The sequence below is a fragment of the Carettochelys insculpta genome, chromosome 3, assembly GCF_033958435.1.
Source record: "Carettochelys insculpta isolate YL-2023 chromosome 3, ASM3395843v1, whole genome shotgun sequence".
Taxonomy (NCBI): Eukaryota; Metazoa; Chordata; order Testudines; family Carettochelyidae; genus Carettochelys; species Carettochelys insculpta.
The window spans coordinates 54,162,036-54,306,214 of NC_134139.1; the positions used below are offsets into that span (position 1 = coordinate 54,162,036).

At 46.0% G+C, this 144,179-nt stretch overlaps 1 protein-coding gene across 3 annotated transcripts; it reads right to left on the reverse strand.

Moving 5' to 3' along the window:
- Positions 1 to 15,605: 15,605 nt before the first annotated feature.
- Positions 15,606 to 108,176, reverse strand: STUM (stum, mechanosensory transduction mediator homolog). 3 transcript variants are annotated; one of them, XM_074988584.1, is made up of 4 exons: positions 107,899 to 108,176; positions 47,875 to 48,055; positions 34,792 to 34,832; positions 31,371 to 31,720 (listed from the first exon to the last, which is right to left on the reverse strand). In XM_074988584.1, exons 1-4 carry the CDS (start codon positions 108,089 to 108,091, stop codon positions 31,680 to 31,682), a joined length of 456 nt encoding a protein of 151 aa, XP_074844685.1. In that variant the 5' UTR covers positions 108,092 to 108,176; the 3' UTR covers positions 31,371 to 31,679. The 3 variants fall into 3 exon arrangements, with proteins under 3 accessions (XP_074844683.1, XP_074844685.1, XP_074844686.1); XM_074988582.1 differs by lacking the exons at positions 31,371 to 31,720; positions 34,792 to 34,832 and adding an exon at positions 15,606 to 17,133 and having other exon boundaries at positions 47,876 to 48,055; XM_074988585.1 differs by lacking the exons at positions 31,371 to 31,720; positions 34,792 to 34,832 and adding an exon at positions 35,113 to 35,222 and having other exon boundaries at positions 47,876 to 48,055.
- Between the last annotated feature and the right edge of the window lie 36,003 nt (positions 108,177 to 144,179).

Sequence of the window (144,179 nt, forward strand, 5' to 3'; positions counted from 1 at the left end):
GTGGTCTTTGAGCCCTGCATTTCATGCTGGAGGGTGACCTTTATGCCTTGCATGACTTTAGCAACCGTGCTACACTCTTCCTCCGGCATGTCTCAACTCTGCCTCAGAATGACTTCACAGAGGTGCTCATGCTCGCTCTGTGTGTCTCCTTGCTCTCACATACACACAGGTTAGCCACCTTAATTTCAGCTGGCGCCACAGTAACAGAGGTACCTCTGTTATGGCTTAATTTCATTTACTAACGGATCACTTACGACAACTGAACAGAGGTGTCTGCTTGACATCCCAAGCCGTGTGTCATTCTAATAGGACCAAGGGATTCAGAATGCAGTTGCTGCTGATATATACTGTTGAGTGGGCCACGGCAGGCGATGGCCTGCATGATGGTTAATAAAAGAGCTGAGCTCTCTGGAAACTGTAACAAGCCTTTCTCCTCATGCACAAACCTTGCGAGCACAACAACTTTAAACATCTTCTCTCAAGGCCCCATCTGAAGTACAACTATAGGCAAGTCAGGGATCCAGTTAAGCTTTCATTGGGGCCTAATTGTGCCCCTGTAAATGGACCAAAGGCATCAAGCATGTTTACATTATTTTGGGCTCACAGTTAGATTCCAGCTGCATCCCAACTGTAATGGGTCAAGAAACAGACAGGGAGGCTGTGGCAGAGGGCCACGGGCCCAGGAAACAAGTTTGCTGTTTATCTTCAGAACAGCTACAGCACATACAGTAAACCCTGGATTTAATGGACCCCGATTTAAAGGATTCCAGAAATAATGGACGTTCCACCAGCCCCCGCCCCCCAAATAAATGTCGGTGATTCACCAGAGTAGCTGGGGCTGCCAGAGTGGCTGGGGCCTTCAGGACCATAGGAGCTACAGCGCTGAGCGTGCCAAAAGCCGCAGGAGGTGGAAGGAGCCAGGCCGGCGTGCAGCTCCTCTCCTGGTAATTGCGAGAAGGCGACGGAGGTGTGAGGGGAAGAATGGAATGGGGTGCAGGGCAGGGGCAGGGGCAAGGAAAATGGGGGGCAGTAGACAGGAGCGAGTGATGGGCTGAGAAGGTCAGTGCGTCATCCTACAGTCTCACCATTCAATTTTAACAGACTTTTGGCATTAATGGACATGCCCTTCCCCGATATTAGTCCGTTAAATCAAGGGTTTACTGTACAGCAATACAGACTTCCCTTGACACCCGTCTCTCCCCATGGAAGTGCCTCCAACAGGACCTTGAGCAATCACTTCTAACAGTGAAAGGGTAGTAATATGCTGAGGACGCAGGGCTTACCCACAAAAAACTCATGATGTAATAACTGCGTTAGTCTTTAGGGTGCTACAGGACTGCTTGCAATTTGTGAAGCTGCAGCCTAACATAGCTACCCACCCTGTGAGAGGATGGGTCATTTACTGCTTTATGTGATGTGGACGGTTTCACTGGAAGCTGGACTGACACCGAACAGCTGTCAGATGGCAACAGCTTTGCTCACTAATGACCTGGGGAGGAAGGCACCTCTAGATACTTAAATAAATGGCGAATCATAAAAAGTGTCATAAAAATAAAAGCGGTCTAAAGTCTTCCCCTGAAGTGCAAAAAAAGAAGTGCCTCTGCCAGGCAGCTGAGGTATGCTCGCTTTGAGTTAGAGCTTCTGCAGCGGCTCTGTTACACCCTTCGTTGATCTGAAGGTTGTGTAATACTTAATGGGACTAGACCAAAACTGCATTGGCCAATGGGCAGAGCAATACAAGATAACTAGCATATATTGATTATTGATAACTCATAATGAGCGTATTGCCTAAATGATTCTTCTATAACATTGATTCCTTACAGAATTAGTTACAGACACTAGATAGACCATGATATTTCCTCACACTTTCCATATGTCTCATTGCTCTGTTCAGCTTGTTTATATGAGACACTTAGAAAAGCTGAGGAAAATCAATTAAAGGTGTGAAGTCAATGTACATAAGTTAAAGTGTATTAACTTCCCGGAAAAACCTCTCTTCTTTGGAGGACTATTAAGTTACATTGAATTATGAGCACTTTACTCCTGAATGAGAGAATCCACAAATGAAGTTACAGTAGACCCCCAAGTCAGGTGAGGGTTGCGTTCCTGCGCACCCTTACATAACTCAAATTTTGCACAAGTCGGGGAGAGCTGGGAACCAGACATCAGCCTGGCTCCTGGCTCCTGACTCCCCTGGGCTTGTGGTACTTGAGAACCTGACCAGTGTGACAGTGCTGGTCAGTTTCCTGGCTCCCAGAGTGGCGAGGAGCTGGGAACCAGGCGGCAGCCTGGCTCGTGGCTCCCCTCCACAGGCAGGACCTAGGAAATTGACCAGCACTGCCACTTGGTTCCTGGCTCCCTGCCGCTCTGGGAGCCAGGCATGGCTTCTACCGAGCTTCCCCCAGCTGTGGGAGCAGGGCAGGTTGATAGCTGTGCAGAACAGCTTCTCCCTGGCTTCTCCTAGCTGAGGAAACCGGAGGCTGGAGTGGGGAGATGGTGGAGGAGCTGCGCTCCTGCCAGCCCCCAGCCCCTGGGAAGCCCAGGATTCCGACTTGCACTTAACTCACGCTAATATAGTTCAGTGCCAGCTGAAATCGCGTATATAGGGGGTTTACTGTAGTGTGTTTCACCTTACACATGTTGACTTTTTCACACTGTGGTTGGCTCACCTTAACTTTCCTGACTGCATCTAGTTGAACAAGCACAAATTTATTTTAACGGGCCAATGACTTCAGCTATGGCCATTCAGAGCACTGCAGGAAAGAATTCCTGTTTGCAACCATTGGTCAAGACCACCAGAATTGAGTAGCAGTGATCATACTGTGCACTGTGCAGCCTGACACCTGGGATTATTTTGAATTGGTTCTTGCTGTGAGAGTCCAATGTGTATGTAGTCAGCAACTGTGTCACCCGAGAGTCGTGGTCTGATCTAGGTCTAAAATGACACTTACTAGCTTTTCTGTGGTGCTGCTTTGGAGGAAGGTTGTGGTCTTCTCCATGCCCTGGATCCAGGTACCAAAGAAGTTGCCCCCTCTGGGCTTAGCTCCCCAATGCTAGCCATTGGTTTACTCCATGGAAGGCATCAGAAATTTACTGCCCTAAATAAGAGTCACGTATTCAATTAAATTTAACTTAGCTGAAGAGCGGCTTTGTTGGCACTTGTCAGAAAAAGATGAGCGTCATTAAAAAAAAGAGCTAAATGCAGCTAGAGGCAGCATTGTTAGACTAACACTAATGCCGATACTATACCCAGGAGTATAAAGAGGTACCGGATAAAGAAATACTAGTTACCATATGAGCTCCTTTCCTTCCTGTTGCTCTTGGCTATATCACACCTGGATCTAAAAGGCCACTTCCAGGTTCATATGCGCACAAGAGAAGTGGGGTAAACTAACCCCTGTGCGGTACTCCTAGGACAATCCCAGGATATGGGGGAAAAATAAGTAAAAAAGCAGCTAGCCTTAACGTTTTATGGCTTGCACTTGTCTATTATTTGCAAGAGGGATTGGGGTATTTGCCTTACTGAGCACTCATATGTGCTTCCACATGTAGGGTTCTGCTTATGACAACCACACCAGGACACCATCTCCCAGCACAGCTGAAATATCCCCATCCAACATCAGCATCTTACTGATTTTGCCACCAATTTTCATCCATTTCCTGCCTGACGATGTGTGCAAACTTCTCACTCATGAACGTCAGTGACATTCCAGAACAAGCCATACTCACAAGCGCAGACTCAGTTAGCCTCTCTCGGCTACTAAGGCATTTCTAGCATATAGATGTCTTCCAGAACTTTCAATTCTTAAAAGGATGGTAAAGCCTAAGCTAATAACATTCCTTTACAAACTCTTTCCCCACCCCACTGACCCCAGCCATGGGAAAATAATTTAATGAGACTTTTATAAGAATTGAATTGGTTTTATTGTGTTCATGTTACCATATTGTTTCTTGGCTGGCCTCATATTTTCTGGGCACTTCTGAATAGGACAGGGAAAAAGAGGATGAATAAAGTAAAACCAAATGATAAAAAAAATCTCCCGGGACTTTGCAGTGACAGCCCCAGAAAAATGGCAGAAATCTTGGTTTTTCTCATGGTCAGAAAATAATGTGCTCTCTCACTTTCCTTAGCAGGCCCTGCCTTCTCTGCTGGGCAGAGTTTAGGAACTGGGAAACTGGGGAAGGGGATGCTCAAACTACATGGGTGAAGGAAAAAGACTAATGGATGAAAAGCAGCAGGACATTCTGAGCTCAGTCCCTATCATGTTACCATGTCCTACAGCTTATGCAACTAGTGGAGAATTCTGGAGTCGGTGGGCCCATAGACGTACCCTGACAAACTCAGGGCCTAATGTGTCTCTGGTGTCATTTGATTGATATCAGTTATTGCATCAGGGATAACTCTGGCTGCCTGGCTCTACAAAATATACTTTGTTTTATCAAGAAAACCGTTGGCTGCAAAGAACACCTGAACACAGAGAGAACTATAACATGAAGCACAGCAGGTAGGCTATAGAGCTATATTATTCAGAAGGTTTGGTATTTCATTTGCTTATTAACATCAGTTTGTGATTCTAGTGTGCTTACCAGTTTAGTAATTTGTGAGCTGTGGACTCTGTGGGACCCTTAGATACATGAAGGAGGGAGATCGATGGCCTTTTGTGACCATGATTGTATTAATGAACACGTCCAATTTTCTGTTCTGCTGTGCAAAACTTGTCATCTCCCCAGCTGTAACATCTCAGTGGAACGTGCTTCCTCTAGCAGTTAATCTCATCTGAAGAATGCACCATAGACAGAGATCTGCGTCTGAGTGGGAAGTGATTTTTATGCAGCTAAATACACTGAATAAAGTAAAACGCTGATGTAGGAGAAACACCCCTCCTTCCCTTCTGCACATGGCTCTGACATTTTCATCAGAGGAGGGGCAGGTTGGGTTTCATCAATACTCAGTGCTGCTACATAATTCCCCAGCCCTGCCTGGAAGTTTCAAGGCCCATGCCAAAATGTGCAACCAACTCTTTTTCCTTTCTATTAGTCCTCTGGTGTTAACTACCTACCAACAGTTGATGCATAAAAGGAGGATTTGTTTCCAACAGTTCTGCTCTCAGCAGTGATGGAATTTCTGGTGTGTAAAACAGCACCAGCCAGCAGAAGAGAGAGGTGTCCAGTGCAGAATCAGAGAATTAAGAGTAGAGCTTGTACAGCTGTAGCACATGATATTAAATAAGATTCTTACCACATGTTTGATGAGTTTGTTACTTAATTTTAACCTGATTCTTGAATTTCTAGATCCTCTGCCTCTTAGGGTGCTATTTTTCTTGTCTGAATGTCAGCAGAAAAAAAGACTGCTGTGCTTGTCATTCTCTGTCTGTGATGTTTCATGACAGCTTGAGTTAGTTTTACTTCATGGCTGCATTGTTGTTGCAGTTCAATTAACTAAATTATTATTAACAATAAAAACCTTATATTGATATAAGACTGGAAGGTAGTCACAGAACTTTTTGAATTGCTTATCCATCACCGAAATGCAGCCACATCAGGGGCGAGGCACAGCAATCCATCATGCACAGCAACAGTAGATGGCATCTTAGGATATGAAGCAGAAAAATAGCTTTTCCAGTTAGTTTTCACAGAGTCACATGTTAGGCAAAATGTTAGTGCCCATGCTGTAGTTTGGTTAGGATCCCTTCACTGACCAGGCATCAAAAACCAGCACTTCAGAGAGCCCTGTGCTGGAGCCTGGGTTAAGCCCTAAATCACAGGAAAGGATAATGCCTGTGGAATCACCACCACTATCTTCTGTGACATCTCAGGGAATGTCTACATAGCAGAAAAAAAAAAAGCCATGGCAGTACTTCTCAGAGCCTGAGTCAGCTGACTTAGGCTTGTAGGGCTCATGCCACAGACCTAAAAATAGCAATGAAGGCATTTGGGTTTGGCATCTCTGGGACCGGGCAGAGGGGAAGAGTCTTGAAGCTGGGGTACCAGCCTGAGCCAGAGTGCCTATACTGCTATTTTTCCCTGCAAGTCTGAGTCATTTGACCTGTGCTCTGAGACTCGCAGCCATGGAGGCTTTTTGGTTGTGTGTGTGGATGTACCCTAAGACGTTTAATGTTAACAGTGACTCAGCCTGACACTGTTAAGCTTCTCAGCTTGCAGCATAAGGTGCTATAGCTTCATATCAATAATAATAATACATACACACATAAATCAGAAGCTTCACTAATCACTGAAAAGCAGCCACCGGGGTGACATGAAGCTGCTGCTTTTTAACAGTGCAAAGTAACGCTGCATTACATCTGAGTTGAGGAAGGTCAGAAAAATCCCATAAATAGGCGAATAGACCGTGATCCAAATTCTGCACTTGGAAACAATGTTGAAGCTCCTCCATATCTAATTCTTCAGGTGAGTTTTAGGTAGGAAGAATATGGTTACCAATTAGGTGTGGTCAGACAACGTTTTATTTCTGGTGAAAATTTTGCCTTTTTTGTGGCCAAACATGTAAATATGAATTCTTTTTTTTTTGCTGAAAAAAAGAAAAAAAAAAAAAGGAACCCTTGCAGTCCAAACCCAGACATTTTTACTGGGAAATGCTGCTACTGTGCCTCAGGGCAGCCTTAGTACAGATGCCTCAAGGCCCAGTTCCCACTTCTGGGCTTGGGCTGCCTGGGTGGGCTGCAGCTGATGTAGAGTCACTGCAGTGTGTCTGGTCATAATGAAGCATGGGAGATGAAAGCTAGTCTGGGACGTTGGCCCATAGGGAAGACTGGGGGCATGAAACTGTTAAACTACAGATCCCCCAAGACACTGTGCAGTAGTTTGGGGGGGTGTTTTATTTTCAATGAAAAATAAACACTTTCTGAAAAAAAACAGACACAAATATTTGTTTACTAAAAACCTATTTTCCTTGTGACAGGCAGGTTTGATGGAAATTTTTCATCTAGCCCTCTTACCTATACCAGCACCTAGAGTCCTGCAAAAAGTGTCTTGTGATCAAAGCCTTGAGGTTACACCGCAGGTTTTTCAGACAACCAGGCAGAAGATACCAGTGGGAATTTCTCTTCCTTCCAGGAGAAAGGCAAGCCAGGCTGCAGCCTAACAAACACACAGCAAACATGCTGTACGGTATTTACAGGACAATGGGAAAGGAACAGTATTTCCCATCAACTAGAGACTGGGGGCATGAGGCGTGTTTCCAGACATCTCCACGCTCTATGAAATGAAAAGTGTATTAAGTCACGGGAAAGAACAGAAGGGCCGCGTCTACACGTGCACGCTACTTCGCAGTAGCAGCGCCAACTTCGAAATAGTGCCCGTCACGGCTACACGTGTAGGGCGCTATTTCGAAGTTGAAATCGACATTAGGTGGCGAGACGTTGAAGCCGCTAACCCCACGAGGGGATGGGAATAGCGCCCTACTTCAAAGTTGAACGTCGAAGTAGGGCACATGTAGACGATCCGCGTCCCGCACCATCAAAATAGCAGGGTCCGCCATGGCGCCCATCAGCTGAGGGGTTGAGAGACGCTCTCTCTCCAGCCCCTGCAGGGCTCTATGGTCATCGTGTGCAACAGCCCTTAGCCCAGGGCTTCTGGCTGCTGCTGCTGCAGCTGGGGATCCATGCTGCATGCACAGGGTCTGCAACCAGTTGTCGGCTCTGTGGATCTTGTGTTGTTTAGTGCAACTGTGTCTGGGAGGGGCCCTTTAAGGGAGCGGCTTGCTGTTGAGTCCGCCCTGTGACCCTGTCTGCAGCTGTTCCTGGCACCCTTATTTCGATGTGTGCTACTTTGGCGTGTAGATGTTCCTTCTCAGCGCCTATTTCGATGTGGTGCTGCCCAACGTCGAAGTTGAACGTCGACATTGCCAGCCCTGGAGGACGTGTAGACGTTATTCATCGAAATAGACTATTTCGATGTCGCTACATCGAAATAAGCTATTTCGATGTAGCGTGCACGTGTAGACGTAGCCAAGGTGCGTGTAACCCATGTTACCAGTTTTTACTTTTCAAGCTTCTTAATCTGAAAGCTCTTTTGCATCAAAGACTGTTTTCTGTATGTTTGTGCAGTGTCTAGTGCAGTGGGTCCCCATCCTAGAAAGGAGCTCTGGGTGCTATAATAATAAATTATAGGCTAGACTCAGCCACTATTCCTCAGATTTAAAACCCAAATCCACTAGCAGTCCCATGAGTTTCAATGAGGCTTCCGGCACACTGAGTTACTATTTATCATGACAAGGTGGAACAGTATGAAAGTAAGGAAGCAAACATATAAAATACGGATAATTGACTACTCTGAATCGAACAGGGAAAATAACTCCTAGAAGGATCCCTAAACCTGAAGGACTTTTCTCCACATTACCCTGCAACAGTGGTCTCAAAGTGCAGTCTGTGGACCACTAGTGGTCTGTAACCATCTTGCAGTGGCCCACAGCCTCAGGTCTTGCCTCTCCTACCTCCACAGCAGGGAGCCTGCCCCAGATCCCCGGGCCTGCACCCTACTCCATGCTACAGCTGCATAGCTCCATGTTTATGCTCCAGTATCCTAAGATGAATAATTTAGTATTGAAGTTATTTAAAGAGAAGTGAAGGCATTTTGGTCATCACGAGTGGTTGGCTGGGGGTCCGTGGAAAGGTTTGCGCCCTAGAACCGCTGTCCTAGAACGCAGTAATTATTGACTCGCACAGCAGATAGACTGCCAAGGAGACCCTGTTTATTAGATAGTCTTATACCTGTCACTGTGTAATCCAAACTGCAGCATTCAAAGCGCGTGCCAGGCAAGCGAGGCCGCCCTGTGCATGCAGAGGCCAGCAGCCACAGGGTAAATCGCCATCATTTCTTTAGCCATGTGGATCACTAGGCTTCTGGGCATGACTCTTTCCACGTGGCTGTCTCAGTTTTAATCATCCTTCTAGCTGCTTAATCCCTTTTCACAACATGTCACACTGAGGGGGGAGCTGCCCTTCAGATGAAGTCCAGATGGGCCTTTTTGAGCTAGAGAACAGAAATTCTTGAGAAGCAAAATGATGCAGCTATTTAAGGTCCCATGATGACAAAGGCTTCTAGGCCCAATACAAACAAGCAAAGTTTGTAAGTTGGGAGTCCCCATGCACATAAGTTTCCCAAAGCTCCAGAGCTGGAATCTGGCCCTGCCACACCCAAGATTGGTGGGATGTTGGGCACTGTGGCTCAGGTTGGACTTGACAATTGCAACCTAAGAGCTTGTCTACACTGCCTCTTTACTGAGCTATAACTTTCTTGTTCTGGGGTGTGATGCCCCCCTCCACCCTCAGAGCCCAGCAACTTACAGCACTATAAAGTGCCAGTGTCAAGAGGCTCCAAGAGCTGTTAGTTACACTCCTCATGGAAGTGGTTTACCCACTGTGCTGGGAGAGGTCTCTGCCAATGCTGGCACCATGACCACAGTGCTGCCATGGGTGGGCTTTAAACTTAGAATTGTAGACAAAGCCTGAGCCCCAGTTAGGTGCAATGAAAAAGGTCTTGCTGAACATTGCACTTATAGAGGGCACGTTTCATCCAAGTGCTTTAAAAACAGTCATTCAAACAAATCCTTTTGCAAAGTAGTTTTGCTCATGTTGTAGAAGGGTAATGAGGGCCCAAGGTGTTCAGTGAGTCAGCGGAGCTCTGCACAAACACAACCTCCACTCTAATATCTGAGCAAAGCAAACTCCCTGTTTTTAGCCTATGACCACCCTGAGTTTTGAATTCACCCTTTGGGAATCAGATGCTCATTGTTATTATTATTTATTATTTATATTGGGGTAGCCTTGTCTTGGCCCTGGGCTCCACTGTGTTAGGTGCTGTACAAACACAAAACAAAGAGAGCTCTTGGTGATTTACTGAGAACTCACCGAAGGGCTGAAAATGTATGGTCTAAGGAGTTCATATACATCATGCAGAATAGCAGCTGCTCGCAGCAGCAGAGCACTCCTAGGACAGGCCATAATGTCATTCCTCTTTAATACAGACAAATGAAAAACAAAGTGACTTTCATAGTTTTGAAAGATGTTTTGTTTATAACCCTGAGACAGACACCACCTACCTCTGCGATAGGCGCATGTAACAGCATTGTAAGCATCTCCTGCTGTAACCTTCTTCTGTAATTGTGGCTTATTGATAACACAGAGGGATGCCCTTGAAAGCTGAAACATAATAGGCTCCATAATAAAAAAACATAGCCTCTTCTGGAATGGAGACAGATGGCCACTCCAGGCCCAGCAAGGGAAGTTTCTGGCCACCAGAGTAAAAGCCTGTTCCTGCAAAAAGGGGTATCAGGGCTTGATCTGAGAAGACAGGTCTTCTGATATCAAGGTATTGCTGGAAAGGCACCTCATTGGTGACCAGCATGAGATGCTAATGATCTGCCGCAAAAGAATATGAGGTCCTGTTGTCTCAGAGCTTATGACTTGTAGCCAGACAGCCAGCCCCCTCTCAGACCAGCATTGCTGGGAAAACAAGGGAGCCAAGACAACAGGACACTTAACGTAAATTCCAGCACAGCCTTTGAAGCTGTGAGAAAGCACAGGTGTGCTGCTACAGTGTGCCTCTGGGAACGTATACAACGGTTAGGCTCACAGCAGGCAGAGGAGCTGTGACAGACATGGCTCTTAGCCCCTACTAATAACTTGATGCACACACACTGACATCCCAGGTGGGAAATATTTACCCTAATAAAAAAGGAATGTCCAGTAGTCAAAACTTATTGTTCCTCTCCCTTGCAAGTGTAAATTAAGTTCACACTACTCTTGTGAGAGCTGGCGTCACCCAGACAGACCAGCCCCAATTTGGCATAAGAAAGGAGAAAGAGAATAAAGGACTACAGAGGTATAAGTATGGGACCTACAGCACCATGATTTTTGAGTGCTTTTCACTATCTATCTGCTAGTCAGATAAGTGACAGCCTCCCAAGGCTTCTGCAGCAAAAGGGGTCCCTAAGCCTTGTCCCTTATTCGTCTTTCCGTGGAATTGAGTGACCGATCCTGGCTTGGCACCGCTGGAATCGAGAGATGCAAGGAGGGTAAGAAGCGCCCACACCTGATCTCCTATCTTTAGTGTACACATATTTTGAAATAGAGCTCTATACTTTGTTTTTCTTTCTTTGGGATCGTGGCTTCAGTTTTGTAACTTGTTTGTGTGTGTAACATCTATACATTTGAATAAGTAGGCACTAGCAATTTTGTAACCACATGATTGGAAACTAGTTTAATAAATTTTGGTAACCGTTTGTGCATAAGCCTGACTTGTTTCCCTGGGTTACTGTAAAGCAGCCAACACAATTAAAGAACCTCAGCCGTTTTTGGCTATAAAGCCTGGCCATTAGGTGAGAGTACTAAGAGCCTAGCGCTGAGTTGTGCCGCCTCCACGGGGCAAACTCTTGGGGCGCCTGTCAGTCAATCCTGACTGCCTGCCGCGAAGGGACAGTGAGTCCTAGCGGTTAAAGTCACGGGTGTGGAAAGGCTCTTAGTGCTGCCATTGGGGCACCTGTCAGTCAGTGTTGACTGCCCGCCGCGAAGGGACAGTGAGTCCTAGCGGTTAAAGCCACGGGTGTTTAGGACCTTGGGGCATCCGTCAGCCCGGCCCGGGCTTCCCGCCGCAAAGGGACAGGGAGTCCTAGCGGTTAAAGTCACGGATGGTATAAAACGGGCATAGCTGGCACCTCACCAAACATCCTTGGCCATCGGCTAACATGACTTCAAGACATCTAGCTTATGCAACCCTGAATTCTTAGCGCTGTAGGCATTCATATGTCACTGTGGTCAATGTGCATGGCCAGTGTATGAGCTTTGGCTACAAGTTTTCAGTCTCCAGTCTGCTGGAAAGTAGATCGACAAACACTGTAGATGGAGCATCTACTTTCTCCAACTCATACCAGTTAGGAGTGTCTTTGCCCTTAGTAGTATTGCAACTCCCATTGCAGTGATTTAAAAGTGAATACAACCAAAGAACACAAATAAAATTTTATTTTGGTTTAGCAGAGCTGAAGCCAAGACAAAATGGCTTTATAAATATGCAACCAGTTTTAAGTGGCTCTTAATCAAATGCCCTATAATATAAAGCTTCTGCGAACTGATTTTTTTAAAAAAAACAAACAAACTAATGGGTTTCAAAAGGGGAGAAGGAAGAAAGGCAGCAAGCTTGGAATTTTCACAGGCCCTGTCGATGGGAGGCTTACACAATATGAGACAGCTGGAAGCCAGGAGAACATACTCTGTTTCTAAAATTAGATGGAGGGGAGGTTCTTCGCAGACAGCCAACATTTTCCATTTCGAGGAAGGAAACAAAAAGGCCTTGATATTGACCAGGGATGCAGAACTTTTAATTCCATTACTTTCCATGCCGTACGAGTTTCCTCGCCCAAGGCCATGCTAGGAATAAGCACAATAAAAGGAACAGCCCCCGCCGACTGCAGAGCCATGATTGTGATTACAAATGGTGTAAGACTCAACGTGTCACACACATTGAGCCTCAGTCCCAGGGGATGGGATAAAGGTTGCACGGTGTCTTCCAGACAGCTTAGGTTCTATTTCTGTCCAAGCAAGGGGCAGGTGAGGAGAGAGTCCACGCTTTCCAAAGCTGCCTTCCCAAAGGTGGGCAGGCAAGCTAAGGGAGGAATTGGCCCTCAGCAGAGAAAGTTTGCCAGTGCTGTGGCAGCAGTGTTTTGACTGCTAGGGAAGCATGAGAAGAAAAATGAGCCTCAGTTCCTCACACAGCACAAGGAAAATGCTAATGTATGTGCCCTGGTGTCTAGACTGCAGGCGGGGGCCTGTATAAAGCCATTTTAGTCTGCACAAAATTGCACTGTGGTGGTTCTGTCCATAGGCTGTCAGCAGAGTCTGGGCTGCAGCGATGAAGGTTTCAGTCATGGGCTGTAACAGTACCTTCTAGTAGCCCAGCTCTCAGGTGGGCAGAAGGGAGATGACATCCACTCTGCCATTGGGGTTACACAGCCCGTGGTGGGGAGCATCATGGTGGTTCCTTAGCAGTGAACTACAACAGTTTAGTTGTAGGAAGAGGAGTGTCCCACCCTATGGAGTGGGCAGCAGCCATTCAGGCAGGAGGATGCAAGAGCGAACGCTCCTACGATTGCAAAAAAAAAAGTCATGAGATCTTTACTGACCCCCAAGTGGGTGGGAGCACCGTTCTGCATCTTGGGTGGACTATTGTTGGTCACCGAGGCAGCAGAGATGCCTGACTCAGAAGAAAGAAAAGTTAAAATTAGGAACTGAATCACAGAAGGATTGAAGAAATAAAACCAAGGAAGGCCTCACAGAAGACTCTGCAGGGCACAGTGACCTGTAGGGAGGTGACGAGGACCACACACATGCGTGCATAGTGAATCAGAGATTAGGGCACTAAACTGGAACTCAGGATAGCTGGGTCCAATTCACAGCTCTGCCATTGCCCAGATTTCTTATGTGAGCTTGGGGGAGTCTCTGTGTTGTAGTTCCTGAAAAATGGGGTATAGAATCACTTCCCTATCTGCTTTTGCTGTTTGGAGTCTTTGGTGAAAAGGTTGTCTCCTGCTCTGTGGCTGTACAGTGAGTAGCATCCAGGAGCTCTGATTGGTAAACAAGCCCCTTAGAGCTCCTTGCTCTGAGATGTGCCTCTGACAGGGAACTGGCGTGTGCATCCTCACCCAAAGGTGGTTCATGGCCCAGCTCTTTGTCTTTGTGAAACAATAAATAAAGGCAGGCTGGCCCTGGTGTTTCTGTGCACGTGACTGCAGCAGAGAGACATTAATCACATAACAAAGCCAGGCAGTGCTCACTAAATGTAATTTGTGCTGACAACCTTTCTATTTCAATAAACAATAACCACGTCACATACTACATAGCTGGAGCTAAACGTCCCGATTACGACCCTGGGCTGTGTGCAGTGACTGTAACGCCAGCACTAGGTCTACAAATTCAGCTAATAACTTTTGCACAGCACCTTATTTAGTATTTAACTACATCTCTGACCTCACTCCCCCAGGTAGTCTGACAACTACCGTGATTTATGCACATCGCAATTCAAGTGTGGGGCATCGTCCCGCAAGCACTCAGTGTGCTCATCTCCTGACCTACAGCCTTCCACAGGCATTTGCTGCAAAGAGATCTTGCAGGAAGGGCTCTCTGTTTTTAAACGTCCCTGTTGATCATGGGTTGATTCACTGGATTTGGGGAAGGAAATTTTAACAGCTGTCGTGACTTATAAGTGTGAGACAAAAAATTGCCAGGGCCCAGCTTAGCATGCGAGATCACAGTGACCAACATCATTTGACCAATGAGTCAGGATTTTTTTGGATACGGGGACAGTGAGGCTGACAGCCACCACAGTCCTGGGGGCCAAGGTGGGAGGTGGGTCCAGTTCCCTGCTCTTGGAAGGGGCAGGGACAAGGGAGGAAGGGGCGGGTTTAGGGGAGTCAGACCTGGGTTCCCTCCACGTTCCCTCAGACCCATGCGTGGAGTGGCAGCACTGCACAGCACTGATGTGGCTTTTCAAAAGAGCCCAGGGTGCCATCCACCAACGCTGCTACGTTGGCAGCAGCTGGAGTTCTGGGCCTCTTTGAAATGCTCGGCCCTGGGGCAACTGCCTCTTTTGCCCGTCCCCCTTTTGCAGGCCTGCACGAGGAAAGTCTATGCTGCTGTAACACACTTAGACAACATGTATGAAGTCCCTCCTCTCGCGGCTGGTTCTCATGGGATATGTCTGCACGTAATTACCTAAATTCCAGCTTCAGGAGATTTACCTGACTGGCTCTCACAAGCTAGCATGTTAAAAAGAGAAGTGGAGCTGAGCCAGCACAAGCAGGATCCTGTTTGAAACCTTAGGCAGCTAGCCCCTCTTGCACCTGCAGCTGTGCTATTTTTAACAAGCTAACTTGAGCAGGGCTACGTCAGGTAAGTCTACCCAAGCAGGAAGTTATAGCTTCCAGCTCCACTGTAGCCATAATCCAGAGGATACCAGTCGACTTCGCCTCTCTGATAATGGCATAACCCCTGTAGCTCACATAGGAGAGATCTTTGCAGTTTGGTTCTCACATTCTACACGCTCCAGTTTGAAGGACCACCCTGCAATGGGTCAATCAGCACCAGGATTTGAACTCAAGACTTCCAGCAAAGGAGGGGCATCTTAGAAAACCAGTAAGATGTGCTTATTTCATGGTTTCTGCATCTTATTTTTCTCATTTTGTGACAAACAATAAGTTTTCTAATTTCCACCTCTGCACACAGTCTTGGATTTGAAAAACAAGCTATTTATTGTATATTATCACCATTAACAGAGCTCCTCTGTCAGAACTAGTTGGCCATTTTGGAAATCAGAATAGAATCCAGCTCACTCTCCTAGAGATATATTGGCTCTGCAGGGCTAACAGGAGTAGACAGTTGTTTTTGTCAGTAAACAGGTAGCTTAACTATGAAAGCACACAGGCGGCAGATGACACGGTACAAAGCAGAACTTGCTACATTCATAACTACACACAATACACAGTCTAATTCTTTTTTGTTAAAAAACTACCTGCAAACAGATTGTGTTTTGTACAAGTTTATTCAGTGATCGGAATTGTTTGGTGACTTATAAGTATGAATAAGTTTTAACCCAGCATTCTTTCAAGCAATGGCCACTCTGTTGAGTGGCTATTCATTATCTAAGCCATATGATTGATTACTTCTGTCACATGGCAATGGTTCTAGTCCAATCGTGGGGAAACCTTTCTTCTGCTCACAAAATATCCCAGAGTAGCCACAGTGCAGAACAAAAGTGTGAGCAGAACTGGTCAGGAATTTTTTTGACAAAACATTTTCTGACAACATTTTTCTTCCTCAGAAAGCCTCAGAAACTTCAATGAAAGCAAAACTTTTGGTGGTAAAATACCTATTTTCATTAAACTCTCATTGGGAAAGGGTTCTGTGGATGGACTTTCTGATCAAAGCCAGAGCACAAGGCAAAGAAGGTAGCCACTAGTTCAATAAGCTGTGAGGTGAGAGACCTAACTTCAATCCTTACTCCACCTGATTCATAGCATAGACTCAAACCTGTGTCTTCTACAGGTGAGTATCTTGGCAACTGAGCTCTTGGCTATTTTGGAAGCAACTTCCTCTTTGTTTTTTTCTCCCACAAAAATCTTGGAAAGGTTGCATTTTTATCCCATTGCAGACTGCTTGAAATCTCAGAAAGTTTTGCTGGCTGGGAAATCCCTTTTCCATCCCCACCTCCCAGCACTCGACATGAGCATATCTAGCCTGTGTATTCTCACAGGCATTATTCATTCTTGCAAGTGTGCCTGATGCGTTTGTTTTCTGTGACTATCCCTGCAAATAAAAATGTGCACCTCTGTGTGCTGGTAAATACATTAAAAAAAAAAGGCCACAAACACCAACAAGATCAAATCAACAAATTTTACTTACAGAAATATTCATGGATATTTTTAATGGCTCATTATGTGAGGTACTTTCCTTCTTTTTTTACAGGTGTCAGTATTTTAAACTAGGCCAGGTCTACACTAGGAAACTAAGTCAATTTCAGATACGTAATTCCAGCTAGGGCAATTTTATAGCTAGAATCAACTTATCCAAGATTGACTTACCTGGCTGTCCTCACTGAGGAAGGTCAATGGACACGGAACAGTGCTATTTTGAAATAAGCCTTAATGGGCTCCAGTGGCACTATTCTGAAACAGCGTTGTGTCCGGAGATGCTATTTTGAAGGAGCTGGGTGCTATTGTGAAATACATTTTGTGTGTAGTTGTGTTCTTTCAAAATATTTCAAAATAGCTAGTTCTCAAAGCTGTAGCCTTAGTGGAGGAGAGTAGCAGACTTGCTGGCTAAGGAGCCTTTTCTTAAGCAGCCCACTCTTTGTGGTCTTCAAGCCTGTGTTGAGCTTCACACTGGACGATTGTCATGGTGGCGGCCAACGTCTGGCATTTTTTGAAGTACCCGCATTCCAGCGCTGCTTGCGAGGGCTGATTAAGTGGGTTCCATACTACCAACAAAACTCTCGAACCTGCCCGACAGTGTCTGCCTTCCAGCCTGCCTTAGGTGGACTCTTATGGCCCCCAGCTGGGCGAGTGGGACAGTCTTCCTCCCACATGTGAGTACCTGATCTTCCAGCTGAGTCCCTCCAAGCAGGTGGCTGGTGGGCAGCAAGCAGATACATGTCACTGTGCTGGCTGTTGCTCAACCTCTGACTCACTGCTGTGACTAGGCCATCTGGGATCTTTCAGCCTCAACTCGCAGGATTCCTGTCTCATCCTTTAGGACCTGAAGGATGACTATAAAGATCCTGACAAAGTTAAAGAGCACTACCTAGGTGAGCATGTGCCTTACATCCCCACCACCCTCAGCTCCTGTTAATGTGTGGCTCAGACTTGCACAGCTCTCTCTGGCTGCAAAATGAGCCCACCCCACTTTTCCCATCCTCGCCTACGCATTTGAAGGGCATGGCCACCAAAAGGTTGAGCCAGCTTCCCTTGTTCCAATTGCCTGCCCGCAACACCCGACCTGCCCTGGGTCGCATGATAGTACATTCTGGAACCCCCAGCTGGTGCCAAAGCCAGATGCCACCTCTTGCCAGCAGCTTACTGGGCTGTGAGGTAAGGTGGCAAATAATACGGTCCATGACAAGTTGAGAGATTTTTAAGTGCCAGCTTGACGAAGCCCTGGCTGGGATTATTTGGTTGGGATGGATCCTGCTTTCAGCAGGGGGCTGGACTTGATGACCTCCTGAGGTCTCTCCCAACCCTGTGATCGTGTAGTTCTGCACAGCCTTTTGAGGGTGAATTCCCCCACTCCCAAATTAAACAATGTGACACAGTGTGAACTAATTTCTTGTAACTTAGCAGTTCTCCAGTTTTTTGCCTTTAGACCTGGATAGCTGGAGTGCAGTGGCTGCTGGGAGCACCCAGCTTTGAAGGCGGCAGCCCCACTAGCAGTAGTGTGGAAATAAAGGCAGCAATGCACTGTATACTATATAATGCCAGCTTTACTTCTTTGCCACTGCTGCTGGCAGCAGTGATGTTGCCTTCAGAGCTGGATGTCCCACCAGTGGCCACCACTGTGTCTGGCTGCCACATCAGTGCTTAACTTCAATACAAATTAAGCACTGTGGAGAAGCAGCAGAGCCCAGGATGATGGAGGCATGGGGAGCCAGGGGTGCCGATGTGGGCCAGAGTGACAGGGAGTATGTCTGCAGGGGCTAGGGATGCCAAAATACATGACTCCCCAGAGCGCTACTTTCCCAGGGGGCCAGTGCCAGCTGTGTTGGAGGAAGTGCAAGAAACCCCGGAGAAGGGTGTTATGGAATTGCATGACTGCAAGGAAAGTGTCTTTCTAACACCCGTAAGTCAGAATCTAATTTCTGCTCTATGACAAAAATACATTTCACTGTGATCCAGTGAAAACTAGATGAAATTGGACATAATCAGGGTTTAAATATGGTGCTTCAAACTTGCACACTGGAAAATGCTAAATAAAAAAATAATTATAAAAATTAAGGCTCTATCAATGTGCCATTGGCAATGCGTGTGCCTTACGGGGGTGGAAATCTCTGTTGGACAGAGGATGTCTCAAGCTTTATTGGGTGTGGGTGAAGGACTAATGAAATGGACCATGGCATTTCAGGTGTGAGGTGTACATTGTTGTGATCTGTAATCAGTTAAGGTGATTGCAGATGATGAAATAAATCATGTAGCAAATTGGCTGGGGTTTCCAAGCTGCCTGCTTTGTTTGCTGCCCCAGTTGTACGAGTGAATGAGGTTGGAGTGCATACCACACTTTCCTCCTTCTCTGCACTGGTGTGCTGTAAATGTGGGATGGACCCACACCTTCAACAATGAGGCCAAAAGGAGCCATCAACTAGCTGCCTTGTTCCTGGACCACCAGCCATCCTACAAACCAGACAAGGCAGGGTTACTTTGCAGAAAATAACAAAGGATAGTGCAATTACATATGTTATCATAATGCATACACACAAGCAGGTTTAGTTAAAATTGCAGGGGCAGCTTTGAGTGCTTTCATTTGCAACCCTAGCATTCTGTTAATGTGGTACCATGTAATGGGATTTGGCTATAAAAGCATGTGTCAGTCACAAGCTCTTTCCCATCACAAGTACGGGAATAATTTCTGTGATTAGAAACCTAAGCAGGTGGAGAAATGCAAAACTGCCAGAAGAGACTCATCAGTTTGCAACAGCAAACTGTAGTGTTGCAGCAACACTGCCGGAAGAGACCTTTCCATAGGAGTTTGGAGTTAGGCTATAAATTGACACACCAAACTGCAGAAATTGAGCTAGGAGATGGGAATGCTTCTTCGAAAGGCCTTTGTCCAAAGGAATGCCTTTATCATTATGCAGGCAGCTCCTTCAACGCTATGGCCACGTGGCTCCTATATACCCAAGGCAAGAGATAGCCCAAGTTATGAGTAGGCTCAAGGCCATCCAAATAGCCACATGAGAACTGGCAGCCAGGAGCCAGCACATGTGAGTATTTAAGATCCAAAACACAGACTAGGTTTTACACCCCTGCCAGAGTATCTTCTAGGTTTTTACTCGCTTTCATCTCAGTATTGAACAAGGACAATTTGTTGTATAAAAGGGAGATCAAACCTGATTTTTTCCCCCTCACAGTGTGAACGCAAGGTAGTGGTGGACTTGCATTTCCCATGCCTATATTTACTTAGAGACCCTGATTCTCTACTGCCTTGCAGCTTGTGTAGTCATTTATACCTGTGCAAAAGGAGCACCGGGTGATATCAAATCAGCATTTTACATCCACTTGCACAGGTGCAAGTGACTGCAAGGTGCAAGCAAGAACAGGGCTAGGTCCAAAGATACCACTTCTTGTTTGTGATCATGAACACCATTTTCACAGAGGAAAAGGTGAGTTGCATCTGAAAGATCTGTGCCAACCTATTTAGCCTCCCAGTGGATTTTCCTTTAATAGAACATCACTTCATTGTGCTTCTCTGGAACTTGACTAATAGACATGGTATGTTAACATGGACATGACTGTAGACAGGAATTTTTACATGGAGTCATTATGGACAGCCCCTAGTAGGTGAAGATTCACTATGTACAGATTCACCAAACGATGATGATTCCCAGTCAGAGAGTTTATGTCTAATGTTTTCTGAACAATGGAACACTTAGGTTGGCTAGTAGGAAAACCTTCCTACAGCATAGATGGCTTACTTAGCCCGTGGGCTGGTCTTCCAAGAGAAGAGATCAGAGCCCCGTGGCTGGAGTGATTTCAGAGCTGGACAAATAACAAGGAAAGGATGACAGAGAACAATTCTGCCTTTAGAAGGGGAATGGACCAGGTAAGCTACTGCTTCTTGCTTAATCTTTGATCACTAGGCTGTGTACTCAGGTTATGTTAGATAAATTCATTAATAGCTGAGAAAGTTGAGCCATGTCCCTGGTCTCCTTTCAGATGTCATGGGTGCATGTCAGTGTTTCCTGTCAGCTAAGTGCTTGGGGCTGCTACCCAGGAGACATGCAGGTGCTGCCCAGATGATTAGCAGAACATGCACAGCACCCCCAACCAGAAGCCTGTGTTTCTACTGGGGGGTGCACATCTGCACATGCCTTGGTGCACATAACAAAATTTATTCTGCCCACCGATGGAAAAAATGAGCGGGAACCCTGTTGCATGTGTACGTTCAGCACTACAATGTATACAGCTGGTGAGTAGGCAGAAAGGAGCACATTTGAACTTCAAACCAATCAGCACACAGTGTCTCCAGGCTGCAGAGAGAGAATCGCCTCTGTTCCATTCAAACTGTACAACAAGAGAATATATTTAACTAAAAAAATCCACAGTATCAAAACACAGCAAGTCACAGTAACATACTTTGTGATATAAATAGCCAGTATACAATTTTTTTCCCAAACAGTTTGGCACTCTATGCAATCACTTTGGACTCTTTTATATATATATATATATATATATATAGAGAGAGAGAGAGAGAGAGAGAGAGAGAGAGAGAGAGTCTTAATTTTAATTCCTATTTTATATATATATATATATATATATATATATATATATAAATTCCTATTTATATATATATATATATATATATATATATATATATATATGTAGGAATTAAAATTAAGACTTACATTTGCATTGCAACCCCCTCTAGTTTCCCTATAGTGACAGGGAGGGGAAATCAGACATACACAGCCATTGCCTTTGGGGATGTAACACATGATTCAATTGCTGAAAAAAAAATTCCCTGATGCTTCTAGAGCAGCATCCAATTTTTGTTTGGTAGCAAGGAGTTTTAGCTTATCCCATAAACAGCAGCAACATGTGTGAAAATACTTGAAGTAGGTCACTTCAGAAGCGTCTTGCTAACCTTCTGAGGAACTGGCTATAGGCCACATTCTGCAGATATTAGTGTCTTCCCAGAACAATTCCAGTGAAGTCAGTGGACCAAATTCTTCTCTGAGTTGCAAGCATATTATTCTCAATTAACTCAGTAAGAATACCATCCTTGTAGCTGAGAGAAGCTGATTCAGTGAATTATTCTGGATTTATAATTGTAAATGAAGCCACAATTTCCACCTGTGTGGAGACCCTTATATGTATCTGAATATGAATCCTAATATGTATCTGTGTGTGTTTTGCTGTAGATTCCCCCCCAGCATTTACTCATTCTTCATGGAAATATGGTTTCCTTTTGGCTTGTTCAATGATACACCAGAAAATCGATCAGTTAATCCCTAGCTGAGCCCCACCAATAAATACCGATGATTAAAAGGAGAAGGCATGGCTCTTAGGTGTACAGTAGAAGTCATCGGAAAAATTTTAAAATTGATTTATGAGTTTAATCTGATTTCACATCAGATCAATTGCACAGGAGGGGAGATCACATATATTCCTGTCCTAATTTGGACAATAACTTGCAGTATTACCTGGTCATGTATAGTATATGTCTGAACATGAAGGACAGCTGGATGCACTAGTTTACTGGAATATACTGGCTGGTGGGTGCATTAGTAAGAGGGAACTGCTTTCTCCACAATGGAATGTTGCACCTATTCAAGTTTTATGGCTGTGGCTGGATCCCATGTGAATCCATTGCTGCTGTACACCAAACTGATGTGTGCTTTTGGCTCAGAGGGGAAAGATGTGTTTGTGGCACAGAACATCCTGGCTGCTATCCTTAATGTCACTTGCTATGATGGTCTGTATAACTACAATGGAGTGGTACAGCGTACGTTGATAGGTAGCTGCAATGGCCAAAATAAATAGGGTGGAAATAGAGTGGGGCTAGAACCTTGGTTTTTTTGGACGGGTTTGCAGTTCGCCAGCTCAAATACGTGTGATCTGGGCAGTGCCTTAGAACAGAATTTTTCTCAAAAGATTTTGCTTACTCCATACAGCAGAGAGATGAGCGCAGAGGCAATTTACACTAGAACTGAGGGGACTTTTAGCCAGTGGTTCATTACCTTTCACAAATTTACAGCATATGCATTTTTAAAAGAAAGTAAAGAATGCAGCACCAGTAGAGGGAGCCTACTCTTAAAACCACCGTGATCATTATCCTGCATGTTGGAACAGCCATTCCCAGCCTTTTCAGGCAAATGGATTAATCTGCCAGATGTCCAGATCAAGAACTCGGTTGTATCGGGCAGTGTCTGTCACCTCCCAGTCAGCTATCAGAGCACTTTTAGAGATCGCCAAATGGAACACCCCTGTCATCCATGTCTGGTCAGGGCACTCACCACTCAGTAGGAGGGGGGTGCAGTTGTGGCACTCTGACCTCTACCGCACAGGGTAGGCAGAAAGAAACTAGAATTACCAAGTACCAAGGAGCAACTGCAAGAAAGCCTCTTTAGAAGCCTTTATTTTTATGTTGAGAAATGTCGACAGGCAACATTTTGGTGCAGCCTGATGCCTTCAAGCAAATGGTGATGCTGAAGAGACGAGAGCTGTCCCCTTGTAAAAGTTTTATCTCAAACACATTCAGATTCATAAAGGGGAAAATGACTTCTATATATGCACTGCTATCATGCACATTGGAAATGAAGATCAGATAACCTGGCAGCTTATACAGAGATCAACCATGCACAAAGTCACAGGCTTTTGGGGTTTTCTTTACTGAGACTATGAAATTATGAAATATTTGACTGGAAGCCTTTTGGTGGAAGCACTAAAAATGTGACTGAGATTCGTGTTGCCTACTTCTTTTCTACTAAGAGTTGGACATTTTGCAGGTACCCTGAGTAACATGGTGTGGCACGAGTTAGTGCCAAGAAGCACTGTATAACTCGCACCGACAGCAGGCGAATGATCAAACCCACATTGCCCGCTGGCATGCTGGAGGAGGCAGCCTTCCTCTGCTGCAGTTCTTCAGGAGGCGGCATAAAAGCTCCTGGTTATAAATCCAGCCCTCACTTAAAGAAAAAGAAAAAAAGAAGAAGAAAAAAGCCCCACCCTCTCACACAGAAGGAAAACCACTGCCCTCCAGCTGACTTCTTCTACAAGAGTGTTCCTGTTTGATTTTTTTTCACTCCAGGGATTAAATCCAGAACCAATATTTAGCTGTGATTTACAGGTCGACACTAGAGTCCCTTCTGCAAGTGCATGAAATTTTCTGTATATGAGCAACTTTGGGACTTCGATGGGCTCGAAACATAAAGGAATTGGTGGGTCCACCAAGGCCTCCTGACCTATAGGAAGGCTTTGGGTGTGATCCAGAAAAGGCAGTGGGTTCTCCGCTCTATCCAATGAACTGCAGGCGGTATAGGTGATTCTGCTATGGTCAGTTCCTTGCTCAGACTCTCATGGAGCAGAGCGTCTCCGTGTTCTAATAGTCCTACACTGGAAGTTTGGTACTGCTGGTCTTGCAGGGGGCACTGAACGTCTTGCAAGTATTAATCGCAAACCAAAGCAGCCAGGTTAAGAAGGGAGTTCATGGGATAGTGCTGTGATTACCAAGACCTTTTTTAATATGGCCGAACAAACAGCCTAGTCCCTCCCTCAGCTTGGATGGGAAATTCACAATGCCGCAATTGGCAGGACTGTACAGGAAGGCCATTAGGGATCATTCAGATCGTGTCTCCTCCTGCTAGATCAGTGGTGTCCAATGGTAATTCAAGGATCGCCACACTTGTGGTTGTCATCCTTCTGTATTCACCACAGCCCCCGCCCCTGCTCTAAATAAATGCCCACCACGCCAGAACCAGGCAACCCCAGCTCCCCACTATAACCCAATCCCCCACCCCTCCCCAAGAGACTGGCACCCCCAGCCCTCTGCTCTAACAATGCCCTCCCCCCATCCCCCGGAGGCAGGCTCCCCCAGCTCCTCCCGCACAAACTGAATGACGGCAACTCACCAGAGCCGCCGTTATCAGAGGAGCCGTACGAGCCCGCGATGGGGCCTGAGCCACAGCTGCAGGAACCATGCTGGGGCTGCAGGAGCTGCCACCGCCGCTGGTGCAACGCACTTGTCCCACCAAGTGGTGGGGAGCGGGTGGAGGGCATGCCACGTGTGCAGCTCTGAGGAGCTGCATTTAAAGGCTCAAGGAGTCACATGCAGGTCCAGAGCCCATCATCACACCGCGGAGTCCTGTTCAGGACATGTGGTGAGTGGTGAACATATGGGTTCTAGCTTTAAGGAAGAATTGTGCAGCTGCTTTGTCAGGGTCATATTCTCATTTTTGTCTTGTTTTTATTTTATTTTATGTATTGCGGGGAGATGGGAAGGAACAGAAACGTCCACTGGGACATATGGGTCCAGACCCAAACTCCACGGCTGGCCCTGCCCTGTACAGTGGCCTAGACCAAAACATCAGATCTCAGCTTGAGCAAAGTTCAGATCTGGGTGGTTAATGGTGTAATGGGAATTAGAGCTGGGTAATGGAGAGCCCTACCTAGTCAATCTTCCCAAGAGCTTGATGAGGTAATTCCCCTATTTTACAGCTGAGGGTGACAGTGAGACACAGAAGTTTTCCCAAAGCTGCATAATTAATCAATGACAGAACTCACAGTGTCCTTAGTTCCATTCCTGGCCACATTCCTTTGGGTTGTATTGCCACCAGAACAAGAAAGACCCATGTTTTAGTTAGAACAATCTGATTGGACTAAGGCGATTATTAATTTGAATGTGGTACATGGAGGAAAATCCAGTTCTGTGCTTGTTCTCCAGTCACCCTTGAGAACCATGAGCCAACAAGAGGCATCAACTATAAACGGCACCAGCTGGAATGATCTATCAACAATTAAAACTGATTAAAAAAATTGCCTTTTGTGTGTCACAAGCAGGGCTTAACATTGCTTCATCTTAAATATTTTGGAACCTTGTGACTGACGGGTTTGCTGCTTTTCTGTCTCAGTCAGTCTGCTAAAATAGCTCAGCAGATACGGAGTTTTTACCAAAACACCAGAACTTGCACGTAGATTATACATGGTATATAGCCTGTTTATGCAATGCATGTTGCTGTCTATGCTGGCATCAGTAACTCAATAAAAGCAGCCAAGGCTCAGGACTAATTAAAACGCTGCAGTCTCCAAAGGTACAAAGCAGCCCCTCAGAGTTTAACATTTCCATAGCAACTATACCCTGATTAATCCCATCTTCCTGCCCTTGCTAAAACACACAGATGGAAAACACCGAATGTTAGACAAAAAAGAGGCTAGCAAAACCACAGCAATGGGGAAAAGCTATGAAATCCTTTATCACTTTTAGTATCAAGTATCTGAGGCATCCTAAGCTCCAGTATGTCAGACCCAACGGTTGTGCCAGAAGCATCTGTTGCCTGGATGTAATGTCTGGTACCTGGTGTCCCAGGAGATGTGTCTGTAGACATTTTAGTGTCCCGCGGCAGCACTGGCCTGTTTTCAGCACTGATTTCCAAAGAAAGCATACAAATGTTCAGACTGCAACGGTAAGAGCAGCAGCTGGAGAGTTTACACTAGTGCCTCATCTATGAGCTGGTGAAACTACTGAGAACTAGAGGGTCCACACGGCCTCCCCTCTCCTCGTTGATTCACAAGCCCTTTGAACTGAGCCAACCAAGAGTTGCAATGAAGCCTGGTACCAAAACAGAGAGCAAAGCCCAGGGGCCAGAGCACATGATGGTGGACTTCTGTTCCTGGTTGTACCCCTGACTCACCCTCTGACCATGGTGAGGTCTGTGATATTTTTTTTCCCCCAGCTGTGAAAGGGGATTGTCCTCAGTAGGACAGAAAGGGAGGACTAAGGCCAGCTTAGCACTACACACCTATATCAGTATAATACATTAGAGGGGTGAAAAATCTACCTTCCTCCTGAGCAACAGAGCTATACTTCCCTAACCCCCTGTACAGGCAGCACGCTGTCTAAGGGAGAGCTGTCTCTGCTGACTAGCTACCACCTCTTGGGGAGAAGGATTAACTATGTGGGGACAGCAAGGTCTTCTCTAAAATATCACAGCCATGCTGCTGCACTGGTGTGGCTGCACTGCTGTTGCACAGTAGGTGAAAACAAGCCCTCCATCTGCAGAGCTGCACTTCTGCACGGTGCTTTGAAGCCTAATTTTCTTTCATACTTGTAGATTCTTTGAGACTGAAGGAGCTAAAAAGTGCAAAGTATGAGTACAGCATAGTATTGACCAGTGAATTGTATTGAGCAGCCGGGCAGTAATGTCGTTTATTTGGTATAAATTACCAGAAAGACACAAATTCTGAGGGGCATTCCTGGGGGCAATTACTACAGTAATAGTAATGCGGATGATCGTATCACCTGGCTTCCATACAGGTGATTCTCACGATACTTTGGTAACATTTCCTATGTCACTCACCACAGGTTAACTGGGCCTTGATTTTTAACATGGGGCTGCTGTGGAACCTCCTAATGGGCAAAGTGAAGTAACCATCTCCTTGCCTCTGCGTGTTGTTTGATGACAATGACAGCAGTTTTCTTTGTTCATCACTCCCAGCACTGTGCTAAGGAGAAGCAAAAACTGGCACCTATCACTCAAACAAACCCACTCCACTGCTGTCTGCATTGTGTTACATTTTTTTAACTAAACCTCTCCAGAGTTGGTGGTTTGTTTTGTAAGTCGGTTTTTTCCCATAATTTGAAAGGGCAAAATTTTCCTCTCTCTGCCTCACCCTGCAGATCTCTTCCATGCTGTGGAGAGGCAAGTTCTAGCCAGGCACCGCAGCCACATTTTAATAAAGGGTGTTTATTTATCTTTTATGAAGTGTACATAATGCGAGGTGTTTAGCTTAGCAGGGGGGTCCAATGCACAGGGCATCAGGCCAAGGTCAAGGGCTTGTTGCATGGACTTGATCAAGTCATTTGACTTCCCCATGTCTCAGTTTCTCATGGGTGAAATAGAGATAATGATGCATAAGGTGCTCTGAGAGCTACAGGCAGAAAGTGTTATTGTTAGCTTTCAGCCAGATGCATGAAAGGTGAGCTCAGGCAGCTCCGCAATGGCAAGAAAAGGTAATCTCATTGATCTGCAAATCTAGGACTGTTATTTCCCCACCTTTGATATTCTTCACACTTCTAAATCACATGCTACGAATGAGAGACATCCATCTTAATTTGCTTCATTAATTAGTTCTTATAATGATGGGTAATTTCCTTTTTTTGCTACAATTTATAATCCATATGCTGTAATTTGCACTCTAACCCATCCGAAGAAATGGGTTTTTTACCCACAAAAGCTCACAACCTAACAAATCTGTTAGTCTCTAAGGTGCCAGGGGATTGCTTGTTGTGTTTGAAATTACAGACTAACATGGCTACCCCTCTCATCTTATCCTGAATAAGCTGTACCCCTCTTCTTTCTAAATGTGTGCCAGTTCTGCTTGAAGAACCAGACAAAACAAGATCATGCATCACCCTTCAAAATTAATCAAACTGAGCTCTCCCGCTCCCATGTGAAACAGACATATTGGAATGCATTTCCAGCTGAACTGCTACATTTTCACAAGTAACCCTGCATTTCTGTGACCACGTTGTCTGATTAGAGAGCTTCCTGGCTTGTTGCTTACTCACAGGGTAGTGTCTTGGTGTGCCTAAAGTATGTCAGCCCATCCAAAATTGGGCCTAATAAATATATAATGAGATAAAAATCAACTGAGGGCTTGGCCCATCACAGATTGTCTCTCTTGCTTTTTCCATGTGTGATATCGAGGCAGCTGAGATCAGCTAAAGTACTTCAGTTTACAGCCCCCAGGATTGAATGGAAGAGACCTAGAAAATGTCAGTGAAGCTTCCTGAGTTCTCCTTCTGTCCACGTCTGACAGATCCTCAACCCATTGCCTATCCGGGAAGGGTTTGATTGCAGTCCTGATCTGTTTTCCTATGCCTGGTCTCTGGGTTCTAAAGCCCTCAGCAGAGATTCTCAGAGCCCAGATCTAGGTGATGTATTGCTGGTGGAGATAGAACAGTACTATTACCATTGCCCAAGGGAAGGGTGAGACCTCAGCTGGAATACTGCATGCAGTTCTGGTCTCCCAAAAAGATGAACTCAAGTTGGAACAGGTGCAGAGAAAGATTCTTGGGATGATCAGAGGAATGGGGAGCCCACCTTATGAGAGGAGATTTACAGGGTTTGGCTAGTTTAGCCAACCAAGACAAAGGCTGAGTGAAGACATGATTGCTTTCTACAAATACACTCATGGATAAATACTGGAGAGAGAGAGAGAACAGTTGTTTAAGTTAAGGGCCAATACTGGGACAAGAACAAATGGCTATAAACTGGCCATCAACAGGTTTAGACTTAAAATTAGACAAAATTTACTAACCATCAAAGGAGTGAAGTTCTGGAACAGCCTTCCAAAGGGAGCAGTGGAGTCATAACACCCCTAACTTGTTTCAAGACTCAGCTTCATGTTTTTGAAAGTGATGCTATGATGAGGTTGCCTACAATGGCATGAAGCCCATCAGCTACTGCTATCAGCAAATACCTCCAGCGGCTGGAGATGGGACACTGGATGGGGAGGGCTCTGAGTTGCTACAGAGAATTCCTTCCCAGGTGCCTGGTTGGTGGGTGCAAATGATCATTGCCTGTGGAGTTGAGAAGGAATCAGGTAGGAGAGGCCACTTTCCTCATCAGCATGGTGCACTTGCTGGTTTGAATGAAGGTAAATGAGACATCCTCTGTTAGCTGAAGTCTTTAAACCAACATTTGTGGACTTCAGTGACTCAGCCAGAGTCAGGAAGGTGTTGGGGGTGGAGAGAGACTGAGATTCTGTAATGTGCAGGTCAGACTAGATGGTCATAACACTTCCTTTGGGTCTCCAAGTCTGTGATGTGGGATTATGCTATGACACTAAGAACAGCAGTGTAGGCATTGCAGCTCGGGTTGGGAAGGGCTTCAGTGCTCCAGCCTGAGCATTTCCACAGCTGTTTTTAGCACTGCCGTGTGAACAGGAGTCATTAGACCCCAAGTTCTGAGAGTGACCGCTGCAGGTTTTAGACTTCAGTGCAGAGGGTGGACTAAAGAAGGGGAGTTGGAGCAGCAATGTGGGATAGGAAGCTGTTCCCGTAGATGGGTAAAGCTGAATTATTTTGATTAGTACTGAAAAAAACCCATAAGCTGCATCCAGCTTCTGTTGAAGTCAATGGGACCAGGACCTTAAATTATGCCTATTCCATGACCATGAGAGACATGCTTTTCTCTCAGTAGAGAATTACGGTGTGTAGACAGGTGTCTCCTCTTCTGACAGCTTTCTGATGCAGGCGCTGGGGAGCTGTCTGAGTTATTTCTGAAAGCCAGACAAAAGATGAATGAAATGCACAGGTGAAACCCTGACAAAAGCAGGAGGATGTGAGGGTGATGTGTAGGGGAACAGATGCAGTTTGGCTTCAGAGAAAAGTGAACCCAGTCTTAAATGAAGCCTAGCTGCCCACTTACAGGTAGGAGAAGAGCATCTGAGATTAGAGATGGTCTGAGCTACCTGCTTTGTAGTGACAATGGTGTCGAAATTAGGTTGCTTTCCCACCCATGGTAACTCTGCTCATTATTTACATCCAGGGCTACAAAATGCAGAACACATCTCCATCTGGAAAGAGAGGCTGAACTGTGGTGTACCTAGCTAACTTATTTCTTGGTTTTCTGAGCACTATCCCCTTAAATCTGAAAGGACTCAGCTCACTGCAGAGTCAGACAGCCATTTCTGTGTTCAACTGAGTGCTGATGATCAGGGACAGGGCCCATCCACTGTTGGTGGTCCATCATAGAGGCCTCACTTGTGTTTTTTGTTCTCTTTAAACTGGATGAAAGGTCATTCTCACGGAACAGATCTAAAAGCTTTGTGTGTCTTAAAACCCACAGCAGGGTCCAAAAGTTAGGGCAAAGTGGATCTAGACAGAAAGCTATATGAAGGTGGGACTTCACACCCTAGCCCCCTTCCCACTAGTTCTGTTACCGACAAAACAAAGAGAGGTGTGTACGAGAGAGATACTGAGTAGTCTGGCACTTGGATGTGTCTCTGTTATGATGCACCTCAATTAAGGCTATGGGAATTTTTAATTAGTTCGCTGAAAAGGTGGGAATGGCAGTATGATTTTGCTCATGGATGGCTTGCCTTGCCATCTTCTTGCAGAGGGCGAATGACTGGCAAATATGGTTCTGCTGAGCACTCACAGCACTGTTGAATGTCAGGCCATCAATCTTCTCCTGAATTGCATTCTGGCATGATGGAGGAGGGGTCTGGAGAAAGAAGTCCTTCCTTTAGCCTTCAGGGAGATAAGCATAGCCAGCGGCAGTGTTTCGTAATACCAGCACAGCTCAGTCCTGACCTGGAGGGACCACCACTTGAGGCTGGAAAGGTTAGTTAATTTTCCATGCCCCAGTAAGTTGTTGGCCTCATGGACAAGACTGAAGACACAGCATCCAGATAATGCTATCTGTCGCAGTGGTCTTTGAAATATGGGCATTTGTCCACAAGGAAGAGGAATGAGACCACTGAATCATGCAAGCCAGGGAACCAAACACACACTACATTAACTTCCACTGTATGGAGCTATTTATCTGCAACTCTCTTTCATGGGCAAGTGGGGGGAAGTCTTTTTAGTCTCTGTAAATACCAGTTTACACCAGAAGCTTGAGACAGCAGATAACCTTCCCAACCCTCCCCCCACCAACACGCACACAAAGCACAGGCATCCCAGTTCTTTGTAAGAACCAGTTTGTTGCTGGTTCATGGCAGGTTCTGTCTTTTCTTTCAGCAGGTAAGAAGCAGGCAAGGCGCATTCACAGCCTGGCTCACCAGTAAAATATGATTTAAAACAGCCACAAGCAAAACCTCAGGGCATCTTCAACGACAGAGCTTGAGTGAGCATCATAAACACAGACAGCAGGAGAGGCTGAGTTAGCCCATTATCATGAAGCAGTCAAGAAATGATTCTCAGGAAACAAGATGCCACTCAGCTTTTGCTTTAAATACTGTACATATATGTATAAATATCTACTTCCTCTTGATGTTCACAGCTGGGCTCCTTTAATGGTGAAATACAAGGAGGCCAAATGTCTCCAGCTGCCTCAAACCCTATGGATGGAGAAGAGAGCTTCCCAGCTCTTCTCACTGCCGTGCCAAGTGCCATCTTCCTCGGCAGTGTCTCATTCAACCAGTTTTCTTCCCTCATTGGGATTGGCCGCCCATCACGACGTGTTGGCTGTGCCAGACTTAACCTCCGCCGTGTTTGCCTCATCTCCAGTCCTAAAAGGGATCAGTGAAGGTCTCCATCTGCTGCTCTGCACCTCCGCTCCGCTGAACAGAAGCAACACATTGGTTTAAGAAAAGAAAAGAAAAATGGAAATGGAAAGGCCCTTCTGCCCACAGTTGCCAAACATAACTTCTCGCTGTGTTTCTAGGTCTCAACAATTATGGCTGCTGGGGGATCTCCTGTTCCTTGTAGCTGGTAGGGGAGTGGGGAAGGAACATGATTAAAATGTTGTTTCATGGCCCATAGCCCCACTGACCCACAAAGAATCACAAATGGGTCGTTTTTAACAGGACCCACCATGTTGGTCTGCTGAGAAGGGGGCAGAGGGAATTTCCTTTCACTTATTTCCCCCTGTGCAAGGGCATGTGTTGTGGGGGGCTTGTTTCTGGGGTCATCATTGCTCACTTTGCCCATCTGGGGGTAGCTTGGTCATTGCCTTTTCTGATGCACACTTCTTACAGGCGATTGGGCCTGCGTTATGGCTTTTGCAGCCCCAGATGTTCTGGGGAGGGCTGGGAGGCATGGTTTGTAGGACACAGAAGTAGTCCATTCAGAGAGACTATTAGGGCATCATGAAAAGTACACTGGGGAGTAGTGTCCACAGATCCCTCCAGAAGGACGTGCCTCAGAGTGCTATGGGGTGGGGGGCAGGGGGTACCAGACAGGATGAAGGGAGCTGACAGTGCCCCCATTCTGCCCAGCGCAGGTTTCCCTTTGGGATGTGTTTCATCTTCCTTCAAATCTCCTCTTAAAACTCACCTCTGATGTGATGCCGACAAACACTAGACACCAAACAGGGAAAGTGGCACGCTGGGACTGCAGCTTATTGTAATTATTTGATTGATGATGATGGTTTGATGTTTTGGGTCTATTTGGGCCACAGCTGCAAGGTCAGTCAGACAGAATTCTATTCTCTGTGACTGCTCCCTAGAAAGCTACAGCCAGGGGAGAAGGGTTTATTGGAAAACCTCTCTCCCCATATTTGCCACAATACCACATGACCATGATGGATGGCATTAGTTCTTCTAACTTTATCCAGGTGGCCACAAAGCTTTTAAGAGACTTACCACCTAGCTTTTCCCAATAGAGCCAATAGTTATTAACATGACATCAGTGTGGCGCTCATTTTTTTAAGAAAACAATTATCCTTATCTGTGTGATCAAATCAATGGAAATGTTCAACATTAGCCAACTAAAATGAAGTCTCCTTCTCACCTTTTTCCCACCTCTTAGCTGAGATAGTGAAATAAGACTGGTCAGTATCACTTCTGGAATCTCAAGCAATTTTTAAGTATACAGCATTTCACGGGGATATTTAAATCTTAAAACAGCTTTCTGCCTTTTTTTTTTTCAAACCACTGTTTGTCAAATGCTTTGATCACAAATGCTAAAAAGTGTTTCACCCAGTATCTTTAAGGGACCTTTTTTGATAAGTAATAGAGACAGAGAGATACTGATTTTAAAAACTAAACCTAAATTAGGAACATCCCACTGCACCGGAAAAAGTCAGATCCATGTGAAAATATTGGAGCCTGAGTCTATCCCAGGCAATAAAGGTGTGCAAAGAAAGGGATTAGCACTCTTACTATTTCTACATCAATTTTCAGTTTTGTTCTACATGTTGTGCAAATGAATATACTCTGGAAATAAATCTGCTTTTCCAAATAGCACTTTTAAAGTAAATAAGGAAAGTTTCCTCAGAACTTCTTAAATAGAACATTGAAATTAGGTTTGAAGGCAAGATGCAGAAAATGCTAAAAACTGAAGGCTTCCTTTTGCACATACATTACACTGATTTAAATTAAATGGGCTTAAAACCCAAGGTAGTTAAGACTAGTTTTAACTTCTCTGTGGATACTCTTGTTTATGTCAGTTTAGTTCACTCTCCTAAGGCTGCGTCTACATTAGCAAGTTCTTTCGAAAGATTTTTCAAAAGACGTGGGCATTTTTGAAAGATCCCTTGGAGTGTCTACACACAAAAAGCGCTCTTTCAAAAGTAAATCGAAACAATGTGGCGCTCCTTCCAAAATCACTCCTCCTTTCCCGTTTCAGAAAGAGCGCCTTCTTTTGAAAGCTCTGTGGAGCCCTTCTTTTGAAAAAGCAGTTTTCATGGGGCCCAATTTTTTGATCCCTGGCCTGTTCTTTCGAAAGAGCGGGGGCTGTGTGGACACCCTCTTTCGAAAAAGCAGATCACTCTTTTGATCTGCTTTTTTTTTTTGTGTGAATGCACTCTTTTGAAATAAGTTCTTTTGGAAGAGATCATCTGGAAGGGCTTCTTTCGAAAGATCTCTGTAGTGTAGACGTAGCCTAAGTGTGCAGGTGGCCAGGTAACCCAATTAAAAGTCGGTCTACCCTGAAAAGTTTCACTAGTACAATTATTTTGGTTAGGGGTGCTATTTTTAAGGAAGTTATTATACCAGTAAAACCCTAGCATGTCTCTATACTCCAGAGACTATACTAGTATAGCTGTACTGCTCTAGCCCTGTAGTGTTCACATAGCCTGCACTGCCAGAAGGGGTTTTTCACCATCTATTTCATCAGCAACCCTCTTCTTTTTTTTTATACCCCAGCTTGATGTAGCTTTGTCAATATATAAGTTTTATACATAGGCCTAGTGTGGATGCAGTTATGTCTACGCTAAGGTGGTTTATGTTGCAGCTGTTCCCAAATTAGCACTACTATGATAAAGCATCTTTATACCAATATAACTGCATCCATACCAGGAGAGTTGTTGTTAAAGTGCCACAACTTTATAATGTTGACTGACCTTAGAATTAAATTGATTCACACACAAATTTGCACCAATTTAACAATCAGTTTAATATCACACTTTTATGTAAACTGAGGCAGTTTGTGCATAGGTGGGTATAAGGAAAAAAAATCAGGGATGAACTCTTTTTAAGCTGTGCCCTCAGAGATTTCCTAGTCAGGTGACTGGAAGCTGTCTACACACATGCAAGGGTGGAACTGTGGCTGAAAAATGAACAACACATGCACAGCTAAATCCCAAGGTCTTTAACTCAGGTGAACATTCACTGACTTCAGTGGACATTTGCCATGGGAGATAGAGCAGGATTCTGCCCACTGAAAATTGATAAGAATAAGAAAAACTTACCTTGTGAAACTTTGAAGATGAACAAACGGAGGCAAAGGAAGCATAAAAGAAAAACAAAAGGGAAAAAATATAACAATACAAGTTACATCTGAAACATATCAAGAATTTAGAAGGAATATGTCAATTGAGGCTACACAGTAAACAGAGAATATGATCTAGATAATGGCACAGAGTCCTGTATACTTATAAAGTTTGTGGGTGTTACCACGTTGGGAGGTGTTTCCAAGAGTTTTGGAGAACAGTGTTATAATTCAAACTTATCTGGACTAACTGGTCTGACGTAAATAGGATGAAACTCAATAAGGACAAATGCGAAGTACTCCATTTAGGAAGGAACGATCAGTTGCACACATACAAGATGAGAAATGAGTGTCTGGGAAGGGGTACTGCAGAAAAGGATCACATGCTACATACGGGTCAACGGCGTAAAGCTGTTAAAAAAAAAAGCAAATGTCATTCTGGGATGTATTGGCAGGAGGGTTGTTAGTAAGAAACTTGAAGTAATTCTTCCGCTCTACTCCATGCTGATAAGGCCTCAGCTGGAGTACTGTGTCCAGTTCTGGGAGCCACATTCCACAAAAGATGTGGTCAAATTGGAAAAAATCCAGAGAGCAACAAAAATGATGAAAGGTCTGGAAAAAACGACATCTGAGGGAAAATTGAAAGAACTGGGTTTGTTTAGTCTGGGACAAAAGGAGACTGAGAAGGGACATGATAATAGCTTTCAAGTACCTCAAAGGTTGTTACAAAAAGAAGGAAGTAGAATTATTCTCCTTAACCTCTGATGACAGGACAAGAAGCAATGGACCTAAATGCAGCAAGGGAGGTTTAGGCTGGATATTTGGAAAAACTTAACTGTCAGGGTGGTTAAGCCCGGAAATAAATTACGTAGGGAGGTTGTGGAATCTCCATCATTGGAGATTTTAAAGGGCAGGTCAGATGACAACTTGCCAGGGATGGTCTAGATCAGGGGCCAACCCCCAGCATGCGTGCCAAGAGTGGTATGCGGGCCAATTTTCATAGGCATGTGAGGCAGGAGCTCAGCCCTGCCCCTCCTGCCCCATACAGCTGGGAGCTTACTCAGAGCCACGCCACCTGTGGGTTAACAAAAGACCAGCTAATGCTTCCAACCACCTCTAAATGGTAAAGCTCTGCATCTTAATTGATTTAATAATGAAGCTGTTGTAAGTACGACTATTAGTGACTTTAAACAGTATCACCAGAACTGGGACTGTACATAGAGGTCAAAAGGTCAAATTTTGGCTCTCCCCCTAAGAAAAGTTGCTGACCCCAGTCTAGATGGTGCTTGGTTCTGTCATGAGTGCAGGGGACTGGACCTGATGACCTCTTGGGGACCCTTCCAGTCCTTCAATTCTGTGTTCTAACTGAACACTCGCACACAGCTAAACAGTGTCAAAACTTTTTTATTTAAAACTAGCAGATTTACCTGGCCTTCCTTGGATCCCTACCCAACTATTTTTTAAATAAGAGGAAATAGCAAAACAATTGTATTTTTCAAAAATGCAGTGTTATTTTTATTAAGTTAATTCTTTTAATTTTTAAATGGGAATTTCATCAAATATATTTTTTCTTCATCCCTATAAAGTCTTATCATATGTTCTGTTTTAACAAACAAGGGCTATAGTCGATTTGGTTTCCAATAACATTATTGCCTAGTGTGATGGGGTTCAGGAGTCCCGAAGCACTGCACCCTGTCTGCAGGCACGAGTGACTCTCACTCAGCAGGTAAAACAGGAAGTTTATTGGCGACAGAGGCCCAGTTTCTCACAGAAGAGTCAGTGCAGCAGTCAGAGACAGTCACTCCAAGCCCTCCTGGGGAGAGGAGCCCAAGAGGTGCCCCTCTGGGGTGTAGCTTCCCCCCTCGCCAGGCTGGCTGCCTTCCAGCTCCCTCTCCCACCAGCATCTAACCACACCTCCGATTCAAAAAACCCCTGCTTTGGCTCCTCCTTCCTCTTTATTCAGGGCACAGGTGTTACCTGCCAACCTAGGTGATAGCCCCAGGGTCATCCTTAGCCGCTGTGAGCTGCTCTGCTTGTCTCACACACATCCAGCCTGAGTCTCACACATGCGCTCCCCCCACTCCATCACACCTAGTTTTCAAACTTTAAGCACTGATTTAGCTATGCCAAAACAGACCACTACTCCAAATTTCCCTGTTTTCTCTCTTTTCTGTAAGGTTTACTGAGAAACAATCTATTCGAGGTTCAGCCTATTTTTCTGTCTCATCTTAGTTCAGTCTCTTTCAACATTTGGTCAGTTATATCAATTTTGAGGATTGTGTTTGATTTGTAATTCTGTCTGTTTTCTGTTTGGTTTATGAGAAGTAATCCCATTCCAGGTACATCCTGTTTTCTTGGCATATTTCTCCATTTCATCTCCTTTCTGAAAGATTTTCTGCGAAAGATTTCTATTGCAGGTTCACCCCACCTTGGTTCATTCTCTTTCAACATTTGCTCAGTAATATCAGTTCTGAGGACTGTGCTTGATTTTATGATTCCTTCTCTTTTGTGTATGGTTTTATGAGAAGCAATCCCACTCTGGGCACATCTCTTTTCCTGGCACAACCAAAGCCCTTATGGTGCTTTAAGTTATAAGAGAAAGCTGTATACAGAATTTTGGTATTTACTGTTCAGGAGGAGTTCTTGATCAAACAGACAGATAAACAGATAAACTCCCTAAAATATGTAGTAGATCCTTCAGTTTCAACCAGCAGATTTCATTCTGGAAGGGAAAATCCTACTTGCTTTTATGTAACTTTACTTAAACCAACAACCAACTTTTACATTTCACGACTGAAATGATTAACTGACAAATCCTGCATTAGCAATTAATCCATTTTTTGTGTTTTCATTAAGCAGAATTGTTAAAATTAGGGTGTACAGGTTGAATCTCTCTAATCTGGAACTCTCTCATCTGCAAACTTCATAGTCCAGCATGATTTTAGTTAGCTAGACAGTCACTTGTCATGGACATGGCCAAGTTTCCATGGTCCCATAAAATCTGTTCATAGACACCAGTTGCGGCTCTCAGCATTCTGTGTTGGTATTTAGCTGTAATTTACCCCGAAATGTGTTCTAAGGCTGCTTCTACACTTGCCCCCTCCTGTTGGAGGTGGCATGCTAATGAGGCAATTAGAAGCAGGCTAATGAGGTGCTAACGTGAATATTCAGTGCCTCATTAGCATAACTGCAGCTGGGGGAATTTTGAAGAGCAGACTTCGAATTGCAAATTGACAGTGTAGATGCAGGCAGCTTCGAAATACGTGCTCCACTTCAGCATTCCCTTACTCTGACATTCCCTTTTTCCCACAAAACTAGATTGAAGTAGGCCGCTTATTTCGAAGCTGCCCCATCTACACTGTCAATCTGCAATTTGAAGTCTGCACTTTGAAATTCGCACAGCTGCCATTATGCTAATGTGGCGCTGAATACGCATGTTAGCGCCTCATTAGCCTTCTTTGAATTGGCTCACTACCACGCCACCACCTCCAATCAGAGGGGCGAGTGTAGAAGCAGCCTAAGAGCCCAGCAAGCAGTGGAAATATTGGTAATGTGCTGGACAATATTAACCTTCCATTGCCCACCAAATTCTCTCAGCCAGCACCAGTCAGGTCCCAAGGGTGTTGGACAAGAGAGCTTCAGTCTGTAGTTTCACCCACACCCTTGTGGTTCTCGATGAATCTTTGCAGTTATCTAAAATGAGCTCATGGTGTGTCTTCTCTAAGCACAAAGCTCTTCTATGAGAATGGCAGTTGCTCTCCTGGCTCCTTCCCAGGGTCAGCTGTTTGCATTAAAAACCTAGATATATCCCTCAAATAAGACTGGGACCAGTGTAGTCAATAATACACAAGACGGACTTTATGGTACTTAAGTTTAGCAGAGCTACACTGAAGTCCAGAGTGGGAATCTCAGAGTTACTGATCAGGATTGAGACACATTGGCTACATGAAACGGTCCTGAAGCACCTTAAAGACTAACACATTCATTGACGAGGTAAGGAGCTTTTGTGGGAAAGACCCACTTCCTCAGATTTGGCTTGGATTTGGAAGTGAGTCTTGGGCCCAAAAGTTCATTACATAATAGATAAATGCGTTAGTTTTTTTAAAGTGCTACAGGATTGCTTGTTACTTATGGAGCTACTGACTAACATGGCTATCCCGCTTAGTCTGTTGGCTATCTGGCAGTTCAGGAGTGGATCTCAGTGGATAAGTGATGATTCAGAATGGTTGTGGGGCAATGTGGTTGGAGTCAAACCAAATATGAACATTCTGAAGAGTTTTGGCGAGTCCCAAAAGTCCATTTTGAGTTAAGAGAAACGTGGTGTTTGATCCAAAATGTTTTGTTTCTGGGCCTTTTTAAAGGGCCGATTCACAAAGTGTCCAAGGGAGGAGGTAGTGCTGCTACTGCCTTCCTCATAATGTAACTGGCGGTACGGTTAGGATACGCAAATGGGATGTGTGGGATCCATGTGGGAATCCTCTCTCTGTTGCAGGAAGCTGAAGCCAACTCTCCCCTGGCAGGCCAGCACCCTAACCACCAGTCTGCAGGCTACTTTGTGATGGGCCTCCCTGAACCTCTCTCATCGGAGTGAGTCTGCTTGCTCTAAAATATACGAGCAGAGTTTGGGCCAGAGAGTGAATGACTTGATAGCCTTAGCACTCACTGACAACAGGGGGTGGAAAGGAGAAGCCAACTGAAGTCTCTGTCCCTGTCCAATGAATATTTTTACATCGTGGAACAGCATCTGGGGGGGAGGCTAGGAAGGCTCCCACCCTCTTATAACAGTCCATAGCTAGGAGTTCCGTTGCTCACCTGGGAGGGGAAAAGCCTTGTATTTAAGTCCCTACTCTAGAGCTGAGAAACCTGAACCTGGGTTTCTCACATTACAGATGAGTGCTTGAGCCAGCTGACTACAAGGTGGGCACTGCCTCCTCCTCCTCCAGCCATTTTGTGAGCATAGCCTGAAAAAAAAACGTATGGACAAAACTGTTTGGCAAGTTCATGGTGGACTTATTAAATGAGGATGGATCAGATCTACTCAGGCCCAGAATGGCAGGGAGAGTCACAGTTCAAGATACAACGGCAACTACAAAGCTATCATTAGGTGGCCAAAGCCTTTATCAGCAACCAGTGCCTTTCACCTGCATCTAGCCAGTAAAATTGGCACCAGCCCATCAATGAATACACAAAATACCCAAAAGCAAAATGGTGTCCAAAAACAAGGACCTTCCCTCTTCCTGATCCCTTTTTCCTGTGCTAGCCCCCATTACCCTTCAATATGATGCCCTTTCTGATGCCATTGCCCCTCCCCAAAAACACTCCATGGTCCATATAATAGTACATCTAGAGAGCCTTAGTGAGGGAGAAGGACATTTTTGTGAGATGATGCCCAGTAAGAAGCTAACACAAGCCCCAGATGCCAGATTGCCAATAGCTGTCAAGCACATTTCCTTGGAGAATAAATTTTGTTTTTGATGTCCCTCACTCTCCTGGGCAGAACAAAAAAAGCGGCACTCACTAAATCCTGCTTTTATGTTCTGGCAGCATGTTGGCCTGAACGTAATTACATGCCTCCTTCTGCTTGGCAGATGTGTGTTGCTCTCTCAGGTGGTATCTGCCAGCTTTCAAATTTCATCAGTGAGATCTATGTTGGCAACGGGAGCCTCTCCTGACAGATATGTCCCAGCTTCACCTTCCTCCCTCACAACCAGACTGAAAAATTACTGAACCCCTCATGAGACCCAGATTTGTGTCTGCTGCCCAGATGACTGGGCTTGCATTGTCCACTCCCCAATGGGACTAAGGGCTCATCTGCATTATAGGGCCAAAGCACTATAGCTGCAATAGTGCAGCTATGGAAGGGATTTTACCATCGCTGTAGGAACCCACCAGTAGTTAGGTTGACAGAGGCATTCTTCCAGTGACCTAGCTGCATCTACCCCAGGGGTTAGGCTGGCATAGATAAAGTAAATGAGAGAGGCACAGTTAGGCCTTTCCTAGACCCTAAATATGGGGAAAGGTCCTATTTTGATGAAGTTACTTCAACTGAGCCAGTTAACTTGATTGAAAGTGGCAGTATAGCCATAGTTAAATGCCTTTATCTTGAGTTTTAGCCTGTCAGCTTATAGCCTAATGTGACTAGGTTGAAAACAATACAAGGTTAGTTAACCAGATGTTTTGATTTGCCTTCTTCGGGCTATGTCTGCACCACGAACTTTGGTCAAGGTAAGCTGCATTGGCAAACAGTTGCCAAAGTTTCTGTATCACTTGAGCACATGAATAATTGCCTTCTTGCATCAGCCTTGGGCCAATTCACTAAGAGTGCTTGTCTAAAGGCAAAATGCAGAACAAACCCAGTAGGTACCCTAGGGTACCATGGACCACCACCTAGTACAATACCTTTTGGGAAATGTTCACAGTGTCTTGGAAGGAGAAAGGATGAATGTTTAGAACTCTAGGAAGCAGGGGTCAAGCTCCTGGAACTCAACGTCCTTCATCCCATAAATGTCCCATCATTTTTATGTCCTTCTAAAAAAATATCCTGCAAACCTACCCAGCAGATTTTGGAGTCCACCATATTGAACAGAAGCATGGTACCTGCAGAGCTGTGAACTATTCTCATGAACACTACAATTACAGGATGCATATCTTCCTGTATTTGCAGCCCTGCAGTAAAAATTGCAGCAGCAGGGGACATAACAATTTATTCAAGGACAGTTTGCTAAGGGGCACAGAGAAAGCCAGCTCCAGGTTATTCTTGGCATCCGTGGAGCAGCTGCAGGTGGTGGAGCACTGCATCAGGCCTGAAAAATGAGCACTAACTTGAGTCAGTGTAAGAACGCATTGCAATGCAGGTTTGGGATGACATGCAGTGGCCACAGAACTTTGAGGCAAGAAAGGGCATTTTCCTGGATCTGAGCTGAGCTTGCCTCAGCGCTCCAGTGCAGAGACGCAAGAATGAAAGCTGCGTGCACAGTGCAGAACATGTGGCAGTTGCACTCCAGAACCTGCCAGTTGGAAGGAAATCATTTTCATTTTGAATCTTGAAAATCCACAATGGTGGCTGTTGTCATGATTAAGATAGAGCCATTAATCATATACAGCGATGCAGAAGTGTAACTCTCAGCAGTGTCCAAGACGTAATGGATAGATTGCTGCAGTGGGGTTTCTGAACTGTTGCAGGGCAACACACTGTAGGCATATCCCCATTTTGACACCAGCCACAGAATTCATCAACAGAAAGGGCTGTTATACAGGGTTATACAAACACTGGTGGATAACCAGGGATGCTTGTCCCCAAGCAATGTGGGCTGGTCAGAGAAGGTACATGATGGACTGTTCAGAAAGCTGAAATGTGGTCATTCTTTCCTCCATGGGGAATATTGAAATGCCTGTATGATTTTGGGGAACCCACCATGCCCCTTGCTCCCCAGGTTTGTCAAGTTGTTCAACAGCCACTTGACAGCGCAAAGGAAAGATTCAACTCGCTGCTCAGCAAATGCAGAATGACAGCTGAATGTGCTTTTGGTAGCCCAAAGAGATACCTGCTTCTCACTTAGACTGGAACTCAGTGAGAAAAATATACTAATGGTTATAGCTGCCTGGTGTATCTTGCATGATATCTGTGAGGCAAAGACAGACCAGCTGCCACCAGTGTGGAGGCTGAGCATCTGCTTGCTGCCTTTGAACAGACAGACACAAAGGACATTACAGAACACAATGTGGAGCTGTGGGACTGAGGGAGGTGTTAAAAAAGCACTTTAGTGACTGTAGTGCTCTCTGCTGGAACATTCCCTTGGTCTTTGGGGCTACGTCTACACGTGCAGCCAACATCGAAATAGCTTATTTCGATGTTGCGACATCGAAATAGTCTATTTCGATGAATAACGTCTACACGTCCTCCAGGGCCGGCAACGTCGATGTTCAACTTCGACGTTGCTCAGCCCAACATCGAAATAGGCGCAGCGAGGGAATGTCTACACGTCAAAGTAGCACACATCGAAATAGGGATGCCAGGCACAGCTGCAGACAGGGTCACAGGGCGGACTCAACAGCAAGCCGCTCCCTTAAAGGGCCCCTCCCAGACACACTTGCACTAAACAACACAAGATACACAGAGCTGACAACTGGTTGCAGACCCTGTGCCTGCAGCATAGATCCCCAGCTGCCGCAGAAGCAGCCAGAAGCCCTGGGCTAAGGGCTGCTGCCCACGGTGACCATAGAGCCCCGCAGGGGCTGGAGAGAGAGCATCTCTCAACCCCCCAGCTGATGGCCGCCATGGAGGACCCAGCAATTTCGACGTTGCGGGACGCGGATCATCTACACGGTCCCTACTTCGACGTTGAACGTCGAAGTAGGGCGCTATTCCTATCTCCTCATGAGGTTAGCGACTTCGACGTCTCGCCGCCTAACGTCGAAGTTAACTTCGAAATAGCGCCCGACGCGTGTAGACGTGACGGGCACTATTTCGAAGTTGGTGCTGCTGCTTCGAAGAAGCGTGCACGTGTAGACGCAGCTTGGGTGTCCCAAAGAATTGCTATGCATTTATATCTAAAACTGGATGTCTTCCTGAAGTTCTGGATTACCGGATGTTTGCTATACATTTACAAATACTGTTTGCCTTGAGTACAACTGTGCATTCAGCAATATGCATTGACAATGAATAAAGAATTTTTTTCATAAATAAAAATTTAGTGAGTAGTTTCGAGAAACAGCACAGAAAATCAATGTGATTTCCTCCCTTCCTTTCCCCACTCCTCCTAGGCAATGTAATACAAACTTTTGACAAACTAATGCAGTGGAACTTTGAAACTGGAAAATTAGCAAACACTTCTGTCCATTTCAAAATGCACAAATGTAATTCATTGTGGCTATACAACACAACAACCAGGGTTCTCAAAGGCCTGTGTACAAACAGTTGTGTTTTTCTTGGCTGTTCTGCAACATGAAGGAGTAGGGGGTGAGTGCTTGGGTGGCTGCCTAGAAAAGATTCAGGTGCCTCCGAGGTGACTGACAGAGCGCCCATAGCTGCTCACATCTGGCAGCATGTGTGTCTATTCATGGTGTGCATCTGCCCATGCCTCTGTGCACATAATAAAATGTATTCTGCACATAAATAGAAAAAATGAGAGGGGAAATTTGTGGTAGGCTAATGGTCTGTGATGCCACACGCTTTCCTGGGGGCTGTAAGAAGCAGGGACCGTGGAGTGCACCAAGGGCTGAGAAGGGTGGGAAGGACAGGATTTTTGGACTTGTAGGCCCTTTGTTCACTGTCCAATGCAGCAATGACTTGCAGGATCTTGCTAAATATGTCCTCCTGTGTCCTATTCTGTCTTCTCCTCATCAGGCCATGCATTCTGCAGGTATGGAGGGGGCACCCTGAAGGCCACCATGCCAGAAGCTGCTGAATTTACAGTCACAGAAGAAAGAAGAAGATAAATTGCAAAGCTCCCTTCCTTTATTCCCACAAATACTTTTAACGAGAAATGCTTATCAACTCTTCCACTTAGAGTGCCTCCAGCCAGCACCCCTCTCCAGCCCCAGCCATGGAGAGCATGGCCTGCCAGGGAAAGGAGCGGGGACAGTTTTTCTGCTGGACGAAGAAGTAACATTTTCGGTTCCTGTTCCAGGGGGACAAGTTGAGGGCAATGACACTGAATATGGGTGCTGTTTTCCACCGGTCAGGGTGATTTTAGATGCTGTATCATTCCTAAGGGTGATAAACATGCAGAGAGCACAGCTGCTGCTGTGGTGTTCAAGCAGCCCAGGCCCCTATGCTGCTGCTAGTCTGTGTTCTGCAGTGGTGCTTACTGGACTCATCGCAGAATGGCACAGGAAGCTGTCCTACCAGGAAGAAAGCAATAAGGCAGCCATCCTTAGAAACCTTCATGAGGGGACTGAAGAGGGCCTCCAGGAAAGTTTCATTGACATCTCTCAGGAGGATACAGGGGACAACCCTGTATACAGAAACAAACTGCTCTGCGTAGCCCTCCCGCCTAACTCTGCAGAGAATGAAAAGTGGGTGCCGACTCTACCCCTTTTTTGTACTTCTGTGTCATTTTGTAGGAGTGCAACTATGGAAAGTCAATACCTGTGTCTTTTTAACTTGGGGATGGGCCAGGTGCCACCTGTGCTTTTGAAAACTTCAAGGAAAAAGACCTGCACACACTTACCCGAGTTCCCTTCCCTTTCATCTGGCTCATCTGTGCTTGCCTTCTGGACTTGGCTACAATGTGATGGTGTCTAGATCAGGCCTTGGCTTGCGGCGTGATTGGAGTCCCTTCCTGTGTCACACACTTTCCCACCCCCGCCCCCACCTCCTCATCCCTGCTGTTCACTGATTCTTCAAGGTACCCTCAGGGGTCTGATGGGCAGGGTCTCAGCAAGCATGACACGCTGCTGATTGTAAAATAGTAGAACGATGGGGCATCATCAGATCTGTTTTTGGCCTTCCTGGTCTTGTGGTATGCCTTGCAAAGTTCCTTAGCTGGCACGTGGCACTGCTCTGGGTCCCTGTCCTACCATTTTTCCTGCATCCCTGTTTGCAGATATCCGTATTTCCACTTGGTCCATAGTTGTGTTTGCACAGTGCCTTCTCTCCACAGACCCAGGAGATCCAATACCTCCTCTCTACTCTTGGCAGGAGCATGTTTAGTGTATTCAGCCAGCATGGTGGGCTGGGGAATTGAACACAAGAGCCGTGTCTACACAATTGAACACAATTGAACACAAGTGCCGTGTCTACTTTGAAGTAGCGGCACTAACTTCGAAATAGCGCCCGTCACGGCTACACGCGCCGGGCGCTATTTCGAATTTAACTTTGACGTTAGGCAGCGAGACGTCGAAGTCGCTAACCCCATGAGGGGATAGGAATAGCGCCCTACTTCGACGTTCAACGTCGAAGTTGGGACCGTGTAGTCGTTGCGCGTCCCGCAACTTCGAAATAGCGGGGTCCGCCATGGCGACCATCAGCTGAGGGGTTGAGAGACGCTCTCTCTCCAGCCCCTGCGGGGCTCTATGGTCACTGTGGGCAGCAGCCCTTAGCCCAAGGCTTCTGGCTGCTGCTGCGGCAGCTGGGGATCCATGCTGCAGGCACAGGGTCTGCAACCAGTTGTCAGCTCTGTGTATTTTGTGTTGTTTAGTGCAACTGTGTCTGGGAGGGGCCCTTTAAGGGAGTGGCTTGCTGTTGAGTCCGCCCTGTGACTCTGTCTGCAGCTGTGCCTGGCACCCTTATTTCAATGTGTGCTACTTTGGCATGTAGACGTTCCCTCGCAGTGCCTATTTCGATGTGGTGCCGCGCAATGTCGAAGTTGAACGTCGACGTTGCCAGCCGTGGAGGACGTGTAGACGTTACTCATCGAAATAGGTTGCTGCATCGAAATAAGCTATTTCGATGTAGGCTTCACGTGTAGACGTAGCCAAGAAGGGCGAATCGCTAGGTGTGCTTGCCAAGGTGGGCAATGTGGAAAAGTCACTGCAGAAACATGCAGAGGATTTTAAAGGGTGTTGGCTTTCAGTCTCCATGGCTACGTCTACACGTGAAGCCAACATCGAAATAGGCTATTTCGATGAATAACGTCTACACGTCCTCCAGCGACGGGCGCTATTTCGAAGTTAGTGCCGCTACTTCAAAGTAGCGTGCACATGTAGACACAGCTCATGACTCCTGGAGGTTACAGCTGTGACCAGGCTGATCACTGCTGCAGGGAATGGGGCCTTATGGAACAGCTACTGGAAGGCTGTTGAGGTTGGCATCAGCCATGCAGTGTCTATAGTTGCACCACTGTGACCTCATGGCTCCCTGGTGTTCAGGGAGGTGATTTTACTACATGGCTATAAGGGGACACTTAGGTCAGCTGGAGACAAATTTGAGTGTAGATGCATGTGCTTACATCAGCCTAACTTTGTAGTACAGACCAGCCCTTTAGAAATGCATTGTCTATTTCTTCCCCTAAGACGGAGGCCTTTCCTGGTGTTTCAAGGTCTCAGATGGGGATTCTTACATTAAAGAACACTTTAAGATGCACTGATCACCCCATCTGCTGACAAACTGGATGAGCTCTCAAGAAGCCTTTGGATAAATCCCATTTATGTGCAAATGTGGAGGCAGCCACTCAGAGAGTGAGGCGGATTCAGTTCATCTGTGGAGGCTTTGTCTTCACTATCAGCACAGCTGAGCTATGCAGAGTACAACCCCCGAGAATGTAAATACCCTGCATGGCCCTGTTATGCCTCTGCTGCCACTACCTGTGCTGTTGTGGCTACACTTGTGCTAGCTTCATGGCAGCTAATTTATGTGTACATGAGCATGTGTCAGACCCCAGTGCATAATGTAGATATGGTCTAAAAGTATAATGCCAGAGAGTACAACTAAATTTGGGTTTGCCTCTGCTAGCAGGTGTATGTTTAAGTGGGGGGATGAAGCGGGAACCTGATGGCGAGAGAATTTATTTGAACACAAATTGTTGCAACATCAGGAAATGGGGCACTATAAAGTGAAGGCTGGGCTGAACCGGAAGGGGTCAGTATTCTCTGCCAGCCCTTCTCCAGCGGTCCCAATCCTTTCTACAGCTTTCATTCTAAAATGGAAAAGAACATTACTGGTCTTAGAGGTTGGGGGGAGGAAAAAATCCCTTCCAAATGGGAATCACCATGGTGCTGTCCACCTGAGTGTGTGGGTCAACAGTGGAAAAAATGTTCTGGGGAGCAAGGGGCTGCTCCCGTTGAGTACAACAACACTGTTCACTCTGAAACATAATGATGCCAGTTGAAATGTAAACTTTGTTAAGCAGTTCAGTGGTTAACATTTGAAAGAAAAATTCAGCTTTTTTCTGGGGTTGGGGCGATATCACGGGGAAAAAAAGCAAACAGGTGCCACCACTAGCCTTACTCTTATATGGGGGCAGCTCGGCTCATTGTGTCTTTTCCCCTTCTCAGCCCCGTTTCAGTGTGATTATCCCTGTTTAATGAAAGCTTTCCACTTTCCTCATTTTGAGGGCTGGGTTCTAGGACACTAGCTGAGACCTAGCAACGTGGGGAGGAGAAAACGATCGCACTGTACTTACTGGCAAGAATGACCATGTCCATCCCCCAAAATATACTCATGATCCAGCCAACCATCACAATAGCCGTCAGAATCTGAATCAGCGCTGCAGCGATGTTCAGCCAGAAGACACAGCACATATGCCTGTCGGGGAGATCAGTCCGGGCTCCGCACAGCACGGTAAAGGCTGACACAAATGTCCCTATGGAAACAGCAAGAGGAAACTCTCAGTGGAGATCCTGACACAGAAACAATAGGAGCTGGTATGACAGCACTGCCCCAGAAAACAGTAAAGCTCCTTCCAGACCCCCCTCCACAAACTCCTGTTTCACATTCACTGTTCACAGCATCCCCCCTTTTACTGCTGAAGGTAGAGAAATGCTACATTAAACTGCTCACAAAACACATCATAGCACTTGAGGTGCCCAATCCTTGCAATAAACAAAGGCGCAATCAAACTGCAGCTCCAACGTCTCCCGATAAACAAAGGTGCGATCAAACTACGGCTGCATCTTGATTGTAGCAACCAGCCAACTCTCCAGAGGGCACAGTCCAGCTGCATGGGGCAGTCAGAGCACAGTTTGCACTGGATTGTCAGGAAATGAGCTGCTCCAGCCCTCTTCATCTGGTTGGCCTTTGGAGAGGCAGGCAGCCTTACCTCACTGTGCTCTGCCCTCTCTTCCCCAACATGTACTGCAGGGAAACAATATACAGCATCACTGTAAGTCTCTAGCTAGGCAGGGCTGTGCTTCACTTAGTGCCCCGACACAAGGGCGAAGAGTGGCACAAAAGTGTACAGAACCATCTCCCTTTAATGATAACGTAGCGATAACTGAGTGACACAGAATTTAAAACTCGAGCCTCTCTTACGCTGGGTTGCTTGTTGTAGGGACATGTTGCTGCACATTTTACTCTGCAAGTTGGCATCTCTATTCAGAGCCTGGTGGGCAGAGAGCTCCTCACCCCTCAACGCACACACTAGCAAAATTACAAATGTAAGGTCCCAGGCTCATCTTGAAAGCGTCATGCAGGTTTCCTGTGAAGATGAGGACTGAGAGGTCAGATACAGAGCAAATGCTTTGAGAAAAGTGTTCACCTAGTGGCAATAGTGTGGTTTTGTCCTACCATTTTTCCCGTGTGTATTCATCTGATACCGCAGTGATTGTCTCCCTTCACCCATAGAGTTGCTACTGGGCCATTGAGTGCATTGAATGAGGGAACACCACATATGATAGGCTTCTGTAGGACCCCTGGATCCTGAAAGGTGTGTTGCATTGCAGCAGTATAGGTAGGTCTGCAGGGTTTGCACCTGTTCTTTTGACAGGGTCTGGGGCTGCTTTACGTTGGTGTGTTCTGTAGGGAACATTTTGCTGGTGAGGAGCTTGGAGAGGTTAGGGGGCTGTTTGAAAGACAGAAGAGGGGGTTGAAGAAAGATTTCTTTCCAGATGGCGTCCTCATCAAGTATACGTTGTAGTTGTTTGATGATACCCCCTGGGGTTCCAGTGTGGGTGGCAAATAGGAGCTGGTTTTATTTCTGTATTGGCATTGGGGTAGCCTATTCTAAATCAACACAGCTTTGTGGTTTGCTGGGTTGGCATCACCTTGGTTCAAACTGGGGCCAAATTTAGGAAACATGCAAGCTTTCAATAATACAATACAGCTATTGAGTTTTGTGGTCTTACTGAAATTAGAGCTGGGAAAAGACGAAGTAGGTTATATCCTCCATCTCCCTGCTAATTCAAAATATTCTCTAGTGTTCTGTCTAATGTTAAATGTCTGCAAGAATGAAGTTTCTACAACTTCCCATGGGAGACTAATCTACAATCTGACAGGACCCAATGTTAGGAAGTTTGTTCCAGAATTTTCCATATTGAATCAGACCATTGGTTGTTCGCACCCAGCATCCTGCTACCATCAGTAGCCTGAATTATTGTGCCACATTATTGACAGGTGGGAAACAATACCTCCTTGACTCACTCCCTAGCAGGCCGTGGCCTAGGCTCCCTGCTGGTTGTAGCCTCAATTGAAGGCCCAGAGCCAACAGAATCAGGCCCAGCCCTAGAGGAAAGGATGGTGTCAAACCATCAACCTCTGGGTTATGGATCCAGCATGCTTCTGATGTACCAGTCTGCTGCTTCTGTCACACAGGGCCCTGCATGTAGTCTGGCACCTTGTGTCCCCTGGTGCTGACAAGAGGAGGAACAGGCTGTTAGGCAGTGGCCCTGCTAGCCTTAGGGTATCTCTGTGGTGTGTTTGGCTGTTAACCCAAATGATGGGGGTTAGAACCCACCCAGGGAAGGTGTTAAGGCTGTACTTCTCTGGGCTTCAGAGCATCTCCTTTTGCTATCTCAGAGCCATCCCCTTTAGTCTCAGTGGCTTCAGCAGCTGGCCAGCAAGGTGTAGGGGGCCACGACACAGTAGCCCATCTCCCAGCACCTGTGCTAGGGCCTTGGGTTTAGACCTCAAGCCCCAGTGCGAAATGTTCTGCCAGGCAAGCGTTGCTCCCCTCCTGCCGCTGCACAAGTTTAAAGGGAGAAACACACAGGCCACACCGATGCTACATCTGCCTCCCTCCTACTGCCCCATTGGATGCACAAACCTCTAGGCCTGTCTCATGCATCATCAGGGAAATGCCACCATCCTGCTAAAGCCCAGGTCATGTCCACAGCCTTGCCCATCCTGGCTGACCAAGGGCAGAACCATGTGGGCCCGTGGCCAGCAGAGTCTGGAGTCTTGGCTCTTTACCCTCACAGCCATACAAAGCTGCCTAGTGTCCTGAGAGCCTCCCTCCCTCATGCTCTCCCTCAGCAGATACCTGCCTTTATGGGAGGGAAAAGGGAACAAGAAGCACTGTTGCCTCAGGACAGGAGAGGAGACAGGAGGCATTCACCCCTCTCACACCTGTGCTTATCTTCCATGCAGCCAGGCACAAATTCCTGGTCTGAAAGCCCAATTACCTCATTGTAATAAACGTGTATATGTGATCAGCACATACTATCATGATGAAATTGTCTAAGGTGTTTCCTTGAATTCAAATGCCTTTTACACTACTTCATATGAGCCACACCTCAAAATACCCACAACAGCAAGACAAAGAGTAAAGAATAGAGAAGGGGTGATAAAAACCTCCTAAACCGATTTCTCTGAAATATTTCCCTGGGAAGTGTTTGGCCAGAAAAGGCACAGACAGACACCTATGGCTGGTCAGTGCCAGCTGACTCTGGCTTGTGAGGCTTAAGCTAAAGGGCTGTTTAACTGTGGTCTTGGGCTGAAGCCTGAGCTCTGGGATCCTCCCACCTCACACGATCCTAGAGCCCAGGCTCCAGCAGCAGTCTAAATGTCTATATTACAATCAAATAGCCCCTTAGCCTGAGCTCCGTGAGCACAGGCCAGTCAAGGGTTTTAAACTGCAGTGTAGACATACACAAAGAGTCCTGTGTAAACATGCCTAGTTATCTCTGTCCATGCAGTATGGCCTTCATCCCACAAAGCACTGAAGCATGTGAGCAGCTTTGCAAATGAGAGTAGCCCACGTGCAAATGCTTGGTGGGCTCATGAGCCTGAGTCATTCTACTGAAGGTCTCTTTCAGGGCTGTGCTCTGAGCTAGACGGAGGAGGGGCCATTAAGATTGCATCTTGTAGTAGGTTTCGCGAGAGCGAGAGAGCGAGGTTTTCCTGGTCATTGGTCAGGAAGAGGCATTTCTCCACTGCTGCCCTGGCAAGGGGATGGACTGGCTGGTCTGGACGAGGAGGGCCAAGGAGTGCAGACTGTCAGACAACAGCAAACCCGATGAAGGCTGAAGAAGAGAGGCTACAGTCTATTTTTAATCTCAAAAACTTCTGCAGGCTCCAACTCCAGTTGCCTTCAAATGCTTCCCAAGTGCGGAAAGCCCCCACTTCTCTTCTTGCTGCAGCCTTGAGCTGATTTCATACTCCCACCTGATTTCCTTTGCAGCAGCTTGAAGATGGGAGCGGGGAAGCAGTTTGGAGGCAACACAGAGAAATGGAGTAGGTGGGAGCTGCTGAAGCAGTGGGAGGCAGGGAGGCATTGGAACATTGTGGGGAGGGGAGATGGGAGTTGTTCCCCCATGTGAGAAATCCCCTCAGGCTTTTAGCCTCCTACTGCTCAGGCTCTGATATCCAGTGTTTTACATTTGGAGCTGCTGAAGCCTCACGTTCCATCTGTGTCCTTAACCCCTGCGTTGCTGCCTCATGCCCATCAAGACAAATTAAGTGCCAGCCGTTGGGCCACGTATGCAGGCTGAGAAAATTCCCGTTGTCAGACCAGGGCCAGTCGAAAGCTTCAGCTCAGTTTCCTGATAAACAGGAACTATGCCCTCTGCTGTTCCTTGGAAACAGCCCTGCCTCTATCAGCCACATGTTTTCTTCCAGGTGGGGCAGTATGGCATGTCACTGGCACAGGGGACTCTGAGGACTTTTCTAGCAGAGTAGTGGGGATGGACAGGCAAATTTTCGTCTTCTTCCCAGACGATGGGAATATGCAGCTGTGAATGTGTATAACCCACTCTTTAGTTTGTGCTGTGTGTTCCTGTCTGGTGCTCTGCTGCCAACAACTTCTGCGGTCCCAGGCTGAGGCCTCATTGGCAACCCATGACAGCATAAAAAGAGACTTGTGCAAATGTATACACATACAAATATCAGATGCACATACCAGGTATATTGAATACACATGCATATCAGCTGTATTGCTTCCATGCATATCAGCTACACTGTTTTTGCCAGATAAATCTACATGCACTGTGCACGTGCCTGTGTGATTTGCACATTCAGATCAGACGCTTGCACGCATGCTGGTGCCCATGTAATTTCCTGTGAATACCACCGATGATCTGGACTTAGATACAAACAAACGTTATTCACCCTGAGGCAGGCAGGCAGGCAGGCAGGGAGTGAAATTATACTAGTATGCCAAGAAGACTGAGTTAATGTGAGCGGAGTATGAGGGACAAGACAAAGCTGAGAGGGTAGGAATCTAGCTAAGATTTAAAAAATAAATCTGTGTGGTGGAAGGGTCTTTTAAAATCTTCTTGAGAGGCTGATAAATTGCTGCCACTCCCACACCTCCCTCCAGTATTAACCGTCATTTTGGTGGGAAAAGAGGCAGTTTACAATCAGGAACCTGAAGAAGAGTTTGGTATAAACTCAAAAGTTTGTCTCATCAAACGAAGTTGGTCCACAGAAAGATATGATGTCACCCACCTTGTTTCTCTAACTGGGAAATGGGGATTGGGAAGTCCTCCTTTGGAAGGCAAGGGCAAGCAATATTAATCACCCTGGTGCTACTTGGCAGTGTGTCCAGTGACGTCCGCTAAGGCAAGTTGTTTTCTGGGGACAATGGCTGGTTGGGCTGGGCAGGATAGAGGATAATCGGTTTAATTCTTCTGGGTGTTGCATCCCCCTTGCTTGTTATCAGAAGTAGCCTGCTTTGATGCAATGAATTTGCTACCATTGCAGAGGAAATAGCCTGATGCCTCTCTCCCCATGTCCCCTACCTGTTCCTGTAACATATGTTTAAGAAAGCAAGAAAAGGCATTGGAATATTTCCCAAAACTTGTATAGAGCAGGAGTGGAAATGACACACTGTGAGCTCCAACTTGCATCAGAGATAACTTCTTAGCGGATGGCTGAGTGATTCTATTCCAGTGAACATCAATTTGCTGTCTACACTTAAAACAACCCGTCCACCCTCCCTCTTCCACCTTATTCTCCAAACTCACAAAAATAGTTTGTAAATTGAAAATAATTCTCAGGATGTGGGGTCTGTTTTACAGCCCCGCCCATGACCTTTTTATTCAACACGTCTCAGCTGCAGAATGATGCACTGCATGAACTAGTCACACTTCCCAAACACCCAGCACCAGAGAGAAAGAAGCACATTTATTCCCATTCACAGAGAAGTGTGAAGTGCCCAAGGCTACAGAGAGGATTTGTTTATAAACTAGATGTACATTTATGTATCGCCACACCAGACGGGACTGTTGTGGTCATCTAGTCTGAGTTCCTGTATGACAGCTGGAGACACAGCTTCTCAGCCAAACATCCCGCCCCCCCCCGCCCCCCCAGCTGCCCTTGCTGCCCTACGCATTCTCCACAATGCCTTCCTCTCCTCCCCCACTCCCCAGCATTGGGCAGGTTTTGGGAACCTGTGATATGTTATCGTTAAGCCCCCCAATGCCCATCTGAAAGGACAAAGCCCACTGAGAAGGGTAATAGAGCTGAGTGCGTGGTTGGGTGGGGAAATCACCAAGAAATATTTCTGTGAGTACTAAAGCAAGTTAACTTGACTATGTCTGGGACCTTTGTGTGTTTGTATCTTCCTGAAGCATATGAGCTTTCCTGGAGTGATTACCCACAAAGTGTGACTGACAAACTAGGCCCTAATGGGAATTTCAGGTTGTTTATTTGATTGTAAAATTTGCAACTTCCACTGTGCTGGCTAGTTAGCTTGGTCAAGTGATATTTTTTCTATTCCCTGATTGGATGACTGATGTAATTAGCCAACAAGATGTACTCTGCTAAAATGACAATTGAATATAAATTGATAGCCCTGAAAACCCTGCCCTCTTACCCTACTGTAAACAGAGGAGCTTCTTTGAGTATCTGTAGTATTTCCTTGCACTTCCCTATACTCTCTATAAGGAACACCTTTAAAACTGCAAATACTGAGGTTAGTTGAAATACAAATGCACACATAGAGCATGATCTTGCTTCCCTCCTTGCATTGAATAGTACATTATCTGATGCATATTTAGCTGTTGGCCAGCTGGGGAATGAATCTAACCCTCACCAGCCTGCCATGTGTGAACTGCCCATGCAGACCCTGCTAACATGCATTAATAATTCTATTAATTATTAATTCAAACACATGGTTTGAACGGGGATGCGAATTTTCTGGATCATTATAGGGGCTCTTTTGCAAACTTGGCTTAATCTAATTCTTGACTCTCCCCACACCCGCCCACCCCTTTACTCTCTGATTTGCTCACCTTGATAATTTTTTTTCTGATTTGTCAAGCTTGATTACTATTTTTGGTTCTCTGTGCCTTAAATATTGAGTCTGTTCTGGTATGGCTATGGTCTGAAGAAGTGCGTCTGTCCCACGAAAGCTCATCACCCAGTAAATGATTTTGTTAGACGTTAAAGTGCTACATGACTGCTTTTTTGTTTTAATATTTCTTTAGTGTGCTTTGATCTAGTCCCATTTCAAAGTACTATATATCACAGGGCCCTATAGAGTTTTTAGTATACATCAGCATGGTCCATTTACAGACTTCATATGCACTAGGCTAGTGCAGGGTAGATTTATGCCCCTGCCTGTCACGTACTAAGCATTCACGTAGACAAACAATAGCAGTCTTATGAAGTGCCACCCAGAGGTGTAGGGACAAAAGAGCATTTTGTCCCTGTGATAGGGCCCCTAAGCCACATGCCATTGCAACTAACTTTGCAGGCTCACACTGCCAATGATTGAAATTTGATTTGACAATTCCCCTGTTGTGATGGAGAGGCAGCCAGAACAAACGTGAAGAATTCTATTAAAACAAAAAAGCAGTCAAGTAGCACTTTAAAGACTAACAAAATAATTTATTAGGTGATGAGCTTTCGTGGGACAGATCTTGAAGAATTCTGCAGCACTTCAGGTCAGGTTGCAATGCTCCAAGCAGGGAGCCAGGCCCAGCCCTGCAAGACAGGAGCTGCCATGGGTGCGGTAAGTGTGTTTGGCCGTGGTGGTGGTGGGGAGGGTGGGAATTGCTTTCCTACCTCCTCCCGCCCCCTAGCTTCCCCTCAGTGGTATTTTTGAAGGGAGCCCTGGGCTCACACACATCTCTATGGGACCCTGGTCTCATATTTCTTTTACTCCATGGGCAGTTCCACTGAAGTCCATGGGACTATTCCAGGATGAAAGTGCAGCTCAGTGTGTCTAAGGGCAAGTCGACACAACAAATGCACGTTGGCACAACTGCACCGATGCAGTCAGGCTGCTGTAGTGTGTCTGTTGAAGATACTCTAAGCCAACAGGCAAGAGCACTCCTGTCAGCTTACTAACCCCTCTCCCTGAGAGGCAGTACATATGTTGATGGGAGATGCTCTACTGCACTGTCTACATAGTGGGGTTAGATCAGTACACAAAGGCCTCACCATTTGCAGGGGTTACATTCCAGAGAAAGCCACAAATAGCAAAAACGTGACTATGGAGGCTGGGGGGAGCGGGAAGGGCAGGGAGGAAGGAGGGTGTTTTGCAACACAGAAACAACACATTATCTGCAAAGAACATGATTGCCTGGCTGTTTAACAGTCATAAGGAAGTTTAACTTAAAAGCACTAAATTAACAGCCAAACTGGAACACAAAGATAATGCAATCAACTTTAACTTTAATCACCCAAAACATTCCTTTGAATTCCTGCCTGTGAAGCTTATTGTTCCTCTGGGAGGGAAGCGCTAAGGGGGAGGGGGGCGGCAAGGGTGGGGGGTTGTTTTGCAAACGAACATGGTGACGGGAACCTGTTTAGTCTTGCTCTTTAAGTCCCTTTAAAATTTCCTGTTACATCAGCACTGCAGCAATTGTCCCTTATGTTTTGCTCCTTTTTAAAACGTACCGCACGGTGGACTCATTAAAATGGCATACAGTCTAGCGACCGAGGCCACAGTATGATCACTTGCCAGCTTATCCAGGACCTGTAATTCGACCTTTCTGGCTTAATGGCATCACCGTTTTTTTCCCTCCTTAGCCTACTGGCCACTGTCTGCACCATTCGCTTTTCTTTTTGGTGCTATAATTAAGGCTGGGTCTTCCTGTAGCGGCCTTCATGTGGTTGTGAGGGAGCTCTGAGAGAGCGTAAGCATGTTGAGTCATGTGCTTGGGGTGGCGCGGCATGGGGCTGCCTGGCGCACCCCAGTGCAGTGCAGGGAATCACAGCATGGCAAACTGTGAGTAAGAGAAACCAAGAGCCGGCAGGTGGTGGGGCCTTCCTATAGAACTCTCACTTGGGGGTGTGGATTTTTCACAATCATAATCCTAATAGAACTGAGCCTTTAGTTATCTAAGGGGATAGCCAAATCAAGAGCCCTGGCACACCAAGAGAACATTGCACGAGGCAATACAACACAGACTGAATATTCACAACAAGTTTCTGTGGCAAGGCCTAAGAATTAACTACTTCAAATATTTTGCAATAATGTGGAATAGTGGACACATGTTGTGATCTCTGTGTAGACAAACTGGAAAAAAAAAAGACTGTCAAATAATACGTCAGCTCTCTTTCGTGATTATGGCACTTCAGCTCATCAAAATCTATCACAAGCCTGTGAATGTTCCTCACAGACACTGATTGGGTGTGTTTGTTTTATACTTCCTGGCTTCAGCTTGGGATATCGTTGCAGCTCTCGAGCCCTGAGGCCTGGGCTGGCGGGAAGAGACTGCAGGGTGGATGGGGGTAGAATTTTGCCTCTCTGAAGCTGTTGAGGGAGACAGGTGTGAAGCTACCAGATGCTGCAATGATGGTTGTGTGCAGGAAGCCTGTGACAGTACCATGGCTCTTTTCGCACCAAGTGTGTCAGTGGGACATAGGTCCCACAACTAGTAATAGGCAAGACAGGAGAGAAAGACTGCCGCGGAAATGGGAAACAGCCTTTGCAAAGCTGTATGTGCTTCCACTACCAACAGAATCAAACAATTTCGAGCAGACTGGGGAAGGCTTCCATTTGGGCAGCGTGAACCTGGGAGGGGAATTTATGGGATGTCTGACCAGAAACCTGTGGCAATGAGTCTCCCAGGCTGGACTGACATGCTCAAGCTCATGGGGATTGTGCTATGGCACTAAAAATAGCTGTGTGGATGTGCCTGCCTGGGCTGAAGTTTAAAGCCCCACCCCCATCCTACTTAGGCTTCAGACCCTGAGCTCCAGCCTAAGCCAGAGTGGTTACACAGCTATTTTTAGCACAGAAGCCAGAGTCCTCCAAACCAGAGGCTCTCTGAGACACTGCTGCTCACTGTGTAGATGTACCCAGGAGTCAATCTGCCAGCTCCTCTCCTTCCTTGTCTCCTTCTAGGTTCTGCTCCCTCCTACCTCTTCTCCACCAAACAAGACCACTTGCTTTTCCCTGATGGCCACCCAAGATGCAGCCCCCCCACCCCTCTCCAAACATGCTGATGGTTTCAAACTCCTGGTTCATTGTTTCCCCTGTCAGTTGCATGCTGGTCTTCCATCACACTCTGCCTTCCAAACACGCCTAACCCTCCATTTCCCAAGAGAGGAGTGGGGAAGTCGGGTTAAAGCAGGAGGGCTGGCTAGGGGATAACGGTGATGGTGGGATGCAGGATACTGTAGGGACCCTGGGCATACCAGCCAAACCAGTGGGTTTTCCCATATACTATAGGTTTGTTTGTTGACTATGGGTCTGCAGGGAAAACCCTAACAAATAGGGAAGTGACTGTCTGCCTTAGGAGACTGGGGAATGGAGAAGGGCAGACAATCAAAGCTGGCTCCATGTGAGGCTGAACGGGTGGCTTCTGAGCATATGGAGCAGCCAGTGCTCCCTCTCCCATGCAAACACAAGGGTTCTGCCTACACAGCAAAGAAAAAACTGGTAGCAGGCCCATGCCAGCTGGCTCAGGCTCACCAGGCTCATGTTGCAGAGCTGCTTCATTGCTGTGTAGACTTTCAGACTTAGTGGGAAGGTCCCAGAACTTGGTCCCCCGCCTAAGCCTGGAAGTCTACATGGCAATGAAACAGTCCACACAGCTGAAGTCCAACGAGCCTGAGCTGGATGGCATGAGCTGGCCATGAGTGTCTAGTTACTGTGTAAACAGACCCAAGACCTGAAGCATCAGAGCTTCAGGGGGAGATGTAGGTTGGATATTAGGGAAACTATTTCACCAGAAGCGTGGTGAAGCACTGGAATGCGTTGCCTAGAAAGGTGGTGGAACCGCCATCCCTAGAGGTTTTCAAGTCCTGGCTGGGATGATTTAGTTGGGACTGATCATGATTTAGGCAGGGGGCTGGACTAGATGACCTCTGAAGTCCCTTCCAGCCCTAGGATTCTATGATTCTGTGAGTTGCAAGCCAGCTGGGGAACAGCCCCTCCCTGCAGGCTCTGCAATTCTGCTGGTGCGCATACCTTCCTCCTCCCCCAACACTGTATGACACTCCTGATACCGCCCCAATTGCCTTAAATTGGTTCAGGGGGCAGGGCCCGAAGCAGGCTGAAGCATCCTTTCCTAGCCCTGGCAGAGAAAACAAAAGCATGTAATGGGGTTGAGGGGGGCACGTCACAGAGTCCAGCAAAAGAGGTAATGGTGAGAAAGCCTAGGGCAGAGGGGCACAGCGGCAGAACAACAGAAAGGACTGTGTGGGAGGTAGGTGGCAGGGGCTCAGTATTGGGAGGTAGAATGAGACTGTGGGAACAAGGCAGCAGGATTAATGAGCCTGTGTTGAGGAAGCAGAATTGTTGCCGAGTGTACAGCTGCACTTCCAGTGTCACAGACATGAAAATGAAGCTCTGTTGTTGTGTTTGCCTGTGTTGGTGAGTGCCAGGGGCTGCGGTGTGGGGATGTGTAGCGAACCCCAGGCCTGCTCAGAGCATGTGACAGAAAGTAAGTAGGAGAGAATGTGTGCAAGGATTAGGTTATTCCCTGTGTGTGGTGAAGTGCATGCGTGCACTTGTAACACACTAGTCAACGTGTCTTATGCATCCTGTCGGGGCATGATCCACAGAGGCTGTGAGTCTGCCCCAGGCCTTGGCTCTGAAGGTGGAGCTACAGAAACTGGTGGTTTTGGCTCTGGACATCTTCAATTCAATTCCAGAATCAGTCACAATGGTCACTGCCCCTCTCTGCGGCATGAGGAGAGATGAAAGGGAAATGCTTAGCCAAACAAGAAGGATGTCCATCACCTGTCTAAACAATTCCTCGCTTCTTCCTCGGATTTTCTACCACTTTGAGTAAACATAGCAATACCCAAGGGGCGCTGCCTTCAAGTCAGGGAATGAAACTGCAAATTCATAAAATTCAGGCTGATGACCTGGGAACCTTTCCTGAATGTGAGTTCCCTTATACTTTGGAATAGTTTCTCAAAGCACATCTCTTTGCTTGAGATGGCAGACACTAGATAAAGCCTTCAAGAACAGACTGTTAGGGACAGGTCTTCATTGGCCAGGACAAACTGAATGTGTCCTTTCCATCTTCAGCTGTTGTGATTCTGGCTCTGACTGGCTACGTCTACACGTGCCCCAAACTTCGAAATGGCCATGCAAATGGCCATTTCGAAGTTTACTAATGAAGCGCTGAAATGCATATTCAGCGCTTCATTAGCATGCGGGCGGCAGCGGCGCTTCGAAATTGATGCGCCTTGCCGCTGCGCGGCGCATCCAGACGGGGCTCCTTTTCGAAAGGAAGCCACCTACTTCGAAGTCCCCTTATTCCCACATGGGAATAAGGGGACTTCGAAATAGGCGGGGCCCTTTCGAAAAGGAGCCCCGTCTGGACGCACCGCGCGGCGGCAAGGCGCGTCAATTTCGAAGCGCTGCTGCCGCCCGCATGCTAATGAAGCGCTGAATATGCATTTCAGCGCTTCATTAGTAAACTTCGAAATGGCCATTTGCATGGCCATTTCGAAGTTTGGGGCACGTGTAGACACGGCCACTATGGCCTAATCTATACTAGAAGAAGTTTGCAGGTATACCAATAAACTCTCCCATGCAAAACTGTTTTTACCAGTATGGCTTATATAGATTCTCCACATTGCATCAAGTGTACCAACAAATGCATTTTATGCTGGTACAACTGCATCTATACTCGGGCTTCTGCCAGTAGAAAATTTTCCTTTTAAATCACACGTTTTATATCTGCTAAAGCTTCTAGTACAGAATTGGCCTGTCTCAATGAGAGGGTGATCGTTTTCTCGCTCTACAGCTGTAAGCGAATAAGAGAACAAATCAGTTAATGATCCAGTTATTTTCCTCGCTCTAGAAATAAGGCAAGACATTACCTGGCAAGCCCTGGAATTATGCCTATAAGGAGATATGTAGGTCAATGAAACGCAACAGGCAGCACTTAATTACCCTGTTAACCTAAATGTTGGAATTACATTGAGACTCGGTCTCTGCAATTAGCTGCATCTCTTTTTGAAGAATTGGTCTCCTAAACCCAATATCCTGAGAAGTTTCCCTTTTCAGATCAAGTTTTATTGGGTAGTTACGCAAGCTTCATCATCTCTCTTGCTAAACTTACAAGGCTACTCATTCACCTCCCAAATAAAACAAGCTAAGAAGGATACATGACTCTAACAGATGAAGGAAGGATTCAGCAAACCAGAGGTCTATTCAGTCTCAAAGATCATACTTTAGAGTGCAAATCTGAATTGCAGATCCATGGGGCAGTGTTGATCACCAAGCGTGATGACCTTCAACATGACAGACAAAACAATGTGTCTGGGATGAAATGAAGAATAACAATCAATGGCCTATACTGATACACACCTGCAGCACTGTGACCAATTACTAGCCACCACAGATTTCAAGGAAAGAGAGGATGGCGATGGATTGGACATACCCTTAGAAAACCAACCACTAACATTACAAGGCGAGCTTTAATTAGGAACCCACAAGGAAAAGAGAGCACACAGGAAACACCTGGCATACAGACCTGGGCTACGTCTACACGTGAAGCCAACATCGAAATAGCTTATTTCGATGTAGCAACATCGAAATAGGCTATTTCGATGAATAACGTCTACACGTCCTCCAGGGCTGGCAACGTCGATGTTCAACTTCGACGTTGCGCGGCACCACATCGAAATAGGCGCTGCGAGGGTACGTCTACACGGCAAAGTAGCACACATCGAAATAAGGGTGCCAGGCACAGCTGCAGACAGGGTCACAGGGCGGACTCAACAGCAAGCCGCTCCCTTAAAGGGCCCCTCCCAGACACAGTTGCACTAAACAACACAAGATCCACAGAGCCGACAACTGGTTGCAGACCCTGTGCATGCAGCATGGATCCCCAGCTACTGCAGCAGCAGCCAGAAACCCTGGGCTAAGGGCTGCTGCCCACGGTGACCATAGAGCCCCACAGGGGCTGGAGAGAGAGCATCTCTCAACCCCCCAGCTGATGGCCACCATGGAGGACCCGGCAATTTCGACGTTGCAGGACGCGGATCGTCTACACGGTCCCTACTTCGACGTTGAACGTCGAAGTAGGGAGCTATTCCGATCCCCTCATGAGGTTAGCGACTTCGACGTCTCGCCGCCTAACGTCGAAGTTAACTTCGAAATAGCGCCCGACGCGTGTAGCCGCGACGGGCGCTATGTCGAAGTTAGTGCCGCTACTTCGAAGTAGCGTGCACGTGTAGACACAGCTCTGAAGGCAGACACTAAAAAGAAGCAATATACCTGGTCAGAACTTGGAAAGATCGCACAGGACAGGGGATGTTGGTGAATGGTTATCAATGGCCTATGCTCTAAGATATAGGAATGGATAAGGCTTACCACTCCTACTACTACTCCTACTCCTACTACTACTACAGATTTCAAAGCTCATCCCAGTGGGGAAGCACACCAGGTCCTGGTAACACAGATAATAGGGAATAGAAGGGGAGAGGGAAAAGATTAGAGAAAGAAATGCCGAACCATTTGTACTGAGTGCAACTCTCATGAATATTTTGTCTGCTATGGCAACAACTGTGTTTAAATAACATTGAAAGGTTATGGTGGAAGCCAGGCCAAGCAAAGCGAGGAAATCTATGTGAAGTCTAACCCTCTGTCTAGTCTTTCTTGACTCACTAAACAAAAATACACAACAACATGATGAGTGAAAGCTGAAGAATTAGTTTTGCATTTTTCGTCTCCCATCTCTTTTGGGTTTCTCCCAACTGCAATGTCCCTTTAAGAAACAGCTTTTGATACTGAATTATCTTATTAGTTGCCCCGTTGATTAATAATATCTTTAAATGATGTTTACAAAACACTTAATTTACTCACGATAGATTGGAACAGCTCCAAATATGTCAGTAGAATTCAGATAAAATGCTCCAGTTGTTTACATTACAGCTTGGTTTGTATCATGCATTGAGCATGACTTGCATTTTTATTAACTTGCTTTGTGGTAGCATCCACAAAGTACAAAGTGCTGCCCACGCACACAAGAAGAGGATGCAGTTTCTGTTTCCCAAAGTTGGGGTTATTTTAATTCCACGGAAAAAACTGTTGGCTCATTTTGAAAATTTTAAGTTTTGCTGTAAATTTCAAAATGCTGTGACGTGTATGTCATTGACACTTTCAACTCTGTGAAAATATTAAAAATTACACTGCAAAAAATGTTAGGCTGTACAGACCTTAGTGAAGTAAGTGATTTATTGATGCTTCCATTATCCACAGATCCTGTAGCATTATTTTTATCCTGTAACTCTACCATATTTTGTATATATATAAAAGAACAGTAAACAAACATCCAACAGCAAGTACTGGTAGATGGACCACGGTACAGCATATTCTCCTGTCAATGTTTCCTAATACTTTTATGAATAAGGAGCCCAATCCCACACCTGTCTATCTAAGGCCCCAGTTCAGCAAAGCCTTTAAGTCCACTGACTTTATACTTAAAGTTAAGCAGGTGTTAGATTACTTTGTTGAATTGCATCTTAAAGCCACCGTCCTGCATGGGCAGGCTTATGTGGAGTCCTTTTGACTTCAGTGGGATGCTCACATGGGTATGCAGCTCTGCCCATGCCAATCTCAGTGCAGATCAAAGGGAACCAGGGAAAGGTGGAATGGAAGCACTGAATTTTGGTCACGAAGAGGTCATTAGTGACTTTGGTGATTTCAGTTGAGGGGAGAGGGTGGAAATCAGACTGGAGGAAACCCAAGATGGAGTGGGAGGAGATGAATCTAAGGCAACAGCTGTAGAAGGTGCATTCAGGGTGTGCAGAGAAGAAGGGAAGAAAACAGGGGGAGCAGCAATTTGAGAGGGAGCGTGGGGTACAGAATGGGATTTTGATTATGTGGCACTCAATGTCAGGAGCAGGGACCTAAGGTGAATGAAAGGGCCAGGAAGAAAGGAATGGGTGTACAAGCCCAAGGAGAACAGAATAGCTGAAGCGTGAGGGTCAATGAAGATCATGAAGCAGGAGTGGGCGGGTTCTCTGTAGCAGTTATAGGGTGCTGAGGAAAAGTGCAGGCAAGAAAGCACTAATTTAACTGGCACATTGACAGGCCAGTAGAGACTGGAAGTCCTTAACATCTGACGGTTATTTGGTGGTCTATATTTAAAGGGTTCGGTTATCTCAGCCCTGTTCATACTGGCATGTGCCCATGCCACAAAAACCAAGACCACAATCAACACCCTTGTGGGTCATCTTGGCAGGTACATTTTTACTCGCTAGAGCAAAGGTCTGCAGCGCCTGGGTTCTATATTTGCACCTCTTGCTAATTCACTGTGTTGCACTGGGCCAGACACTTTACCTTTCTATCTCGTCTCCTTGCTGCATAGTACCATAATCCCCCGTGACACCTAGCTGCAAATTTGTTTCAACTGAATTTGATGAAGGTGAAGATTGGCTCCTTCGTGCTATCGCTTCCATTAAAATCCCATGGTGGAGCACTGTGTTCACTCACCACCCAGAAGATATAGGTTCAGGAGTCCAAGCACAGCAAAGTTGTGGTGGAATCCCTTACTTCTCTGATTTTATTTTTAATCCCAGATCTTCAGCCTCCAAATAAATAAATAATCTGTTACCGAAGGATCAGTGATCAGTATGGGGAAAGAGTGGGAAGGGTGCAAGACTGTGTATATAGCTGGGGCTAGTTTGTGAAACAAACAGCCATCTGCATATTAAGTCTTGCATCACAATTGGTAAATTTCAAGACAACGCTTGAGTCCAATCTTGCAATCTTCAGATCTTGCAGTCTTCAGATCAGATGAGACTGTTCTCTTTAGTCACAGAGTCCCGTAGCAGCCATGTTGCAGGGTAGCCTAATCAATGCACCTTTGGAGTAAAATAGGCACGGCCAATTACTTGTAAGTAAATGACTTTATCACTGGGAGGAAAATAGAATTGGATTTCCTCTGAAGGATTGTTTATGTATGATTTAATCTGTGTGATGACACCTAGACACTATGGGGATGACCTAGAAATATGTGCTGTGGGCAAATAAAGTACAACATGAAAACACACTAAAATGCAATAATTTGCACCAATTATTGTAGTGGCATAAGAGCTGGTGTCGAGCACACACCACCTTTTGTTTTGCTCCCTCCCTGCTGGCACAGGCAGCGATCCAAGCATTCCATTTGTGACAGGACGTAGGGCTTATCTACGAAAGGGCCACGTCTGAAATAGAAGTTCATTGCCCATATGGGTAGACAGGTGAAAGCTACCAGCAAAGTGCTGCCAATGTGGGGGCAGTTTACACCGGCAAAACTGCACTTTTGCAGGTATAACTTACTTCAAGCCTAGCCCTTCCCCATGCGGGACAAGCTGTAATGGTAAAAGCACAGCTTTGATGCTATCGCTGCATCTGCCTTGAAGGCTGTTGCCAGCCCAGCTGTCAGTCAGGGATCGCATTTCTTTACATCCCTGACCAACACAGCCATGCCAGCCAGCGGAAGCTGCAGTGTAGAGCTGGCCTAGAAAAGGTATACTGGCATAGCTATGTCGGTTTGGAGTACGTGATATTTTTAAAATATACCAGTAAAAGCTATGGATTAGGTTATCCTGGTTTCTCTCTCTCTTGTACTGACATAGCTTCTGCTAGTCCCTGATCTAGCACAATCTATATGGGTATAAGATGCACATTTACCTGAAGCTACACTAAGGGTCTTGCCAATTTCACTATACTGGTAAACCAGCAAAATATGCAAGTGTAGGGTAGCCCTAAGAGCCAGTGTGGAGCTTTACAATTCTCTGGCCACTCATTCTGACCATAAGACCCAGGAATGGGAGATCATCTATTGGTGTGTCAAGGAGGCCTGGGGGTTATTGTATCACCCTCTCCACCTGCTGTCAGTATGGCAGGGAGATGAGCAAGTAGCCAGAGGAAAAGGGTCATGGCTAGGATGCCTGTGGTCCACACCAATCTCCTACTGTGGTTTCAGCCCCTCAACACCATTAGCAGCTAGTATAAGATACAGCAGCCCTCAGGCTGCTCTGCTTCAGCACAAGGAGTTCAGACCTGTAAGGGAGTATAATATTGACCTTTAAGCCTCCAACACTTAACTGTGTGCAGTCCAACAGTAGCCAAGGATTAAGGCCTACAACTATCACCCTGTCAGATCCCATACGCCTCTCCCTGTGCCTCTTCAGCCGTTATCTCCAGCTGAGTTGTTAACCTAATTTGGCCCTTTTAAACTATCCAATAGCATTTCCTTATTTATTGAGGATGAGATTGAATACTTCCAAGATCCACTCCTCAGTTCTTGGTGGTTTGAATCTGGGTTTACTGAGATGCCCCAACTCCTTTCACTGTGGAGATAAATTACATTAATTCAGAGCTACAGAGACATAAGACAGAATCAATTTCATTAAAAAGTTAGATGGGGACGTGTGGTAACTAGGCTGGGATACAGACCAAAATAACCTGAGTGTATCTGTAATAGAGTAAGAGCCACCAGTAGTGCAGCTAAACAGGAACACGACACAAACCTGACCATGCCCTTTCTAGTTCCAGAGCAATATATGCAAACAGCTCCCAAGAGTATTGGTAATCTACATTGATGGTGGCAAAGAACAGTTTCTTATGATGGCAGAAATAATTCTAACAAAATCAGTATAAAATTTTATATGAAGCCAACCTTTCTGAATCACGGAATTAAAAGGAGCCATTTCACAACACTGAAAGCATTACAGTGTGAGACAAGGCAGGGTGACCTTGCAATAAAAACAACAGGCTGTCATTTTGGAAATCCAGTCCCTGGAGCTGCTGCAGAGTCATTATGTGATCCTGGACAAGTCATTTTTAATCGTTCTCTGCCTCAATTTCCCTTCCCTAGAACAAGGACAATGATACTTTTAGTTTGTAAATACTTTGGGGGGCATGGGTCTGTCTCTTCCCATCTATTGTGAGAAGGTTGGGCCAGAGGGCTGCTACAGGGTAGGGAAAAGACACCCCACCAAGGGTAAAAGGCCCGCTAATTAGTGGTGGAGGGCTGCAGGTCAATCAATTAGAAATAGCTAGCAGGGAGCTGGCCCAGGCAGATCGAGGCCAGCTGACTCTACTTTATGCCTGCTGGAGGCCTTTAAAAGTCTCCCTGGTTAGGAGGAGGAGGAGAGAAGGAGAGAGATAGGGAGTACCAATAGTTGTGGAGTTAGAGACAGAAGAGGAGGGAGTCCCAGAAGGAGTGTCTGGGCTCCATACCCCAGAAAGCAGGTGCAAGCCCAAACCCCAGGCAAAAGGGGAAGGCTGACAGCCCAAACACTGGCCAGGGAGAGAGACGCCCTTGCCACACTACGCAATTCCTCAGTGGGGCTTGAACTCACTTGTGCTACAGTTCCCCATCACTTCCTTTTGGGTACAAGAACTGTCATGAGCTCCAGGTTCTTGTTTCTGTTCACAAAGCTGATGCTGCTCCCAAGCCACCACCAACGTTCCTTACTTTGAGCATGTGTACAATACTCAGGATGATTCTCTGTTTATGATCATGTGAGTTTTCCATGAATCTGGCAATCAGGCTCTTCAGCGGTTCAGATGGATAAATGGTCACAAAAATTGAACATAACCACTTAAAACTTGTAAGAAAAATATGCCACTAGTCCTGTTTGGAAAAAAAGGGAAAGGTTCCTGGGGCATAACCAAGCCTACCTTTAATCAGATACTGGCCAGGAGTCCTAGCAGACACTAACATCCTTTCACTCATGACTCTCAAAGCAGGATTGTTTCTAGAAAGGGACAGCATGAAGAGAGGGAGACAAGAGTCCTCGTGAATTCAGACTGCAATCAGGATGGGTTTGATTGGCTAGATCCTTTTTCAGCCTTATTTCAGGCTCTGGTCCATAATCATGTAGGCCCTACAAGTTAGCATCTCAGAGAAGGATTATGGGAGGACCAAGAGTGCTGTGGCGTAACTACATCCCACCCTACATGCTATGGGAAGATGCTTTATGGTGCCTCCAAATGGCCCAGTGATGTGGTGACAGGCTGAGGGTGGGACCACGACTGTGGTGCCTTGATACCACAATGAATAGGCACTTTATAAACACCTAGAGATGATAGAGCAGGGGGATCTGTGACCGCGCAGATTCTGCAGGCTGGGAACTCTGTGTGCCTAGAGGACACAGAATGACAGAGGCTGCTATTTCAACTGATAGATTTCACACGCTGATCACTCACTTACAAAGCCAAAGCTCCAGCTTTGTGGAGATAAGATGAATTTTACTCCGTATGTGTACAACAGACACTGTACCAAACTAGAGAAGAGAATCCACGTTAGGACTAAGCCAGGCAATATAAACGCAGCTACAGATAACGTGCCCCGTGTTCAGAATGGAAGATTTCCTATTAGGGCTAACCAAATGCAGAGAATATGGAGGCTGACGCTCTGTATCAGCACTACCAGGCAGTTAGTAAATATCCTGTGATATTTCAGGAATTCAAGCCAGTCTCTTGTAGGCTTAGCTGATATAAATAGAGGTTGATTAATGGGAAACCTAATAGTAACTCCCCAAACTTTTAAGCTTCTGTGTTTTACATGCTAAAAAAATAAACTGCTGATAAAGACAAGCCTGTGTATTCTCTATATAGGGAATAGGCACAGAGAGACAGCTGTGTCAGTCTGTATCTTCACAAAACAAAAGCACCTGTAGCACTTAAAAGACTAACAAAATGATTTATTAGGTAATGAACTTTTGTAGGACAGACCGAGATCTGAAGAAGTCCCACAAAAGCTCATCACCTAATAAATCGTTTTGTTAGTCTTTAAAGTGCTACAGGACTGCTTTTTTATATAGGGAGTTTGCCTTCCCCTCCCTTATTCCCTTGTCTCTGTGTTTAAAAAACAGAATAGTATATGCTCTGCCTGGCAAATCAGCACCAAAATTCAGTTTCTTTCTATTATGCAACATGGGGGGGAGGGATAGTTCAGTGGTTTGGCCTGCTAAACCTGGGGTTGTGAGCTCAATCCTTGAGGAGGCCATTTAGGGATCAGGGCAAATAGATGCCAGGGATGGTGCTTGGTCCTGCAAAGAGGGCAGGGGACTGGACTAGATGATCTACTGAGGTCCCTTCCAGCTCTAGGAGATGTGTATCTCCAAGTATATTCAATATATATTATTAAATTCTCATGCTAACTTGGCATGGAATACTCTTCAACACAAGCCAGTCATGGTTGTGTGGCCAAGCCATATTCAACGGTTCAATACCTGAACATATAGGTCCAGTTACTCTCTAGGGATTAATAAGTTTGAATGGGAAATGCTTTTGTAAGGAGCCATACGCCCAGTAATATGAGGCATGTAACTGTGTAAATGCAGAGTCCCACAACATGCCTCACCATTACAACCACACACACACTGTTGTCCAAGCATTCTCCACATTTCCTGAAGTTTGCCATCAGTAGCAAAGCCCTAAAGCAGGACTGTGCTTCCACATGTAAAAATGCTTATCACAGCCAGAATTCTCCTCCCCAGGCAGCCACTCAGCCTTTTGTATCTCCAAATGTGGGCTGATGGAACCCACCTCGTATAGCTGCTACAGTGAGTCATAGCTCTGCATTTCCCCACACCCAGCAGATGGGTTGTCTGAATCCTTTTTAGATTCCTCAGCCCATAGCTCATCCCTTTTTTACTCTTTCATACAACTGTATTTGCATGTGTCAGAGCAAAGCTGTGAAGGGTACATGCGTCTGAGATCTCCTCTGCTGAACTTGATAGAGAGGGGCCAAATCAGAACCACTAATCTGAGCTTCCAGTTTACAGGAAATGGTATGGGTGTCACACATTTTGACCATCTCTGCGTGGGTACACAATCACACATTTAAATAAATAGTTAGGTATTTGTGTCTGACTTTGTACGTATAAATGTATGTGCATAAGTGTATATATATAGATCAGAGAACTGAATTCCTTGTGTCACTTACATTGTGAGTACATTGTAGCAAGAAGACTAATAACTCTATTATGCCGAGATTCGAGAATGTCTTGCTTAAAAGATTAGGATGGAGATACGAATGTGATTGGGAGGTACTGGGGAAAGTGTTATAAAAAGATAAACCAAAAGTTATCAAGAGTTCACACTGTCTATGGTTCTTTTCTTTTTAATCTGAGAATTATAGATGGATAAATTGGGCTCTGGGTGGATTGAAGTAATATAAATGTTTACTGGCAGAGTGCTGAAAATACTGGATTTAATATTAAAGGGACAATGTCAAGATAAGTCCCACATTTGTATACCTTTCCTCTCCTGGGTATACCATCAACTTACATTCTTAAAACAAAGCATTCTGAAAATCAACATTGACATTAGGATAGCAGCTACCACTGGGATAGGCAGAATGTAACCCCCAGGCAGAAAAGGATAGATTGTGTTTACTTTTCGCAGCTCCCTTTGCTTGGGAAAGGGGACTGGGTTAGCATCTGTACCTAGTCAGTTTCTCCTTCTGGTTCTATGGCCTTTGACAGTGCTGTTGTGTTTGAGTTTCCAACACTACAACACAGTGCTGCTCAACCTTTCCAGACCATGGTACCCTTTTGAGGAGTGTGATTTATCTTGCATTTCCCAAGTTTCACCTCACTTAAACTACTTACTTACAAAATCAGACATAAAAATACAAAATACAAAAATACACAGAACATCAGGACTGAGTGACAAATTGTTTACTTTCTCATTTTACCATATAATTACAAACTATATCAACTGGAATATCAATATTGTACTGACATTTCAGTGCACAGTATATAGAGCCATATAAACAAGAAGTTGTCTGTATGAAATTTTAGTCTGTACTGACTTCGCTTGTGCTTTCTATGTAGTGTGTTGTAAAGCTAGGCAAATATGTAGATGATCTGATGTACACACTAGAAGACTCTGCTTAACTCCAGCGGTACACGTACCCCTGGTTGGGAACCAATGTTACAAAGGTGAACAAACCAAAAAGCTGGTGTTTTGATTAGATTGAGTTCATTAGTATTTTCTATTGTATGTTTTCCAGTACCACCTGGGAGCCCCAGTCCCGGAAGAGAACCCCATTGTGCTAGGCACTGTACAACCATAGAACCAAATGACTGTCCTTGGCCCAAGAAGCTTTTATTAATATAGGGGTTTGTCATTTTTTAATACCTACATTGTGGGCCAGCCATCCCTGACAGAGTCCCTTTAAACAAACCTGAGGACGGATTCTCTGCTGTGCCTCACACGGGCCACTTAGCCATGGCTGCAGGCTCTGGCACAGTACAAAATCTCTCTGAAGACTTCCCCTAAGCTGAGAGATGTAAAGGGGACAGTATGAGGCCAGGGGAAGTCCCTCCTCCTAGCCAACTGCAATATCTTCATAGCCTAGTGTATGGCGACCGCTCTAGCTCAAAGGGCATGTTTTTGGCTCAGAGGATGTCCTCTATGTGCTTTTTTCTGTTGGGCTATCACCAAAAAAATTATACTGGCTCCACCGTCCTCTCCAACATAAATACCCTGACTGCAGTGGAGTTACACCTAAGATGAACTTAGCCCACCGGAGGACCTCTGCAGTAATTCATCAATGCAAACACTGGGAAGACAAGTCAAAGGAACTATGTTAGCAAACAATGGCTGCGTCTACACGTGCACGCTACTTCGAAGTAGCGGCACCAACTTCGAAATAGCGCCCGTCACGTCTACACGTGTTGGGCGCTATTTCGAAGTTGAAATCGACGTTAGGCGGCGAGACGTCGAAGTCGCTAACCCCATGAGCGGATGGGAATAGCGCCCTACTTCGACGTTCAACATCGAAGTAGGGACGTGTAGACGATCCGCGTCCCGCAACATCGAAATAGCGGGGTCCTCCATGGCGGCCATCAGCTGGGGGGTTGAGAGATACTCTCTCTCCAGCCCTTGCGGGGCTCTGTGGTCACCGTGGGCAGCAGCCCTTAGCCCAGGGCTTCTGGCTGCTGCTGCTGCAGCTGGGGGTCCGTGCTGCATATACAGGGTCTGCAACTAGTTGTTGGCTCTGTGTATCTTGCACTGTTTAATGAAAGTGTGTCTGGGAGGGGCCCTTTAAGGGAGCGACTTGCTGTTGAGTCCGCCCCGTGACCCTGTCTGCAGCTGTGCCTGGCTCCCTTATTTCGATGTGTGCTACTTTGCCGTGTAGACGTTCCCTCGCTGTGCCTATTTCGATGTTGGGCTGAGCAACGTCGAAGTTGAACATCGACGTTGCCAGCCCTGGAGGACGTGTAGACGTTATTCATCGAAATAGCCTATTTCGATGTCGCAACATCGAAATAAGCTATTTCGAAGTTGGGTGCACGTGTAGACGTAGCCAATGGCAGATTGTCGTTCTGTTTCTTGGTTTGTGGCTGACAAATCAAACACAAACAGAACCCTGAGCAGGGGTGACACGAGCATGTGTCTGTGAGGGTTAGTTAGGATTAGCTAGCTCTTAGAGAGGATTAATAATAACAAATGCATACGGGGCTCAAAGGAACACTGGTGTAGTATCATTGATTTCTGAGACATTACAACAGATTCAGCTCAGTGTACTGGCTGGTGTCATTGGCAAGCTGTAATAATCAGACCCACAGGCCTTGGAGATCCTGCAACCCCAGGGGCAATTTGTGCAGAAAGGCTGTGACAATCTGGATGACATATATATGTGCTGACTCCCATAGCATTGCTGTAGTGCTAAGAAAATAATGGGCTTGCAGCTACCCAATAACACAGCTGCACTGAAATCACGGGCCAAATTCTGACCTGGCTTCAAAGACGCTGCACCTACATGTAGTTCATTGAGAGTCCACAGGGGAACCAACAAGAGGATTTGCATACACACACACAAACCAAAAAAATATTCCCTGGTGTAAATCTACTGACTTCAACAGAACCTTCCGAATTTCTCTGCTTCTCCAGCCCACCTGCCCGTCTGCCTCCTCTACTCTTCATCTCTAAAGTCAGTGGGTGAGCTGACCACAGCTGCTGCTTCAGCTTCCTCTCCTCTCACGCCAGCTTGGGTCTCTTTAAATCTGGCTTCTGCTCTCTGTACTTTATTGAAATGCTCTTGCTAACATCTCTGAAGCCCTCTTCCTGGGTACATTTCATGGCCTCTACTCCAGCCTCATCCTTCTGGATTTTTCAGCTGCTTTTGACACTGTCAGTCATGTTCTGTCTCTCTCCATATGGGGCTACAGTGATACTGTCCTCTCCTGTGTTTCTTCTGTTCTCCTCATCTGTTCCTTCTGTTTCTCTTTCAGTGGCTCATTATCCTCCCCTCTCTCACTGTGGCTGTGCTGGAACTGGGGGCAGTCAAGGAGATGTGCCTGTGCTAACTCCAATTGAAGTGTATGGGCATGAGCAGCAGGAGGGGACTAGCCACCTCACGTACATACCCGCTATCTCAGAAGGGTTTGTATCCTGGGGCAACTGGCCCCTCCTGTCTTGCCTATTGCCATGGATACTCTTCTATTTTTACCTCACTAGCTCAATCAGAGCTAGCACAGGTAGCTCTGCTCAAGCTAGAACTGTACATGTGCCCTGTGACAGAAAGAGGGGATGCCCCAGGGATGCACCATAGCCCTATTCTCTTCTCACTTTATACCCAGTCTTTGGTCAATTTTAGCCACTCCCAAAGCTTTAACGGCCACCTCTGCACCGTGACTCATAAACTATTTCTTTATCCCTAGCTTGCCTCCTTCTGCCCAGTCCCTGCCATCTTCTTTTGGATGTCTCTTCTTGCATAAAATTGAAATGCCCAAAATCAAACTCCTTATCACCCCTCCCAAGCCACTTCCTTCATTTTCCTTCCCACCATTCTCTCAGGCACCCAGGTCCACAATTGGGTGGATTATTCATGGTATGCCTTCCTGTCCTTTAGCCCATCCTGTGACACAGAAGCGCATGGGTGCCAGCTGGCAAAGAGTTCACCAGGCAGGGTCAACGACTCCTAACAGGCCTGACAAACTCACTACACCTAAGACATCACTTTCGTAGTATTTATGCATCAAAAATATAATGTATCGAACAGAAGCTTACGTCATACTGATTCTGATCATTGTGAGCGGATGCAGCTTTATACAGATGATACTTGAGGAGTTGTGTTAGGCCTTATAGCGCATATCAAGGTGTTCTTCTGTCAGCAGAGGTGAAGAAACAGTGTCCTGCCAGACTAGAGATGTTTAGTCATCTATCTGATGAAATGTGTCTCCTTCACAATCATCAGCTGGAGCTAAATGCAGGTGAGGTTTAATGAGAAGAGAACTGTGGAAGGCAAAGAACTCTGTATTCTTGAAGGTGCTCTTCAAAGGTTGGTTGGCCTATAAATGCAGGGGGAGGGGACAGCACTCTTGCACCTGAGGAAGCACAATCGGTGATTACTCACGTGCAAACAGGATCCCAACCTGTCCTGGTTAGAAACAATGCATGAAAGCTGGATGAGCTCAGGATGCTGGCAGACAGATGGTTAGCCTCTTGAAGTGAAGTTCAGTTTATAAGAAGCATGTTATACTTTTATTTTATATGCAACCATTTTTGTTTCCACTTGTTATCCTTATGAGCTCTTAAAACTATATGTTTGAAATGCTTATGATTATTTCCACTACACCTAAATCTCAGAGCTGTAATCATATAAGGAATCCACTGTGTGAGCGCTGTTCCCTGGGGACTGCCATCCTAGTAACTTCTGTGTGTCCAGTGAGAGGGGCTGGATATTACAGGGGGTGCTTCTAGCAGGGCTCAGGGGCTGGGTTGCACCTGCTGTTAGCTTGCAAGGCAAAAGAAGAGCTGGCAGAGCCCTGAGGAGACCGTCTGGGTTGCTAACCAACTGGCTATTTCAGGAAGCCGGCACCCACAAATCTTTCTCTCACTGAAGGCAGAGGGATAAGCAGGTGACTCATAGTCCTGGGTATCGTGAGAAAGTGTCACTCTTTGATCCAGGCCCTTTCCAGATCTTTTCTTTCAGTTTCCCCAGCCAGATCTCCCATCCAATCTCTCGTTACTCTCCACTTCGATTACTACAACATCCTCCTCTCTGACCTCCCTCTAGCCATATGGAATGCTTGCTGCTAGAGGGTCTTATTATTACCAGATCCTAACTGGTGACACTTGTTGCTTCGGGAGGTTTCAGTGATTAAAATCTGGCCCTCTCTCCCACGAGGTCTCACTGAGATTAATCTTGCTGCTGTAGGACTTCACTAAAGTTAATCCAGTGAATTTGCTGTCATGGAAATTTAAGACCAAGCAATGGATTAGAAATCTGAATAAATAAGAAAAGCACCTGCAGTTCTAGCAAGCTTAAATAAAATGACAAAAACTCTACATTCTCATGCCTCAGAGATGAGCTAAGGTCAGGAAGAAATTTCCCTCCAACATTGTACCTTTAAAAGTGACACAGACTGTGAAGAATTTACACTTTCTTCTGAAGAATCAAGCAAAGTGTGGTCTCGGAGGCAGGTTACAGAATTAGGCAGCCCGTTGGTATGTTGCACTGTATCAGTATTATCTGTCTTCCCATCTAGAATCCCAAATTCTGCTATTTTAATTCATAGAGGTGTCGATGGCATAACTATGCAGTCATTATAGCCTACGTGTAAGTATTAACTAACCCCACATTTCTAGCTAGCGCAATTCCTTTTTCTTTTTCTTTAAAGGTATAGGAATGTGGCAATTCTCTCCCATCAATCTTTTATTTAAAAAAAAAGAATTCTCTAAGTTCAGTATCATTTGAAGACAGCTTGCACTGCCACATTAGCTGGAGCCATTCTGCTCTCTTTGACTGTGCATGCTGAGAAAAAATAAGCAAGTATTTTTAGCTGACTGTGCTACACGGAACAGTGTGATTGCTAAAGCTCTGTCATTCAAAAATTAACATTTGTTTAATCGGACACAGTCATAAAAAATTACCTTAAGTTTTATAATCAGAATGTTCTACAGAAAAAGTTTGCTGGTATCAAGTGAAATCCAACGACACCAGGATACCCAGGCCATCCCAAATACTGCTGTCTTTGCTCTGAGACAGGTTACAACAGGGTCAACCAGAGTCTGAGAGATGCATGGCCACATGGGAAAAATCATGGGTAACTTGCACTGATGTCACTCAGATATTACAGAGATGGGCACAGGAGAGAATGTCAAAAGGGTCTCTATACGGCAGTTGGCCATCTACAGAAGGGTGCATCTGTGACCTAAAAAGGCACCTCTTTCTTCTGGGTTAGACAGCAGCCGATCGGTACTTATTTCACTAGTGAGGGAAGAGAATTTTAGGGATAAAAAAGCCAGTGCAAATACTTGCACTTATGCAAAGTGCCATGGGATCTCTAATGAGCACGTGCAATCAGTCTCAGAATCTGAAGTCTCATCCAAATTATGCTCGCGCTATAACCTATGCTGCATTCAGTATCTCTGCCTTGGAGAATGAAGAGCTGCAGTAACACTAGCAGGATGTGGATCATGGGCTGGGCTGTGGTTGCTTTGTGAAGCAGTGGTTGTGCAAAGCAGCCCTAAAGGTAGAACAACTGGTAAATGAAAGATCATCCCGGATCAGGTGGACCATGAGAATGCATGATGCCTCCATAGCAGCTCCTGTTCCACCACACTTCCTGTAAATGGCTGAAGGACGTAGGGAGCTGGCAGAAATTAGGCATGGCTAGAACCTTTGGATCTGCAGGAAGTCCTATAGGTGCTCCAGCCACACTGGGGACAGGCGTGTGGTCCCAAGATGGTTAGGTGATTCTGAACTCTCTGTATCTTTACCAGTTTTCCACACGCAACTCTTTATCTTCTCCATTGTCCATTTGCCTCCCTCTTCGAGTGGAATTCCAAGGTGGGTGGCAAAGGGCTAACAAAAGAGGGGAGTTAACGTAGATGCTCTCCCATTAAAATGTGATCACTCTTAACAAGGCTGCCAAGTAGGAGAACAAGGTTAGCAGTCACCAACAATGAAATGACTGTGAGGACCGTGTCTGTGTTCCCCTGTTGAGGATGACCAGGAAGTTGTCTGTCAGAGGGGTGAGAAGATTAAAAAGGGCAGAAGCTGCTCTTGTTGCCTTCTTTCTTTGGCAATACACAAGACAAAACAGACTCCTTAAAAGGGTAGAAAAGTTGAGAACCACCCTGATAGGTGACCAAACACCTCTGGTTGTTTAAGATCTCCTTGCCCAGCAAGCAGATAATAGCTGCTGTACAGGACTTCCTTTGGCTGCATACTTGGAACCAGGACACTTCAGAGATCTTTGATACTGGAGAGGCAGTCTAGCCTTCATCAGACGTTTCCCAACTGATTTGTGGACCACTTGCTGGTACTCCAGGCAGAGCTGCCTAGTCACAATGAACTAGCTTCTTTTCCTGCGTCCAGCTAAGCGTGTAAGGTCCCATGGTCCTAGAAGCACTGCCATTCAGCAGCAGCTGTAACCAGCTTACATTCCACTTCCTGCGATCCCCTTACTGTTCACAAAGACCATGGGAATTTCTGCCCTGGCTTCCCTGACATGTCCCAGAACTGCTTAAACCTCCTGTGCCCTCTAATACAGCTCTAGCTATACAAATACATAGGAGTCTTAGATGAGAAGTGATAGCGTCATTTAAGTGCTAAGTATCAGCATTCTCAGCCGGACGGCAAACGGTGTAAGATAGGCACAACCATATATCGTAATCATAATGTAAATATAACTGCAAAATCTCAGCTCCTTCCCCTCCCTACCAACACTTTTTCCAAAGTGCCTTTTATTTTCCAGTTGTTGCAGAATCTCAGCAGCCAAGCCAAATTCCTTCCTGAGAAGACACTAACAACATACCGCTCATGTTTCTCAAATGTCTGGCTCAGAACTATTTATAATGCATGGAATTTTTTAAACATATGCAAATAACTCTGCACATATCTTCCTGCTTTGTTCTGATTTGCATACATTGCTGCTTCTCCCCAAACTCAGCTAAGTGTTCTGACTGAAAGCGACACTTTTCATCTTTGGTATTTCAAACACATTAATAAGTCCTCGCTGTGACACAGGTAGCGCTGCATTACCCTTGTTCTGCCTCTGAGGACACTAAGGCAGAGTGATTACAAGATCTGCCCAAGAGCCCAGAGAGAGCCTGTGTCAGAGCTCGTCCTGGTGTGCACCCCACCCCCATTGTGATGAAAATGGAGCTTGGACACTGTAGCCAAGTCTCCTTCCTCTCAAAGATCTACAAATTATAGACCTGGGAAGGCCACATTTGCCTAGCAGATCACCCTGACCTAAACTGTTACAATTAGCATTAGATAGTCTTTACACCAGCAATTATGCTAGGCCTTTGCAATCAAGCTTCAACAATGACATGACCTCTTTTACTAGTGGTGATTCTGAAATCCAGGCCCCTTATCTCTGTCCTTCCTCCCCGCACCAGGCACAGAGCCAGGACCAGAGCTACAGAGCTGGTTCCCAGGACCCCGGGGGAGTGGGTGAGGAGCCAGGACTCTGTGAGCCAGGCCACACAGCAGAGCTTGGACATGGAGGCAGGGGCAGCACAGCAGCTAATATGGGGTGGAGGGTGACAGCTGGGACCTAGACCTGGTACCTAGAACCCAGATCCAGCAGCAGAGCCCTGGCTAAAAACTGGGTGCCTGCACCCCAACTTCCCATGTCTATGGGGCTCAAGCAAGTAAGCAAACAAGATCCTGGGGCCAAAGGGCTCATGATCTAAATAAACACTGTACAGAGGAGAAGTCAAAGCAAAACAGTGAGAGAGAAAGGAAGTTTATCATCAATCTTGTTACTATGTGTTGTAACCATGTTGGTCCCAGGATATTAGAGAGGAAAGGTGGGTGATCCAGCAATTCCTCCATCTTTTCAGTTCTGGGAATTCTTTAACTCTTCATAGAAGTCAAGGCGAGGGCTTGTAGGTACAGCTGAGAAAATTGGTGTTTGTTTTTTATTTAGGGGTTGCGTCACACCAGGTGTACTGGGGTCCCCATACATGGGGTAGTCTGCCTGAAGGGTCTGCCTTGAAGCCTTATGGCAGAGACTCTACCAGCCCTCGGAGACGTGGCTCTAGAAGAGCTCCAGAGAGTGACATAATCCCTGCCACAAAGCTGGGAATTGACAAAACTTTTATCAAATCTGCAAGAGATTCAGCTAAGCATTTGGAGTCAACGAATCAGCACTTCCCAATGAAACCAGCTCTACTTATAGGACTATACATATTATAACTCATTGTTCTGTCCTTATCAATACACAGAAGATTCCTTAAGTTTTACAAACTGCTTTGTGATGTTACTTATCATATGCCAAGATCATTTACCAAATCAGAAACTTGACCTCAGCAGGTAACTACTGATGTTTGCCTTGCTCCATCTACCACATGAGCTCCATGGCATGTTTGCAATGAACTGTCAATTGCATAAGGTGTAAGCCATGCCTAGGCAGCCCAGTTGGTTGTAGAAAGCTCCTCTTATTCTACTGAATTAAGCAGAAAGATGTAATTGTTTCTAATATTTCATAGTAAAGATGCTTTGCACTTTTCTAAGGCTCCCAGAGCCCCCTGTAGGCGGTAAACAGTTGAGCCTCATAAGCCTGTCTGAGGTAGCATAGGATTATTGTTCTCATATAATGGGCAAACTTCACAAAAGGCTTATAGCAGTGAAGTGACTCATCTATGGTCACACAAGTTAAGAGCAGAGGTGAGACTAGAAACATACAAGTTCTGACTCCCAGTCCTCTCATTTATTGGCTAGATTACACTCCCTCCACAGCAAGTAAAGGTGACCTTGACCCTAAACACGGAAGAGAACAGCCATGGTGTTACCTGGGAGGTGCTCCTACACTGTGGCTTGATGTCAGAGGAACAAAATGAGCATAGGCTACGCCGTCATAGTGCTTTATTTCAAGGGTGCGTTTCCTGAGAAGGGACCAGTTTCCAAGAACAGAGTGAAGTAAATGCCTATGAATAAAAAAGCCCTCTCCTGTCAGTGGCAACCTCCTTTAATGTAGATTCTCTCATTGCACCGTGCAGATACGCTGCTCTTCCAGTACAACTAGACAAGGCTGGCCTTTGGGTGCTTTGCCCCAGACTACCATGTACAAAGTGGAATTTTTGTTATTGAAGGGCCACCATATGCTTTGCTCCAGCAATATATGGAGCTGCTGCTTGTGTAATATGGTCATGCACAACTGACAGGAAAACATACCAGCAGCGGGAATGGCTGCAAGAGCTTCTTGGCCGTTCCCCTACTCCCATATCACTCTTACTCCTGATGGCACATGACCCTCCCCATTCACTGGTAACTCTCCTTCTCTTCCTCCTACTTGTGTCTCTGGTGGCTCTTTCTCCCTTGCTTTTGTTTCCTTTTGCTAACAAATGCTTTGGAAGAATGTAGGTTCCTTTCTGCCATAGAGGGCTAACAAGATCTAGACTGAAGTAGAAATAGGGAAGCACTCACAATACATCATAGAGATCAATGACATGCCCGTGTTTGGTATGGTCACCCCATTACGAAAGGATGTAGCAGAAACACAAAGGTTCTCTAGAAGAACCTCAATGATGGTTAGAGGCCCAGAAAGGCTTTTATGTGAGGTCTGCTTAAAAAGATTAGAATGGTTTAGTGTAGAGAGGAGATAAATAATATGGGCTATTGGATCAATATAAAGTAATGAACAACCTAAAGAAGGTCAGTTTTATTTATTCTTTCTCATAATGACGAAAACAAGAGGACAGCCAATAAACTGAACAGTCAATACACTTAAAGTTGATAAAAGACAATATCGGTCCACTGGCCCCATGGTCCATTCCTTGTCATGGTGAGGTGGCTTGTGTGTCTCAATGACCTGGAGAGCTATGCCAGCGGGAGCTACAGATTCTGGGAGGGTCACCCAAACTGGACAGGTCAAAGGGTAAAGACCAGACAAATCTGGATCATCCCTCCCTGAGGTAAAAGGGGATGGCTTAGGGTTAACAGCCGTACCCACAAAAAAACAAAAGTTACAGAAACATCTACAAAGAAACGTACAACTACAGAAGTCTTGGGAGGAGTTGGCAATCCTCTCAGACTGTGTATGAAGCACCGTAGGGAAAACTGAAAAGAAGCTGCCCTGCAGATGACCCTACTCTCACCCAGGAAAACCATCTAGTTTGGTATGTGGAACATTCAGTCCATGTACTCAGCAGGGAAGACAACACAGATTGCAGCACAGATAAACCGGACACGCTTGCAGTTTTGGGCTCATGTGAGACAAAATTAACATAATCTGGATATCAATGCCTGGCAACAGGTGAAAGCCTCATCTACTCAGAACACGAAGAAGAGGGGGTGCCACACACAGAAGGTGTGGGCTTGATGTTATCAAGAGAGGAATCTGGTGCTTTAATGGAGTGGACAACAGTATCATCACACATCATCACAGCCAGATTCGACACCAAAGTGCAGAAGGTACAAATAGTGCAATGTTAGGCACCAACCTACAAAGCAGCTCAAGAATGTAAAACAGACTTCTATGAGAAACTACAAAGTGGTGTGAACCAGAAAGCAAAGAAGGATATCTTGATTTTGATGGGCGACTTCAATGTGAAAATTGGAAGCATAAATGCAGAGAGAACAGATCCTGGGAAAAGAAGGCCTAGGTAACATGAATGAAAATGGAGAGTGCTTCAGTGACTTTTGTTCTTCAACAAATTTGAGATAGGCGGTAGTGCTTTTCCACGCAAAAGGATACATAAGATCACTTGGGTTTCACTGGACCACCAGTCAGGAAACCAGATTGATCATATCTGTATCAGCTGTTCTTTCAGAAGACCTATTTAGGATGTCTCTGCTAGAAGAGGAGCAGATGTAGGTTCATACCACCATTTGGTCGTGATAAAATTCAAGTTCAACCTCAAGAGGTACATCACAAAAGTATGCACTTCTGAACAACCTTATCCCGCAAGATGCTACCATGGAACAAATTTGGTAGTCTGGAAAGAGACCAGTGATAAAACATTGGGAAAGAGTACAAGGCGTCACAAAGAATGGATCGCAGCATAAACTGTGAGAAAAGTGAAGGAATGAAAGGACAGAAAAGCAGCAAACAACAGCAGCAAAACAAGCAGGCAAGGTGGAAGCTCAGAGACTGGATTCAGAAGTCAATAGAGAAGTTAAAAGGCTGTAGCACAGGACAGGAAGAACTTTGTGGAACAACAAGTGGAACAAGCTGCAGGATGGAGAAACTTGAAAATGCTGTATGACATCACATGGAAGCTGGCTGGGTCACAGCATACAGTGGATCAGCCAGTACAGGATAAGGAGGAGCATGTGCTGATGAACCCAAGTGAGCAGCTCAGAAGATAGAAGGAACACTTTGAAGAGATACTAAACCACCCTGCCTACATTTAACCTCCAGAGTCACCACCTGCAAATATACCTCTGCAAATTAACAGCAGCAGGCCTACAAAAGAAGAAATCAGAAAAGACAGTGCCTATCTGAAAAGTGGAAAAGCACCTGGTCCAGACAACTTCTCCGCAGAAGCAATCAAGGCAGGCAGTGAGACATCAGTCAACATGATGTATAATCTATTTGGGAAAATTTGGGACACTGAGGAGATCCCACAAGATTGGAAACAGGGCTACCTTATCAAGCTTCCAAAAAAGGTTTGTCTCAAAGTGAAGTGGACGAGACTTGTGGATGACCTATGCTCCACTTCGGAATAAAAGGATTTAAGTCAGTAAGTCAAAGGTAATATTCCTGTTATACAATACTTTAGCTATCTGAACAACAATAACATTCACCATTGAACTAACTGATGGTATGAACTCATGTTTCAGTGCATAAGTAAACCCATAATTACCTATGTTAGAAATAAATTTTCCCCCTGGGCAGGTTATTGTATACCTGTTCACTATGGGGTTTCTTGTACCTTTCTGTAAAGCATCTGTGATTCGATAGGACACTGGACTTGACAGACCATCTGTTTGATCCAGTATAGTGATTCCAATAGCTCTGATGTAAAATATGAATGTATTGTGGGTGAAGAGGGGAGGAGAGGATCTGAACTGAAAAACCTATTCTTTTTTAAAATACTTTTGTCATTCTTCTCTTTAAAGCAAGTTCTTTCCCAAGTGTATTTGCTGTTATGGAAGCTCTTTGCCCTTGACCACTGACTGAAGGCTTTGTAACGCTGATGAAATGCTCCTATACATTCAGGAAGACATCCTTCAAACTCGTTGCTTTGAGTCCTTTTATACTGTATGTTTCTAGTGGACATCTTTTCACAACGTGATGTGGCTTAGATGAGCACTGTTGCTAAGAAACAAGTCCCAACTGTGCCTGTAAAACTCTGCATTTAAACATGCAAACTCAGGCAAATATTTGCCTTTTCACTTAATTGCATTGTGGGTGTTTTATTATAGAGTTCTTTGTATTAGACTTCATGAACCTAGGTCAGAGCTAACTTGGTTATTTCTATGCTTCCTGCAATGACTCCTGGGTAGCTGTGCCCTTATAAGGGTAAGATGGCCAGCTCTGGCACACATACGTATGCTAACTCTGCTTAAGCTAGCATGCTAAATACAGTTGGGAGGCCACAGCAGCATGGCTGGCAGCTCAAGCTAGCCACCTGAGTACAATCCCGTTGAAATGCTAGGTACATATTATGGTACTTAAGCCAAACCACCACCCATGCTGCTGTGGCCACGCTACTATATTCAGCACTATTAACTTAAGCAGAGCTGGCACATGTACATCTTCTCAGGCAGCAAATAGCACCTTCCTCCTAAAATGAAGATACATACTTTTGAGCTTGAGATGAGATTCCCAGCTTAAGGAGACATACCCACACTAGCTCTCATCCCCCTAAGGCACTAAATAGTGTGTAGCCACACCTACCATCTGATGGACACCCACTAAGGTTTTGTGTATATTAGCATTTTTTTGTGGCAAAAATGTTGTCAGTAAGGAAAGGGGTGGGGCAGGGGCAGGGCAGAGCAGGGACGGGGTTTGGGGGAAGAGGTGGAGTTGGGCTGGGGAGGAGGCAGAGCAAAGGTGGGGCCTGCAGTGGAGTAGTTACTCTGGGCCCCTTGCCTGGAGCATTAGGGTGGTGCTTGCCCCAGACCCCTCTAGGGACAAGTCTGTCTGGATTCAGGGATGGTCTGTCAGTATAGTTTGTACAGCTCCTGATACAATGGGGCCTTGATCTTGGCTGGGACCTTCAAGTGCTATTGTCGTAAAAATATTACCACTACAGTCAAACCTTGTTACTCTGCCTGCTCTAGAGTTCAAACACAGTAATTGCCAGTCTCTTCTCCCTTCTTGGCAATGAGTTCATAGCTGTCACTGGACTGAGAGCTCCTTTTATTAAAACTTCTTCGCTTTTACAAGATACAGTAGGGTCTCAACATTCGCGAGGTCTCTGGGTTCAGAACCCTCATGAATGCTGATTTTCACAAATTGATGAGGAGTCCTTGGAGACCTGGGAAGAGGCAGCGTGTGTGCTCCCAGCCCAGGGCCTTGGGGAAGTGGGGGCTGCAGATGCTCTGGCCCCAGAGCCCCGGGGAAACTAGGCCACTCGTGAATAACTGAATTCGCGAATGTGCCACTCGCGAATGGCAAGACCCTACTGTATACCACTGACCATTGACTGTGAGCACCATATGTAATTAAAACTAAGCCACATTTCTCAAATAAAGAATCCTACACGTTGTGAGGGATTTTTAATCTTGGTTGTTTGTGCATTTGAAAACACAATAATCCTCCATAGATTTCCTAGTCATTCGTACAAATAACCAGGGTCTCCCGTATTGTTTGGTGTACAGTTTAAGGTGGCCCCATTCTGCAACCTTTTCTCACCATGAGTAGTATTTACTCACATAACCAAACCCATTGATTTCATTGGGGCTGCTCATGTAAGTACCACCCCCAGGGACTGACTCTCTCTGTCTGGTGTTACTCTATCAGTGACAGTGAAGAGTTCTATCGGTGTGAGAAGAGAACCAGACTCAAGGTGAGCAGAAGTTGCAGAATCCAGTCTTAAGGGCTCAATTTAGTATTGCCCTGCACTTTGTGCAGCCACAGCCATGATATGTAGGTGTAGAAGGCTGCTAGTTCTGAAGGGTACCATCTTACACCCACTTTACTCTGGTGTAAATTACTGCATGAGTGTAGGGGATGCTGGAGCAAGCCCTTATAGCAGTGAGAAGTAAGGGATTCTATGTGACTGTTCACCTCCATGACTACCTGGATGCCCACATATTAAAGGAGAAGTGATCATGTCTTCAGTGGATGTAGAGTGTTCCAAGGAAGGAGGCTTTATAGGCAAATCATCAGCATACCTCCGTTGAAGATGCGTGCCATAAGGGAGCAAATTCTTTTCTCACGCACCCCCTGCAGGGCCACAGAGCCAAGGCTCCAGCCAAAGCCTGAACAGTTTCATAGCTCCACGACCTGAACTCCATGAGCCCAAGCCAGATGGCACAGACCAGTGGCAGGTGTTTTGTCAGAGAGTAGTCACCCCCATGAGCCCCTTCCTTCTCGTCACATAAGGGGTTTGCTTCAGCATTGCCCTGCTCCTTGAACAGACCCTTAGAGCAATGAGAAGGGGGTATAAAATGCCATCATTTGATGGAGGTCTGCTCTCTTGCACAAACTGAGGAGCTAGCCCTTGAGATGTCTGAGCGAGGGTGCCTCAAGGTACTCGAAGTTTATCTACGCCATCAGTTCCACCTCAGCTCGATGTCCACTTCACAAAGGTCTGGTTTACATCCAAAACAGGTTGACTAGCCACATTGCTTGGGGGAGTGAAAAATGTCACTCCCCAGTGTAAATGCAGCTAGGTTGACAATAATTCTGTCAACTTAGGTCCTGTGTGACAAACAGAGTCGAGGCTCACTGAGCAGAAGATAGAAAGTGTAACTCCCCCTCTCCTGCCCTCCAAAAATCAATTAAATCAACTGATTGCGTGAAGTATTATTGTGCTATACAAGTATCATGAGTAATGTCTTTTATGAAGGTTTGTAATGTTCTGAACTTGATGATCATTATCAGTTGTAGACAGATTGTGGTCATGAATTTATGTATTTGTTTATATATAAATCTGTGCTCATAATTCATGCGTCAACATTCAGCTACACCTCACAGCTGAGCAGTGAGCAGTTGCAAAGGCAGTGACACCTCCCCCAACAAGTGTTTACATAAACTGGTTCCAGGTAATTATCCATTGTCCAGTCCAGAAAACAAATGGACCACTGAAGTTACTGGAAAGACATTGAGATTACTGGGAGGTTTCCCAGTCTAAATAGCTGTGAGTCACTGTAGTCTGAAAGGGGGAAAAAAGAAGGAAACGACCCTTTAACAGGAGACTCAAAACTGAGGTCTTGATCTAGAAATTGTGGTCTGGTCTATGCTATAAGGTTATGTCAACGTAAGGCAGCTTATGCTTATGTCAGCCAAACTCTAACGAAAAGGTAGCTCCCCCCAACATAACCCACTGACCACACTGGCTATGTCTACACTAGAGAGATCTGTCGTGAGAAGTTTCTGTTGGAAGATATCTTCCGACAAAACTTCTGTCGACAGATCGCAGCCAGAGCGCCAAATGGATCAAAAGAGCAATCTGCTCTGTCGACAGAGAGCAGCTGGTCTGCCTGGCTGTTCTCCCAACAGAACAGCCAGCCAGAAGCACAATAGACAGGACTGTCTGGTGTCCTGGAAGCCCTGTCTGGCAATAGAGGGACCCCCAGAATGTCCAGATTGGCTTTCAGTCAACCGAATCTGTCAACAGAGGTGTTCTGCCTCATGGGAGCGTGGCAGAATGCTGTCAACAAAAGTGCTGTGTTCTATCAATTTATCAATTGACAGAATACCTTGGGAATCTGGATGCAACATGGGTTTTGTCAACAAGACTCTCTAGAGCAGACAAAGCCACTGACTTAATAACTCCATCTCAGCAAGAGGCGTAGCCCTTAGCTTGATGTAGTTAGATAAACTCAGAGTCAGTGTAGACACTGCATTGCTCAGATAAACTGTTGCTGCATAGCAGAACCCATCTCCAAATGCCACACACTGACAATTTAATTGTTTCAAGTGCTTGTGGTGAAGATGCAGAAGGAACGAACTATGGACATACAAAAGCAATTCAATTACTGACAAAGTGGCTCTTTGCCCACAAAAGTTTGTGCTCCATTAAATCTGTCAGTCTATAAGGTGCCAAAGCACTTCTCGTTGTTTTTGCGGATACAGACTAACATGGCTACCCCTTTGATACTCTATTACTGCATTAGCTATATATTGATGTAACTTATGTCAGCTACATTTTGAAGTGTAGACTTGCCCTTAGGGACACTCACTGGGTGGGGGCTGCCTGTGAAATGTTAGGTCCCCACTATGGAGGAGGCAAGCTGGAAAATGGCTCTGAGGCAATAGGAATCTTGTATTGGAAAAGAGAAGGTATCTAATTGGAAATTGCAAAGGCTGAGGCTGCATCTCTTTGTTGATTTTCTGTGTAACTTGTATTATGTTTGCTTTGCCTTGTTATTTCATCTCTGAATCTGATTCTTCTATTGACATATATCCATTGGCTGATTTTTAATCCAAGCAGGTTGCTGCTGTGCAAGTTGCAGAGTGTGTGTGCCACAGGAAGCTGATATCTGGATGACTCGTTTTACTCATTTGGGGGTATGGAACCAGTGGATAAAAATCCAAGAATCTGGTTGTAAAGCACTATCGGAAGATGGATCTGGGGAAACTTAGGACACAAAGAGCTTTTGGGGTTACTCTGCAAGGAGTAACTGGGCTGGTGAAAGCCAGAGTGAGACACTAGGCTTGTGGGCAACGTACCAGGGTCAGGGCTTTGAACCACAGCTACACAGCAGGAAGGCACCAAAGGTCCCAGGAAAGATGTTTACCGAACCCCTTCCTGGTCTGGGTGATCCCAAGATATCACAGGTGGACTCAACAGAAAACCTGCTTCTGGCTGTGAAGAGCACATCTAACTATACCTGTGCCACTGTAGCACTTGTAGTGTAGAAACCCTCTAAGGCTACATCTACAGTAGAAGCATCTGTCGATAGTAACATCTGCTGACAGAACTGTGTCAACAGAAACTCTGTTTACAGAGGCTATGTCTACACTTGCATTCCTCTTTTGAAAGACGTATGCAAATGAGGTAAATTGAAAATGCAAATGGGACACATATTTGCATATCTGACACCTTATTTGCATATTCTTATTTTGCAATAGCTTCTTTTGAAAGAAGAAAACCAGTGTAGACAATGCTCTTTTGAAAGTAAACCCATCTGCAAACGAATCTTTCTTCCCATAAAAAAGGGAAGAAGAATTCTTTTGAAGATGGGGTTTACTTTCAAAAACAGCAGTGTCTACACTGGTTTTCTTCTTTCGAAAAAAGCTATTTCAAAATAAGAATATGCAAATGAGGTGTCAGATATGCAAATATGTGCTCCATTTGCATTTTCAATTTACCTCATTTGCATGCCTCCTTCGAAAAAGGAATGCAAGTGTGGACACAGCCAGAGTGACTCTACACACAAAAGCAGATCGACAGAGCAATTTGCTCTGTCAACAGAAAGCAGCCAGACTGCCCTACCCTCTGTCAACAGAACAGCTGACTGAAAGCTCTGCAAACAGGGCTGTCCAGTGAACTGGATGCCTCTCTGTTGACAGAAGTGTCTAAACTACACTTCTGTTGACAGAACTCTGTTGACAGAGTGTTATTCCTCAAATTTCCAAGAGATAACATTGTCGAAACAAACGCAGAGTTCTGTCGAGACTGTTGACAGAACACTTCCCTGTATCTACACGTGCCCCTTCCTTTCGAAAGGGGCATGTTAATGAACGGGTTTGAAAGATGCACCAGGTAGGAAGAAGGGCTTTTGAAAACTGGGAGGCAGTCCTTTCGGAAGATCCCGTCTCCACGGGCGGCGCGTGATTCAAAAAGCCGCACTTTCGAATCACCACAGCTACCATTATGCTAATGAGGCACTGCATATTCACTGCAGCACCTCATTAGCGTATTTCAAACCCACTCATTAACATGCCCCTTTCAAAAGGAAGGGGCATGTGTAGACCCAGCCTTTATGTGTGTAGATGTTCCCTGAGTTATGTTGACAGAAGGCCCCTTCCGTCGACAAAACTCTCTAGTGTAGACATAGCCCAAGAGTGGGAATGACCTGCTCTTCTCAGTTACATACATGCCATCCCATTGGCTTCAGTGGGGCATCTGGGTGCACATGACCACTGTCCCTGAATGTTTTAAATTAAAACAAGGAAAAGTTTGTGTGCTCACGCCAGTCACCATCCATGGGCGTGACTATCTGTTTGTTCTTTTATATCATACATGTATCTCTTAAGCTGCTCCCTGTCCCTTGCAGTTATACAGGAAACAACATTTGTAACCATAAAAAACAGGCAACTGGAGAAAAAGAGCTAACCTCTTTCCCACTACAGAGACCAAAATATTGTTTACTCTGAAAATCTCTCTCTCTGGATCTCCTTTTACCCCCAAAGACATTCCTCATAGTTTGTTTGTCAAACTCAGAACTGCCTTCACTCCTTTTATTCCAAATATATGATAAAAAACATATACAATCATTGCTATTCATACGGGCAGAGCCGGCAGCATTTTCAGACTTATTTGGAATGTGAGAGCTAATGTGAGGCCCCATCTTGAAAATTCTTACATCAGTGAAGAGCCTTTCGACAGGGAAGTCAATAAGCCATCATTCACAATGCGTAGCTGGAGAAGATATCTGGTATAAATGAAAATCTGAGGTCAGAATCAGGGTTTGCAGTACACAGGGCTTCAAAGGTAGTTCTAACCAATCCAGGCATGGCACAGGGAAACTTGGAATACTACAGGCAGCCCTCACAGACATGTGAATATGTGACCAAGTGTCTCAATCTTTACACCTCTGGCTCCACTGTGCAGGAAATGGTACTAAATGACTGCCAAGGTGTCTTACAGGCAGTCCTATGAGTCTCTGTCTTATCCCAAAGCCATGATAGCCACCACAGAGAGGATTAGACCACAGTGGGAGAAGAGGGTACTCAGTAGTTCTCATGTGCAGTTCTTATGACTGCTTTGTAGGTATGCAACCATTTGGGCCCATTTGTGCTTTTAACCAGAATTTGCGCTTAGGATTCTTAGAATCAGTTTTTCAGCCTTCACTTGAGATTCAGAAAAGGACTAGTCAGTTTACAAGGATAATTCCAGTTTCCACCGTTACATTAGATACAGAGATCTAAACCCTCATGGTTCCAGCTCCCAAAAAAAGCAGTGACTACCTGGGCATAGGAAAGAACTTCTTTTATTGGGCAAGCTACATAATGGTCCATTACAGGGCTGTTTTGCATCTTACTCTGAAGCATCCGGTACTGGCAACTGTCAGTGACTGGATACTAGACTAGATGGACCAGTAGTGTGATTTGGAATGGTGAACTCCTGTAGTCCCATGCCAAGTTCCCACTTACTTTTCCCAACACTGCATACCAACTGAAATGTTGAATACGCACTCACACACAAAATCGTGTTTATGGAAGTGAAATTGTCATGGCAACAGCAAAGGTCTCACCAGTATTTTAAAAATAGCAAATTAACAAAACCCATTTATGAAATCTAAAATCCATTTTTTTAGGAATAGGTTTAAAATAGAGATTTTTTTTTTAAATGACTTGCCAACACAATAAAGAAGTCCTCTAAACTGGAGATCTTAGTTTCTCATATTGGTTGATTTTTTTTTTAATTCAGAAAAGCAGAGCTCAGTTTCAGTGTACTCATTATACAGAACACTTTAAGGCTTATTAGTTTCTCACCAGGTAAAATATTGTTACACAAATAATATCCTGATTCATATGCCTTAAGATTATTTTGTTTTTAACATAGTACATTTATAACATCAACATTATATGTGATAATGCTGAAGTTTATGGTCATGGTAATTAATAAGTTCATCAGCAAGAAATAAGCTTGAGTCACACTATCATCATACATAATGTTGATGTTTTATTGAAACCCCAGCTTATGATACATAAATATTTGTGTCTTTGAAACAAAGATTTTAAAAATACAGGAAGAATCCTAGCAATGATACTGGTCTATTAAGTGACAGAAATGGTGGAGTTATCAATAAGAATGCAGAAAAGGCAGACACATTCAATAGATATTTCTATTCTGTATTTGTGGAGAAAAAGTGATACTATACAATGATGACAACATTCTTTTCATTCAGTCAGTATCTCAGGAGAATGTAAACAGAAGCTACCATAGTCATACATTTTAAATCAGCAGGTCCAGATAACCTGTACCCAAGTTTTTTAAAAGAGCTATCAGAGGAACTTGTTGCGCTGTTCATGTTGACTTTAAATATATCTTGATCACTGGTAAAGTTCTAGAAGAGTGGTAGAAATCTAATATTGTGCCAATATTTTAACAGGGTAAATGGCATGACCCAAATAATTATAGGCCTGTCAATCTGACATTAATCCTAGGCAAGATAATGGAAAGATTGATATGAGATATGATTGATAAAGAATTAAAGTAGGTGAAGAAAACGAATGCCAATCAACATAGGTTTATAGAAAATAAATCCTGTCAAACTGATGCCTTTTAATTGAGATTATGAATTTAGTTCATAAAAGTAATGGTATTAATGTAATGCACTTAGACTTCTGGAAGGCACTTGACTAGATACCGCATATCTTGAGTAAAACACTAAAAGATATATAAAATTAATGTGGCACACATTAAATGGAACAAAAGATGGCTGATGGCTCTCAAAATGTAACTGAAAATGTAAATCATCATCGAGCAGATATACTTCCAGTGGGGTCCCATAGTAATCGGTTTATGGCTCTATGCTATTTGGCCTCTTCAACAGTGACCTGGAAGAAAACAATAAATCCTCAGTGATAAATGCAAACGACACAAAGATTTGTGAGGAGGGGAGTTGTAAATAATGAAGACAACAGGTTACCAATGCAAAGTTATTTGGATTGCTTAGTAAGCTGAGTGCAAGTAAGCAATATGCATTTTAATACAGCTAAATATAAATGTATGCACCTAGAAACAAAGAATGTAGTAGACCATACTTAAATGGAAGGGAAGCTCTATCCCGAGAAGCTGTGACTCTGAAAAAGATTTGAGCTTTGTAAAGGTCGAACCTCTCTCATCCAGCACTCTTGGGACCAATGTCGAACGAAAGAATTTGCCAGACCATAGGACGTCAATAGTGGCTGGCACATTACAAACACTTCTGCTGCTTACTGGGCTCTTAGAAGACATCTATGGGTATGTTACTGCTAAATAACAGCACAGGACACTGAGAGCCATGACTGGTGGCTGGAAACAAACCTTATGGGACCATAGGAAACTTGGCCACACCCTTGCTAAGTGATTGCCGAGCTAACTAAAATCATGTTGCCAGATGAGTTAGTGCTGTATTAGAGAGGTTCAATTTGTAGAGGAGAATCAGATGAATATGAACTCACAGTGTGACACTTTGGCTGAGAGCATTAATGCAATCCTTGGATGCACAACAGGAGCATCATGAATACCTGTAGAGAGGTTATTTTACCTGTGTAAATGGCACTGGTGCAACTGGTGCTGGAGTAGTGTGTCTAGCTCTGTTGTCCACCATTCAAATGAGATGTGCATAAACTGGAGAAAGTTCAGAGAAAAATCAAGAGCAGTGTTCCCTCTATTTTTTTCCATCTATTGGTAGAATAAATTTTAAGTGCACTGTGGCATGTGCAGATGTGTACCACCAACAAAAAGACATGCTGCTGGATGAGGGTGGCTGTGGGCACTCTGCTAATCAGCTGGGTAGCACCTCCTGGAATCTTTCCTGGATGGCCGCTCAAGCGCTCAGCTTACAGGAACACCGATCATGAGAATGATTAAAGGCTTAGTAAGCACATCTCATAGTTGCAGACTCTAGGAACTCCATCTATTTTAACTTAGCAAAGAAAAAGGAGTGACTCGATTCCTGTCTGTAAGTACCAATGTAGGGAACAAATATTTGACAACAGGCTCGTCTGTCTTGCAGAGGCAGTTACAACATGATTCAATAGCTTAAAGATAAAGCTAGACAAATCCAGACCAGCAATAAGGTTCATATATTTAAAAGTAAGTGCAAAGTAATCATTGGGACATTCTCCATCACTGGCAAAGTTACATCAAGATGGGATGTTTTGCTAAAAGCTCTGTGCCAAGAATTCTTTTGGGCGAGTTCAACAAGAAATCCTGTGGCACCTTATAGACTAACAGATATTTTGGAGAATAAGCTTTTGTGGGAAAAGACCTGCTTCATCAATGGGTAAGTTCCAGCCTTGGACTCTTTACACTGTCTAAGGGTATGTCTACACTTGGGAATAAAGTCAAATTGATTAAAGTTCACTTTTTAACACTAGATTTTACCAAGTTGAAGTTGAGCGTCTGCACCTGCTCACAAAGTTGACATCGTGTCCCCATTAAGAAGCCAAAGTTCAGCTGTGGCAGAAGTGCATTGTGGGCACCTATCCCACAGTTTCTACAGCCCTGTTGCATTATGGGATTCTGTGCCAGTGTCTTGTGCAAAAAAAAGTCGCCGCAAGTGGTTCTGCATGTCTGATGTCATCAGCCCAGAGTGCATTTTCCTTCCTTCTTGCTACCTTCTGAAAAAAAATGGCCAATGGAATTTTCATGCTGCTTTTACATTGCCTACCATATGCCATTACAAGGATAACATGGATCCAGAGATGCTTCAGTGTTTGGCACAGTGTTTTGCGCTGACTTTCCACACTATGATGTAGTATATTCTGAACTTAAAGCCCCTGGAAAATGAGTAGATTGATGTTGGGGATGGGGCATTTACACATGTTGAGACTGGGAGAGGAGAAACGTGCAGTTGGTGGCAGAACTGGAAGCATTGTACACCATGGAGTGCAGGTTCTGGACCCACAAAATCAGCTCAGACTAGTGGGAACACATTGTTTTGCAGGCATGGGGTGATCAACAGTGGCTGCAAAATTTCCGCATGAGTAAGGCCATTTTCATGGAACTTTGGGAACTGCTGCCTCCTGCCCTGAAGCACAGCAATACCAGAATGAGATCTGCTTTGACAATTGAGATGTGTGTGGCAATTGCTCTGCAGCAGTCTGCAATGCCAGACAGCTACTCTTCAGTGGGAAATCAATTTGGAGTGGACAAATCAACAGTGGGGGCTATTGTCACCCAAACAGCCAGTGTGATCGCTGACCTTCTCCTGTGAAAGACAGTGACTCTGGGGATGTGCCGGACATAGTGGAGAGATCTTCTGCCACGGGATTCCCTAACTGTGATGGGGCCATAGATGGCATGCACATCCCCATTCTGGCACCAAACCACCAGGCCTCAGAGTATGTTAACCACAAGGGGTACATCTTTATCGTGTTGCAGGCACTGGTGGGTCAAAATATCATTTCACTGACATCAATGTGGGATGGTCAGGAAGGGTGCATGATGTGTGAAGCTTTAGGAACTCTGGTATGTTTAGAAAGCTCCAGAGTGGTACTTTCCTCCCAGACCAGAAAAATCAACATTGGTGACATGGATATGCCCATAGTGATTCTTGGTGACCCTGCTTACCCCTTGCTCCTTTGGCTCATGAAGCCATATATAGGCACCTTAGATTCCAGTAAGGAGCTCTTCAACTACAGCCTGAGCAGCTGCAGAATGGTGGTAGAATGTGCCTTTGGCCGCCTAAAAGCCAGGTTCAGGTTCCTTCTGACCCACTTAGCCCTCACTGAAGAAAACATTACCATTGTTGTTGCACCCTGCTATATTTTTCATAGTATTTGTGAGGCAAAGGAGAGAATTTCATGCTCACGTGAGGGGCAGAGGCAGATCTCCTGGCCAGTAATTGTCAGCAACTGGACACAAGGACCATCAGGAGAGCACAGAAAGAAGCACTGAAAAATCAGGGATCCCTTGAAAACCAAGTTTATAAACGAGTGTACAGGGTCCTGCATCTCCTGCCGTTAACTAGCATCCCTCACCATGCTGTTTCCTTGCCCTTTATGAAACCGTCTCCAACCATGTGACAATCCTCACCACCACAACCGACCCCAAAGCATGTTAACTAATATACGAAACGTTCTTTTTCTAACCCACAATGTTTTTATTTTACTGGGGGCGTCTTAATGACAGAATGGTTGATACAAAGAAAACAAAAAGATAATAAAGTCATGGTTGCTGGAATGTTAGCCTTCTTCTGGGGAGTGATTCTATGGGAGTGGGCTGCAGGGACCTTCCCCCTTCATTCTCGGGTCCTGGTGAGGGGAGGGGGCTGAACATGTGGAGGTAAGAGGCATGAAAGCAGGGATCCTGGATTGGACAGGGGATACAGAGACCTGACCAGGGGAGATGAATGAATATGGAAAGTGAGGCATGAAATGGGGCATGCACTGCACAAGGGGTGTAGAGTTTGTTCTTTCGAGCATGGCTTCCATTATCTCTGTCTGCCTGCTTATTAAGGACAGAACTGAAATATACATTTTAGCTTTATAGTCCATCATGCTTCTCTGCCAATCTCTTGGATCCAAACAGTCAGCCATGAACTCCTGATAGCTCTTCTTCCTCTTCTGTATTTGGGGTAATCTCACTGCAGGGGGATTGGAGCCACAAGTCCTCTGACTCCTGTTTGCAAGGTCGATTCCTGTTTTTTAAAAAAAAAAGCATTGAAATATTAATGACATTGTCAATAGCAACATTTTTATCTTTCCTCAGAACAATGAGCATACTGACAGAATAAACGAATGGCTGATTGTCTTTACGGAAGAACATATGGCCATGGCATGGTCACTCTTTGGACTCTTAAGGCTGAAGAATGCACAAATCCAAGCAGAAGGATTCAACTTCTTCTGCAGCTGATGTTTACCTTGAACACAATGGTAAGCTATCTTCAGTTCATGGAAAAAAATAATTTGGAAGTGCCCCTTCTTCTGTTTGGATAGAGCATGACACTGAGCACGGGGGGTTGTGCCACGTGTCTAATCAGCCACCAGTCCAGGTTTTGAGGGGAGGGCTTGCCACATGGGCTTCTTAAAGCAGCACCTTGATTTAAAAGCAGGCTGCACCAAGAGTTTAAAAATCATTAAAAGTCACTGCAGGCACATACTTGATATGAAGGCAGGATCTGATCGCCTGCCAGCCCAGGGAGGAGAGGTCAGGGGTTTGCCGCACATCTGATTAGAGGCCAGACCGGGGGAGAGGGAGGGACCTGCTGTGTGGGCTTCTTAAAGCAGTGTCTTGATTTAAAAGCAGGCTGCTCCTGGAGTTAAAAAATCATTGAAAGTCACTGCAGGCATGCATGTGAAGCAGGGTAACGTCCGACCACTCGCCAATCCAGTGGGGAGCGAGGGAGGGCTTGCTATGCCATGATTTAAAAGCCAGTCAGGCTGCATGAGTTTTGGTCTGCACTCGGTCACAGGCAAAAAATCATTAAGTCACTGCAGCAACTCATGAAACCTCCCATGCGTTCTAAGTTGCCAAAGGAGACATCGGCCTCCTCAGAATAAGAAAAGGGGATAAGGAAAGAATGCTCTTCCTTTCCAGGTGCAATGCTGGAAAATATGTAAGAATGTTCTGTGGGGCCCTGATTCCAGATTACTGACTGGTGGCTTGATGTGGCAAGCTACCTTACCATGGAAGCAGGAACAAGCCAGGTCTCTCTAAAAATCTCAGAGGAGAGTCCAAAAGTGCCTATCTAAGATCACCATCACCAGAAATATTAACAAGCTGTTTTAGAGAAAGGGGACTGGACCCACTCCCTTCCCCATCCCCTCCACCACAATGGCACCAAACTAGTATCAGTAGAAAAAAAGCATACTCACCAAAAGTGCCCTCTCCATCATCCCGGTTTTCCTTCAAAGCCTCCTGGGATGAGGGGATGGGTTCCAATGTGAGAAACTGCTCCTGGCTTGCAGGATCAGGCTCTGCACTGGAGTGCACCACATTGTCATCCACCTCTTCCTCACCCACCTCCTCAGACACTGCTTCATCATCCTGCTGAGCAATCCACACTGAGGCGTCCACGCGTTTTTTAGTGGGGGAAGAGGTTTGGTCTGTCCTCAGAATAACATGCATCATAATAGCGGCATTTCTGGGGAGATGACCCAGGGACCATTAACTTCTTTTGTCTTTTGATAATTCTGCCTGGGCTCCATGATTTAACATGGCACTGCTGAGTGTCCCGCCTGTACCCTTTCCGAATCATGCCTTGCAATATATTTGCATAAATATCAGGATTTCTTTTGCGGTTTTTGAGTTGCATGCGGACAGATTCATTCCCCTACACAGCGATGAGGTCCTGGATCTCCTGATGGCTCCATGCTGGGCTCTTCTGTGATCCTGTGAACTTATAGGTGTACTGCAGAGGTATACTCTTGACATCTACTCACCAATCTGGCCAGAGGGGAAAGGAAATGAATTCAAAATTCCTAGGCTGATGACCACTATTTCCTGTCACCTACTTCCTGCACACCTGGAGAGTGGCAGAGGTGAAGCAGTGACCAGAAAGTTCTTGTCAAGAGGCACTGTGGGATAGTGTTGTAGGCTAATAAAACTGATGTTAATAACTCTGTCATCTTAACTCGCATAAGTTGACATTGAAAAATCTATATCTGGTGGTACTCCTGGTGAAATCAGGAGTACAAAAGTTGACCATAAAATTGACCTATTGAGCACTGTGGTGAAGACTGTTGGTTTAAAAAATTGACCTAACACCCTTACATTTGATTGTATCCCTTAGTGTAGATCAGGTTTAAGAGAGCATTCCCATAGCTGTTTGGCTTGATCTTCACATAGGTTTTGCACCAGTATAGCCATTTTAGTTAGTGGTGTGATTTCTTTTCACTGAAAAAGTTATACTGTGATAACCTCTAAGGTGCACGATGTTATATCAGTGGAAAGATTCCTTATACTGATATATCTTATCAAAAAACACCCTTATATCTATTACTTGCTAGGGAGAGGGTTGTACCACTCTAACTATTCAAATCTCAAATTTTATCTGTACTGCAGGGCCTTTGAAGATAGGACTCTATCACTACAGCCTTTAATGTAGATACAGCTTATGCCAAAAGAAAAACTCCTTGTTGGTATTGCAACACCACCATCTAAAATGACATCAGCTGCTTCAAGTTCTTCTGTCAGCACAGTTGTGTGTGTGTGGTGGGGTTCTTTGTTGGTGTTGTGGGGTTTTTGTTTTGTTTTGTTCTGTTTTTGCCAGGATAGCTATGTCAGCAAGGGGTGTTGGATTATTTACACCCTGATTGATTAACTATACTAACAAAACTGCAATTTAATCCTGAGTAAAGCAGTGCAGCCTTTTGTGTGCAGACAACTTAATTTGGGTCAACTGTCAATCAGATGGCTCAACTTGCAGTAGGGGTGAAAAACCCAACAAATATGTCTACGTTAGAAGATTTCTGCATTAGAAGTTTAGCTAGAGCTAATGGATTGCCAATTAAGTTTAGTTGACTATCACCTTAGTGCACGCTAGTCTGGGTACTTTGGACAGAGAGATACGGTCGCCCTATGAATGTCTTCTAAGAGCCAAGTAAGCAGTGGAAATGTTAGTAACGTGCTAGACAATATTGACCTCCCGTGGTCTGGCAAACTCTCTCATTCAGCATCAATCAGGTCCTGAGGGTGCCAGGCAAGACAGGTTCAACCTGTACTGGCAATCAGTTAACTTGAAGTTAAAAACTCTAGTGCAGTTTTGCCAATCTCAAATCCCCAAAATCAAGGGATTTAAATAGACAAAATAGGGGGATTATTTTTATCTGCTTTCTGGATTTTGAGACTTTAGGGTTCCTGTTTTCAAGCTTTTAATCATGTCCATGAGAACTCTCAACCTTATTTTCTTTGAATGAAAGCTTAAGACCCTTACTTAATCTAAAGACTCTAGATGCTGGGGAGCTAAGAAAAATGTCATCTCCTGCAAGAGTTTAGATGACACAGTGAGTGTAGATAGGTCCTTTATAGGAATAATACCCTGTAGATAAAGACAAAGAATTAGCTTATTTTAAATGTGATTTACAAACGAGAGGCAGGGGGCTTTTGCATGTGTGTGTAAGAAGGTCTATGCATTTAAAAGAGAGAGAGGGAGAGAGAAAGAGGGTGTAGGAATTTTCTACTTGTACTGTAAATTAGAAATTCAATTTTTATCTACTGATTTTTTCCTGAAACAATCCATAGAATGCAGAACCTAGTAAATGTACAATATTAGCTATATCAACAAGTGAAAACCAATCAAATGAGAGTGGAAGTGATTCTTATTCAGATGTGTATTTTTTACACTTATTATTTAACTCAAACACTCAAAAACATATGGAAAAAATCTTATTACAAATGTGACACCTCTTCCTTTCAAGTGAATGGAAAAGTTCTCAATCTGAACCAAGAACCTTTATCAAAATCTGGGAAATCCAGACTTGCCACTCCTGCTGTCTCTAAGGCCTGGTCTACACATATTTTCTTTTCACTGATAAAATGGTAACAGAGAGGTAGCCATGTAAGTCTGTACTCCAACAAAACGAAACAGCAGAAACGTAGCGCTTTAAAGACTAACAAAATAATTTAATCGGTGACGAGCTTCCATCGGACAGACCCATTTCATTTTGCTAGTCTTTAAAGTTCTATATTTCTGCTCGTAAAATGATGTCAGCTAAGGTGGGGTCTTTTAAATATATAGTCAGACCAATGTTATCCCTAGTGTTAGAGGTATGTTTAAAGGTATAAATAAACTTATACTCGCATAGCAGGTCTTGCTGGCAGAGAAATGTTGGTCAGGGGTGTGCACCTAGGTGTCAGAAAACTTGGGTTTTATTCCCAGCTCATGCACTGACTCTCTCTCAAGCAAATCCACAACCTCTCTGATTCTCTGTTTCACTGTCTATAAACACAGGGATGATAATACTAACCTGCTTCACACAAGTGTTCTTACTGATGTCAGTCAGGCTCGCTGAGATGTGTGGCTGGAGCAAGATATAGGATTATTGTCTTTAACTGTCTGTCTGCCAGTCTAGTTAAAATGCTCCAGCTAACAGCACCGTCCTTGTCCAAGTCACCTTCTTCTTCAAATGCTTTCACTGACTTCCCCCTGCCTTCTGCACAGAGCTGAAGCCCCTTACTCTGCCCTTCCAGACTCTGCATAGCTCTGCCCACTATAAGCAGATCAACTCTCATTTCCTTGTGTAAATCCCCCTCTGACACAGCCCTCTTCCCTGACAGCACCTGCCTCCTCCCACACTTGACATTGCACTCTTCTTCATATCAAAACTATGACTAGAATAGCTTTCTTCAAATTCCCCTTATTCATGTAGCCATGTATCACCAGTCTCCATCGCCTGCTGCTGTCTGCTTCCACCTTAACCTTTAATCTTCCTAAAGTACCTAGCTAAATTACATTAGAGAATGAAATGGACTGCACGCAATGCTCAGCAAACACTTCCTTTGTGGTTGTTTGATAAATGCAATGTGCACCTCGGGCCTTGTACACACAGCAGTAGTGAAGAGAAATGGTTTTAAGCACGCCCTTCCCCCTCCTCTCCCACCCTTCCCATTTTTGTGAAAATAGGGGGAGAGTTGTTTGAATGTAACCAGGCCTTGCAGTGGCTACACAGCCAGATTTCTCATTGCCAAGTAAGTGCGCGCTGAGGGATGTCAGCATTCTAGGGGTGCCTATAACTACACATTTTGCTTCTCCTGGTCAGGGGGTAGGGATGGGGCCAGCTGAACGTGAAACAGCACCATTCAGCCCTACCAGAGCCTTACTCCCTCAGTCAGGTGGACAGAACCACCATATCTCCGTGGGACTGATGAACGTGGCCAGGAGTGCAGGCCTTGGGGGAATGAGTCTCTTGAGCAGTTTGGGGTGGGAACAGTGAGCAGTGGTGGTGTTTGTGGAGGTTATTGGGAAGTTGAAGGGGAGACTGGTGCAGGGGAGGGGGACAGGTAAGGGGAGTGTGGGCAGTGCCTAAAAGTTAAAAGCTGATGGGAGTGGTGGGAGGACCCCCGCAAGCTCCCTGGCTGGGGAGGGAGGCAGCTTTGAGCAGCTCCTGGCCACTATGGTTTGCAGGGGGACAGGGCTCTAAGATGCTGCAGGCAGCAGGGGTACTCCAAACCATCATGGGTGGTAGGAGGGGGCTCTGTTCCCCTGCATGAGGGGTACCCCAGGTGTAAATCCAGCCTTGAGTGGCTGTATCCCAAATCCACAGGTAATGGGCTAGTTCATGGCAGCCTGAAAATGAAATTGACTAGAGAGTCACTCTAATCAAAACTAAAATTGACCAGACTACTCTCACTGGCCAAGGTGAAGAAAGTGTAAAAATTAAACAAAATCAACAAAAATATTATTATTGGTACTATAGAAGTTCCCCATTTGGGATCAGGGCCTCCCTCCAGCTAAGCACCATCATAGACAGCCATGTCCCTGTCCCAGGGAGATAAGAACTGCCTTTTTTAGGAAGTCCCTGTTCAAGTGTTTGGAATATTGTTCCATATAATTAATGATAGGTTCATAATCTCTTAAAGCCAGCTGAAGGGTCCATTGCATAGAAAGTGGGGAAGAGGAAGGTAATAAGTATTGGGCAGCAGTGGCCATAACGAAATACAACAATGGGGGGAAAAAAACCAGCTTTGAGCTGTTTCTTAGACATAGCGAGAGATGGATGGAGGTGGATCTCAACGGGAAGTGAATTCCACCTAGTGTGCAGCACATCTAAAACCTCAGACTCTTTCTGACCTGAGACATGGCTGGAGCTAATAATTTATTGGATGAACATTGCCCTTTCTCCTATACACAAATTATCTGTGAACAGACCTTGTTCTATGAGTTAGTTACTCCACATCGTCCAAACTTTTCATGCCACAAATATGTTGCAGAGCCATTCACTTTGACCAGAGCTTCAATCAGTCATTATCTGCAATTGGCAGACCATGACACAAGATATTCTTTTGGATCTAACTAGAACTTTTGCAAAACGAAGGAGGAAAATCTCAGGCTCTCTCTGCACTGGCAGAAATAGGACCTGCAATGGTGGGAACTGGGGACTATACAAGTCTCAGGTATTCTTACTACTGTAACTGCGTTACCAAGCCCTAAGGTCCATCTATGCCACATCTTCTAACACTGGTAGCACCAATGTCTTATTGACAGTGCAAAGTCAGCCAAGTTCTCTGTTGACAGTTCCACTGGAAACCTTCATGCAAACACAGGTACTTGCCTTCTGCAAACTTGTTTGCAAACAAACTGACCAAAAGCACTCATTGCCATATTTGTGATTTTAAAAAAATGTCACAATGAGTTCCTGGGTTTAGTGCACAGAGCTTTGAAAGTTTTTTTTTTTTCCTTTTTCCTTTTTGTGTTTGCCAGATACCAGATGTGGCAATGAGAATGTTTTACAATATTTCACTTTAATAAATTGGGGTCCTGTTGGCAATAGGGTGACCAAACAACCTAATACATGCTGGCTACGTCTACATGAGCCCCAAACTTCGAAATGGCCATGCAAATGGCCATTTCGAAGTTTACTAATGAAGCGCTGCAATGCATATTCAGCGCTTCATTAGCATGCAGGCGGCCGCGGCGTTTCGAAATTGACGCGGCTTGCCGCTGCGCATCTCGTCCAGACGGGGCTCCTTTTTGAAAGGACCCTGCCTACTTCGAAGTCCCCTTATTCCCATGATCTGATGGGAATAAGGGGACTTCGAAGTAGGCGGCGTCCTTTCAAAAAGGAGCCCCATCTGGACGAGACGCGCGGTGGCAAGCCGTGTCAATTTTGAAGCGCTGCAGCCGCCCGTATGCTAATGAAGCGCTGAATATGCATTTCAGCGCTTCATTAGTAAACTTCAAAATGGCCATTTGCGTGGCCATTTCGAAGTTTGGGGCTTGTGTAGACACGGCCCCTATGTAGGACATTAATAATCCAACCCTAACCCCCACCGTCCTAATTTTTCATACTGGTCACCCTAGTCTTGGTAGAAGAAAGGGGACTTTCTCTTGAGACATCTATTTAAATGAACATAACAGCAAAAATAAACAGGATACTGATATTATCATGCAGATTTCATTCTTCTGCTGCTGCAGGTGATGTATTTTGTGCCCTTATTCAGCTTGTCCATAGAGAACTCAATGGGGCCCTCTGTGGCAGAGCTGTAATTAGAACCCTCAGGCCGAGCCTCAGTTTGAATAAATCAGTGTAGCCCCATTGAAGTCAAAGGGACTACATGAATTTATACCAGCTAAGGCTCCATCCCTTAAACTTCAACAAGGAGACTGTGAACTGAATAAACAGATGGAGAAGAAGAGAAGAGTTGTGATAAAGAGAGGAAACATCCAGGATAAACAAAAATGACAGAGCCCTAAAGAAAAACATTCCGTGGGATGAGAAGTATTCCCTGCTTCTTTGTATATCTGTGGGAGACCATCAGCTGCACATCCTTCAACTAGGACCTTCAGGGGTTACCTGGTGGCAGCTCCCACGTTTTGTCCTCACATTATTTTGTGGTATTTCTTTCAATGAATACACAAAAATGCTACCTTTAAAATCACCAAATCTGAACCTCCACAATGTGGTTCAATCCTCCACCCCCATCCAAAAGGGGGTTTTCGCTCCAGGGAATATCTCACACTCTCAGATCATTCCACTCACTTTTTGTATTTCCTTCAATGCCCCCCACACGTGCTTTAGTGGAGGAGAAATGATGAGGGCATGACTACAGTCTATTGGCTCAGGGGAAACACAAGGGAGTCATCTCTGCTCCCACACTGGCTGGCACACGGCAGTGCCAAGGGAACGTGGTCTGCCAGCAAAGGGGACTGGCCAACCCATCATCTCATTTGCCATCTGCACCAAATGCTGGGTGGACGCTTGCACTGTGAAATCCAGATGGATCTGTGGAACAATTTGTATGGCAGGGGTGCTGAAACCTATTGAACCAAACTGTAAGTTAATGGAATCCCTTTTCAAGCCAGTGATTGCAGTCGTAGCACTCCCACTCCCCTAGTTCCAGCACATACAAGATCCATGGAGCAGAAGATGCATCCAGGGAACACCTCTGCTTGCTCCTACGACTCCCACTCTCAGGCTGGCCAGAAGAGGACTTAGCACTGAGGCATTGACTTTGAAGCATCTATAACAAAGCTAGAAATAACGCCTAGTTCTCCGCTAATGTTCTTCATCAATAGCTCTCAAAGCACTTTGTGTAGCAGAACAGTATCATTACCGCCACTTGGAGAAGGGGAAACTGAGGAACTGTGATGGGGTATGATTTGCCCAAGGTCACCCAGCAAGTTAGAAGCAGAGCCAGGAACAGAAGCTTGATCAGTCCTGAGCTTTGGGCTCAAAAAATATCAGTGTGCTTCTTCATGCATGCTTGCTGCTGTTCCTGCTGGTCTTTTCTTTAGCGGAGCCTTTCTAGAATATAAAATAATCCTCAGAAGAAAGGCTCTGATAAACGAAAGACCAGCAGGAACAGCAGTGAGGAGTCTGCAGTTCAGAACGGGAGTTCTGAGGTATGGGTTGTTTCTGATTTTTGTTTTTTGTTAATAAACTACCTATTGGCCTTGCATTTCTTGAATCCTTGCACTGCTAAGGCTGGAGGATCCAAATAGCTCTGCACTGCAGTACGCAAGTATGCCCGTTTTATAAATGAGGACACTGAGGTGTTTTAAAAAAACAAAACAAAACATTTTTAAGAGCGGCCTCAGTTGGGGAATGTCTCACTCCTACAGTAACCAGACATCTGATATTCAAAGGTGTTAGTGTTCACAGCATTCATGGATGGCATTGACTGAGGTCCAGTAATCACCAAGGTTCCTCAATGGGGGCAGCTAAGAATGGAGGCCAACAAAATGAATGGCAGTTTCCAAAAATGTTGACCTCAGCGGCTTGGCCATTGTGACACAGTGGCTACGTCTACACGTGCACGCTACATTGGAATAGCTTATTTCGATGTAGCAACATCGAAATAGTCTATTTCGATGATTAACGTCTACACGTCCTCCAGGGCTGGCAATGTCAACGTTCAACTTCGACGTTGGGCAGCACGACATCGAAATAGGCGCTGCAAGGGAACGTCTACATGCCAAAGTAGCACACATCGAAATAAGGGTGCCAGGAACAGCTGCAGACAGGGTCACAGGGCGGACTCAACAGCCAGCCGCTCCCTTAAAGGGCCCCTCCCAGACACAGTTGCACTAAACAACACAAGATCCACAGAGCCGACAACTGGTTGCAGACCCTGTGCATGCAGAATGGATCCCCAGCTGCAGCAGCAGCAGCCAGAAGCCCTGGGCTAAGGGCTGCTGCACACGGTGACCATAGAGCCCCGCAGGGGCTGGAGAGAGAGCGTCTCTCAACCCCTCAGCTGACGGCCACCATGGCGGACCCTGCTATTTCGATGTTGCGGGATGCGGATCGTCTACACGTGCCCTACTTCGACGTTCAACTTCGAAGTAGTGCGCTATTCCCATCCCCTCATGGGGTTAGCGACTTTGACGTCTCGCCGCCTAACGTCGATTTCAACTTCAAAGTAGCGCCCAACACGTGTAGCCGTGACGGGCGCTATTTCGAAGTAGCGTGCACGTGTAGACGCGGCCAGTGAGTCACTATCCCAGCTAGTCTATTAGAACCCAGGAATCCTAAGTGCTAGTCCTTTGCACTGGACACTAGACTGAAAGGCTTCCAAACTGTCTGTGGAAAAGCCCAGCTTAGAGGGCATGCTAACTGGTCCAAAGGGGTAGAAAGTACTGAGAGCTGATGATAAGCATAATTACTAGATTGCTGGGTCTCTGTGGAACCCCTTCAGCTGTGAAGCCCTCACAGTGAGCACAGGGTAGGGGAGCCAGAAGGCTGCCATCTCAATCTTGGCATGACTTGCTAGCTGCAGTAGAAATTCATATTGTGGCATTTCCAGCGCTACTTTTTTAAAATAAATGAAGTATAGATCAAGTACAGTAGCTATTAATTCCTGTTTTAACAGATGAAGAAAAAAGTCTGCTTCCATTCCAGCAGGTGGAAAATTCGACTGTGACTAAACTGACATTCTCCGGCTTCCTTTCTAGTGTCTGTGCTCAGAGCTGCAGGAAGTGAGGCACCGTTGAATGTCACTGGTTCAAACAAATGGATTTTTCAGCATGAAGTTCTTTGGAGGATTAAAAAAGCAACAGTTTGTTTTTGTGCCACTTCGAGAGGATGGGGGAAGCCGCAGGCTTGTGTGTGTGTGTGTGTGATCCTTAGAACAAGGCAGAGCAGACAAGAATACAGAGAAAGGAGAGGGGAGAAATATGTTCCCTAACTAGGGACAAGCAGCAGGGGGTGAAATTTTGACCCTGTTGAACAAAAGGGGAGCTCTGCAGCAACCTTTAGTGGAGGTAAAATTTCAGGCAGAGCTGGGAATGGAGGGATCTTCCTAGCGCTGCCCCCACTTGACTCTATAGCACAAAGTATCAAGTGTTGGACGGGATTCAGACCAGCTTTCTGTCAGGAACAGACTAGTAGTGACTTTGGGAGACTGATCTGTAAAACATTTCTCCTACAAAGTACAGCAGGTTGGTGCAAGCTCCAGGGTGCAGTTGGTCAGAAGGGACCCCTCTGAAGTCAGAGGAAAGGGGTTTGACCATAGGAGTCCAGCAACACAGGGCAAAGGTCAGGCTCCCCATATGCAAACCCTGGAGCACTGCTGCAGCTAGCTGGTGGTGTGTAGGAGTAGTGAAGACCCTTGGCAGAGCACAAACACCTACTGCCGTGTGCCAGCCCCAGGCACAGAGGCTGGTGCATGGGTCATAGGTGCTGGAAGCAGGGCTGCTGCCCCACTCCCAGGCTTGAAGCGTTTCCATCATCTACAGGGTTTACAGTTTGGTTCAACGGCTTCCAGCAGCCCCAGCCAGTGCCCCTGGCCTGGGCAGAATCCCGGCCAGAGAGCGGGTGTCCGGCTCCTTTCCCCAGTTCCTCCTTCCCTGCTCAGCTCAGGGGGCCCTTCCTGCCACCTCCCAGCGGGACAGCAGCGCTGCCCGGCCAAGGGAGGCTTCCGCCCCAGGCCCGCCTTTCCCCGGGGGGCGGGGTTACAGCACTGGGCAGAACACCCATTAGCCACAGGGGCAGGGGCCCATCGTCCCGGGGTCACGCCCCGCCCCAGGACCTGGAGGTCTGGAGAGATTCGCCCCCCGGCCTCGTGCAGAAATATCGCCGCCGTGAGCAGCCCCCGCCCACCCTGAGGGCATCAGGCGCAGAGGTGGCTGCCAGCCGGGGCGGGGGAGCCGCGCAAGTGACCAGAGGCGGCGGCCTGGCCCCGCCCCTCACCCGGGTTACCGCCACGGCGGGGAGGGGGTACAGGGCGCTCTCCCACCCCCCTCTGAGATCGCGTCAGGAAAAGTTGTTAGCGGCCTCTGCCCCCCGGCCTAGGGGAGGGGCGGCGGCGTCCCGGCTCCCCGGGACTGGGTCCTGCAGCCCGCCCAGCGCGCCGGCTGCAGCTAACCGCCTGCAGAACCGCGCGGCTGCCGGGAGCAAAGCGGAGCCGGAGCTCGGGCGGCTGGAGGACAGTGAGAGCGAACCCGAGGGGGCACCGGCATCCCCGGGACCCCGCCCCCCAGTCCGCCAGCTGCACAGTGACCCTCTGCTGTACACAGCCCCCGGTACATGGCGGAGCCTCCAGTGCCCGGCACTGCCACTCCCCGCCTGGATAGCGCTGTATGGGACCAACTGGGTGTACCTCTCTGGCTCCCCCCCCGCCCACGCACAAGTGGCTCCTCCACGCCAGGCGCGCAAGCACAACTGTGCCGCCGCCCTTGCACAAGTGACCTCCCTCCACCCGGACGTGCAAGCACAGCTGTGCCCTCGCAGTGCCCCCTTGCACAAGTGACCCCCTCCATCCTGACGTGTAAGGACAGCTGTGCCCTCGCAGCCCCCCCCCCGGGCATGCAGGGCAGATCGGCAGCTCCTTACCCAGCCCTGGCACGAAGGTGTTGAGGAAGAGGCAGATGACCGCCACGGGGAACGGCATGTAGGGGATGGCAGCCCGCAGGGGGCCCTTCTTCTCTCGGACTTGCACCACCACCCCGCTGGAGGAGGCAGTGCCCCTGCTGGGCTCCCCAGCCCCCGCCGCCGCGGGCTCCCCTTCCTTGGGAAGCGCATCCATGGCCGGGGCCGCCGGGGGAGCTCGCCCGCTGCAAGAGGCCGCCGTGCCCGAGTGGGCTCCGCGGAGCTGGGGCGCAGGGAGCAGCTCTCAGCTGCTGTTTTGGGCTTAGGAGTGGGAGCTGTGCTGAACGAGCGCGCCTCAGTGCAGGGCTTAAAGAGACAGTGCGCTGCCTCGCGCTCCCTCCCTCTCTCTCACACACACCGTGCCGCCACCCCCACAATGCACTGCCTCGCGCTCCCACCCTCTCTCACACACACACCTTCCCCCCAACACACAGTGCACTGCCTCGCTCTCTCACTCACACAGAGAATGCGTTACCTCGTACTCCCTCCCTCTCGCACACACACCATGCTCCCCCGTGCACCCCCGTGCCCTTTCACAGTCTTCTACACATTCTCTTGCACACACACACACTCTCCCATGTACATACACAAACTTCCCCAACACACACCTTTTCCACAAATCCATTCTCATACACATCCTTTCTTGCACACAGTGCATCCCCCAGCACACGCTCTCACACATGGTCTCGCAACAGTCTCTCATACACAGCCTTACACACACACACTTATACAGTCTGTCTCACACACTGTCCAACACACACATTCTCTCTCTCACAGTCCGCCTCACACAGTCTCTCATGTACACACCTACGTCCAATCTCACTCCTCAGTTTGTCTCTTGAGACTAGGATTGCTGGTCATGTTCAAAATAAAACTGCAGAAGGAGAGTAGCCTTTTCCAGCTTAATTAGCATATTTTAAATATGTGTTAACTAACTTGGCAAAGGGCATTCTCATTCTGAAGTACGCATCTGCATGGGGGATTTAGACTGGTAACGCCAACATGACACCATTAAATGGTATTGCCTATGTAGACAAGCCTAGGCTCAGCTCCCAAGGTTGAGCAGGCTCAGCTCACATTTTTGAACATGGCCTGCCCTTGGTAGACTGGGTGCAAAGTCTCTTTTGAAAATGTATTTATTAGAACAGGAGGATCCTGGTTAACTCTGGAGGATTAAGTTCAACATGTTAACTAATGTTTTAAAACATTCCCCTTATTTCTGGCCTTCACATGCTCAGTCTCACCCACAGTCTCTTAAACCCACCCACATGATCCCCTGTGTCTCTATCTACACTCATGATATTCACCTGGCTATGTACACACCTTACCTACCTGTGGCTCTCTTTGGCCTGATCTACACTTAAAAATTGATGCCCATAGCTCCATTGTTCAGTCTGTGAAAACCTAACCAACACCACCGTCACTACCACCACTACACATATGGCTGGTCCATGAAATAATTCTTCCTTCACCCTAACTACCACCTCTCAGAGAGGTGGATTTAGTGTATTGGTTGGAAATCACCTGCCATCAGCATCGGAAGCATCCAGTGTTCCCTGTAAATTGAGCACTCAGGCAGCTGTCCAGGATTCAGATGCCGCCCAGCTCATTAGCTGAATGCCCACAGTGGGCATCATGTTTTTCTATTAGGGTGCACATCTGTACATGCCTTGGTGTGCATAATGAAATTTTTTCCACTCATGGATGAAAAAATTAGAGGAAACACTAGAAGCATCTATGCTGTGGAGCTACCTACAGCACAGCTGTATTGCACTTGCTGTAATGCTTTAGTATAGACATACCTTTACCCTTACACAACTCAGTCTGTCTCTGTCTCTCTCTCTCACACACACACAGAGCTTACCAGCATAAACCAAGAGTAATTCCAGTGAAATCAGCAGAGCCACATGGATATGGCACAGCTGTTGGTGACTGAGAAAAGCAGGCACACTGTCACACAAGCTCTCACACAATCTTAAATATATACTACACATGCACATAAATGCTCAGAGAGTATCCCTCAAATAGTGTACATCTGGGGGAAAAAGGATGAGAGAAAAACAGGGCAGAAGGATATCCAATTTAATTATTTTGAGGGGGGGAATCCATTGCAAAAAAAAGCACGAAAATAAAGAAAACTTATCTTTCATATTAGAAAAACCCACTCTTCAGAATGCAGGTAGACTTGTCAATAAAAAATCCATACATGCACTCATTTATTGCTCGCAAAATGTTGCTTTAGAGTAAAATATGCTTCTGAAAGTGTGAAGGAAAAAAACAAATATAAGTTTCTCAAAAGTTAGTCTGGATTTGGAACAGAGGGAAAATATATCTTAATTTATATCAACTGCATAAGATGTAATATCCTTTTGCGTGACTGGTGATTACCATTCAGTATGCTGTTTGATGGATGAAATGGTAATAGAACTTGAAGGTATGTGTTGCTAGAAGTGATGACAACGCTGATCATTGCAGATAGTCTTGAGTGAAGAAATCATGGGAAATATCGGCGGCATTAATCACAGTACAAAGTGTAAGCGTGACATGCATTTTACATTTCTGTTTCAAATATCAATAGAGAATAACCTGTGTCTCTCTCTACAGTTCAAAGCTGCATTTGCTTTAAGGGTTCTTAAGAATTTTAACCAAGACAGCAAAGCTTAAGTGGCTTATTCATCTAGTCAGTATCCCATCTCATGTGAACATACTGTTTAACAATATGATCAGGGCCATAGAAATGAGTACAAAGATGACTTTTTGGTAATCTAAAAAATGCCATTGTCAGGGCAGGCTGGTTCCCTACAATGTATTTTCTACTAATTGTATGTTTTTCAAGTTTGGGCTTAATTTTTACAATAACTGCACAATGATCCCCTGAAATACAGACATCCATTTTAAACTCTGATACTGTAACCACGTTTATTAGCTCTCACTTCTGGAAGGGTATTTGATCTGCAAATTTCTCTAATTTCTTTTGATTGAGTAGCTAATTTGGAGTTTTTTCTGGACTAGAATAATTGATATTCTCTTGGCCTCTCCAATAATTTTGGTAACCTCATTTGTTCATATCACAGTAGATCTTTACACACATACCCAAGACTTTAAATACTTCAGATTAGAAGGCTCTCTTAGGTGTGCCCCTGTTTTTGGAAAGTAACAATTGAAATGATTTTGGGATCTATCAATCTCACCAATGTGTAGGCAGTAAGATTACATTTAGACTGTAAGATCCTCAGATGAAGAATTTGTAAGTAGGCTGTATGCTAGACTTGGGCTACATCTACACGTGAAGCCAACATCGAAATAGCTTATTTCGATGTAGCAACATCGAATAACGTCTACACGTCCTCCAGGGCTGGCAACGTTGATGTTCAACTTAGACGTTGCGCGGCACCACATCGAAATAGGCGCTGCGAGGGAATGTCTACACGCCAAAGTAGCACACATCGAAATAAGGGTGCCAGGCACAGCTGCAGACAGGGTCACAGGGCGGACTCAACAGCAAGCTGCTCCCTTAAAGGGCCCCTCCCAGACACAGTTGCACTAAACAACACAAGATACACAGAGCTGACAACTGGTTGCAGACCCTGTGCCTGCAGCATGGATCCCCAGCTGCCGCAGCAGCAGCCAGAAGCCCTGGGCTAAGGGCTGCTGCCCACGGTGACCATAGAGCCCCGCAGGGGCTGGAGAGAGAGCATCTCTCAACCCCCCAGCTGATGGCCGCCATGGAGGACCCGGCAATTTCGACGTTGCGGGATGCGGATCGTCTACACGGTCCCTACTTCGACGTTGAACGTCGAAGTAGGGTGCTATTCCGATCCCCTCATGAGGTTAGCGACTTCGACGTCTCGCCGCCTAACGTCGAAGTTAACTTCGAAATAGCGCCCGACGCGTGTAGCCGCGACGGGCGCTATTTCGAAGTTAGTGCCGCTACTTCGAAGTAGCGTGCACGTGTAGACACAGCTTAAGTGTGTTTTTGGAACTCAATGAATAATAATAATAATAATATAGTATTATTCTCAACTTTCTTGGCCTGGTGGTACACTGCTAACAATCATGGTAATTGTTGGAGGATGAGTCTACATATGTAGATTAAAAATAATAAAATAGTAGGTGGCTGTGTTGTATAATAAAGACTAGAAAAAAACAACAGGAGCAGAGATCAATTTTTAAAAATATTTATTAATAATAAGTTAGTGCTTCTGTGAAACATTGCCTTGGAGAGACTTAAAGTGCACTATAAACAAAAATTAATTAAATTTCATCATATTCCTTGAGGTGGATAAGGAATCTGTAGCGATTACTTTACCTACCATTAAAATGCAGCCACTTCTGGAGTGGAATGAATCATTAATTTAGTAGCATCCAACAACACTGTACAATCGATTACATGTTCATATCGTACTAGTGTGTAGGAAAGAATAGAGCTCCCTGCCCTGAAGGGTTTAAAATAAAGAAGGACATCGTATTCAACTGAAAAACTGTAACAGGAACCTAAAAAGGGTATATAAGTACTAGATCTGGAATTTAGCCAGAATAATGAGATAAACACTCATGAGCTGCGTCTACACGTGCACGCTACTTCGAAGTAGCGGCAGTAACTTCGAAATAGCGTCCGTCACGTCTACACGTGTTGGGCGCTATTTCGAAGTTGAAATCGACGTTAGGCGGCGAGACGTCGAAGTCGCTAACCCCATGAGGGGATGGGAATAGCGCCCTACTTCGACGTTCAACATCGAAGTAGGGACGTGTAGATGATCCGCGTCCCGCAACATCGAAATAGCGGGGTCCTCCATGGCGGCCATCAGCTGGGGGGTTGAGAGATACTCTCTCTCCAACCCTTGCGGGGCTCTGTGGTCACCGTGGGCAGCAGCCCTTAGCCCAGGGCTTCTGGCTGCTGCTGCTGCAGCTGGGGGTCCGTGCTGCATATACAGGGTCTGCAACTAGTTGTTGGCTCTGTGTATCTTGCACTGTTTAATGAAAGTGTGTCTGGGAGGGGCCCTTTAAGGGAGCGACTTGCTGTTGAGTCCGCCCCGTGACCCTGTCTGCAGCTGTGCCTGGCTCCCTTATTTCGATGTGTGCTACTTTGGCGTGTAGACGTTCCCTCGCTGTGCCTATTTCGATGTTGGGCTGAGCAACGTCGAAGTTGAACATCGACGTTGCCAGCCCTGGAGGACGTGTAGACGTTATTCATCGAAATAGCCTATTTCGATGTCGCAACATCGAAATAAGCTATTTCGAAGTTGGGTGCACGTGTAGACGTAGCCTTACTCTTACAAAAGTGGGATTTTTAATGACCAAAAATTTTACTAAGATTTGTTCAAATTAGTAATAAATAAAAGTCTTGCTTCACCTTCTCAGCATAGAAACAACACTCAGATTTGATATAGCTACACACAAAACCATTGCACTGTAAATCACAAACAGACTGAAGGTAGAAACAGGCCTGTGTTTCCAAGGAGCCCCAGATTAGAGATCTGCTCCTATTGTACATTGCAGCACAAACATCCCTGTATCAACAAAGAGCTCTTAATCCATCCCTTACTGTGACTACATCTTCTCTAAGCTCTCCCCAGACTTTGTGCAACAGTGCTCTAGAAGGCACTCAATCAGAAATGAAGGTTAGAACTGTAGCATACTAAAGGGCATGGCTTAGCTGCCTAAGCATCAGTCTTCACATACCTGTTCTCTGTGTTCTGCTTCACTTCTCTTTTTGTGGGCAGACAATTGTTACAAAGGCAGTAGGCTGGGTGGGCAGGGCTATGCCCAAGGTAAGACTAATAGGCACCAGAAAGTCTTCTGTAGTGGTAAGACCTAGGCTGCAAAGTGGGGAGGTGGAGACACACTACAAGCTTCTACCTATACACTCAGATGGGCCAGCAAGTGCATGTTCTAAGGATGCTCACATGTGTCTGAGGGCTTTATCTGTGGATGGGGTATGAACTGGCACCAGGGTGTGAGAGAGGGAGTTGTTGGGCTTAAAGCATGTGCAGATTTTCAGGTATAGTCATACCTTGGCTTCTGTGCCCTGAATTAACCCAGAAGTTTCAAAGGATGTGGATGGAGAGCCCATCCCTAAAGTAGCCTGGCCTGAATCCACTCCATACTTTTAAAGACTGAGATTTGAATTGGACCTGCAGGTAGACAAGGAAGCAGTGCAGGGCACAGAGAATTGTAATGTGCTTTTCGTGGCTTGACCCATTCATTCCAGAGCTTTGGATTGACCTTAATCAACAATCCAAGGAATGTATATTAACCAGGCCAGGTGTCCAACCTGTGGGCCATTGCTACAGTCTGTAATCTCCTAGCTAAGTGAAGGCAGGCAAAGGCATTCCTTGTAACAGTCATCAGCTGGATCTCAGGGAGTGATGATGAATCTAGAACATTGGTGGGGTTTTGCACTACTCTGACAACTGGATTTTTTCCCTTTTGTCCATCCTTTGGAGACTCAGGGAAGATGCCGAATAAACTGAACCCCATCCATTGTACTGCATGGACTTTTTCAGTGAGATTGATGTTTTAAAAAAGGTCCTTTCAGCCCAGGGTGGACTTTAAAGCACTAATGGCTGAAGTGTCAGGGTTTGCTCTATCTTCTTTGGCTACGTTTTCCTTTCCACCCTTGTGCAGTGCATATTGTGCTGCCTTCCAAGAGATGGCTCTACTTTAGTTGTAGCACTGCAGTCAGCAATGCCTTTTGGGTTCATTGAATAAAAAACACAGTATGTTAGACTCAGGCCCGCTGACAGGGTGGGGAAAGGGGTCAGGTATATAGAGACCTGGTGGTTCGAAAGGGCCTGTTGTTCTGGCCACCATCACTGCTACTTTGGCAGCTGTGGTGGCTGGAGCTCCAGGCCCCTTTGAACTGCTGTGGAAGCTCTGGTCTGCCACTCCACATGGTTGTGAAGGTGGGGCGGGAAGGAGGTCAGTGTCATGATCTGAATGGCTATAAGGGCTGACCACCCAAGGCCATGCCCCTTCCACAGAGCCACACTCTCCTCCCACCTTGCCCAGGGTCCCTGTGGCTGTTAGCCCTGCTGGTTATATTTCTACAGGTTGAACCTCTCTAGTCTGACACCCTTAGGATCTGACTGGTGCCAGAGAGAAAATTTGCCCACAGGAGGCCAAGATTGTCTAGCAGCATTACCAACACTTCCACTGCTTGCTGGGCTCTTAGAAGACATTTAGGGGTAAATTACAGCTAAATGATAGCAGAGAAAACTGAAGGTCACGACTGGTGGCTGTAAACAAACTTTATGGACCACAAGAAACTTTACTACACCCATCATAAGTGTTGTTCAGCTAACTGAAATCATGGCAGATTACAGATGTTGCTGGACAAGAGAGTGCTAGACTAGAGAGGTTCAACCTGTATTAATAGTCAAAGTAGCAGTTTGTCTTCTCTGTCTAACGCAAGGCAAGTTTCAAATCCTAATACCCAGTAACTTCTTTCAAATCTAAAGTGAGCTGGTGTCCTGTCCCTTTAAATACACACCCCATCCCACAGCACTTGAATTCTTTCCATGCCAGCCTTGCTTATTTTACAAACATTTTTTGGAGCGAGATACAAAAATAGGCCCAAATACAAATCAAATAAGGAATGTTATTAACAGGGACAGTAAGGGACCCCGCAGAGTTAGTACCGTTCACTAACAAATCCCTAGGGGCAGGAAGACATCCTGTCTACCCTGTTACATTGCCAAGAAGCAAGAATTACTCCATGGATTTGAACAGTTTCTCTGAGTTTACACCAGTATGGCTGAGGGCAGAATTTGGCCCCACAAGTCCAGTTTGCTCCTAACTTAAGGGCTACGTCTACACGTGCAGCCAACATCGAAATAGTCTATTTCGATGAATAACATCTACACGTCCTCCAGGGCCGGCAACGTCGATGTTCAACTTCGACGTTGCTCAGCCCAACATCGAAATAGGCGCAGTGAGGGAACGTCTACACGTCAAAGTAGCACACATCAAAATAGGGATGCCAGGCACAGCTGCAGACAGGGTCACAGGGCGGGCTCAACAGCCAGCCGCTCCCTTAAAGGGCCCCTCCCAGACACAGTTGCACTAAACAACACAAGATACACAGAGCTGACAACTGGTTGCAGACCCTGTGCCTGCAGCATAGATCCCCAGCTGCCGCAGAAGCAGCCAGAAGCCCTGGGCTAAGGGCTGCTGCCCACGGTGACCATAGAGCCCCGCAGGGGCTGGAGAGAGAGCATCTCTCAACCCCCCAGCTGATGGCCGCCATGGAGGACCCAGCAATTTCGACGTTGCGGGACGCGGATCGTCTACACGGTCCCTACTTCGACGTTGAACGTCGAAGTAGGGCGCTATTCCTATCTCCTCATGAGGTTAGCGACTTCGACGTCTCGCCGCCTAACGTCGAAGTTAACTTCGAAATAGCGCCTGACGTGTGTAGACGCGACGGGAGCTATTTCGAAGTTGGTGCCGCTACTTCGAAGTAGCGTGCACGTGTAGACGCAGCTAAGGAGTCAATTATCTACTACAAGACAGGTACTATTCATAGTACCACAATATTGTCAGATAATTGGCTGGTCATCCCACGAAATGACTAGGGCCCTCAGTATGCTGTAGTTTATATAGGCGTAACTCTCCTTATGCCAAAATCTGCCCCTGGGGGTGGGGAGTGAAATTCACTCCTGGGCAGAGAACCAGCCTCAGGACTGAGCACCAATTCAATTTTAACTTGACTTAAATATTACCTAGTCATCAGGTGAGCTGTCTGCACTGAGGTGAATCTCCCCCACTTACTTCAGAGTAAGGCTAGAGTATTTCCATAGAAGTCCATAGACTCGCACTGGTGCAACTGAGAACAGAAGCTGGCCCGCTGACTTCAGTGCAGGGGCAAATCCTGGTCATTATGAAGCATCAATTGGAGTTCTATCTGTAAAACTGCAGGCAGAACTGGGCCATCTGGGCAAAATCTTGGTCTCTCTAAAGTGGTCAGCGAAACCTCCACTGAGTTCAAGTGGGACTGGGCTTTGGCACTATATTTGTAATCTACTCTTGTGTCACTTGGTTTGTCTCTATCATGATGATAGAAAACACTGGTTTCTACCTCCATTCCAGCTGGCCTATGTGATTTAATGGATGGCATTTGCCAATGCGTTGAGCTCCATTCAAAAAGAGTGAATGGTGCTAGCGCACACAAGCTTCAGAGTTCCTCTGTTTGTTCTCAGCCAATTAAACCCTCAGGTCTAGTCTTTTGAATCATCACTTCTCCTTCTCTTCCTGTACATATCTAAGCAGTTAAAGGAAGCTTGAGGCTGTTGTCACAAGGCAGGCCCCAGGTTTAACAGGGTTCTCCTGAATTAATGCAGCTAGATTTCCTCCCTGTGATGGGATCCTGCCTTCACTGGCTATCCAGAGCTCCCTCTTTCCTCCGCAGCAGCTCCTGCCTGCACCAAAAATTCTCTTCTTCTCTGGTTGTCAGGCTTTGTGGCCTCTTACGCTCCCCTGTGTGAGCCAGAAAGCCCAGAAAGAGAGCCAAAGCAAAACTGTGCAAGCAGGGAGTAGAAGAGCACAGCTGGGGAATCCAGTCTCTATTCTGACCTTGGCAGATGGAGAATCAGTGGTGACATTTTATCTGGCAGGTTAGGTTTCAGAGGGGAGAGCCGTGTAGATAGTAATTCTCATAGAGGCACACTGCTCAGCAATCTCTCCCAGAACAAACCTCTATGACTAGACCTTCTCCTACTTATTGGGAGTGATCCACACTTGCTTTGAAAGATGAACCCACAGTTACAAGCACCCCAGGCACTACCATTCTGACTTCCTATCTATTGCCATACATTGCACCCTGTAAACATGTGAGGCAAGCTAGTGCTGGTTTCCTGGGCCCATCCTGCCTTTCTCCACTGCGCACTGACTCCAGTTCCAGCCCTAAGGAGTTCACCCCATATAAGAATTTTACACAGGTCATTTCTGGGGATGAAGATTTTGGGGATGAATACCACCTTCAAACTGGTGACAGCTGAAGGTCAAGAGGTTCAGAGTTTGAGGTGAGCACAAGCCAGAGCATTTGGATCAGGTTCTAGGTTTGAAACTCTCTGAAGCAGAGCTGTGCAGACCTAGACTTTTAGTTTAGCTAAAGGCGAAGAGGCCCTTTGTGAAATACAGGTGCAGATCACGGTTCACATCCTAAGTCTCTCACATCCTAAGTCTCTCACCTCCACTCCAGAAGTGCTGGACTCCCAGGCTGTCTCTAGTTCAAGCTGCTGAGGTGCACAGAGTGTCAGGTGCTGACAGCCTGTGCTAATCTAAATGACCAATTGGGTGAATTTAGCCTGATCTCTAAATACTCAGGCAAAACTCCCCTAGAATTTACCTGTCACCGTTACAGACTAAGACAGCAATCAGCTAATGAAGCCTACACCCGTGTCAGGGAGCAAAATCACAGAGACTAACCTGGACTGGATCTCTCTCTTTCACTATATTGTCTGCTTATAGCTCATAGCTATTGTGTGCACATAGCCAAACAGCCACCTCTAAGGGCCTGTCCACACTGCAGCTGGGAGATGTGATTGCAGCACCTGCAGAAAGATACAGCTAACCTGCGAGTAACAATAGCTGTGGTAGCCCAGGCAGCAGCATGAAGTAATACGCAGAGTCCTGGGTGGGTGGGGCAAGCCTGTGTCACCACCTAGGCGGCAGCAGCAGCAGCATTGCTCCTGCTGTGACCATAGCTGTTTGTTATCATGCCCTCAGTGTGAGCCAGCCTGCACCAGCACCGATGACCTCTGCCCACAGGATTAAGACCCTGGTTCTCTACAGCTCCTTTTGTTCTCTAACAAAAGGTTATTTGAGACGAGCCTCAGTCAAACAATTCAGGGACTGTTCTTGATCCAGTTCAAAGTGACTTCAAGCTCCAGTTCAGCAACCCTGCAGTTTGGATCCATTTTGACTCCAGATACAAAAGGCCCCAATTTGACCCTACCCAGATCTCTTCTCACTTCTATGTATCTATCACTATCTCACAATGTCTGGCCTATTTCAAGCGCTCATGGGGAATATTTGTAGGTCTAAAGATATTTTTGTGTGGCATATGCAGCTGCCACTGCCTGGTACAAAAATTCTTGTCTGTACAGCTGCTTGCTTGGTTCTGCTGAGGCCAGGGTCATTCTCTTCACCACTTGCTTATTTTCCATGAGCACTGGACATCCACATTCCCCTTTAGGAGTTTGGCCATCTGATGCTTGAATGGCAGGGGAGCGTAGTGGGAGTGATTTAAAGATTCTCCTTGGCAGCACTGAAAAGGTCCTTTCACTCTTTTCCCTGCACCCAACCGCCTCCTCTGCTCTCTAATTGCCTGCACTATTCCGGGAAGTGTTCCTATTACAGCATTTCATAAGCTGTTGTGTCATTTGCTTTAAGCAACCTTCTCCTTTCTGCCAAGGCTAGCGTGAGCCCTTCTGAAATCACAGACCCATGATCCTCCCAAGGATTCATTTGCCTGGAAGAACGAAATATACTAGGGTAGCAGGGGCTAGCTGATTTAATGCGTTTCCTGGATCATTTAGTTCTCTTTACACCATAGCTCTGTTGGTGTTTTCCTTAGGGGGAAAGCAGAGGCTGTATGAGGAAGTGTCCTGAGGCTCTCTTCCTCTAAACTATTTATCAATTTCTTAGAGGAGCACCCCAGCTTTGCCTCAGATCAGTCTTGCTTCATCCCCAACCTCAATCCCATGACCTCTTGGTTCCTACTCTCCTCCAGCAGGTCCCAGGCTCCCTAACCTCAACCTACAGTCAATTTTCCTGTCAACTTCCTATGCACCTTCAGTTCAGCCTCTGGCCCAACTCCCTGGTTCTTTGTCGTGATCTGTTTTCCCTTCCATGCCTGGTTCTTATCCTCTCTGCATTTGATACCTTGCAGCTGCTTCCTCCTGCACACTGCCTGGCCCCAGCAGGATGGGTTTTAAGAGCACACAAGAGACAGACTCTCTTCTTGCAGTTCAGGTGCTGGGATCCCACACAGCCCAGAGTTGCAAGTACAAAGAAAGCCCAGCTCAGCCTCAGGCTGGAGCATCCAGCATGCTCATGGACTCTCCAAAGGATTAAACTCTAGCCAGTCTCTACTGAGCACTGCAGCTCTCCAAAGGCTTATTCCTTGGCCAAATTTGAAAAGATTTATCACAGGGATAACAAAAAGCATGATGATCACGATACAAAGGTTGAGCCCACCCTTACTAAATTTTAAGTTCCAGTCTTAAAGCATGAGAACACTAGAGCTTACACTACAGTTTCTCAGAGAATAGGTCACCAGCATTGTTAACATGGCAATACAACCTCATTTTCCCTAGCCTTGTCCTTTGAAACAGCTGATCTGCTATAACTGAAATTTTCCAAAAACCTCAGTCTGACAGACACCTGACACTGAAAATTTTCAGCCAGAACAGATGGAGTTTGGCAAGGAAATCAATGACAATGCGGAGGCAGCAGTGAGAACATGTGGAGAGTTGAAAAGTTGGTTTAGAATGAGTACAGGGATGAGACAAGGAGATCCAATATCACCGAATATCTTCATCATGCATCTAGAGAGAGTGATGGAGAAGATCAAGGAAGAGGTAGAAGGGATATCTGTGCATGGGATAAGAATTAACAACTTGAGGTTCGCGCATGATATAGTCATCATGGAGGAAGAGAAGGAGAAGCTAGTGAAAAACGGTGCAGGTGTTAAATGAGGAAGGGAAGCAGTACGGGCTGATTATGAACACTGATAAAACAAGAACAATGGTATGTGGAGATAAGGAAATAGGAAGGAAGATCAATGTCGATGGGATTGAACCATAGAACGTAGAGAAGTTCACATGTCTGGGGAGCAACGTAACGTATGATCTAGACTGTAAGAAGGAAATAGCGACTGGAATAGCGAAAGCAAGAGCAAGTTTGAAGACAACGGATAAGATCTGGAAAAGCAAAGAGATTAGGTTAGGAATGAAGCTGAGCATCTTGAAAACCTGTGTATTCAGCAACATGTTGTACGGATGTGAGACATGGGTAATAACGAAAGATTTGAAGAGAAAAATTTTGGTGTTCAAGAGGAATTGTTATAGAAAGATCCTGAGAACAGGATAGATGCAGCTCACCAACGAGGAATTACATTGGAAGATACAGCTGAAAGAGTACCTAATGCAGAAGGTTATACAATGCAAGGTACAGCTACTTGGGCATATTTGCAGAATGATCAATGAATGAAAAATCAAGACCCTGATATTCAGTATAATGGAGGGTTTGAATAGGAGAGGCAGACCCCAAAGAGAATGGGTAGATGATGTAGTAGATTGATGCGAAGCTAGTCTACAGAAACTAAGCCCCTGTGCACTGGACAGGGAAAGATGGAAGGAGAGAGGTGTCAGACACCAATGGATGCTGAGCCCATGGTTGTTGATGATGACGATGAAAGTTATAAGCACTTGAAAACAAGGTCTTATAATGGGAAGTGTTGGATAACCTTTATACATAAACTCTCATATCTGGCAGCCCTGCAGAGACTCCATCTTGCAGGGGTGGGATGTGTTAGGTCGCTGGCAGTCCAACGTTTGGGATCCAGCTGAGCACCCCCTCTTCTTTAACACTGCTTCTCACAATTCCTCTTCTTCCATATTTGAACCCATTCGCTAGACTGTTTGACAATGCTCAGGCCCCTGCCAGGCTTATCTTATAGCATCGCCTTTTATATTACACAATGTGAGCTCAAAAAGCCTTCCCTAGCATCCAATTACATTGGAAAATCAATTGTCATCAGATTTGGTAGGTATAATTCTCCAACTATTCATTACCCTGAATGAAGTTATAACTTCCTGAGTGATGCTTACTTGTTCTTAACTAGTGCCTCTTTTGTGCAACTGCCCCCTCACTGGGGAGTCAAGCTGTGGCTTTCTGGTTCTCTCTCAGATTCCTTCATAACTCCAGGCATAACACTAACTTCTCTCCAGCCCATTAATTTCTCTTCTCCCTTGTTTCCTCTGGGAGTTTTTAACTGCACATCAGAAACTGTCTTCTGAGATTTCAAGAAGTAATAGGCAATATTGTGGACAGAGGACATGAGATTAGATGCTTTCTTTTTCTAATTGCGACTAACTCACATGCATGGGTTTCAGCTAATTGCCAGACTTAGGTAAGAGTTTTTCCCTGGCATATATTGCCAGGAACTTAAAGGCCATGGCTACACTAGCCCCTGCTTTCAAAAGGGGGATGCTAATGAGCCACTTTGGCAGACGCTAATAAGGCGTTGCCATTAATATGAAGTGCTACATTCGCATAATGGCAGCTGCGCGCGTTTTGAAAGTGCTCCTTTCGAATCACACACTCCTCGTGTAGACAGGGGCCTTCTGAAAGAACCCACCAGATTTCGAAAGCCCCTTCTTCCCAAACCAAATGGGAAGCAGGGACTTTCGGAGTCCAAGGGGTCCTTTCAAAAGGCCTCTGTCTACACCGGCGTCGTGTGTTTCGAAAGCAGCACTTTTGAAACATGCACAGCTGCCATTATGCTAATGAGGCACTGCATATTCATGGAAGCACGTCATTAGCATCTGCTGAAGTGGCTCATTAGCATCCCCCTTTCAGCTGATAGGAATAAGGGGATTTCAAAGTCTGCAGGGTCTTTTCAAAAAGGGCCCAGTATAGATGAGGCATGCGCAATCGAAATGCAGCACTTTTGAAGTGCCGTGGCTGGCAGCATGCTAATGAGGCACTGAATATTCATTTCAGCAACTCATTTGTATTGTCCGATTTGGCCATTGGCATGGCCATTTTGAAATTTTGGCCAAGTGCGGCCACAGCCCATGTTTGTACATTCTTTTGACTAGTTTCTCCCCTTGTCTCCTCATCCTTTCAATCACCTTCAATTTCTTTGTCTTTCTTGCCATCCTTTTCTGCCTTTCAGGTTTCCTGCAGTACCTACTATGACAGATATGGCCATTTCCTGAGATGTGGTTAGTAGATCTTACTGTGTTAAGTTTAACAACATAAGAATGGCCACATTGGGTCTGACCAAAGTTCCATCCAGCCCAGTAGCCTGTCTGCCAACAGTGGCCAGTGCCAGGTGCCCCAGAGGGGGTGGACCGAAGACAATGATCAAGCGATTTGTCTCTAGCCATCCATCTCCAGCCTCTGACAATCAGAGGCCAGGGGCACCATTCCTACCCTTGGCTAATAGCCTTTTATGGACCTAACCTAGCTCTTTCTTAAATTCTGTTAAAGTCCTAGCCTTCACAGTCTCCTCTGGCAAGGAGTTCCACAGATTAACTGTGCACTGAGTGAAAAAGAACTTTATTTTTAAACCTGCTATCCATTAATTTCATTTAGTGTCCTCTAGTTCTTGTATTATGGGCACAAGTAAATAACTTCTCCTTATTCACCCGCTTCACACCTGTCCTAATTTTATATACCTCTACCATGTCCCCCCCCTCAGTCTCCTCTTTTCTAAACAGAAAAGACCCAAGCCTTTTAGCCTTTCCTCATACGGGATCTGTTCCAAGCCCCTAATCATTTTAATTGCCCTTTTCTGAACCTTTTCCAGTGCCAGGATACCATTTTTTAGGTGAGGAGACCACATCTGTACACAGTATTCAAGATGTGGGCGTACCATAGATTTATATAGGGGCAGTAAGATACTTCTTGTCTTATTTTCTATCCCTTTTTTAAGAATACTTAACATCCTATTTGCCTTTTTGATTGCCTCCACATGATGCATGGATGTTTTCAAGGAATGATAACTCCAAGTTTTCCATAACTCCAAGATCTCTTTCCTAATTAGTTATAGCTAAATTAGCCCTTATCATATTGTAAGTATGGTTGGGGTTATCTTTTCCAATGTGCATTACCTTACACTTATCCACATTAAATTTCATTTGCCAATTTGTTGCCCAGTCATTCAGTTTGGTGAGATCTTTGTGAAGTTCTTCACAGTCTGCTTTAGTCTTAACTATCTTGAGCAGTTTAGTACCGTCTGCAAATATTGCCACCTCACAGTTTATCCCCTTCGCCAGATCATTTATGAATAGGAGGAATAGGACTGATCCTAGGACTGACCCTTGGGGAATGCCACTAGTTACTCCTCTCCATTCAAAAATTTACCATTTATGCCTACCCTTTGTTTCCTGTCTTTTAACCAGTTCCCAATCCATGAAAGGACCTTCCTTCTTATCCCATCCCATGATCTTATGTATCATTGTGGGCCAAGGATCGTATGGGGTATGGTGACCACAGCCTCCCAAGAACCAAGAACAGTGAGAGGTGATTAGGCAAAATTGTAATACTTCCAGAGAGCTATCCCTATCTGGAAAGACTCATATATACTGGTTCAGACTGAAATTACTGGAGATCAACAGACAAAAAAAAGACTTTTGTGTAAGTAGCGGGAGTATAAACAGACTCAAGGTTTTCCTTCTGCTCCAACCAACAGACAGAACCTTCTGTCCACAAAGGGACATCAATCTTTAGGGAAGGGTTGGAAGGACCAACATCTACCAGAGGCTGGAGTGGAGGTGATCTCAGATAAGCTCTTTAGCACATGTGTAGGTTCTTTTATTGTTTGTAATGTTTTCTCTGTAATGCTCTCGCTGTAAGAATACAGGTGCTTGCTTAGAAAGGGCGTTATGGTAATGTAACCATGGAATTATGCTCTTTATAGACCGTGAGAAGAAAACAAAGCACAGACCTGGGACGATGTCTACATGAGGCAGGAGGTTCTGGCAAAACTTGGCTTTTGTCAGAAAAACCTGTGGAGCTTCTACATGCAATATGCGCTTTGACATCCGTTCGTGAACAAAACCCAGCACATCCACCAACAGCGGTATATCACTCACCATTCAGGTATAATGACTCTCTCGACAGTGTTCTGCAGGCAAAACAGCTGTGTAGATGCTCCAGGGGGCCCTCTGTCAACAGGTGGGGCTTCCAGTTCACCAGCAGCCCTGTTTGCAGAGTTTCGGGGTGGCCGTTCTGTCAAGAGAGGACTGGGCAGCCTGAGTGCTCTCAGTCCACAGACCAGATTGCTCTTTTGATCCACTTAGATGTATAGATGCAATCTGTTGACAGAAGTTTTGCTGGGAAATCCCTTCTGAGAGTTGCATCTGTCGAAAGAGGCTTCTTGCGTGGACATAGCCTGGCTGTCTACACAGTCTCACATACTGAGGAACTCACAATCTACTGGGCAGCCTGGAGAATCCCTTGTCAGGAGGGAGAGAGTTGTTATGGCTTGGAGCCACACGTCTAAAAGTAGATGCCCCACACAGAGAGAACACAGATACAGTTGTCTTGACCTGTAATGCTTCCCGTGGGCCCAGATTATCTGTCACAAGAAAAATGGAGAAAAGGGCTAGTGGTTTCTGGGTTTCCAATAACTAGTCTTCCTGTGGAGCAAGTTTCATACTCCAGCATGGCAGATTTAGTCCTTCATCTTTACAGGTTAGATGCATTATCAGGTGATTTCTGCTGGGAGACTTCAAAATCGGAGGTTCTGTGGAGACATTAAGTATCCTTTCCTACTTCCTGTAAGTGTAGTGCTGTGTCTGTGACCAAAAATGCTCTTTCCTCCATAAATACCTCCCATGCCCCCCCTTTTTCTTACTGTACCCTAGAATGTCTGCTGTTCCATTCTGCCCTTCTCCATAAATGTGACTGCACTGTAGCAGTGCCATATGTATCCAAAAGCAGCTCTGGAATGAAGAAGGCCTTATGTGGACAGAGTTCTGTGAGGAACTGTGTTCCCTCATCTCCTAGGATCAGGCCCTGTAGTGGTAAAAGAGGGCTAGTCACTCAAATTAGAATTTATTTTACAGTATTTGTGGCCTCTGCCTGCACTGTATTATCTCCCCACTTCGTCTGGCAGCTTTTCCTCTCAGCCAGTTCACAACAGGGCTAGTTATATTGCCGAGGCAGCATGCGTTTTTAAAGCAAAGCCATGATTCGCTTCTGATTTCATTTGAATGTATAATTTTCAACAGTGGAGCAATTGATTTTGGTTTATTCCCCTTATTTACCCCCTGGAAAATTAAAATCAACATAGATGCTCTAGTCTGCTCACAAAACCTTAGTAGTTGTGCCCCTGTCACTTGTTGAACGTGGATACTCACTGCAGCAACAGGAGGGGTTTTCCTCATCCATGATGATTCTGTGCATGGTCCAGGGCTGGAACATCTATGTGGGGGTCGGGAGAAATTAGCAGGTGCTCAGCACCCCCATCAGCCAAGCTCCCCCTGAGGATGGCATGTGCTCAGGGAAGGGGGCAGGTGGTCAGGAAGACATGGGATGGGGGCAGGTGCTTGGGAGAAGAGGTAGAGTGGGGGTAGGAAGAGGCGGGATGGGAGTCTGGGTGAAAGTTTGGAGTGGGCCAGCACCTGCTGCATGGGGAGGGTCAAGCACCACTATCATCACCCTGGCTGAAGGGAAGTCACCACCTGTGGTCTCCTATCACTGTACTTAACCCATCAACTTAGCACTGTCTGCATGGGTGAGGATTAGCACAGCTATATTTTTCAGGGGTGAGGACCTTTCAGACTCCTGACAGGCATGGCCATGTTGATATAAGTTGTCAGTATGGACCCTGCCTAGCTTTCAGGCATCTCTCCGAACCTTAAATTCGCCAGTGCATGATGCCAGCAGTGTATGACAAATGACCAGACTGTGGTATTTTGTGCATGAAGAACCACAACCTGACAGACAAGAGCATTTTTTTTTTAAATTATCAATCCTATTTCAAAGGATATTTTCTCTGTGTGAATTAAATCATCTTTTTTTGAAAGAAAACTGTGAAAACAAATAAGATGACATGCAACAGTGGTTTGAATTGCAAATGCATGCAGGGTCTTTTTCTTATGCAGCAACAGTCTTATATTTCCTTCACAATTTGCATCTCATAACATCCACTGACAACATTCCTCCACTTCCTTTCTTGAGGATTAAGCGCTAAGCTGCTATTAGCATCGGTACTCCAATCAAACTTCCGCTTGCTTGCAGTGCACCAGTATCTGCTTTCAGGCACCTTCTGTTACTTCACAAAAATGCTCTGGCTGCATTTAGGTGCAGTTGGTCTTGGGCTACAAGCTATGTGCTTCACTCTTCCTCAAGGACGTAGGCCTGGAGATTTCTACAGGCCTGCCCCCAGTGACTTCTCTTTTCTCTCTGTTGTAATTCTTGGCCCTTTCTGTGATCATGCCAAAGTCCTCTCTGTCCCCACAGATTTATTTCCATCAACTGTCTATATCTAGGGTTACCATATTTGAACTTTCAAAAAAAGAACACCCCTGCAAGGGAATGTATCTGTATTGTGTCTACCAACCCATGTTGTATTAATTTACTATATATATTATAACATAAATACAACATGAGTTGGTAGATATTGATACAAATACACTCCCTTTCTGGGGTGTCCTCTTTTTTTTATAGGCTAACTCTACTACATCCTATCAGCCTGGGTGAAGATTTCAGCAAGGTCTTGGTGGGACTAGACTCCTCCCCATATAATGGGGTTGCTGTGAGAGGTGTAAAGGAATAGATGTGAGACCTAAAGGGCTGATCCACTCCAAAGGATGGGGCTGAAATGAAATCATAATTATTTGACAGGACATCTACAGTAAAGTAATAGTGCACTCATTCCATCCCCCACCAGGTTGCAGGGACTTCTGACAAATGGATTCTAGACAAGGGTGACCACATTGCCCTAAGGGACACTGGCCCCCAGGGGTGTGGGGGCTGCTCTTCCATGTCAGGGCTTCTCAGTGATGGAGGCAGCTGCCCCACAGTGAGGCACCAGGGATGGGGGCTCTGCAGCCTCCCAATGAGGGGAGTGGAGGATGGGGGCTCTGCAACCTCCTAGTGGGGGGCACCAGGAATGAAGCTGCTGCCCCATGGTAGAGCTCACCATCAGTGAGGGCTGCCTCCGTGGTGTGCCGGGAAATGGGGCAGCTGCCCGGCAGAGGAGGTCCCTGGCAGGGGGGCTGCTGCGTCGAGACACTGAGTAGCAGGGAACAGGATCACCGCAAAATACAGGACAGATACCCCTTTTTCTTAAAAAAGCTGGGTTGCCTGTGAAACAGCTTAAATAAGGGACCGTCCTGGGAAAACCAGGATGGATGGTCACCCTCTTCTAGACTCTGCTTTCCAGGCATACTTTTCTGAGTGTTACGCTTGGCCCAGGCCAGACCTGTTCTAAGAGCCTCTGTCTGTTCTGGCTCTACTGATTTCTCACAGATGGGAGACTTCTCCAGTGGCCACCAGCAGGCCAGCTGACGCAGGGGTGGGGTACACAAAGAGGATAGCTGCACAGGAGCCTGGAGTAGCAGGGGCAGTGGAAGAAGCTCCAGGCCCCCTTGAACTGCCATGGGTACAGGGGTGGAGCGCTGGGGGTGGGGCAGTGCCTCAATCCAAGTGGTGCTCATTGCTGTCTGCCCTACTGCCCGCTCCTTCTGCCCTTGGCAGGAGCACAGGATCGGGCCCCCTTGCCTCACAGGTCACCAATATTTCCCTTGTGACATACCCACTACTATGCTGAGGCTTGTCACTAGAGCTGATGAAGAAGGTATTCCCCACAAACCCACTCACACCACAATGTGGGTTTTTATTGGGGTGACGGAAAAGCTGGGGAGTTTCAACAACAACCTAAATATTTTCATCTAAGAGTGATTCTTCACAAAAATATTTTGATGAAATCCTGTTTTTCAACAACAGCAAATCTTCCATCAGAAATATTCTGAACAGCTCCATTTCTTTCCAGGAAACCCTTCTTCAGTGTCTGAAATGTTCTAGGACCACGAGAGTTCTTACCCAATACCTGTAACAGTATAACCAACATGGTTTCTCTATAGCCATATTGAGAGGCCTAGAGCTTGTCTGCAGCCAGAATAAAGAGCATCAGCCATTAACTGTGAAGCTACAGGTCACATACTCACATTCTACCTACATTTCAGTACAATAGGGTCACATCAGGCTGTTAAGAAGACCACATCCGAATGCCACCCACTGTTACCAGATAAAGAAACATATCTCTGGTGAGGCTATGATCTGAAGAAGTGGGTCTGTTCCATGAAAGCTAATCGCCTAATAAATTATTTTGTTCGTCTTTAAAGTGTTCCATGATGGCTTTTTTGTTTTGGTAGAATAGAGACTAACGGCTATATCTCTGTACTATATCTCAAGATGGATAAAGAAAACTTAGTTAACAGCATTTCTTCAGGCAAGCAATGACTTATCAATAGCTGAGATTGTGGAATCACCATCCTATGACAAGCGTCTTCACTTTTCTACTGTTTTCCGTATAATCTCTGTCTGGTTTGCAATTGCTCCCATCTGCTGTATAATTGACTTTGCTAGGTGTAAATCAGTTAAGGTGGTGGGGTGTGATTGGTTAGGTAATTCTGTTACAATATGTTATGATTGGTTAGTAAAATTATACTAAAATAATAGGTCAAGGTATAGCTAAGCAGGACTCAGGTTTCACTACCTGAGCTGGGGTCCAAGAAGGAAAAAGCATGAAGGAACGAACATCAAGCGTGAAAGGAAGGAAAGAAGCAAGGCAGGAAGGGATGAAGTGTGGAAGAAGGAACACCTTAAGGAGGACTGACTCCGCACTGCCAGACCCTGAGGTGCAGCAATCAGCATCCAGAGGGTGACTGTCTGTCCCAACAGGGGAAGTCTGCCTGCCTTATCAGGATTGGTGAGCATGACAATGTGTTGCTTAGCATGTAATCTGCTTTCTTGGCATTGTAAATAAATAGAGGATAAGAATATTACTATGTAAGGCTTTTTCAGTGGCACAGAACCTGCATACTTGTGGAGACTTGTGCCCTGAGCCCTAGGAATTGGGTGAGGGTGGGAGTTTAAACTAACAGGGTTACGCCTTGAGCCCTGTGGACTGGGTAATTCACAAAGATTCTATTAGCTCGTAGAAAGAAAAGATGTTGATGGCTAGGGCATGTGTTATGAATGGATCATGATCAACTACTGGTTATGGTTTTCAGTTGGAAGTCAGAAAATCCAACAATAAAGAGGGGTAGACCTAGGATGACTTGGCAACAGTGAAGTGGGCCTGTCCCACGAAAGCTCATCACTGAATAAATCATTTTATTAGTCTTTAAAGTGCTACATTTCTGCTGCTTTGTTTTGTTGGAGTACGGACTAACACAGCTACCTCTCTGTTACTTGGAAACAGTTATCAATGACATAGAAAAAATAATTTTAATCAAAGAACTTGGGTCACATGGCAACTGATAAGAAAGCCTGAAGAATGTGGATAGCTCAATGCGATGAAATGCTCAGGGTGGTCTAAGGTGTCTGTTTTATGGGGCAAGAAAGGGAAGGTTTTTTTTAAATGGCTTTTACAGCTGCTTGAACAGCATCTCACCAATTTCCAAACAATTCTCTCAGACTCACAGACTTACTGAATTTAAAGATGGAAAAACCCTTATAAATCACTATTAAATACCTGTACACAGTAGGTTACAGAGCTGCTACTCACAGGTTAAGCTTTTATATCGGCTATGGACTGACCACAGATCAGTCTTCTGAGAGAGATACACACCCGAAGTTTTCCTCCTTATGATATTTCAGTGCTCTGCCTGATAGCTTGGACAAGGTGTTTTATATCTAGTGCCACCTAGTGGCTGACCAGAACAGCACAGTTTAACATTACAATCCCATCTATTCATCCTTTTGCCAAGACAGGATTGTTCTCTACAACATATTACTCAGAAATCTATCCAGTTAACTTTTAAAGGATCCTAACAAAGGGGCTGCCTCCCCTGGTGTGATGGGGAACATCTGATTACAATCAGAGGTGCAAGTGCAGCTCAGGTAGACATACCAGCTCTAGTTTTAACCAAGCTAACGCAACTAAAAATAGCAGCAAAGATGTGGAGCAGACTTAAGGGTGTGTTAGGAGGAAGGCCACATAGTCAGGGTTCTAGGTGGGCTTGTACAGCCTGGGCTGAAGCCAGTGTCACTGCATTTTCACTGCTATTTGTCTTCATGCGAGCTAGATTAAATCTACCACAGGTATGTCTAAACACTCTGTAATCGCACAGCTGATTGCAGTACAGACATAGCCTTAGACTGAAAAAAACATATTTACTGGCTCCTTTTGGCACTCCCTTGGTTGCATTATTATTTGTGTGTGTAGTGCCAAAGTGCCAGGTGCTTTGGACACAAGAATAAAGTAAGATCCGTGCCCTGAAGAGGCAACAATCACCACAAGGGGGAATGGGAGGCAGTGAACAGGGTGAATAAATAATGAAGAAGACAGCACTTGGATCCAGATCTGAATTAGGTTTGGAATAAAGTCTAAGGCTGATCCAGAGCTAAAGTTTGGATTTAATGGTGCCAGAACTGCACAATCTGCTCAATCTTAGAAATTTTGGGGAGCGGGGGCAGAGGAACCATGATGGACAGAGTCTCTGTCATGGCTGCAGTTGGGACAGATGGGTAGATAACTGCTGAATGTATACAACTCCTCATTATGAAATAAGAAAGCAAAAGCAATGAAGGGGAAGAGGAAAATTAACATATCCATTAACCCTTAAATGAGGAAAAGTCTATAGACACCTACAAAAGAGTTTTTTTCTTAATCTGCACTGACAAATTCATGGCTTATTACTTTAGTAGCTGTGGGATGCATTTTAGAACAGGAAATATGTGTAATATACTGATTGTTTCTCTGTGGGAAAGATTCCCATTCTTTCCTATTGCTTCCTCAATGAGCCTTTTGTAATAGATAGAGATCATGAATTAAATCAAAGCCACCATAGTCACCCGCTTGATTTAACTGGCCCCAGAAACACAGAGCTTGGCCCAGCTGAGATCATGCACCCTGTAGTGTGGTTTGGTTTAATTAACTCTTTTTAATGAATTTCATGCTGGTGAAAGTTGACAGTTCAACAGCCCCAGTGAAACAAGCCCCCTGTTTAATGACAGCAGAGGTACAGCATGGGCAATCAGCAGTACAAGCTTCCCCTATAATTTGCCCTGCCAATGTGCCAAAATCCTGATCTAGAGCACATTTTAGTGAAGGAAGCCTCAATCCAGGTTTTTACTGGTTACTTGTGGGACCCAGAATAGGTCATTTTACCTCTGTGTATCACAATTTCCATAGCAGCCATCACTAGCGTCTAATTATGAAGTGTTACAGCTACAGTGGTAACTATCTATGATGCCAACAATGACCAGAAAATGGACAAAGGCTCGCATTTGCAGATTACCTTCAGCCACTGTTAAGCTGTATCATCTGTCTTCTAAGTAATTCTAACAGTAAAATGTTCTAAGATGTGGATGGAAAATAGGTGAAGGGAAAAAACAAAGCACAGAAATCTCCAAGGTAAACTGAAAAAAAAAAAGATGAGGGATGTGAATTAAAAGGTTCTGCTTAACCTCTTTGCACTAAATGGAATAAATCAGCATGTTCTTGCCTCTGGATACGTGCCATGAGAGTCTTTATAGCTAGTAAGGCATTGTGTTAAGCCATTATGAAACATTACAAATGGTGATGGCACAAAAGCAGCTCTGTGCAGTTAAGGAGCTTCTTTTCCACAACAGTCAGGCTGACAATGATTTAAAGCACCTTCATGATGTTAAAGTCTTATCCCCGAAAGCCCCCTGCCGCACAGTGCTTTCCTAGCTCTCCCTTCTCCTACCGCCACAATAACATGTAGAACAGGAAAAAAGAGTGTTCTCATTTCTTTATAATACTTCATTAGATTCAGCAGCTGGCTCAAGCAATGGTATGCAGCGTGTGAGGGGAGCCAACACCAGAACTTGGAAGCTGCTTCCTTTCTGAATGTCAAAGGACTGGATTCAATGTGACACCCCCAAACCCAGACCTTTGCTTTGATTCAAAGGTAAGCCTTGAACACTCTCCTAAATGTAATCCAGCTCCAGCTTTGAGCACTCCCTTTCTAACCCTCAGAGTTCTTATTCCACATCCTGAAGCTTCTCTGAGGGGTAGAGCCATCCCCTCCCCCCAAAAAATCACTAAAACATATTTAAATGACCGGATAATGCACATAGTCTAATACTACAGGAAGCAATTCTGTTCTCGCTGGTCAGTGGATATGATTTCATAACCAAGGTCACAGATTCTGCGATTTTAATGCGGGGGTGAATACACTTTTTACATCAGGCCCCACTTTTCATCCCTGCAATTAGCAGCCTCCCCCCATCTAATGTAATCCAAACCAATGGAAATTTTGGTTATATTTATGAGAAAAAAAACCCTTTTGGCACACGGTAAGAACAAAAGTGTGTACATAAAAACTTTATTAACTGGTATATAAATGTAAATACACATACATAAAACCAGTAACATATTTCAACCTTGTTAATGAGATGGATGAGCCTGAGACCCAGCAGCTGACCAGGCTGCACCCTCCTTACGAAATGTGACGCCACCCCAAGAGCACGAACCCCTTTTTGCACCCCTGCTTTAACGAACCTTCATAACTTCTTCAGCTGGCGCTGTCAGCCCCAGGACCACAGGGCTAAGATTCTCATTCTGTCCCTCCTCCACCTACAGCAGGACTCAGGTTTCAACCTCCCCCACAGCAATAACTGACTCCCCCACCCCCAACCACCAAGGATGGGTTGGGGGCTTTTGAGAATTTTTGTTTATTGCCTGCAACCTACCTGTGACTTTTTATTAAGTCTAAGATTTTGTCATGGTTATTTTTAACAATGAGCTAGATGACGTCATACATGAAAGCTACGTACACACTATAGCTTAAGTTGGCGCCTTAAGTTATGTCACTAATGAGGATGAAGAACCACACCAATGGGAACAGCGTTATGTTGGCAGGAGAGCATCTCCCACTGACATAGCTACTGTTGCTCACAGGGGCTGATGTAAGTAAGTCGACAGAAGAGCGTTCTCTTGTCCACTTTGAGCATCTCCACTAAGAGTGCTACAGTGGCGCAATCATGTTGGTGCAGTGGTGCCCTGCTGTAAGCTCTGTAGCGTAGCCACAGCCTAAGTCTCTCCCAGATCAATATGTATGGGATAAATTCTCCATTGCTCACCATAAGTCTGTAACCATCACTGGCTTTGGCTAAGTCACACGGAAAGCCCCGGCTGCACTTTAATGTGAAAGTGTGATCATGGCACCAGTGCTGGGAGAGAGTTCTCCCCATGTTCTGTGTAAGCCACCTAATGAGGAGCACGGTTCCCAGTGCTGAGGGCCCGTTTACACTGGTGCGTTATAGTGCTATCACCTGCTGCGCTTGGGAGGGGGTGTTTTTTTCACACCACTGAGTGAGAAAGTTGCAGTGCATTAAGCAGCCGTGCAAATAAGCTCTTTAATGGGAATTGTTTCAGTGTAACTGAGGGTAGAATTTGATACACTTAAATTAGATGGAAGATAGACCTATGGTGGTAGGTCCTCTAATTCAGGGTATCCCTGAGCATGGGTTGGATGAAACCTTGTAGTAAAATCCCAAAAACACTGGTCAGGTGATGAAATGTCCACTACTCCTTTAAGTAGATTATGCCAGACTAATAGATCTCACCGCCAGGCTTCAGGTTTAAATCTGACTTTGTTCAGATGAGCCTGTGACTTGCAGCACTGTGAGAATACCAGGGACAATGGAACACTGAGTGATGGAGAGGCCAGCTAAGATTTTGACATGCAATTTTTTGGTAAAAGTCCCAGACAGGTCACTGACAATAAAGAAAAATTCATGGACACCCGTGACCTGTCCCCAATTTTTAGTAGAAGTGTCCACGACAAAAGGGGGAGCTCTGGGGTTCCCATATAGCCCATGGCAATCGGTCAGCTTCTGGGGACCCAGTTGGGAGTTTCAGGGGCCTCCAGCACCCCCATTCTGCCTGTGGCTCAGAGCTGCAGGGTTCTCCAACTGCCCACAGCTCTAAGGGACCCTGACACCTCAGGCAGGAAGGATAATTCAAGCCACCAGGGAGGAAGGAGAGGACTTTGTAGTGCCCAGTCACTGTGGGCTGAAGTTACAGAGGTCTCCTGGGAGTAACGAATGCTGTGTCTTCCATGACTATCGCAAAAAAATCATAACCTTCAGGATAAGCTCGCTACTAAAAACCAAAAGGATTTCTTTGCATCAGTCTTCACAAGAAAGGCAGTTTGGAAGATAGATATTTTTTCAGGCCACAAAGAGGAATAAATGTCAGAGGTTTGTGTCTCGAAAGAAGGCATTAAAACAAAATGATAAAATAAAGAGCGACAAGTCACCAGGACGAAAGAGTATTTGTGCTAGATACTGAGCTGCTAACAAGATATGCAGTCTGTCATTAAAATCAGCTACTGTGCTGCAAGCCAGCAGACTTGGTACCTACCTGTCCTTTTAAAGGTCCTCGGTCTGATCCTGGGAGTTATGCCCTGAAGGGCTTCTTTCACTCTCCAGCAAACTGATAGAGATACTAATTAAATACTGAACGATAAAATACTGAGCTGAGCAAGATCTGAGAGTGGGAAATCAGCAAGGAGGAGAGACTCATGCCTCCAACTTATTGTAAATTGGTGCCGCTCCAAATTACATCAGCAGAGAATTTGGCTGTGACAGTAACCTGAAGCTCTGACAGTTTAAGAATAGGTTATAAATTGAGAACATGATCAGAGAACCACTGCAAGGGAAGGAATATGGAGCCTCACTATGTCTGTTTTGCAGACACTATTCAGAGCGTAACTGCACTTTAAGGCTTACTCTGCAACTCGCATGCCCCATATCTGTCTGCACAATGGAGAATTTGGCCCACAGCCTCAACTCATTTTCTGTGAATCTATCAGTGTATTGCTTCTTACACCACCACTCATAAGAGAGAACCTGCCAATAGAGCATAACTGACAATTCTACTGATGATGCCTGAAAGATAACAGAATCTGCCTCGCTCTCCTGTAGCTTTTCTTTCGATGATTAAAAGAAACACATGGAACAGCTATTTTCAGTTATATTACTTTTATACACTCAGATTTTGGACTTGTGCTTTATGGGCACTCTAGTGAGCCCTCAGTAGTTACTGTATTGTGCAGGCAATAGTCAGAGAGAAGGTTCTCTATACTGAGTCCATGAGCAAAGGGGAATTTCTCTTCTGTAATCCGATCCATTCTCAAGAGAATATGAGACCTATCTGATGACACCGAATGACTATAAAGTCAATTAATGCCAACAGAAAAATTACCTTTTTTATGTTCATGAATCTCATTGGGTTTAACCCTGGAGTCCACACTCAGGCAGAAATCTTACGGAAAGCTGGGTAAGGATTGCTACATGGAACACAAAGGCTGCTCTTGGTAGCATTTTAACTTTTGATATACCAACTTCAGACCCCAAGCAGATGTTCCTCACAGCCAGAGTTCCTATCTTCCCATTGGGATGCACTGAAATGATCAGAGACTTTCACCATTAAATAGACATGTGCCTGAACCCAAACTCTGAATCTCTCTGCATGCCCAGGAAATGTAGAGAGATTTAAATCAGCTCTGAAATTTGCATCTGGCATTCTTCCATAGTACCTTCACTGGCTGGCGTCTAACATGGTAAAGTGGGTGCCACTGTATCATGTACTGCTCTGTTTCTCATCTCCTTTCCATCCCTGGCTCTAGAGTCAGCCTGGAAATATCTCCAAAACCCTTTGCCGCCATGTAACACATTGCTAAGAAATGCAAGCCATCCTTTTTATCCTCTCCCCTTACACAAAGTGCTCTGTTTGCACTATTACTGTCAAGCTGGAAGCCTGGAGTTGCTCCTAACTTTGTTCTCCTTCAAAAGGTCACTTAACAAAGTTTTTCCTCCTTTAAATGCTGTATCCAGGAATTTGACTTCGTCCCTTTTAAATACAACAAAAACACTTTTGACCCTTTAAAATACCGACACTGCAGCAGTATTTTATCTAGATAGCAGCTGTATGCTAACACCCAGAGATGACAGCATTTGCTCAAGCCCAGTGCATCCAAAGGACCAACCTGAGGCCAATCTGCCTTTTTAAATGCTCTTTGGCTCATGCCCCCAAAACCCAGAAGATTAAAGGGTGGCAGTGGCTGCTAGGCCTCTAAGGGTGGGAGGGATAGCTCATTGGCTTGAGCATCAGCCTGCTAAACTCCAGCTTGTGAGCTCAATCCTTGTGGAGGCCATTTAGGGATTGCAGCAAACAGATGTCAGGGATGGTGCTTGGTCCTGCCAAGAGGGCAGGGGACCGGACTAGATGACCTCCCCAAAGTACCTTCCAGCTCTAGGAGATGTGTATTTGGAAAAAAAAATACAAGCTTTCACCAGATTCATTTCTTTCTTCTTTTTACCTTCACACAAGTACCATGATTGAACACAAGAATGGCCACACTGGGTCAGACCAAAGGTCCATCTTGCCTAGTATGCTGTCTTCTGACAGAGGCCAATGCCGGATGCCCCAGAGGAGTAAACAGAACAGGTAATCACCAAAGCAGTCACAAAAGCCTCCCTCTCCTATCATCCATTTCCAGCCTCTGACAAACAGAGGCTAGGGACACCATTGCTACCTCTCCTGGCTAAAAGCCATCAATGGACCTAACCTCCATGAATTTATTTAGTTCTTTTTTGAACCCTGTTAAAGTCTTGGTCTTCACACCTTCCTCTGGCAAGGAGTTCCACAGGTCTGCTATGCACTGTGTGAAGAAAAATTTCCTTTTCTTCCTTTTGCTACTCCTTAATTTCATTTGGTGAGCCCCTAGCTCTTTCGTTAAGAGAACAAGTAAATAACTTTTTCTTATTCTCTTCTTCCACACCAGTACTGATTTTATAGATCTCTATCTTATCCCCCTTAGTCTCCTTTTTCTAAGTTGAAAAGTCCTGGTCATTTTAGTCTTTCTTCACATGGCACATTGGCCACAGACCTGTCTGAAACAAACATTTTATCAAGTGAATGACTTTGTCTGGGAAGTATTTTAAAATTAAATTGATAATGGTCAGGAAAATATGGTGCCTGCAGGCTCTGAAGACTCCACGGATTTTGATTCACATGACTGAGGAAGATTCACATGGAGCTTGCAGCTGAGGAAGGGGGAAGCGCTGCCCCTTCAGCGTGAACCTTTTTCTGCCCCAACCTGCTCCCATTCATGGGGATTCCATATCAGTTTCATGGACCTGGGGGAGGTTGCTGCTGGAACAGGTTGCTCTGGAACATGGGTGGGCAATAATTTTGATGGGGGGGCCACTCCAAGTTTTGGTAAGTGGCCATGAGCTGCACTTTTCTATGGAAAGGGTGTAGGGTCTAGGGTAGAGGTTGGGTGTAGTTAGGAGCTCAGAGTTGGAGCCTGGGGGGGCAGGATAGGATTATGGTGCCTGGGAGGGAGTCTGGGTGAAGGAGGGAGTTGTGACCTGGGGTGGAGTTTTAGGGTGCAGGTTCCAGGTGGGGGTGTGGGAGCAGGAAAGAATTCTGACCTAGGGGAGGGATGTGGGACTGGGTGGAGGGCCTAGGAGGGAGTTGAGGTGCTATGCCAGAAGCAGGCTGTGGCCAATGGGAGCTGAGAAATTGTGCTGCACTGCCCTCACCGCCAGCAAAACTGATCAGCTCCCATTGGCTGGTTTCATGCTCTGCTCCCACCTCCAGCAAAGTCTTTCAGTTCCCACTGGCTGCTTTTGAGCTGAGAGATTTTGTTGGGAGTGGGGGCAGGATCCTAATCTGTCCCCACCTCTGCAACCTTAAGGGCAGGCCCTGGGCTGAATCAAAAGGCTTGGCAGGTCATATCTGGCCCCTGGGCCATAATTTGCCCGCCCCACTCTAAAACCTATGCCCCCCTCCACAATTGTGGAGGGGACAAGTGCCCCTGCGTGCAGATCTCTGGGGATCTAGGTTAATGGAGAAGACTTTGGGCTGCTTCTGAAGAGGAGACAAATTATCCCGAGAGAAGAAGGAGTAGGAAGTTCCAAGAGACAATACTGCATTTCCTCTTCCCAGCAGAGACTGTTTCTGCTCTTTATCCTTCCGAAGGGGAGGGGCAGGGGTGTTAAGTTAGGGGTGAAGGGTGGGTTTGCAAAACATTTGGAAAGATTTCATTTCATCAGCACCTCTCTCTGTGTGCAGTAGGAGACGACAAGCAATTCTGGATATGTTTAGAGACAGTGTGAAAGACCTTCAGTTCAGACTCTTGTGAAAGTGTTCCATTTCTGTTGTACCAAAATTGTCAGCGTTTTGCCTCTAGTGCCTACATCCCTGTGAGTGGGGACGGACCCTTCAGGGAACGGGTTACTTGGGTTCTGCTGACTTACTGAGGCAGGCAACTCATGACCTTATCAGGATAGAAAGGGAAGTGGGAACTGGACTATGAATTGAGCAGTACAACCACCCTAAATTTTTCCATCAGAACATTTTTGATATGTTCAATTTGATCAATTCAAAGACGTATTTTAATTTGACAATGGAAACTGAAAATTTTCAGTAAATATTTTTGGATTTGGGTAAAAATGTTATTTATTGGCTACTGAAAACGTTTACCAAAATAATCTTTAAAAAACAAAAATTGTTCAATATACCGTTTTGGGATTTGGCTTTTTGTGAGAAATTTAGGGAGGAATATGTTTCCTTAAATGGTCATTGGTATTTTCAATGGAATCTAGTGAGCAGTCCTTTGGAATGTATGTGCCCAGGTAGACTGAGATGACTTGAGCTGATTTTAACACATCTTATTGTTAATGTTCTTGTTAATGAAATCAAGTCTTATGGTGACAAACTGTCTACCACAGCATTTTGCATTGAATCTATTATGCATATAGGTTGAAATCCTGACTTCAGTGGGAGTTTTGTCCTAGACTTCAATGGACTCAGGGTCTCACCCTTAATCGTTATTATTGGTGGCATGAAGGTAGTAAAGATACTCATTGAAAGCGTTGTAAAAAAAAAAACAATTTAATGTGGGTAAATAATGTATATTTTTCTCTAATCTCATTCTTGGAAATGTCTGCACCAGCATTTCCCAAACTGTGTTCTGTGGTACACCATTCCACACGATGGGAATAGGTGTACCTGAAGGGCCAGGATCCTGACATTGTATTATGCCAGATTCTGGCCACAGTCTTTGTTCAAATATCTTTAACGTAAGAAGTCTTGTGGCACCTTATAGACTAACAGATATTTTGGAGCATAAGCTTTCGTGGGCAAAGACCCACTTCATCAGATGCATCTGATGAAGCGGGTCTTTGGCCACGAAAGCTTATGCTCCAAAATATCTGTTAATCTATACGGTGCCACAAATCTTCTTGTTGTTCTCGAAGCTACAGACTAACACAGCTACCTCTCTGATATTTAACATAAGGTTACACAAAGCAGGCCCCAAAACTTCCATTCTAAGTGAACAAGGCAAGGCCCACAATACATAAAGGCTCATTTTATGAACTCAGAGTTAAACAAGAGCTGATGCAGTATGAATCTTGGGTGTGAAAGCAGTAATTGGGGCTTATCTTGAACGATGGCCTTGTAATTCAGTGAAGAGGGACCTGGAAGTCTGGTCCCCAGTTGAGATAAAAGAGATAACATTGTCTTCCTCAGCCTAGTTCAGAAAAAGTTCTGTCAGCATGAGTGATGGTGTCTGCCCTTCACAGATGCCAGTCTGAGCCCAGAAAGCAGGGTAGCATTTATAATTATGCCAATATGGCTATGTCTACACTAGCCCCAAACTTCAAAATGGCCACGCAAATGGCCATTTCGAAGTTTACTAATGAAGTGCTGCAATGCATATTCAGCACTTCATTAGCATGCAGGCGGCCACGGTGCTTCGAAATTGACACGGCTCATCCCGACGGGGCTCCTTTTTGAAAGGACACCGTCTACTTTGAAGTCCCCTTATTCCCATGAGCAGATGGGAATAAGGGGACTTCGAAGTAGGTGGGGTCCTTTCGAAAAGGAGCCCCATCTGGACAAGCCGCGCAGCAGCGAGCCGCGTCAATTTCAAAGCACCGTGGCTGCCCACGTGCTAACGAGGTGCTGAATATGCATTTCAGCACTTCATTAGTAAACCTCGAAATGGCCATTTGCGTGGCCATTTCAAAGTTTGGGGCTAGTGTAGACACGGCCTATGTGTATTACTTATTGTTCCTTTATGTCTCAAGGGCTACATCTACACATGCACGCTACATCGAAATAGGCTATTTCGATGAATATCATCTACACGTCCTCCAGGGTTGGCAACGTCGACGTTGAACGTCGACGTTGGGCAGCACCACATCGAAATAGGCGCTGCGAGGGAACGTCTACACGCAAAAGTAGCACACATCGAAATAAGGGTGCCAGGAACAGCTGCAGACAGGGTCACAGGGCGGACTAGCGCTTCCGGGGCAACAGCTAGCCGCTCCCTTAAAGGGCCCCTCCCAGACACACGCAGCCTGCACAGCACGCAGTCTGCAGAGCCATAGGCATGCACACCTCGAGCAACGCAGGCATGGACCCCCAGCAGCAGCAGCAGCAGCAGCAGCAGCCGCCAGAGGTCCACCCAGCCGCCCCTGTAGGAGCAGTGCTCACCCTTCTCCATGCCATGCAGGAGGCAGCTGAGCACCTTCTTGCCACAGAGAAGGAGCTGCCCACAGGGGAGGAGGACTCAACCCCCAACCCTGCAGCACCCCGACCCCCCCCACCCCCTGCCGCACACGCAGCCGGCTGTGGAGCTACCACACGAACACCGACTGGTGGGAGCGGCTGGTGCTCGGAGAGTGGGACGACGACCGCTGGCTCCAGAACTTTCGCATGAGCCGGCAGACATTTCTGGAGCTGTGCCAGTGGCTCACCCCCGCACTGAGGCACCAGGACACCTTCATGCAGCGTGCCCTCAGTGTGGAGAAATGGGTCGGCATCGCTGTCTGGAAGCTGACCACTCCAGGCAGCTACCGATCCGTGGGCCAGCAGTTTGGCGTTGGCAAGGCCACCGTCAGGGCTGTCCTCATGGAGGTAAGAGGACCCACGGGGAGAGGGGGAGGCAGCCCTGGCAGGGGAGGGGGGCCCTGGCAGGGGAGGAGAGGAGAGGGGAGGGGAGGGCCACACACACCCTGCACACCCCTCATTGGTGCTCTCCCATGTACTTCCCCTGCAGGTCGTCCGCGCCATCAATGCCCTGCTCCTCCACAGGCTCGTGAGGCTTGGGGACCTGGATGCCGCCATCGCGGGCTTTTCCACCCTGGGCTTCCCCAACTGCTTCGGGGCTCTGGATGGGACCCACATCCCCATCCGCGCCCCGGAGCACAGTGGAGGACGCTACTTAAACAGGAAGGGCTACCACTCAGTGGTCCTCCAGGCCTTGGTGGACAGTTGGGGCTGTTTCCTGGACATTTATGTGGGCTGGCCTGGCAGCACCCACGACGCCCAGGTATTTCATAACTCAGGCCTGTGCCGCTGGCTGGAGGCGGGGACCTACATCCCCCAGCGGGAGATCCCTGTGGGGGACACCACCATGCCCCTCTGCGTCATCGCAGATGCGGCATACTCACTCCGGCCCTGGCTCAGGCACCCTTACACGGGCCACCTGTCAGCCAGCCAGGAGCGCTTCAACCTGCGCCTGAACCACGCACACCAGGTGGTGGAGCGCACATTTGGGCGCCTCAAAGGGCGCTGGAGGTGTCTCCTCACCCACCTTGATGCGGGCCCCACCAACATCCCCCAGATTGTGGGCACGTGCAGCGCCCTGCACAACCTGGTGGAGAGCAAGGGGGAGGCCTCCTTTCAGGGCTGGGCTGTGGAGGCCAGCAGGGCCGATGTGCAGCCACCCGCTGCCCCCAGTCGCCAGGTGGACCCTGAAGGGACCCGGGTCCGGGAGGCCCTGCGGGCCCATTTCGATGAGGCCACGGGGTGAATGCTGGCACACCCCCCACTGCCCCCCCCATCCTCCACAACACTCCCTGCCCCTACGCCCACACCACAGAGCACCCAAGAGCACCCCCCTCCACTTTTCTTGTAAATAAAAGCAGACATTTGTTCGTCAAATCAAATATCTGTAGAACTCTTATTATTATTATCAAGACTAACTATTTACAGGCAAAATCAAACATATATATATGTATTATAAATAAGGATAAGATGAAAGGGGAAGACAAGGAAGGGGAGAACTATGTACATGGGGGGGCAAGGATCAGCATAGCAACAGGGGTCTAATATAAAAACTATTTACAAAATAACATAAAACTGGGGGGAATATATACAAAGGGGGAGTGGGGGCCACGTCCTGGGCCCCACACCCCCTAATGTCCAGCGCTGGGGGTGGGCGGCCGCAACCCACGCCTCGGCCTCAGCCCTGGCCGGGGCTGGCTAGGGGCTGGGCGGACCGGTAGATACGGCCAGCAGGTGTCAGCTGGCCCCAGGTCCCCCTCGGTGGAAGGGCCCTCGTTGGCGGTGCGACGGCGGATGGCGCAGCAGGTGGAGCAGGCAGGGCGGGCGCAGCGGTGGCCGGCGCGGCATGGGGGGCCAGGTAGTTGGCGTTACGGTCAAAGGTCCATATGAAGGCCCCCCATGCCTCCTGGCACCAGGCCAGCGCCCGCTCCTGCAGCTGGAGGCGGCGCTCCTCCACCCGCAGCCGCTGCTCGGCAACCTCCAGCTGCCAACGGTGGATGGCCAGCAGCTGGGGGTCCGTCGCCGTCGGGTGGTGGTGCTGGGTCCACCATCTTCCCCACTGTGGGGCTGGTCAGTCCTCCGCTGAGGGACTGGCCTGGAGTGATGGCCCTGGTGGGCTGTCCAGGACCACTGACACCTCGCCGGCGCTCTCCGGTCCTTCCGATGGTGCAGCTGCAGAACACCGGGGGGAAGAAGAGTGGAGACAGCCGTTAGTGTGGGCCCTGAGCCGTGGCCCTTGTCCCCACACCCCTCTGCTGCAGGCTCCCATCCCCGTCCCCAGGAGATGCTGCTGCTGCTGCTGCTGCTGCTGCTGCTGCTGGGTGTCCCACCCCCTCCCCCAGGGGGACCCTAGAGGTTCCGCTCCCCCCAGCCCCGAGGATGGGGCATGGCACTGTCGTGCTCGGGGGGAGGGGGCAGGGGCTGATGCACTCTTCTGAGGGACATGCCACTGCTGTCCTTGGGGCCATGGTCATCTGGGCATGTGGAGGGCCCTGGTCATATCTATTACCCCCACCCCTCAACCCCGGGGGTGTGCACCGGGGGGGTACATACCTGATGGTCCACTCCCACGGTCGGGGGACACCCGGTGGGTGGACGCCCGGATGGAGCTCCTCGAGGCCATGACGATGTGCAGCCCCCCGTCACTCGAGGAGGACTCCCCCTCCGGTGCCCCGGGGGTGGGCTCCTGGGGGGGCCCCCAGGGTGCGGGGCT

What these genes read in the sequence shown, in the direction of transcription:
- STUM (XM_074988582.1), bottom strand. Translation starts at nt 108,091, where the DNA reads ATGGATGCGCTTCCCAAGGAAGGGGAGCCCGCGGCGGCGGGGGCTGGG. An exon ending in CACCTTCGTGCCAGGGCTGG is followed by an intron (nt 48,056 to 107,898) that starts GTAAGGAGCTGC and finishes CTGTTTCCATAG; the next exon opens with GGACATTTGTGTCAGCCTTT. An exon ending in GGACATGGTCATTCTTGCCA is followed by an intron (nt 17,134 to 47,875) that starts GTAAGTACAGTG and finishes GCTGCCCACCAG; the next exon opens with CCACCTGCTTGGAGGGACTC.